The 144,179-nt window shown below is 42.9% G+C and overlaps 3 protein-coding genes across 6 annotated transcripts; 1 reads left to right on the plus strand and 2 right to left on the minus strand.

Annotated features, from left to right (window-relative positions):
• Window positions 1–22,106: 22,106 nt before the first annotated feature.
• On the minus strand, window positions 22,107–26,348 carry LOC132885509 (uncharacterized). Its single transcript, XM_060920225.1, has 5 exons — window positions 26,206–26,348; window positions 23,947–24,137; window positions 23,667–23,760; window positions 22,886–23,085; window positions 22,107–22,336 (listed from the first exon to the last, which is right to left on the minus strand). Exons 2-5 carry the CDS (start codon window positions 24,125–24,127, stop codon window positions 22,143–22,145), a joined length of 669 nt encoding a protein of 222 aa, XP_060776208.1. The 5' UTR covers window positions 24,128–24,137; window positions 26,206–26,348; the 3' UTR covers window positions 22,107–22,142.
• stat2 (signal transducer and activator of transcription 2) lies at window positions 26,304–109,039 on the minus strand. 4 transcript variants are annotated; one of them, XM_060920224.1, is made up of 25 exons: window positions 108,832–109,039; window positions 106,616–106,747; window positions 106,344–106,488; window positions 106,164–106,262; window positions 104,590–104,682; window positions 104,389–104,467; window positions 104,099–104,178; window positions 103,867–104,015; window positions 102,939–103,097; window positions 102,685–102,774; window positions 99,128–99,187; window positions 99,015–99,035; window positions 98,822–98,915; window positions 98,675–98,722; window positions 97,263–97,346; window positions 97,084–97,182; window positions 96,860–96,995; window positions 84,231–84,283; window positions 84,042–84,136; window positions 79,572–79,711; window positions 78,695–78,883; window positions 66,425–66,479; window positions 61,381–61,439; window positions 59,900–60,199; window positions 26,304–26,436 (listed from the first exon to the last, which is right to left on the minus strand). In XM_060920224.1, the coding sequence occupies exons 2-25, from the start codon at window positions 106,744–106,746 to the stop codon at window positions 26,408–26,410; spliced, it is 2,487 nt and encodes an 828-aa protein (XP_060776207.1). In that variant the 5' UTR covers window position 106,747; window positions 108,832–109,039; the 3' UTR covers window positions 26,304–26,407. The 4 variants fall into 4 exon arrangements, with proteins under 4 accessions (XP_060776207.1, XP_060776204.1, XP_060776205.1 ...); XM_060920221.1 differs by lacking the exon at window positions 26,304–26,436 and adding an exon at window positions 40,135–40,337; XM_060920222.1 differs by lacking the exon at window positions 26,304–26,436 and adding an exon at window positions 51,605–51,705.
• gpr84 (G protein-coupled receptor 84) lies at window positions 43,796–49,819 on the plus strand. The gene is made up of 2 exons (XM_060920220.1): window positions 43,796–43,931; window positions 46,292–49,819. The coding sequence occupies exon 2, from the start codon at window positions 46,293–46,295 to the stop codon at window positions 47,505–47,507; it is 1,215 nt and encodes a 404-aa protein (XP_060776203.1). The 5' UTR covers window positions 43,796–43,931; window position 46,292; the 3' UTR covers window positions 47,508–49,819.
• Window positions 109,040–144,179: the final 35,140 nt, after the last annotated feature.

Here is a 144,179-nt window from a genome sequence, read left to right on the forward strand (position 1 = left end):
AAATGGATCAAATATTGAATTAAACTGTTCCACTAATTGTAGATACAGCAACTTTTCAAAAATTTTATCGACTGCTGTCAAGATTGTTACCAGTCTGTAATTGGCAACTTCATTTGGATCGTCTTTCTTATAAACCAGAATCCATTCCACCATCTTCCACTCCTTTGGCCAATGTCTTTCCGCAATTACCTTATTAAAGATGCTAGTGAGAGGGGTTGCCACTTCCTCAGCAGTAAGTTTTAGGATACTTGTGAATCATGGCCAGTTGCCTTTGGAGGGTTAACTGCTTGCAGAGCTCCAAGCACCTCTGTTCTTGTCATTGGTCTTATCTGAATGGAGTTAGGCTGGTGTCTTACGCCAGTCAACTCTGTGCCTAGGTGGATACAATCCTCTGTTAAAGTCACTGACTCAGGGCCTCTTATATCATCTGTGAGCATTGAGAAATAATTAGCAAATTTTTCAGCCACAAGTTTCTGGTCATGTAGAATATTGTATAATATTGTCTTGAAATTTCAGTTCAAATGCAAACAAAATTTCAATCACTTTAGATGTAAATATGCTGCATTTCAACAAATGAAACTACTGTAAAAACATGGATTACTGTCAGATCATTCTGATGTTAGCTGAAAGTTAATTCAGTTTATTTGCAACCTTGTTACCATCTGTACAAAAGTGATGACATTTACAGTATATTTCATATTTGCACATGAAATTCATACAAATTTTACACAAAATTCAGTGGATGGATAAGCCGTTTCAGCTAAAGACCTATCCATGTGTTTCTGTCTGTGCCCCATTACCACATATACAAAAGGAGCCATCTTAGGATTGCCATTTGCTTTCCTTACGTAGTAGTGTATATGTGTAAAATGGATGTAGCAATAGGCACAGGAAGAAGACATCAATGCAGAAGACCAAAAACATTTAACAACACAGCTAAACAACACAGTGCTCTCTCTCTCTCTCTCTCTCTCTCTCCCTACTGACTATCTGAAAGACATACAGAGACACATTAACAGATAGCCAGTAATTAGACACAGGTGTTACTCATCACATGTTACCTGCTGGTTCAACCTGACTCCTTGCCTGTAATTACTTTTTATGTCTGGAGAATGAGGAACTGGGGACAGGTGGGGCAAGTCAAGGTGTGTTTACTTTTTATTTGCACTTTTCAGTGACTACTAGCACATGTATATACCGACACACACACACACACACACACACACACATTGGGGAACACATCTCTCTCTCTCTCATTACTGGCAATCTGAAAGATATACAGAGACACACATAAATAGACAGCCAGTAATTAGACACAGGTGTAACTCATCACATGTTACCTGCTGGTTCAACCTGACTCCTCACCATTCATAGCCGACACTCGACAACACCCTCACTGCCACATACCCCCACTGCCCTACTCAGGCCAGGGAGCCTTCCAGCCTGCAGCTGACTCCCCCACCTGGAGGGGCAGGTAATCTGCCACCACCATCTGCACCCCCAGCCTGTGGGCCACCTCTAATTTAAAGGGCTGATGTGCCAGATACCAATGAGTGACCCATGCTTTGGAATCCTTTATGCAGTGGAGCCATTGGAGCAAGGTATGGTCAGAATAGAGGGTGAATGGGCATCCTAGCAGGTAGTAGCAGAGAGTGAGGACTATCCCCTTGATGTCCAAATACTCCTTCTCTATGGTGCTGTACTTTGACTCTCATGGAGAGCTTGTGGCTGATGTACAGCATTGGGTGCTCCTCTCCCTCCACAACCTGGGACAAAACAGCCCCCAGCCCTATGTCCAACACATTGGTCTGCAAAACAAAAGGGAGAGAAAAGTCAGGAGAATGCAACAGCAGACCCCCAAACAAAACCACTTTTACCTGCACAAAAGCCTGTTCGGACTGCACTGTCCACTGGACCAAATCTGGTGCCCCCTTTTTAATGAGGTCAGTCAGCAGGCTGGTGACATCCAAAAAGTTAAGCATAAACTGCCTATAATAGCCAGCCTACCCCAGGAACTGCTTCACCCCCTTTTTGGTCTTCGGTCTTGGGCAGGCCACAGTTGCTGCAGTCTCATCAATTTGGGGACGTGCCTGCCCATAACCCAAGTGGAAGCCCAGATACTGTACTTCCACCTATCCAATTGCACACTTTTTCAGGTTTGCTGAGAACCTCACATTCCTCAGTAACCTCAGGACAGCCCTTAGATGTTGTAAATGCCACTGCCAATCATTACTATAAATAATAATGTCATCTAAGTAGGCAGTGGCATATGCATTTTGGGGATGGAGAATTTGGTCCATGAGACAATTTTGTTGGGGCCCCAAACAACCCAAAAGGAAGGGTGACAAATTGATGTAAACCAAACAGAATGGAAAAGGCCGTTTTTTCACGGGATAATGGAGTCAAGGGGATCTGCCAACATCCAGTGTAGAATAAAAGCAAGCCATGGCTAACCGATCAAGCAGTTTATCAGTGTGAGACATCAGATATGTGTCAATTTAGACACCGCTTTGACTTTTCTGTCATCCACACAAAACTGGACCAAGTCTTAGTTCCCAAGACCAACGGGCTGCTCCAGTCACTATGCGACTCCTCAATTACTCCCATATCAAGCATCAACTTGAGTTCATCCCGAACCACATTTTTCTTGTGTTTGGGGAGTTGATCCAGGTGACTGCACACCACCACACACAGGGGAGTCTCTGGTGCTTGATGAGGTCCGTGCAACCAGGGAGGGGCAAGAACACATCGCAGAATTTCTCCTGCAACCTAATAACCTGGTGAGAGATGGTCTCCACAGGGGACCGAGGTGAATTGGGCTGCATTTTTTAGGTCCCAGCTCCACCCTCGCTGGAACTACTATCACCAGAGCCACAGGAACCTCCCCTCTCTACAGTTTCAGGAGATGGAAGTGATAAATTTGACATACATCACTTCTATCTGTGCCCATGACATCAGAGTCAACTTCCCCAATTTGCCCTGTGAGCTCAAAGGGCCCTTGCCACTTAGTGAGTAATTCTGAGATTGATGTGGGCAGTAAAATGAGCAGTTTATCTCCCAGTGTACTTTGGAATCCTGACTCGGGAGATAATGTGGAAGAGTGCCTCTGCAACATTATATGCAGCAATATTGTAGAGAATCACTGCTTTTGGATATTGCATTGCATAGCCCACTTTGACTAACACAAAGCCATACCCGTGTGCAGATCAATCTAATGGCCCGATGAGATCCATGCCCATTCTTTGGAAGGAAAGCTCAATTAATGATAATGGGTGCAATGGCGCTTTTAGCGTAGCTGCTGGGTTTACTAGCTGGCATTGGCGACAAGTCGCACACCACCTGTGGACATCGGCACAAATCCCTGGGCAACAGAAACAAGCCATGAGATGAATTAATATTTTGTCCTGACCTGGATACCCAGCCATGGGATTATGATGAGCCGCATGGAATAAAAACTCCCTATGGCTCTTCGGGACCAACAACTGTCATCTCTTCCTTAGTCTGAGTCCTGTTTTACACCATGGTGTGCTGGGGGGGCAGCACATCCAAGAAGGACACATCCAGGCTGGACAAACTGATCAGGCAGGCCGGCTCTGTGTTCGGCATGAAGCTGGACTCTCTGGTGACGGTGGCAGAGAAGAGGTCTATGGACAAACTATTGAACATCATGGACAATGCCAGTCACCCTCTGCACACCGTCATCAGCAACCAGAGGAGCCTGTTCAGTGACAGAATGCTCCTTCCCAAGTGCAGGACGAACAGACTCAAAAACTCCTTTGTCCCTCACGCCATCAGACTGTACAACTCCTCTCTGGGGGGGAGGAGGGGTAACAGGAGGACAGAGGATGGGAAGGAGCAGTAGCCTAGCCTGACAATAAGCAATACCGGACAATGTGCAATATAATGTGCATTATAAAGTGCAATATCTCTCCTGCCGCCGCCCCCCTTCTCCCCACCTTTTCCCCCCTACTTCCCCCCTTCCCCTTCCTCTCTTCCCCATATCTTATTCTTTTTATATTTGTATATGTAAATACTTAATTTATTTTAATTTATCTAGAAGTTTTTTCTATTTCTTTTCTCTGTTTATCTGTAATGATGCTGCTGGCATCTTAATTTCCCTGAGGGAACCCACCCAAAGGGATCAATAAAGTTTTATCTAATCTAATCTAATCTAATCTAATCTAATCTAATCTAATCTAATCTAATCTAATGTGTCACTCAATATAGCCTATCCTTAACCCTTTGGGGTCTGAGGGTATTTTCTGGAGCTCTAATGATTTTGAACTGATTTTGTTATCAATTTCAACAAATCTAAACAGTGTTTTCAAAGTCATATAACTTTTATATTCAGCACAAGTTTAACTACAATAATATCTCTGTCGTTTGTATGTCATGATTGTACTTTTAAAAAAATAACAGATAAATGAAGATGTAAAAAGCAGTTTTCGAACGGTTTTGGAATGTGTGAAAAAACATGACCTTACCCATTGTGTTGAACTGTTTTGGTCACTTGAGGTGATTCTGTTCAGTCTGAGGAATGGATCAAGCACAAAAACTTAAATCTGCTCCATTGATTTGGACAATTAACTGACCATCAAAAAATGTATGTCCTATTGTTTTGTGATAAAGGGTTGGCAGCGGGAGGGGTATTCAATGAGAATAGTAAAAAAATTCCATTCCATTCAATGAGAAGAGTGAAAACCCCTCCCACTGCCACCTCTTAATTCCATCAGATCAACTCTTAATCCCATCAGGTCAAATCCCAATGGGTAAGGTCATGTTTTTTCACACATCCAACACAGTTCTAAAACCACTTTTTACAACAACTTCATTTATCTGGTATTTGACTTTATTTTGGTATTTGACTCTATTCAGTGTGTCTTGAAATTAACTCTTGTACTATTTTACTCAGTTCAGAGCCACAATCAACTCTGTTACACAATTACTCTATAATTTTGCTCCCACACCAACTCCAAATTTTATTTTCTAAACTCAAAGAAGAGCAAAATTAACTATTTTTGAGGAAAATACTTTTAACTCTGGAAAAATTGCTCAGTCATTTTTCCTGTGTATGCACAACACCGCACACATATCAACTGATATGCTCATAATAAATAAAATAAATATTTACTCTTACTTGAGTTGATCTTCGGCTGGATCGAGTCAAAGTGTAAAAAAAAATGGCACCGCTCATCTTCAGTGTCACAGTTCTCAAGATTGAACTGAATCATGAATTGAATCGCTGTCCTGAAATTGAATCACTGTCCTGAATTATCTGAAGCACATAAAATCCGTGTGCCATCTCACAAGAAGTTTTACCTCCAAATAGCCTGAACTTTAGCTGACAGATTTTATCCTGTTTACGGTGTGCATTCCCATCATGAAAGAGAAACCAACTGAAACCGAAAGAGTGAAAGTGATGATCATTCCATTTCCATGTGAATAGTCTTTTTTATGAATTTGTAAGTGTGTGCTTAGTGCTCTGACTCCAGTGTGACTGAGTAAGGTGACAAGTTTTATGTTTCATTTAATTTAGGTAATTTAAAAAATAATATTATTTGGCAGTGGGCACATAGTAAAGTATAAAGTTTCTCTTAATATGTTTATCATGTTTGTATGATAAAAACTCAAAGATATTTATCTAAATACATGACCTACTCATTCTAAACCTGCCAAACTTCACCAGCAAAGCACTCAACCCCAGAGGGTTAATAAAACAAAAATATAGGGGCCAAACTAGACGGAAGCATGGATGCACCATGGGATCACCAGTATACCCTGTAGTGGCCAATCTGTACATGGAGGAAGTGGAAAACAAAGCCTTGACCACTTTTTCAGGAGTTGCTCCCAGCCACTGGTTCAGGTATATGGATGACACTTGGGTAAAAATCAAAACCCATGAGGTGGAAGCCTTCACAGAGCACATCAATGCAATGGATATCAACATCAATTTCACTTGGGAGGATGTCAGTGGAAACAACCTAGCCTTTTTAGACTGCAGCATGCACATCAAACAAGACAGAAGCCTTAGCATTGAGGTCTACCAGAACCCCCACACACACAGACCAGTACCTACTATTTGACTCTCACCACCCACTGGAACACAAATTTGGGGTCATTAGGACTTTACATCACAGGGCCTAGAACATTTCTACAATGGTTGAGGGCAAACAGGAGTAAAAACGCATCAAGGAAGCACTTCAGAAGTGCGGGTATCCTAACTGGGCTTTTGTCAAGACCAGGAAAAGAAACATAATGGACAGGGAAGAAAACATCAACAAATGCAAGAACATTGTCATTCCCTACATTTCTGGACTATCTGAGAAACTCAGGATCTTCCTCTCTAAACACAACATCTCTGTACATTTCAGATCCAGCAACACTCTGAGATGGAAACTGGTCCACCCTGAGGACAGAATACCCAGACACAAATAGGACAACGTAGTGTATGCAATTCAATGCAGTGAGGAATGCACAGACCTGTACACTGGGGAAATGAAACAACCACTTCACAGGTGCATGGCTCAACACAGGACAGCCAGTTCCTCAGGCCAGGGCTCTGCAGTCTATCTTAATCTTAATAACAGGACACTCATCTCAGGACTGTGTTGTATGCATTTTAGCCAGAGAAGACTGGTGGTTTGAAAGAGGAGTAAAAGAAGCCATCTTCGTCAACCTGGAACATCCATGACTGAATAGAGGAGGTTGTCTGAGGCCCTGTCCACACGGCAACGGATTCAGGTGACTCCGATACAATTGCTTATCGTTTAGGCCTGGCGTCCACACGGCACCGGCATTTTGGGTGCCCAAAACGCAATCTTTTTGAGAACAGGTTCCAGAGTGGAAAGATCTGGCAACGTTGCCGTTGTGAAGTCGTCTGGATGAGTAGAACGGATTTGTTTACGATGACGTCACAACCACATGACTGTGAGTGCTTCACGCCGGGTAGAAGTGTAACGAACTCGATGCGAGTTGTCAACAAATCCTATAACTTGGTTCATGAAACGCGCTTACAAAATATTTTCACTGTGAATATTTATTGTGTAATGGTGCAAAGTGAGAGAGAGAGAGAGAGACAGAGAGACTCTGCCCTTAGGGCAGAGTCAATCCCACCAGCAAAAATAGGGAAAAAAAGGAGCGATCTCACCTCTTCAGATGTTGGTTTAAGTGCTACAATACATTCCTCAAAAAGGGCGTAGAAGAGCAAATTAATCCATCAACGTGTAGCATTCAATTTATTCCGGACCATTAAAGACGCCGCCTTCCGTGTAGAATCATACGTCATCCTCGCCGCCATATTGGATAGGTCAAAGCGGAGAATAAAGATTCATGTGCTGCGTTTAACTGTACCAACAGGTTTACCGTCCAAACGAGATCACATGGGATTACCTTTCACAGGTGAGAAACAACAAATTAATCCATCAACGTGCATCATTCAATTTATTCCGGACCATTAAAGACGCCGCCTTCCGCGTAGAATCATACGTCATCCTCGCCGCCATATTGGATAGGTCAAAGCGGAGAATAAAGATTCATGTGCTGCGTTTAACTGTACCAACAGGTTTACCGTCCAAACGAGATCACATGGGATTACCTTTCACAGGTGAGAAACAACAAATTAATCCATCAACATGTAGCATTCAATTTATTCCAGACCATTAAAGACGCCGCCTTCTGCGTAGAATCATACGTCATCCTCGCTGCCATATTGGATAGGTCAAAGCGGAGAATAAAGATTAGCTGCGTTTAACTGTACCAACAGGTTTGCCGTCCAAACGAGATCACATGGGATTACCTTTCACAGGTGAGACTGGAAAAATACTTTTCATTGTATTTGGTCATTATAATGTAATTTTACGAACAGATTTTCCTGACTTTGTGGCTAATATGAAGTCTCACGCATAATAGTTTATGCGCATGCGTCTTTACTTCTTCTATTGTTCTGGTGTCTCCGAAGGGACCGTCTTACAGCGCCCCTAGAGGTGTGGCATGTGTATTGCATCGTTTTCAGCAAGCGTTGCGTTGCCATATGGACCTGATATTTTACTGATCATTGCCCATTTGGACGCGATATATTTTTAAATAACATCTCGTTGCCGTTGCCGTGTGGACAGGGCCTGAGACACCACTTATCAGCCACCTACAATGCAGTCCTTGGCACACTTCTCAGAAAACTGAATACACATTTACACCAAGACTCAGCTGACTTCAATGACTCACATGACGGCAAAGAGAGCCAACAACCCACAGATCACCCTAACAACCCTCTAGGCTGCTCACACCATTCAAACCTGGCCTCCAGGGACCCTAACGACTTATAGAATGATTGAGAGGGTCAACGACCCATTTGACCTCAACGACTCTCATTAGGGTTGCTTGGAACAACAACACCGCATCACTGGCCAAAAAAGCCCAACAGCGTCTGTACTTCCTCCGCAAACTGAGGAGAGCAAGAGTCCCGGCCCCCATCATGCACACATTCTACAGAGGCACCATTGAGAACATCCTGACCAGCTGCATCACCGTGTGGTACGGCGCCTGCACCGTGTCCTGCTGCAAGACTCTGCAGCGCATCGTGAGAGCAGCTGAGAAGATCATTGGTGTCTCTCTTCCTTCTCTTATGGATATCTATAACTCCCGCCTCACCCGCAAAGCCATCCACCCATCTCACAGCCTCTTCAGCCTGCTGCCGTCGGGGAGGAGACTGCGGAGTCTCTGGGCCAAAACCAGCAGGCTCAAGAACAGTTTCTTTCACCAGGCGGTCAGGAGGCTCAACTCCCTCCCTGTTCTGCCCCTCCTTCCCCCTCTGCCCCCTGCCACAGATTCTGCCCACACACCCCCTGCCCCCCCTTCAGCATCTGCATCTGACATGTCATCCTCACAGTTCCCCCCCCAACACACACACACACACACACATACATACATCTCATTGTTCATTAACACACTGAACTCAGGGACCGCACATCTCACTTTACCTCGCTCATTTGCACTATTCCGCACTACCTCACCTTAACAACTGCTAGTTTGTTTATTTTGCTTATTTCATGTTTCATGTTTACCTGCTATACCTCAAGTGCCCTTGACTGTTTGGTTATTTGTACCAATTTATGTGTGTGTGTGTGTGTGTGTGTGTGTGTGTGTGTGTGTGTGTGTGTGTGTGTGTGTGTGTGTTTAGTCTAGTTAATATCTAGAGTGTTTTATACTGTTTATATTGTCTGTTTGAGTGTTTAGTCTGTCTTGTTCTTATCTAGTGTTTATACTGTTTATTTATACTGTTTATATTGTTTGAGTGTTTAGTCTAGTTCATATCTAGAGTGTTTATACTGTTTATATTGTTTGTTTTTTTTCAATTATTCTATTTTTATTTATTGCATTGCCAGTTTGCACCGTGGGTCAGAGAGGACTGATATTTCATCTGTGCTGTATGTCGAGCATGTATAGCATATTTGACAATAAAGTTGACTTGACTTGACTTTTGGTAAATATCTGGAACTCCTCACTAGTCAGACAGAACTGAAGAAGCCTTTCGGATGAGAGGTGAAATGTCTTCAAGGATTTCAAACAAGTCCAGTTGCCTTCTTCAGCACCTATGGCATATGACCAAACCATCTGAGTTGGGCATGCTCCACAAAAGTGAGAACACTCTCTACCCCCACTTCTTGTCAAATTTTTTAATTCCTGATTTTGTCGAGTTTGGTTACACCCTTGATCATTCAGAGAATTCTCATTTCTGCACCTTACTCTTGGTCTTTGATGTAACGTCCATGTTTCGCAGCTGTAACATAGTATTGGTTGTACCGGTAGGATGGTCTTATATATATACAGTGCTCAGCGTAAACGAGTACACCCTCTTTGAAAAGTAACGTTTTAAACAATATCTCAATGAACACAATTTCCAAAATGTTGAAAAGACAAAGTTTAATATAACATCTGTTTAACTTATAACGTGAAAGTAAGGATAATAATATAAACTTAGATTACACATTTTTCAGTTTTACTCAAATTAGGGTGGTGCAAAAATGAGTACACCCTACAACAAAAACTACTACATCTAGTACTAAAAGAGGTCATTGTTGAAGAATGGAAAAAGATTGATGTTGCAAAATATCGCCAACTTGTTCATTCCATGACTAGAAGACTCGGTGCTGTCATTAAAAATCATGGAGGCCATACAAAGTACTAGATGTAGTAGTTTTTGTTGTGGGGTGTACTCATTTTTGCACCACCCTAATTTGAGTAAAACTGAAAAATGTGTAATCTAAGTTTATATTATTAACCTTACTTTCACGTTATAAGTTAAACAGATGTTATATTAAACTTTGTCTTGTCAACATTTTGGAAATTGTTTGTGTTCATTGAGATATTGTTTAAAATGTTACTTTTCAAAGAGGGTGCACTCATTTACGCTGAGCACTGTATATACTGTGTGTATTTTCACTTTTCGAGGTATGTGTTTTCATGGAAATATTATATACAATCAGATAAAGTACAAGTCTCCTAAAATGTCACTTAATTAACAAAGTAAAATTACTTAAATGCTTTACACCTTTGTAGATCAGCTGAGAAGAAATTAGCTGCCTATAGGCCTTTAGGACCTCATTCATTAACGGATCACTCAGTAGTGATGGGATAATTTATCTAGTTTCAATAATATTAAAAGCATGCATCCTCTTTCTGTAAAAGACACAACTCCACATCTGCACATTCCTAATTCTCTACCAGCTGTGATTTTAGGTATACGTTATTTACTTCATGATCAACTTTATTATAATGGGAGCGTTTTCCAGTTTTCCCATTACTGCACTTCTTCTGTTTCAATGTACCTTGGTTTGGTGGCTGAATGATTTATGTGCATGTGTGAGTAGTATGTAATGCTGTCAATAGGCCACGTGATCCTGAACACATGTGGATGTACTGCCCTCTAGTGGTCATCTCACGGCACACATTACTGGATTAGTATTGTATTAAACTTTTTTTTTTTTACTTTTTTACTTTTTTTAGTGGAAGTCTAGGCATCTGTACAATATAGGACAACTTTCAGTACACTAAAAAAAACACAGTAAAATTTGATATTTATTTACAGTTCAATTCCTGTTCATAATTGTTCCAGTTTAATAAAAGTAACTTCTGCAATGTTCGAATTCATTTACATGTAAAAGCCTTTTGTGATTTTGTTTCGATTGGGACAGAGTCTGAAGAAGACAGAAAATATTATCTGGTGCAGATTTTACTGTTTTATTTTCTTCTCTTATCCCAACATATGTTCAAACCATTCTGGACTGAAGGAGTGTCACTGAGCAGAGTTAACAATGGTAATAACCATCCAGCGTTAAACCATTTAAACAGCATCACAGTCAATCATAAACCTGAACACACAATCAGTGTTCTTGTAATGAGCAATAACATCTGTACTGCTGCTCTTAAACATTAAAATCTTTCTTATGTAAAGATCAGCATAATAATATACAGCTCAGGTTTAGGGTCTGGATCAATTTCTTGTCGTTAGCATTTTACTTATGAGGGTTTTTTTCCCTCTAGAGTTCATCCAGGTGTCTAATCAAGTTTCTGTAGCAGTTACCATAGTGACAGTAGGTTCTTTACAAAATCACCAGAATGCTTTTACACATGGTGTTCTTTCTTTCTTTCTTTCTTTCTTTCTTTCTTTCTTTCTTTCTTTCTTTCTTTACAACAGCGTTTATGAAGTTTTTATCACCTGACCAATCAGGGCACAGCTCTCAGAGCAAGCAAGAAACTCCAACATGAAGGACAAAGTGCAGGTGAAAACTGTGTCATCGAAATAAATATATTTGATACGTTATATACGTTAGCGTTTCTAATCCAGCCCCTGGGGGTGCATAAGCGTACTCTTGGTGCCGGTCTCAAGCCCGGATAAATTGAAGAGGTTTGCATCAGGAAGGGCATCCGGTGTAAAACTGTGCCAAATCTAACATGCAGATTGAAAAGAGAAATACCATACCGGATCGGTCGGGGCCCGGGTTAACAACAACCACCTCTGGTACTGTTGGTCAACAGGGTGCCGGTGGAAAGTATACTACTGTTGTGCCAAAATGGAGAAGGAGAAAGAGAGGAGGAGGTGTGTTAGGAGAGAGCGTGAAAGTTGGAAGGGAAGGAGCTTAGAATTGAGGGTAGGAACACTGAATGTGGGAACATGACTGGCAGAGTGAGAGAGTTAGCAGGTCTGATGGAAAGAAGGAAGCTGGACATTTTGTGTGTGCAGGAGACGAGGTGGAAAGGAAGCAAGGCCAAGAACATTGGAGGTGGATGCAAGTTGTTTTATTATGGAGTCGATGGAAAGGGAAATGGTGTTGGTATTGTTTTGAGGGGAGAGTTGGTCAACAGTGTGATTGATGTGAAGAGGGTGTCAGATAGAGTGATAGGCATGAAGTTGGAGATTCAAGGAGTGGTAATCAGTGTTGTGTGTGCATACGCCCCACAGGTTGGATATGAGAATGAAGAGAAAGAGTCTTTCTGGGAAAAGATGGATGAAGTGGTAGAAAGTATACCGAGAGAGGAGTGTGTGCTGATAGGAGCAGATTTCAATGGACATGTTGGTGAGGGAAACAGAGGAGATGATGTGATGGGCAGATATGGTGTAAGAGAGAGAAATGTGGAAGGGCAAATGGTGGCTGATTTTTCAAAGAGGATGAATTTGGCAATAGTCAATACATACTTCATGTTTAAGAGTGGAGGAAGATCTACACAGGTGGCCTACATACTCTGCAGAAGGGGTAACCTGAAGGAGATTGGAGACTGTAAAGTGATGGCAGGGGAGAGTGTAGCTAGACAACATCGAGTGGTCGTGTGCAGGATGAGCTTGAAAGTGAAAAAGAGGAAGCGTGAAATAGTGGAGCCGAAGATTAAGTGGTGGAAACTAAAAGAGGTTGAACATCAGAAGGAGTTGAGGGAAGAAATGAAATGAGCATTGAGTGGTAATGGAAGTCTGCCAGAAGATTGGGATACTACTGCTATACTAGTAAGAGAGTGAGCAAGGAAGGTGCTAGGGTGGTCATTGGGAAGGAGGAAGGAAGACAAGGAGCCATGATGGTGGAACAAAGAAGTGCAGGAAATTATAAAAGAGAAGAGGCTAGCAAAGAAGAACTAGGACGATCAGAGAGATGAGGAACGCAGGTGGTTATACAGAGACACGAGACAGAAAGCAAAAAGAGCAGTAGCAAAGGCGAAAGCAGATGCATACCAGGAATTGTACGAAAGACTGGAGACCAAAGAAGGAGAGAAAGACCTGTACAGACTAGCTAGGCAGAGAAACAGGGAAGCGAGGGATGTACAGCAGGTAAGAGTGATGAAAGATGTAAATGAAAATGTGCTGACAAACAAAGAGAGTGTATTAAGAAGGTGTAAAGAGTACTTTGAGGATTTATTAAATGAGGAGAATCCAAGAGAGAAAAGGTCAGATTCATTGGAGACAGCAAATCAGGAAGCAGAGTTGGTTAGTAAGGATGAGGTGAGGGCAGCCATGAAAAGAATGAAGACTGGGAAAGCAGTTGGACCAGATGGTATCCCGATTGAGGCTTGGGGATGTTTGGGTGAGACGGCTGTGGAGTTCCTAATGAGATTGTTTAATAAGATTTTAGAGAATGAGAAAATGCCGAATGAATGGAGAAAGAGTGCGCTAGTCCCAATATACAAGAATAAGGGAGATGTGCAGAGCTGCAGTAATTACAGAGGGATAAAATTGATGAACCACACCATGAAGCTATGGGAAAGGGTATTGGAGGCGAGATTAAGAAGAGAGGTAGCAATCTGTGAACAGCAGTACGGGTTTATGCCAAGGAAGAGCACATCGGATGCAAGTTTTGCTTTAAGAATGTTAATGGAAGTACAGGGAAAGCCAGAGAAAGCTACATTGTGTGTTTGTAGACCTGGAGAAGGCATACGATAGAATGCCGAGAGATGAGTTATGGTATTGTATGAGAAAGTGTGGAGTGAATGAGAAGTATATTAGAGTGGTGCAAGACATGTATGAGAACAGTGAAACAGCAGTGAGGTGTGCAGTTGGAATGACTGAATGGTTCAAGGTGAAGGTGGGACTTCATCAAGGATCTGCTTTGAGTCCTTTCTTGTTTGCCATAGTGATGGATAGCTTGACGGACGAAGTGAGGCAAGAGTCACCATGGAACATGATGTTTGCGGAGGATATTGTGATATGTGGTGAAAGTAGAAAGGAGGTTGAGTTGGGTTTGGAGAGATGGAGGTATGCATTGGAATGAAGAGGAATGAAGGTGAGCAGGAGCAAAACAGGATACATGTGTATCAATGAGAATGGGGATGAGAGTGTAGTGAAGCTGCAAGGAGTAGATGTAAAGAAAGTTGCTGAATTCAAGTACCTGGGGTCAACTGTGCAGGAAAATGGGGGCTGTGATAGTGAGGTGAGAAAGAGAGTGCAGGCAGGGTGGAGCAGTTGGAGAAGGATTTCGGGAGTCATTTGTGATCGGAAAGTCCCAGCAAAAGTGAAAGGTAAGATGTATAAGACAGTAGTGAAACCAGCTGTGATGTATGGATTGGAGACCGTACCCTTAACGAAGAGACAGGAGGCAAAGTTGGAGGTGGCGGAGTTGAGGATGTTAAGGTTTGTGATGGGAGTGACAAGGTTGGACAGGATAAGGAATGAGCACATCAGAGGGACAGCACATGTGGAGAGCTTGGGAATTAAGCGAAGAGAGATGAGACTGAGATGGTATGGGCACATCCTGAGAAGAGATGCAGAGCATGTTGGAAGGAGAATGTTGAGGATGGAGCTGCCAGGCACACGAAAACGAGGAAGGCCAAAGAGGAGATCATGGATGTGGTGAGAGAGGACATGAAAGTGGCAGGTGTGGTAGAGAAGGATGCGGAAGACAGAGAGCAGTGGAGATGAAAGATCTGCTGTGGCGACCCCTAATCGGGAGCAGCCAAAAGAAGAAGAAGAAGAAGAAGATATAAGCTAGCGTTTCTATAGCAACAGCTCATTCACAGGGACTTGTATTGTGGATGCTACACCTTATAAATGGATTTAAACATCTTGAAGTTTTCTCTACAGACATGCTTATGTAATGTTTATGGAAGGAGTCTCCAGTGTCAGTGCTTTGTCACAGCCAGAGGTAAAGCTGAAAGTTTTCTGGCATCTTCAAGACAAAAGAGTTTATGCTTCTTTGTGGGTTCTCTACATCATACAAGCTGAATTTCTTTTGTCTTATTTATTCCAAAAGATAGAGGAAAAAAGGGGTCTGGTGATGGAATGACTGTTTATCGCTGCTATAATGTACGTGACAACAGGAACTAACATGTAACATTAAATGTAACTAAATAATTGGTAAATGGCTGTTGTTTAAGAGGTATAAAACAGTTGGGGATGAAATAATGAAGTTCAGGATGGTAAAAGTAATTCTTCCACTAGTGTTGTAGTCAAGACCACTGAAATCAACACCAAAACCATGGTCATGCCCAAGACCAGTGTATCAATACAAAGTTATTGAGGGGTTGAGACCAAGTCAAGACCATGGCAAGGTGAGACCGAGTCAAAACCAGGATCAGACCAGTGTGTGTGAAGGGAGCGGGGGAGGGGCGACAGCCATTAAGAGTAGCAAAAATTTCAAATTCGCAATGAGTTATGTTATTGGTCGCATTTGAAGCATAAGGTTTTACATTCAATCACAGTAACGATGTTAACAAATAAATCAGACAGTGCACAGGCAGTTTAGTGAAATCCACACAGTTGTGGTCTTCTGACCAGTCTTGAAATAAAATCCAGAGTCCTCCATGTCTGAGACCTTGACAAGCTCAAGTAAAAATGCGTTCGATTCCAAGACGAGACTGAGACCTTCAAAAAGTGGTCTTGAGATGAAGAATGGTCTCAGGCACTCCAACACTATCTGCCACACCTACAGTAGATATATTTCCAGTGAAAGGGAAGACATTTTGAGGATTTGGGTGTGTGAATTCCTCACTGGATGCTTTTGGAACACACACACACACACACACACATGAGTGCATCAGACATGAGTTATGAACGTGATATGCACAAGAGGAAGGAATAAAATATGGAGAGTTATGATGACGTATTGTGTTGTCTCATCACAAACTTTCCAACCTCTCTCAACTGTCAGTATTTTTTAATAGCTCCAACCACTTCCTCATTCCTGAGCTGGATACACTTCTTCATTTACTTTTTTGTCAATCATTTCCCTTTCCACTTAGTGTGCAGAACAAACCACAATTTAACACCCAGAACAACCACTGACATGAATAAATACATCCTGTGTTTTTATTTGTAGCCTGTATTTTCTTTCATTTTATTATCACTTCCCTGAACTGAGAAAAGAACAGAAAACCACCAAATTTGCTTGTAATGGATGTCTTAGGGAAGGTGTTAAGCATTTAAAGTATGCCACTATAAAACAGAAATGTAACTCTGCAGCCATTCTACAGGAACAGTGTCAGTATTCAGATGAGACTGATCAGTTCTTATGGACCTTAACTTTCCAACAGTGAAGAAATACAGTACAAAGTAGTTATACTTTCCTGAAGGTTTTGTGATGTACACCATCAGACACATGACTAGCACAGATTCCTCCCTCTGAAAAAGTAGTTCCATCATTGAAAGATGTGATTTGACACATTTACAGCTTAGTTTATGTACAAACCCCATTTCCAGAAAAATTACAATATTTTCCAAAATGCAATAAAAACAAAAATCTGATTTTTTAAATTCCTGTGAACCTTTATCTCATCTCATCTCATTATCTGTAGCCGCTTTATCCTGTCCTACAGGGTCGCAGGCGAGCTGGAGCCTATCCCAGCTGACTACGGGCGAAAGGCGGGGTACACCCTGGACAAGTCGCCAGGTCATCACAGGGCTGACACATAGACACAGACAACCATTCACATTCACACCTACGCTCAATTTAGAGTCACCAGTTAACCTAACCTGCATGTCTTTGGACTGTGGGGGAAACCGGAGCACCCGGAGGAAACCCACGCGGACACGGGGAGAACATGCAAACTCCGCACAGAAAGGCCCTCACCGGCCACGAGGCTCGAACCCGGACCTTCTTGCTGTGAGGCGACAGCGCTAACCACTACACCACCGTGCCGCCTCTGAACCTTTATTTAACTGACAAAAGGACAAATAAAAGATTTTCAATTGTTTTATTGACCAACTTAATTGTATTTTGTAAATATAAATAAAGTTAGAATTTGGTGCTGCAACACACTCAAAAAAAGTTGGGATGGAGGCAAAATAAGACTGAAAAGTTTACAGGACATTCAAGTAACACTGTTTTGGAAGATTCCACAATAAGCAGGTTAATTGGTCACATGATTGGGTTTAAAAGGAGCAGCCCCAAAGGCTCAGTCTTTGCAAGCAAGGATGGGTGTGGCTCACTGCTTTGTGCCAAAATTCATAAGAAAATTGTTCGTCAATTCAAAAAGAAAATTTCTTAACAAAAGATTTTAGGTTTTCCAAAATCCATAGTCCATAATATTGTGAAAATATTCAGGGAATTTGGAGACATCTCAGTGGGTAAAGGGTGGGGTCGGAAACCACTGTTGAATGGGCGTGACCTTCGAGCTCTCAGGTGGCACTGTCTGAGAAACTGTTATGCTAATGTGACAAATATAGCCATATAGGCTCGGGAGGACTTTGGAAAACTGTCGGCACTTAACACAGTCCACCGCTACATCCAGAAATGCAACCTGAAACTGTATTACACAAGAAGGAAGCCATTCATCAACTCTATACAGAAACACCGCCGAGTTCTCTGGGCCGGAACTCATCTCAGATGGACCAAAAGACAGTGGAAATGTGTGCTGTGGTCAGATGCGTCACATTTCACCTCGTTTTCAGGAAAACCAGATGTCGAGTTCTCAGTGCCAAAGGTGAACATGAGCATCCAGTTTGTTATCAGAGAAAGGTGTAAAAGCAGCATCTGTGATGGTATGGGGGGGACATCAGTGCCCATGGCACAGGTGAGCTGCATGTGTGTGAAGGGACCATTGATATTTTTGGGTATATATTTGGATTTTAGAGAGACATATTCATCAATGCAATGTCTCTGCCCAGGAAGCTCATGCTTATTTGAGCAGGACAATGCCAGGCTTCATTCTGCAAGGGCTACAACAGCGTGGCTTCATAGACACAGAGTGCATGTGCTTGACTGGCCTGCTGCCAGTCCAGATCTGTCTCCTACAGAGAATGTGTGGCGCATCATGAAGAGGAGAATCAGACAGTGGTGACCACGGACTATTGAGCAGCTGAAGTCTTGTATCAAGAAAGAATGGACAAAACTTCCAATTGCAAAACTGCAACAATTAGTATCCTCAGATCCCATATGATTAAAATTTGTGATTCAAGGAAAGGTGATGTAACACAACGGTAATAATGTCTCTGTCCCAACTTTTTTTGAGTGTGTTGCAGGAATCAATTTCTAACTTTGATTATATTTACAAAATGCAATTAAGTTGGTCAGTAAAACTCTTGAAAATATTTTCTTTGTATTTTTGTCAGTTAAATAAAGGTTCATGTGTTTCCGTTTCCGGTTGAGAGTACGTCGTGCGCATTATGGCTGCCGCTTCTCGCCAGAGCTTTTTTTAATTTTATTTTTATTTTCTTTCTTTGTCAATTTTCATTTTATTTATTTATTTTTTCTGTGTGTTTGTGTAGTTTGATGTTTGTTTGAGTGCTTTGTCCACGGGTTGTGGGGTAGCTCCGGACCCAGTTTGGGCGTTGGTTCCTTCTAGGCCTTGGTTTGCCGTGGGTGATGCCTGTGCTCCCAGCTGTGGACTGCAGTGAGCTCGTTGCTCATTTAACATTCGTGGTTGTCCAGCAATCTGTGCTTTAATGCTTGGCGTGATGTTCCGAGCGATGTTGCTCGGTGGCGTCGCGGCGGCTGTGCAGGCGGTTTGGGACACACCAGCGCTCTGCGTGGCGGAGCTTCTGTGCTCGCTTTGTGGATCCACGGCGTGGTGTTCGAGCGATGTGGCTGACGGCGTCACGGCGGCGGTGCTGGAGATGTGGGACTCGTTTTCATGCGCCTTTTGGTGGGACTGTTTCTGCTACACCACGGGAATTACATCTTGACCCCTACTTGGTGGACTTTTTACTTTTATTTTTTATTATTTATTTATTATTTTTTATTGTTATTATTTTTTCTTTGTCTATAATTGTAAAGCATCCTTGGGTTTTTTGAAAGGCGCTATATAAATTGAACTTATTATTATTATTATTATTATTATTATTATTAACAAATCACAAATTTTTGTTTTTATTGCATTTGGAAATATCCCAACTTTTCTGGAAATGGGGTTGTACAAACACTTCTCAGGGGTAATTAGGTTCTTTGCCACACTTCCAAACAAAACTAAAATGCCTTTATACAGCTGATGCCAAAAGTTTACACACACACACACACACACACACACACACACAGGCTAAAGATATTCAATCTTAGTTTTTCACAATTCCACACATTTCACGTTATCATACATTTCTTTTGACAAGTCAATTAGGGTGTGTACTTTGTTTAGAGCAGATTTATTTCAGCTTTAATTCACTATATCAGAATTTCAGTGGGGGCGGCACGGTGGTGTAGTGGTTAGCGCTGTCGCCTCACAGCAAGAAGGTCCGGGTTCGAGCCCCGTGGCCGGCGAGGGCCTTTCTGTGTGGAGTTTGCATGTTCTCCTCGTGTCCGCGTGGGTTTCCTCCGGGTGCTCCGGTTTCCCCCACAGTCCAAAGACATGCAGGTTAGGTTAACTGGTGACTCTAAATTGAGCGTAGGTGTGAATGTGAGTGTGAATGGTTGTCTGTGTCTATGTGTCAGCCCTGTGATGACCTGGCGACTTGTCCAGGGTGTACCCTGCCTTTCGCCCGTAGTCAGCTGGGATAGGCTCCAGCTTGCCTGCGACCCTGTAGAACAGGATAAAGCGGCTACAGATAATGAGATGAGATGACAATTTCAGTGGGTCAGAAGTTTGCATACGTTACATCTCTTTAAACAGTCTGGAAGATCCCAGAAACTGATGTGCTCACTTTTAGAAGCTGCTGACTAGCCAGTTGCCACTGTTGGAGTCAGTGCCTTTCGCACTTGACACTTCTGGGAAACTCCAAGGAACTCAGCTCGGGGGGGGGGAACTGTGCAAGTCTGGTTCCTCCTTAGGAGCAATTTTAAAATAACCGAAGTTACCATGAGTATCTGTACAAACTTGTGATGGAAGAAATGAAGCCTCATGAAATCCAGAATCATTCAAAGCAATTGTGTTGGAAACTCCCCCCCCCACTTAATCAGCCTTTGAAAAAGTTGTTTACAAGGAACTGATGTGGCAAACACAGATACACTCAGCGGCCACTCTAATAGGAACTTGTTGATTCTAAGATCCCTGTTCTTGGCTGCAGGAGTGGAACCCAAAGTGTTCTTCTGTTTTCTGTTGCATGCTGAGATGGTTTTCTGCTCACCATGGTTGTAAAGAGTGATTATATGAGTTACTATATCCTTCCTGGCAAAAAAAAAAAGCTCGAACCAATCTGTCCATTTCCCTCTGACCCTCTCTTATCAACAAGGCTTTTGTTTCCACCCACAGAACCGTCACATGATGTTTTTTTGTTTTCCGCACCATTCTGTGTAAACTCTAGATACTGTTGTGTGTGAAAACCCCAGGAGATCAGCAGTTTTTGAAATACTCAAACCAGTCCATCTGGATCAAACCAACACCCATACCACAGTGAAAGTCCACACTTGAGATCACAATTTTTCCAATTCTGATGTTTGAACATTGTGAACATTAACTGAAGCTTAGGTCAGAGAAAACACCACAAAAAAAAAAAAAAAAGAGTTGCTAAAGAGTGGTGAGTTTATGCACTGGTCAAGTCAAGTTTATTTGTAAAGCGCTGTTAACAATAAACATTGTCACGAAGCAGCTTGGGTGGCATGGTGGTGTAGTGGTTAGCGCTGTCGCCTCACAGCAAGAAGGTCCTGGGTTTGAGCCCCGGGGCCGGCGAGGGCCTTTCTGTGTGGAGTTTGCATGTTGTGGGTGTGCTCCGGTTTCCCCCACAGTCCAAAGACATGCAGGTTAAGTGGTGACTCTAAATTGACCGTAGATGTGAATGGTTGTCTATGTGTCAGCCCTGTGATGACCTGGTGACTTGTCCAGGGTGTACCCCGCCTTTTGCCCGTAGTCAGCTGGGATAGGCTCCAGCTTGCCTGCGACCCTGTAGAAGGATAAAGCGGCTAGAGATAATGAGATGAGATGAGAAGTTCACGATGTGCTTTTTTATTTTTACAATTTACCTTACATTTTTGGGGCGGCACGGTGGTGTAGTGGTTAGCGCTGGCGCCTCACAGCAAGAAGGTCCGGGTTCGAGCCCCGGGGCTGGCGAGGGCCTTTCTGTGTGGAGTTTGCATGTTCTCCCCGTGTCCGCGTGGGTTTCCTCCGGGTGCTCCGGTTTCCCCCACAGTCCAAAGACATGCAGGTTAGGTTAGGTTAACTGGTGACTCTAAATTGAGCGTAGGTGTGAATGTGAGTGTGAATGGTTGTCTGTGTCTATGTGTCAGCCCTGTGATGACCTGGCGACTTGTCCAGGGTGAACCCCGCCTTTCGCCCGTAGTCAGCTGGGATAGGCTCCAGCTCGCCTGCGACCCTGTAGAACAGGATAAAGCGGCTAGAGATAATGAGATGAAACCTTACATTTTTTGTTATGTTCAAGGTTTCACCAACTGTTTCTCACAGATGCCTCCAACATGGCAGTGTTTGCTCAGCTGAATAACAAAGTTTTGCAAAAAGTTGTTCGACAAAAAACTAAAAAAATAAACTCTTATAAACATGTCAACACAAAATGTGTCTTTTTAAAGTATTTCTTTTACTTTCTCTTTCATTATCAATAAAGAAAATCAACTAAACAATGTGTGGTTTTTTTTAAGGTTTAACCATCAACTGTTTCTCACGGATGCCTCCAACATGGCAGTGTTTTGCAAAAAGCTGCTAGACAAAAAAGTAAAAAACTCGTATAAACATGTAAACATAAAATAAGTCTTTTTAAAGTATTTCTCTTTTACTTTCTCTTTTTTACTTTACTTAGGATAAAAATATCCTTTGGCTTACAAATGAACATTGGCAGATAACATATAAGGTGTTTAGTCCACCTTAATAATTACTTCTAAGGCATTCAGGGCCTCAGAAAGCCCAGACACCTCCACCAAATTCAAGGCTAGGTTGTCTGCCCTACATCTTACGCATTCGTTACTTGTGTGCCGTGACCGTGTGATGCAGGTTTTGCATCCAAGGATTGCCCTGCAGCAAGTTGCCAGCATTGGGTCCATCACTGGCCCTGCAAGACAGAGACAAAAAATAATTAGACACCAGGGATGCAACAGTACAATGTGCCTACGGTTCGGTACGGTTCAGGGTTTTAGGGCCACGGGTATGGTTCTACTTCAGCACAATATATAGACAGGAGCACAATATATACACAGGAGTATAAGTTTAAACATACAGTATATCAGAAATGAACCCCATATACTGTATGTATATGTACCAAATTTGATAGTTTTGTATGCATATTTAATATTTAAATTAACTTCTTTTATAGAGGTCTCAGGAAGATATTTCTCCTTTAAAGGCACACACAAAGTTAGGTGATCTGGTCAGTTGACCTTTCATACTGGTCACATGATTTTGACACAGGTTAATCTAGAAAGTCTATTGTTCAATTTTAAAGAAAAAGTTGCCATTTAAACCTAATAGAAACCACTCTGGAGCTTCCAAAAGACAGGAAAAAAAGTTGGTCACTAATGTGATCGCTGGGATTAAATGGGTTAAGGAACACGCCAGCATTTAGGGGAACTAGCCTGTTTGAAAATGTGACAACATACTGTACCTTTACACACACAGCAGCTGAATGCGGCTCTGATATCTTCAGCTTGTTCCTCAGTCAAGATATGTGTACTTCTGGATTCGATGGCCAGCTTGGAGAGTTTTTTGATAGCATCGGTCACATCTGTGAGGGACTGGGCCGCCATAACCACCTCTTCAATTTTTTCATACGCCTCTTGGAGGCCCATTGCATCATCATTTCGGCTAAAAACAAGAACAATATTTGAAGAAGAAACATTACAAAACTCTAAATATATAGTTTTTAAATTATATTGTCCTCAAGTAATCTCAATCAAAAAGCCACTTAAATGTTATAATCAAGCACAGCATGTCAAGCCCAAACAAAATAAAATGGACTGATTTGAAGTTAACTACATTTATAGAAACTATTTTTTGTAAACTTATCACAAATGCACTTAGAGGGTTTTGCATCTGAACCCTTCGTTTCACTAGTTTGCCCTTTAGTGCTTGGTGTACAGTAAAAGCACGTTTGGCATGGTAGCTGGCCTTGGTCCCGGGATGCTTAAAGTGATATCCGCTCGCACCCCCGTGTGTATAGAGGGATGGTAGAGTGGGACCACTAGTGAAATGGAGGAGTAAGGGGAGGAGGTGGGAAAATTCAAGAAGCCTTCACACATGACAGGTGAATGAGCAGGAGGGATTAAATCTCTGAGAAGGCGGGAGAAGGTAAGACAGCTGTCAATCATTCCACGGGCTTCCTCCCGAACTATGTTTTAAAAACAACATTTACATTTTTTGACAGTTCTTTGATTAAGGGTACTTACCTTGATTTCCTTCTTTTCCCTGATTTTAGTTCAGCGAAGTGCATCTCCGGAAGGGCAAGAATTTTTCTCGCATTTTGCTTCCAGTATATGGAGCCTATAGAGAGGACACAGGAATAGTATTTTAGATACATCTATGGATGTATAGGCAATCAGATAAGAAAAAGATCTATTTTTTCCACTGAAATGACCCAGTACTTTTTTTTAGTCATCACCAAAACATTTAAGGACCCCTGATCTACACTACAAAGGCAAAAGTTTTTGTTTTTTTTTTGTATAATACCTCTGGTTCCCTCTGAGTCCAGTATTTCATTTCCCTGCCCATCAGTCAGGATCAGGGGGTCATAGGCCCCTAGGGCATCTTGCACTTTGGCAAGAATGCCCTGAACTGTGGCATCCCCCTCCAGGAATCTGATCACCAGCATTCTGTTGGGTTGCAACCTGCCGTTGACAAGCTCAGCCATGAACACAGATCTAGAATATATTCAAAGGGGTGACATATTAGTAGATACTCATTTACTTCCAAGGCTGTGAAACTACAACAATGCATAAGACAACATGAGAAAAATTCACTGCCAATTAGGTTAACTGGTAAAATTGTGTGTATAATTTATGACAAATTAACATTCAATCAATCAAAATTTATTTAAAGAGGAGACAGTTCATAAGGAACTTTTTCCAGAATCAGTATGACGTAAGGTTCTAAGCTGCCATGTCTATGAGCTGCCGTGCCCCTTTAGGAGACTAGCAGGGGTTCAGAATGAATGGAGTTTAATGGGGAAATTTTAAAAAGTGAAGCCCATTTAGGAGACCGGAATTCCACTTTGTTGCATTGGTGACGAGTAGAATGATTTATCTTGGTTATCATATTGAAATCTTTGGTATAGGGGTGCATAGCAATGCACAATTTAGAGAAGGCTTCATCAGTCATGTAAAACGGCCTGTTATGATCCAATATTCTTTCACATTTGCTGAATAAATGGCAGAAAAATGATGAAGAAGGCACTTAACTGTAGTACAGTCAACATCTGTGGTTGGTTGAAGAGAGCAACTGGACTTGCTTGAAGATTCTTGAAAACGTTTTGCCTCTCATCCTAAAGGCATCCTCAGTTCTGTCTGACTAATAGGGAGTATCCAGTATTTATCCTCTCATGGATCACCATAGAATCCGAATCAGAATGCTGATGGCTGCATTGTAGGTGGCTGATAAAAGATGTCATAGACACCCACCTCTGTTCAGTGATGGTCGTTCCAGGTTGACAAAATGAACGATCCTCTCTGGCTAAAATGTCTGCCAGTTTTCTGGAAGTCCTCTCATACTCCCGCACCAGTCGAAGGGATCTCATCCCAAAGTGCGTAGAAACATATCTGTGACGAATCTCAGTCATCCAGGTACATAGTAATCTGTGGTTGGTTGAAGAGAGTAACTGGACTTGCTTGAAGAGGTGGGTGTCTATGACATCTTTTATCAGCCACCTACAATTGTCATGGTCCTACCTGTGGTTTCCTCTCATCAGTTTACATTCCACTCCTCTCCACTCAGTATTACCTGCCACGCCCGCATGCTCCTTCCCCATCAGGCTCACCTGCTGTCACTTACCATCATTAACTCTCATTTGACTTTCAGTGGCCGTCATTGGCTGTTGCCTATCACCTGCTCCCTTCCCTGTGTGTATTTAAACTGCAGTCCTCCCAAGCTTCAGTGTTAGATCGTCTTTCAAGGCATTGACTCCGTCAACTCTTCAGCCCTGGTAACCTGACCCTGCATTTCTGTCTCCATTCTCGCTACCTGACCTGTGAGACTGTGTTTCAGCCTGTTCCCAAACTCCTGTCTGGCATGCTGTCCTGTCTGCCTGCGGAGAGACTGCCTGAACACCAAGGGCTGTCAGCTTGTAGCCAAACTATTCTGACAACGCCTGATCCTGTCTGATCTTAGAAGCTAAGCAGGGCTGGGCCTGGTTAGTACTTGGATGGGAGACCTCAGACGTCACCAGCCATCCCTGCCTCTCAGTCTTCTTGCCACTGAACTTCACACATACTCCCTTTCCCCTGCTATCAATAAATTCAACATTTAACTTGTGCTCTTGGGTCCTTGTCTGTTTGTCCAGACAACAATGCAGCCATCAGCATTCTGATTCTATGGTGATCCATGAGAGGATAAATACTGGATACTCCCTTTAGTCAGACAGAACTGAGGAAGCCTTTAGGATGAGAGGCGAAACGTTTTCAAGAATCTTCAAGCAAGTCCAGTTGCTCTCTTCAACCAACCACAGATTACTATGTACCTGGATGACTGAGATTCGTCACAGATATACAGTCAACATCCTGTTTTGAGTAGGGGTGGCTCTTTTACCACACAGGCCTGATTGTCTTAGTTACCGTAATTAGGTATAGCAGGTCTTTTCTGGTTAAACATTACTCAAGATTACCCAGACATTGAAATTGAACTGTAACATTGAAAACTACTGACATCCCTAAAAACAATGAAATTACTTAAAACTAAAACTTTAAACTAAAGTTTTATCTGACCACTGCAACTTACCTCTGATATGATTTTGACTGTGTGGCCCTTGGGGGTAGGCCTGCTGATGCACTTGAAGTGGAGGATGCACTGGCACCTTGACGAGCAAAGGCAAAGCGTGGTTGGGGCGGAGGCTGCTCCGTGCACCCCGTACTGGGCTCGGGGGGTCAAATCCACCGAGCTGAAGTACCCGTTCGACAGAAACACAGCCATGTTAGAAGCATCAGTGAGAAACACAGATGATGGTGAAACCTTCAACATAGAAAAAAACACACACACACAATGTCACCAGAGTGTACGTAGCACAGTACCTACACATACACCTCAATAAAACGTCATGATTTCATTTGTGATACGCAGCTGTACCGTCTAGCAGGCGCATACCATAAGCTTGAAAACAATTAAATACCTACATGTAACCGATTTTAATGCATCCCGTTTCTGTAACATAGCGGCTAGCCTACGACCATAGAGGGAAACACGCTTGTAGCTATGCAAACTGCACAGTCCTGTTATTAGCAAATGCAGCCTAAGAAAGCGGTGTTTTTATTATTAACCTTACCTCAAAAATAGTTGCAATTTTGTGTGTTGACATGTCTTCTTCATGTAGATTCACCCGTTTAGGGCCTTTGAAGAGCATGTACTGCATAGCATCCATGATCCATGAACTCGCTGGAGGTCGATCTATCGTCGTCGTCGTGTGTTGTAAGTGAGACATGAGTGAGCGCGAGCCAGGCGGTGTAATTTACTTCCGGGTAAAATATAGGATCAGTCAAATGAAATTCAATAAAGGAATAAATGAATATTACAAAATAAGAAAACGATCAGAAATGTTGTCCACTTTTCTAATACTGCTATTTGATGATGGCAATACATTTCGAAAACAAAATAGAGCCATTTCTGCTTGTATTGTTTTAAATAAAACACCAAGCTGCACCCTTTTTTAAATTTCATCTTTCATTCCAAAATAGAATGCTAATCAATTTTGTCAGTTTCAAATTATTTCAGAGAAAATTGTGGGTTCTTCTTTTTTCATGGAAAGGTATCAGCAAATTTTTCTATGTCTGTATCTGATATCCCTTTTCAACCAACAGGGAATTGAACATTTTTGTGCGCACAACAGATTTTGAATCTGATATAGTAAATCAAAGCTGAAATAAATCAGCTAAATAAACGTTACCTATTATTGTGAAATGACCTCTTATGAAAATAAATATCTTAATTGACTTTAACACGTGTCAGCCCTGTGATGACCTGGCGACTTGTCCAGGGTGAACCCCGCCTTTTGCCCGTAGTCAGCTGGGATAGGCTCCAGCTTGCCTGCGACCCTGTAGAACAGGATAAAGCGGCTACAGATAATGGATGGATGGATGGATGGATGGACTTAACACAATGTATGGTGTGTGTGTGTGTGAGAGAGAGAGAAATGGCTTTTAATTCAGTTTCTTTTATAAACTTTTGATCATAAAAGATTCTCAGCTTCCAAAAAGGGTTTAAATTGGAAGGCTTTCTGATAGAAAAAAAAAACTAGAATATCACTCAGTTCTCAAGTGCTTTAAATGTATGTTATGATCATCATGTGATTTTTGTGAGCTAGATCTTTGACCAGGTGTTAATCACAGAGAGAGAGAGAGAGAGAAGTCATATAGAGTTTACTGCTTCATAAAAAAAGACATATTGGACTGTAAAATACAAAATTAGATCAAGCAGGAGTGTAGTACATTTTACCCATAAAGTTTACACACTCAAATTATTTTCAGCCAACACACCTGACAGAAGCAGTACAAAACCACCACAATGTAAAGAGAAACATTCCACAGTTCTCTTCTACTAATCCCATTTCCAGAAAAGTTGGGATATTTTCCAAAATTCAATAAAAACAAAAATCTGCGGTTTGTTAATTCACGTGCACTTTTATTTAACTGACAAAAGTACAAAGAAAAGATTTTCAATAGTTTTACTGACCAACTTAATTATATTTTGTAAGTATAAACAAAGTTAGAATTTGATGCAGCACACTCAAAAAAGTTGGGACAGAGGCATTATTACCATTGTGTTCCATCACCTTTCCTTTAATAAAATTTTTTAATCACATGGGATTTGAGGATGCTAATTGTTGCAGTTTTGCAATTGGAATTTTTGTCCATTCTTTCTTGATGTAAGACTTCAGCTGTTCAACAGTCCATGGTCACCATTGTCTGATTCTCCTCTTCATGATGCACCACACATTCTCAATAGGAGACAGATCTGGACTGGCAGCAGGCCAGTTGAGCATATGCACTCTATGTCTACGAAGCCACGCTGTTGTAGCTCATGCAGAATGAGGCCTGACATTATCCTGCTCAAATAATCATGAATTTCCCAGGAAGACACGTCATTTTGATGGCAACATATATCTCTAAAATCCCAATATATGCCCCAATATATCAATGGTCCCTTCACACATACATGCAACTCACCTATGCCATAGACATAGACGTATACAACCTTTATTGTCATTCAGTATGCAACAAGTGTACACAGAACGAAATTTCGTTGCAATTTGGCTCAGCACAGAATTAAATATAAAAGTATATTAAAATAGGCAGCAGCAAAAATATTATAAAGTGCAATAGTATAAAGTGACCTAGGAATTGTTCAAGTATAAATAGAAGTTTAGAGTTCAGTTTGATGGGCATTGATCCCCCCCCCACCATCACAGCTACTGGCTTTTGCACCTTTCTCTGATCACAAACTGGATGGTCGTGTTCACCTTTGGCACTGAGAACTGAATGTCCAGTTTTCCTGAAAACGAGCTGAAATGTGACTCATCTGACCACAGCACACGTTTCCACTGTCTTTCAGCCCATCTGAGATGAGTTCAGGCCCAGAGAAATCAGCAGCGTTTCTGTATAGTATTGATGAATGGCTTCCTCTTTGTGTAATACAGTTTCAGGTTGCGTTTCTGGATGCAGCGGTGCACTGTTAAGTGATAACGGTTTTCTGAAGTCCTCCCGAGCCCATGTGGCTATATTTATCACATTAGCATGACGGTTTCTCAGGCAGTGCCACCTGAGGGCTCGAAGGTCACACACAGTGTATTAGCATACTGTATGTTCAGTACAACAAAATGTTTTTTAGTGCAAGCAGAATGTAAGAAGTTCTGATGTATCTCTCAGCTTTCCATCAGAAGGTTTTTTTTTGTACTTTTGATCCATTTTCACTTCCCTTACAGTAAAAGGCATCTTTGTGGTTGTAAGTGGAAGTTTAGAGAAAGAGCTGGTCGAGATGGTGAGGTATCAGTTTCTTTCATGTTGCTACCAAAGGTGGACAAAGTACCCAATTCATTACTTAACTCAAAGTACAGATCCCACTGGTCAAATGTTACTCTGATATAAGTGAAAGTTGTCCAGTCAAAATTTTACTTAAAGTGCCATTCCACCATTGGATGTATTCTTTGGCATAAAATACAATATAGTTTATGACAACATGACTAGACAGAGAAATCTTTTAGCTTCAAAATGATATATCAAACATAATTTTTTGACAACGACAAGTATATTAATTTTGCGACCAAAGTCACCTACCCTTTTCATTTCCGCATGGTAGTGAAACGTGATGTCATCGGCAGGTTCCCCTTCTTGTGTACCATGTGTCGGTCTATTTTTAGACCAGGAAACCCCCAAAGTGAGAGAGTCATTTCTCCTCGTATATGGGGGCCAAAAAAATTGTGAAAAATTTTGAGTTAATCTTTCAGTTAGCTAGATTTATTGGTATTAGCTAGATTTATTGGTATTATTTTTATCGCGTTCTATCCGCCATTGCTGATAATGTGTGCCACGTCACACGTCACGTGGTACACAAGAAGGGGAACCTGCCGATGACATCACGCGCGGAAATTAAAAGGGTAGGTGACTTTGGTCGCAAAATCAATATACTTGTCGTTGTCAAAAAATTATGTTTGATATATCATTTTGAAGCTAAATGATTTCTCTATCTAGTGATACCGTTTATATATGTTGTCAAAATATATTGTATTTTATGCCAAAGAATACATCCAATGGTGGAATGGCACTTTAAGCTAAAGTACTGAAGTATTTGCTTTTAAAAATACTTCAGTATTAAAAGTACATTTTCTGTCAGTGCATTGTTGTATTATTGCCACAACACTTACAAAACTTAATGCCTCTGAAGTAACCGACTGGATTTACTGACTTGTAGAACCTGTAGAAGAAACACCTGGTAGAACGTTACAAAATGAAACACGACTGAACTGAAAAAGAGCCATTGTCTTTTTCATTTTCTTTATTGTCAGGCTCCTCCCCACCCCCACAAACTAGCATGGTGTTCTGACCCAGCTCTGGCAGTGTGTGCACATGTATGTGTGTGTTAATCAGGAAGACAGTGGAATAGCTGTAAACGCAGCTTGCTCAGAAAATAAAAATGACAATCCAACCTGCTTTAAACCCAGGTCCACACCTTGAGCTTGGCGGCATGGTGGTGTAGTGGTTAGCACGGTCGCCTCACAGCAAGAAGGTTCTGAGTTCGAACCCAGCGGCCGGCGAGGGCCTTTCTGTGTGGGGTTTGCATGTTCTCCCTGTGTCTGCGTGGGTTTCCTCCGGGTGCTCCGGTTTCCCCCACAATCCAAAGACATGTAGTTAGGTTGACGTGGGGCGGCCTTGGGCTGAGGTGCCCTTGAGCGAGGTACTGAACCCCTGACTGCTCCCTGGGCGCTGTAGTGTGGCTGCCCACTGCTCTGAGTGTGTGTGTGCGCGCGTGTGTTCACTGCTTCAGATGGGTTAAATGCAGAGGATGAATTTCACTGTGCTTGAAGTGTGCATGTGAAGAATAAAAAATAAGGCTTAATAACGGCCCAACAGCAACACTGCTTTAAGCAAGCCAATCATCTGACATCAAAACAAAAAATTCCAACAATTTGCTGTGACTGACTAGTACAATACTGTCCATCTCACAGGTCTCTTGTGTGTGTGCGTGCATGCACACATGCGTAAGTGTATGTTTTCATGCACATATGAAGCTGCCTGTGGAATCATGATGGTTTAATGTTAAGCTAGCTAGTCAGTGACCCTCCACCTGACATGCTAGCAAAATCTTTTCAAACTTGAAATCATATTGGGTAGTTAACATTACTAGAAAAGAAAGATTTCTATGTTCTGTTTATTTGGCAAGTTTATTTGTTTATTATTATGCTAAAACATGTTTCTGAAGGCATTTCAGATAAGTTAACATTATTCATGTTAGCATAACTCCATTTTTACATGGTAACTAACAGTTAGCAAGTTAACTAGCTATGTGTAAACGTTAGCCGTGGACAAGGCGATGGCAACTTGGTGGGCAAATCCATAGAAAGTTATTTGACTAATCAGACTGCACAGCTATTGCAACATTATCACTAGCTCTAAAAGCACAGACAACTTCATTGCAAGCTTTCTCTTGGAATAAAACATTTACAGACCTCAGTATGCTTCTGCAGGTGGGACGGCAAGGTTTTGTAGGCTGTGATGTGGTTTGCTTTAGGCAAACAAAGCAAACATTTAAAACCAAATGACTCTTTATTCCTTTCAGAAAACAAAAACATGGGTTCTAGCTATAGCCATGAGTGCGTTCATTCCGCAGAAGAACCACCTCCTTTCATTCTGCCATCAACTGATCGTGTTCAAATAACGCTGCAGAAAAATCATTGATCTTGATTTTATCCAGTCTATGGATGTGACGTGACCCTAGTGATTACTGATCAGCTGTCTCAGTGTCACCTGCGAAAAAAACCCAATCATGTTTTAGAAAAGAAAAAAACATCCACTTTCAAAGCTGCTTCATAGTAACGAGTAACAAGGACCTTGATAGAAATGTAGTGGAGTAAAAAGTACAATATTTGTCTTTCAAATGTAGTGAAGTTAAAGTCATAAGTTGCCAAAAATATAATACTCAAGTAAAGTACAGATACTCAAAAAGTGCACTTAAGTACAGAACTCAAGTAAATGTATTTCGTTACTGTCCACCTCTGGTTGCTACACACTAAACATTCCAACTCTAGAATAATTATGATCACAGTCTTCTTTTGGTTGCTCCTGTTAGAGAAGCACACAGTGGATCATCCTTCCCTATTTATGATCTGCATATTTGATTTGGTATAGGTTTTACGCCAGATGCCCTTCCTGATGCAACCCTCCCAATCTATCTGCGCTTGAGACCGGCAGTAAATACGCACCTGGAGGAAACCCGCACAGACATGGGGAGAACATGCAAACTTCACGCAGAAAGGCCCCCGTTGGCCGTGAGGTTTGAACCCAGAACCTTCTTGCTGTGAGGTGACAGTGCGAACCACCACTGTGCTAACCGTGCTGCCCCAATACACCCAAAAACACTATACACATTGATAATTATTCAAATTAATGCAGTTTATAATAACTACAATCAAAATAAACTGCGTTAATTTGAATAATTATCTATGTGTGAAGTGTTTTTCTATCAGAAAGGGTGCCAAGAAGAACCATTCAGAAACCTGAGATCCCTCAGTTCTCCAACAAAACTTAAAGAACCCTTGAAGAACCAAAGTACCAAGATAGTTTCATTAAATGTTAAACTACAGGTTCTAGGTGTTAAGAAGAAAATAATGAGCAATAATTTGGAGTTTGTACTGCACACTTCCACAGTTAATACACACACTCGGGGTTTTAGTAAGATTTACTGGGGAATAAAGGGTTCTATCTGGAACCTCTAAGGGTTCACTTGTTCAGAGGAACAACCAAAGAACTCAGACCACAGTGGTTCTGAGATAATGTCACAAATATGATGTGCTCGTGTCGAGCAGTGAGGTGTAGCATTTCCTCATGTCTGTCAATTCCCATCATCAGATTCCTGTTTTTGTTTCAAAGTCCTTTAAAAAGAGAAGTATGTGTGTTTGTGTACTGTATATGTGTGTAGGTTAAATGTAAAGCAGATGATGCAGTCCTTCCCCTCATACACACATCCATCAAACTTCTCTACACATTACTGCAACTGAATGAATGCTGCATTCAAGTAAATCTTGTAACTTGGAATTTCTGACTTCCAGCTAGGAAAAACTAAGGAACACACCCCCTCAACTCAGAATTCCTACTCAGAAAGTCAGGAAGACATCTTCAACATTGAGTTGACTGCATAGAATGGCCACGGCACCATAAATAAACAATAAATAAAAATTACTTCATTATGTTTAAATGACTTTATAGTCGTATACTTTAGTTTAATCATCACAGGCACATTAGTGGGTTACATCTCTAACACTGTCCTTCAGTTCACTGTTCTGAGAAAATAAATACATTATAAACTCATTATCAGTAAAGTTAGCCGAGTAGCTTTTTTGCTATAAAAATATCCATGTTTTTCTTAATTTGTATTTTTAAAAATGATGCAAATCCGACTCAGATTTCCCACTTCCGAAACACTTCCGGGGACACAGTGAAAGTATAAACCACCACATGAATATTCAGGATTACAATTTTCACTCACTATTAAAAATGTACAGATAAAAATACACATAATTAAATATGTAATTTGTGCATTCAGAAAACATTTCAAAATTATTTTTACTTCCAATTTGATTATTTCACAGAAAATTTCAAATATTCACAAATAATTTAGGCGCATATTTTATAGTTTAAGTTTAAATGATGTTCAAGAATGTGGATGTTCATGGAAATAAATAAATAAATAAATAAAGTATTGTAAATAGGGTGGCACGGTGGTGTAGTGGTTAGCATTGTCACCTCGCAGCAAGAAGGTTCTGGGTTCGAGCCCCGTGGCTGGCGAGGGCCTTTCTGTGTGGAGTTTGCATGTTCTCCCCGTGTCCGCGTGGGTTTCCTCCGGGTGCTCCGGTTTCCCCCACAGTCCAAAGACATGCAGGTTAGGTTAACTGGTGACTCTAAGTTGAGCGTAGGTGTGAATGTGAGTGTGAATGGTTGTGTGTCTTTGTGTGTCAGCCCTGCGATGACCTGGCGACTTGTCCAGGGTGAACCCCGCCTCTCGTCCATAGTCAGCTGGGATAGGCTCCAGCCCGCCCGCGACCCTGCACAGGATAAGTAGCTACAGATGATGGATGGATAGATGGATGGGTTGTAAGTAATATTTTTTAAAACATTGGGCTTCTGCCTGAAATCTTGAAAATGCAAATAGATTTTGCTCATTGTAGAGACAGTTGCGATAAAACTAGGCATATCAGACGCTCGATGGCTGTGCTGTGAAAATTGTTCATGCAGACGCTCATCTAAGTTTCCAAATCTGTCATTACTTAACTCTTGAATATTTTCTATCATGAATAGTCTCATTAAAAATCTTATAATCTCTGCTTTCCAAAGAAATGTATCTGGTTAAGATCTGTTCAGTACTTTGGGAGTAATGGCAGGTTGAAGTCGGTACAACAGAGTAAAAACTCTGCTCGCAGGACGTCGGGAAACTGCCGGTGCTTTTCTTTTTGAGTCCCAGGAAAGCGGTCAGGCTCTCTCTCTCTCTCTCTTCTGATCAGATCAATCAGATCACTTTTATAGGGATGTTCTCTCGCTCTCACTGTTTCTGATGGAGGATTTAGCAAAATTTTCCCTCTGCTAGTTTTGATGTTCTGATTCACAGGAGACTTTGAAGTGACTTTCCATAGCTTTACCTACTTATTTTTTCAAACTGATTTGTGTAAATAAATAACTATTTTAGAATATAACTGGAGTTGTTTTGATGAAAAATATTGAGATCTTAGTGGTTGGAATGAGATTTTAAAAAACCAGAAGTCAGAAACACGAGTTTCAGTTCAGTGAATGTGAATTGTTTATTGGATGTGGATCAGATAGGTTTTTTTGAGGTTCAAGTCAAGTCTTCAAGTAATTTTATTTATACCCAAAGATAAACTTGTTTTGCAGTGAAGTGAGTCAGCTTTCTCTTCCACACACGCCAAACAACACTTAAAACATCTAACAAAAAACACATAAAACACAGCGTGATAAACATATCACATTAAAAAAAAACATGATAAAAAAAATGTGACATAAAAGCCCACATGAAGCTAAGACTTATTAAAAAGGCTTATGGCAGCAGGAACAAAACTGTTTTTATAACGCTTGGTTTTACATTGTGGTATTTTATATCTACGTCCTGACGGGAGAGGCTGGAACTCACAATGTAGTGGGTGAGAAGCGTCCTTTAAAATTGATCCAGATATCCTCTGTACCTGTCTGGAGTACAGTGGTTCTGGATTTAACTGCATCTCTCCCGTCAGCTTACTGGACCACTTCACTATTCGGTTCAGGCAATTCTTATTTTTAGACGACAGATTAACAAACCAAGACACCAAGCAGAAAGATAAAACTGATTCAATAAAAGCACGATAAAACCTTGAAAGCTGTGAATATTAATCAAAATAATCATTTATATTCTTTCATATAAACACTAGTCGGCCCTACTGACAAATACAAAGGCCGATAGAGCACAAAGAGGGGATTAGAAATAATCTTTTATTACTTGTTTATTTTGATAGAGAATGGTAGACGTGAGACATTCAGTGCTTATTTATGTATATTTTATAATTAACATTGATTTCTCCTTCTTTGTGATGTATAAATGAGAGTTAAAATCAGCTTTATATTGCATAAATAAAGCCATTTGGTGAAACTTTGAAGAAGAGAGTGTACTGATTTAACATTTTACCTAATTAGCATAAGTAATGCTAATTAAATACTAATTTGCATAATTTTTGTGGTTTTTTTTACTAATTATTGGTTTTTATATATTTTAATTCTGTAAAAAGTACATTGTTCAGCATTCAATTCTGAATTCACTGAGAGCAGTTTCAAGGGATTTGGACTGAATTTTCACCTGACATACTTAATAAAAGTGTACAGTTAAAACTGCTATATCGAAAAAGGAGAAAAATACATTTTTACCACACAACAATGTTAAAATAGCTTATACTCAGAAAAATCACAATTTTTGCCCATTTGTCTGACCTTAAAACCATTTTTTTTTTTTAAAGAACAGGAGATGTATTCGTCGCTCAGCTCTCTGGGTATCTCAGTGGTTTATAAAACCTTTAGTTTACTGATGCACTGAGAAAACATTCAGCTATAAATGTAGAAATTACAGGTAGAGCTGCGTTCTTTTCTGGGATTATTGTATTCCTTTAAACTTTGGCGTCTCAGCAGTAAACTGAGGAGATTTTAATGGTGTAATGTGACCAGTTCACAATAACAGAACCTCTGTACGGTATAGGTCAGTGTTCTATACTCTGTGTTCCGAGTCGTGACGTGGACATTCACTCATGGAGCATTGTGTTGTGGTGTGTTTCAAACCCGTCACACACTGAGAAACATCGGTGCAGTGAAGAACGTACAGAATTACACACAGCAGAGTACAATACGATGACAAAATGTTCCTTTTTCAGAGAACAGTTAGAAGTGGAACCATTTTGGGACCATTTAAAACCATTTAAGAACCCTGGAAAAAGGTAAAATCCTGATAGGTTCTAGGTATTATCAAGAAAATTATGAGCAATAATCTGGAGTTTGTTCCACATACTTACCCACACTCCCAGGAAAAAAAGGGCTCTTCAAGTGATAATGAAAGGTTCTAAAAAGTGGAACCCTTTCTGACAGGAAAAGACAGTCGTCCCTTTGGGGGAACGCTTAAAGGTTCTACATACTGTGTAAGAATTTCATTCAAAAAGTATTTTAGAAACCAAGAACCCTTAATAATTTAATGAATTTATAATGAACCCCCTGGTTCTCCCCCCCCAGGAGTGTGTGCATTAAATGCGAATGTGTACAAACTCCAAATGACTGCTCATTATTTCCTTAGAATCTGTCAGGAGTTTAACATTTACCGTAATGGTACTCTGAGTTGTATAACACTTTGTTGTATGGTTCTATGAAGAACATTTTCAAAGGGTTCTTCAAGAGAGGACAACCAAAGAACTCTTACAAGGTGAGTCAGAAAAGTAACAGGACTTAGTGTGCTTCTTCGATGTGAGGGGCATCGTCCACATAGAGTTCTTGTCACAGGGCCAGACGATCAACCAGTATGTCTACAAAGAGATCCTGCGGTGTTTGTTTCATTCAGTGCGTGAGAAGAGGTGAGAGTTGTGGGAGGACAACTCGTGGTTGCTTCACCATGACAATGCGTCGGCTCACAACGCCCTGAGCATCCGGCAGGTCCTTGCCGAGAAGAACATTGCCGTGCTGAAGCAACCTCCTTACTTACCTGACCTGACTCCATGTGATTTTTTTCCTTTTCCCCCAAGCTCAAGGGTTCATCAAGGGGACCTGTTTTCTGGATGTGGAAGCCATGAAGAGGGCCGTGATGACGGAGCTGCGGAGAATCCCGGGAGAATCCTTCCAGGAGTGCATGGAGGCATGGCGGAGAAGGATGAGAAAGTGCATTAGACTGGAGGGGGATTATTTCAAAGGGGAAAACTTGTAGTTTGTAGTTTGGATTTGACATAATTTTTTTGTGACCCCAGTCCTATTTCTTTTCTGACACACCTGCAAAGATTCCAAATTTTTAACAATATACACCTGAAGGATGAAGGGCATTGACACCAGACAGATGCAGAAACATCTGCACTAGTTTAGCATTTCAACAATTTTGGAGCTAATTGTTGTGTGAATAGTGTCGCATTCAGCCATGTAAGTGTTACCATTTGAGAAGAACCCTGAACACATTCTGGTTTGGAAGAGAAATAAGCCCTCTCTGACCAGAGGAGTAGGTCTGAGACAATACCATTCTGGCATATTCACCTCGTGTATTCACCCCGATGCTCTATTCACACCTGTACTCAGGTAGCCATGCTCACCAATCAACACAGACATTGAAATCACTGGAGATATTTTTTTAATGGATCATATTGACACCGGGCAGATGCAGAAACTCTGCACTAGATTAGCATTTCAACAATTTTGGAGCTAATTGTGTAAATAATGCCGCATTCAGCCATATACACTATGTGCACAATTATTAGGCAAGTTGTATTCCTGATGATTAATTTTATCGTTGAACAAATACAGTGCTCTCAGTCAATCCAAATTGTTAATAAACCTAAAACCAGAATGATTAACAAAGGAAAGGGGAGTTTAGGCCTTCTCAGGGGAATATATAAGTGTGCACAATTATTAGGCAACATTTAGTGTGCAGAATTATTATGCAACTAAATGAAAAGCTTAAAGTTTCCCATCTCACTTGTTTATTTTAATTTTCAGTGTAACAAATAAACAATTCAGAATTAACAAATAAACACTTCTAGCATTTCAAAAATATTCAGTGACCAATATAGCCACCCTTCTTTTCAATAACTGCCATGAGCCTTCCATCCAGTCTGTTAGTTTTTTTATTTGTTGACGATCAACTTTTTGTGCAGGAGCAACCACGGCCTCCCAAATGCTATTCAGAGTGGTGTATTGTCTTCCCTCGCTGTAAATCTCATGCTTAAGAAGGGGCCACAAGTACTCAATAGGGTTTAAGTCAGGTGAGGAAGGGGGCCATGTCATTACTTTGTCATCTTTAAGGCCTTTGTGGGCTCGCCAAGCAGTGGAGTACTAGGGTGCATGTGATGGTGCATTGTTCTGCATAACAATCATGGCCTTCTTGAATGATGCAGACTTCTTCCCATACCACTGCTTGAAGAATGTATCTTTTAGAAACTGGCAGTAGGTTTGGGAGTTGATGTTAAGTCCATCTTCAACCTGAAATGGTCAAACTAGCTCATCCTTAATAATAGCAGCCCATGCCATTACCCCTCCACCACCTTGCTGGTGTCTGAGTCCAAGTGCCCTGTGTCCATTAGTTATCCAGCTATGGGCCCATCCATCTGGTCTATCCAGAGTCACTCTCATTTCATCCGTCCATAAAACCTTTGGAAAATCTGTCTTCAGATATTTCTTGGCCCAATCTTGACATTTCAACTTGTGAGTCTTGTTTAGTGGTGGTCGTGTTTCAGCCTTCCTTACCTTGGCCATGTCTCTGAGCACCGAACACCTTGTCCTTCCGGACACTCCAGGTCGGTTGCAGTTCTAGAATATTGTGGCACTGGAGGATAATGGGTTCCTGGTAGCTTCATGTTTAATCCTTCTCAAGTCTTTTGCAGTTAATTTGTGTCTTTTCTTCTCCACACATTTTTTGCGACCCTGTTGACTATTTGCAACAAAACGTTTGATTGTTCTGTGCTCACATTTCTATAGCTTAGCTATTTCAAGAGTGCTGCATCCCTCTGATAGGCATTTTACAATTTTTGTCTTTTCAGTGTCTGTTAAATCTCTTTTTTGGCCCATTTTGCCTGAGATAAAGAAGCTGCCTAATAATTATGCACACCTTAATATAGGGTATTAATGACTTTAGGTCACACCCTCCCTCATTACACAAATAAATACCACCTGAGAATGCTTAAATCCAATTAGCATTCAAGTGTATCTAGCTTGCGGTTGGAAAACATGCATAGAAATAATGGTAGGGTCAGAGTACTCACTTGCCTAATAATTGTGCACACAGTGTAAGTGTTGCCATGGTGACAGTATCACATGTTGTGTCTACAGCACATGGCCAAAGTTATCAGTTTATATCAAAACATATCAGGAGTGCCAGTCCTCTCAAAACAATACTTTTTTTTTAATATAGTCAGCAGATATTCGCCGTTTGTACAGCTAACATTAGCATACCTTTGTGTTACTTCAATAGATTTGTTTATTACAGTTTATTCCTGCCATTGTCACTGGCCTTATTTTACAGGAACACGCGGGTTTTTGTTGACTATCAAAATGTAAACACAGCATAAGCACTTAAGTAGAAGAAGTAACCTTTATTCATCACATGCACACTTCAAGCAGTGAAATTCATCCTCTGCATTTAACCCATCTGAAGCAGTGAACACACGCACACACTCAGAGCAGTGGGCAGCAACACCAGAGCGCCCGGGGAGCAGTCAGGGGTTCGGTACCTCGCTCAAGGGCACCTCAGCCCAAGGCCGCCCCACGTCAACCTAACTGCATGTCTTTGGACTGTGGGGGAAACCGGAGCACCCGGAGGAAACCCACGCGGACACGGGGAGAACATGCAAACTCCACACAGAAAGGCCCTCGCCGGCTGCTGGGTTTGAACCCGGAACCTTCTTGCTTCTTGCTCCAAGACATTCTGCCAAAGTTTTTCTGGAAGAGTTTGGTAAACTGTTGTCAGTCATTTGCTTAGAGTTTGACTGTCTTATTATATTTGGGGATTTTAACTTGCATGTAGATAATCCTGAAAACACTTATGCCAGAGAACTACTTGCACTTATTGACAACTTCAACCTAGTACAACATGTACAGGGGCCGACCCACTCTCGTGGTCACACCCTTGACCTCGTTATCGCAAAGGGTCTTACTGTTTCTACTACTGTTGTTGACCTGGCCTTATCTGATCATTTCTGTGTTTTCTCTGATGTTTCTATGTCTCCTCACATTCAGAACAGCTCAATGACTATGGGTAGGAGAGTCATAAACGACAACACGTGTTCTCATTGAGCAAGCACTCTCACGGATCTCAACTAAAATGTCAGACTCTGTAGATGATTTACTGGAAATTTTTTATTTAAATATGACCCAAATTATGGATGATATTGCTCCATTCAAAATCAAAAGAGTCAATGACAAGCAGAAAGCACCATGGAAGCAGTACCCGGCTGTTAAACTGCTAAAGAGAGAATGTAGAAAGACTGAAAGAAAATGGCGCAAATCTAAACTTCACATCCATAATCAAATCCATAAGGAGATGCTTTGTAAATATAATTATGAAATTCGTAAAGCAAGACAGTCTTTCTTCTCCAACATCATCAACAGGAATATGAACAATGCCCGTGTGCTATTTTCAACAATAGAGAAGCTAACTAATCCCCCACCACAATTAGCACCTGAACTTCCCTCAGTTAATAAATGCAATGAGTTTGCATCCTTCTTTAAAGGTAAAATTGATAAAATACGGCAGAATATTGTTCATAATATATCTCAGTTGCAAATAACTGAAAAGCTGCAATCACCAGTGACACAGACAGATAACTTCAACAGAATGTCAGAATTTTGTTTGACTGATTACGAGACTCTTGAAAAAACTGTACAAAATCTCAGTTCCTCAACATCTGAATTGGACATTCTGCCCACCAACTTTTTTAAGTCTGTTCTTCACCTCATAATTACAGATGTGCTTCAGATCATAAATACATCCCTAGAGACTGGCATTGTTCCTGTGTCCTTGAAAAAAAGCCGTTGTAAAGCCCCTACTTAAAAAGAATAATCTGGATGCTTCAGTATTGAACAACTACAGGCCAATATCAAATCTACCATTCATCGGGAAAATCCTTGAAAAAATTGTCTTTAATCAATTAACTGCCTTCTTGATATCAAACAGCTGTTTTGATAACTTTCAGTCAGGATTTCGTGCCAATCATAGCACTGAAACAGTGCTGATTAAAGTTATAAATGACATACGTCTTAATACTGATGCAGGCAAAACATCGGTCCTGGTGTTACTGGACCTCAGTGCAGCTTTTGATACTGTTGATCACAACATACTGCTATATCGACTTGAACACTGGGTTGGGTTGACTGGTAAAGTTATCAATTGGTTAAAATCATACTTAAAAGATAGAAGCTTCTTTGTTACCCTGGGAAATTGTACCTCAACATCAATGTCCTTGACCTGTGGTGTCCCCCAGGGGTTGATTCTTGGACCATTACTATTCAACCTTTATATGCTCCCACTTGGACAAATTATCAAGAACAACTCAATTTTGTATCACTGCTATGCAGATGACACCCAAATTTATTTTGCTCTATCACCTAATGATTATGCCCCCCTTGAATGTCTCTACCAGTGTATCGACCAAATCAACAACCGGATGTCACAAAATTTTCTTCAGCTGAACACAGATAAAACAGAAGTAATTCTATTTGGGGAAAAAAGATGAAAGACTCAGGATTACCACTATTCTTGACACAAAGGGGATTAAAACAAAATATATGGTTAAAAATCTTGGTGTTTTCATTGACAGCGAGCTAAACTTTGACAGTCACATGAAAGCAATCACTAAATCGGCATTTTATCACCTAAAAAACATTTCCAAACTAAGAGGACTTATGTCAAAAAATGATCTGGAAAAACTAATACATGCCTTCATCTCTAGTAGGGTTGATTACTGCAATGGCCTTTTCACAGGCCTGCCAAAAAAGACCATCAAACGACTTCAGCTGGTTCAAAATGCAGCGGCTAGGGTTCTCACACGAACAAAAAGAACAGAGCACATTACTCCAATTCTAAGGTCCCTTCACTGGCTTCCAGTAAGCTACAGAATTGACTTTAAAGCATTGCTGCTGGTGTACAAATCTCTAAATGGTACAGGGCCCAATTACCTCTCTGATATGTTGCAGCGGCCTAACCCAATCAGATCTACCAGATCGCAGCAGCAAAATTTACTATTAAAACCAGTTGTTAAAACAAAGTGTGGTGAAGCAGCTTTTAGCTACTATGCAGTGCAGCTATGGAACCAACTGCCAGAGGACATCAAAAATGCTCCTGCTGTTGGCAGCTTCAAATCTAGGTTAAAGACCAAGCTGTTCTCAGATGCTTTCTGCTAACTGATTAATATCATCTTTACATGTTTTAAACTTTACTTAACTTTTACAGTCTCTGCATGTTTTAAACTTTACTTAACTTTTATTCTATTTTATTCTGCTGTTTTTTACTGAACTTTTACTTCATTTTATTATTTTATTTCTACTATTGTTTAATTCTTCTTATTTTTTTCTCTCTTCTTCCCCATTTATTTTATGTAATTTTATTTGCTATTGTTTACTGTTTTGCTTTTACCTCTGTAAAGCAATTTGAACTGCCACTGTGTATGAAATGCGCTATATAAATAAACTTGCCTTGCCTAGCTGTGAGGCGACAGCGCTAACCACTACACCACCGTGCCACCCAACTTAACACTTGTGCTTCTTAACGCTTAACTAACAACGCTTCAGTGTCATGCTGTCAGGATGAAAATAGCAAGTGAGCCAGATGTTGAACCTATTAAGAACAAAATATACTGTATATTAATTAACAAGAAAACATCTCACAGGACATGAAGGCACATATTTATACTAACATGAACAAACTAAGTGAGTTAACTAATAAATGATGACCAGTCTGAGTGGTTCTGGTTTGTGCTTCTTCTTACAATTAAAAATGCTAGCTGAAGAGCCAAAAAAACCATGCATGTGTCAGGGAAAAACAGAGAAGAGGAACATTTGAGAAACTTCCTCATGGCACACTAACATGAGTTACAAAGAGGTCAGAGGGGAAAAGGTTTATATTACAATTTTATATATTTATTAACCTTTTTATTAGCCCCACATTGTGTTCTGCTCAGGATTTTGAGATGGATCTAATTTGCATTGCAAAACAGAACTGATCTTTTACGGGTTCTTTCTGTGGCTCTTCACAGGTTACTGTGTTTATCAATATTTGCCCATCATGCCGGGAAAATCGAGTCTTTCTAAATCAGACATGTTCAACATGACTTCCTGCCACAATTGAGAAAGAGAACTGGTACACACGCACACGCGCACACACACACACACACACACACACCCCTCAGTATTTTAGGAGCTAAGACAAGACGAGTGGAAGGAGATAAGGGAAGTGAACAGCTGAACACTGAGAGACGAGTTAATCTAAAGGTGAAGGGAAAGATAAACACAAAGAGCCAAAGAGGCCCAGAGGAGAAGGTACGATTTTATCATTTTATCATTTTCTATTCTGTAATATTTTGTAAAGCTTAAATGAGTCTCAGTGTTCAATTCCGTATATGAGTAACCCTTAAAGAACCCTTGAAGTGCTAAAATGACAGGTTCTAGGTGTTAAGAAGAAAAGAATAAGCCATAATTTGAGTTTATACTGCATACTTACCCAGTTAATACAGTACACACACACACACACACACTTAGAAAAACTTAGGTTCTTCAGGGTACTTTTAAAAAGGTTTCTACTTGGAAACATTTTCTTAAAGGGTTCTTCAGTTGATCTTCTAGGAGAACTCTTAAAGATGGTATGTAGAACCTTACCACACAGTATTTTCCTATCAGATCAGGCTTCCTAATCTAAACTGAGAGCCCTTAATGATCCTCTGAAACACTGTATTTAGTGTATGTATTACCTACGTTTATATTAATATTTATAAATATATAAAAGCCTTGAAATGGACTGATATAATGGTGACGACCCCTGCAAGAATTGACCAAGATTATGGAATTGTGATCCAATTTATGTTACCTCTAGTGATTTTGTTCCTTATTTGTGGTGATATTCACCCAAACCCAGGTCCTCAGCAAAATGAGTTCACTGCACGATTTACGAATGTTAGAGGTCTGCGCATCAACTGGACATACCTGGAACATGATCTTCTTTCAACACTTCCTCACATTTATTGTGTATCAGAAACTTTTCTGAATAGTAAGGTTGATGACGAGATACTAGTGGTACTTGGTTACTCCGTTTTCAGAAGGGATAGACCCAGTGACTCTGGTTGGGGCGGGCTAGTAGTGTATTGCAGTGAAGCTCTTACTGTTACAAGAATGTCTGACTTTGAGAACCCTCACCATGAATTTGTTTGCCTGGAATTACTCCTCCCAGGATGTAAGATTTATATGTTTTGTGTCTACCGGCCGCCATCAGATGATGACTCTTTGTATGATGTGTTATCTGAGACTATTGACAATATCCAAGAATTCCACCCAAGATCTGAAATCATTGTTCTTGGGGATCTGAATGCCCATCATGAAGACTGGTTAGGCAGCAATAAGACTGACGTGCCTGGAGAATGTGCATATGAATTTGCCATTCTGAATAACCTTCACCAACTCGTTGTAGAGCCTACTAGGCTTGGCAAGGATGGAAACTGCTCCAGATTAGATCTCTTCCTCACTAATTCTCCAGATAACCATGTTGTCACCGTCAGTGCACCTCTTGGGTCCTCCGACCATTGTGTGGTAACTTCTGTGGCAAACTACAGACTTCCAACACAGAGTAAACCAGGCAATCGTAAGACCTGGTACTATGACAAAGCTGATTGGGATGGAATGCGCTCATAGTTGGCCGATGCTAGTTGGATTTCTCCCTTAAAAGGCCAAAGTGCTAATGCAGCGTGGTCCTGTGTGAGAGATAAGATTAGTGAGGCTATGGACATGTTCATTCCTTCCAAGACAACCAAACATCGGTATTCTGATAAACCTTGGTTCAATGAAGATTGCAAATTAGCAGTCCAAAGGAAACAAAATGCATTCAAAAGGTGGCAAAATGACCGAACAAAGGACTCCTGGGCTTTGTATATTAAATCCAAGGCAGAGTGTCAGTATGTTGTGTGCCGTGCTCGTGTGCAGTTTTCACAACACTTACAACAGAATCTCAAGCATGCAGACAATAAGCAATGGTGGAAGCTTGTCAAAACAATGACTGACAGCAGCAAAACGTCTTCTGTCCCTCCATTAGTGAGCGATGGTAAAACTTTCAGTGAGGCAAAAGACAAGGCTGAGTTGCTGAACAAGACTTTCGCTGCAAATGCTCACCTCAACGACAATGGCAAGACTCCAGCATTAACTCTGAACCACTTCAGTGTTAAATCATGCAACTGCTTTGGAGATTAACTATCTGGTACTGAGGAATAGATTAAGTGCCATAAGGAGGAAAAGAAAGTAAATATTTAAGAGTGAGTGGTGTTTGAGTCACAGCAGGGTTACTAAAGGGCAACAAGATACACGTTATAAAGCAATCAGATTATTCTGATACTAAAAATCCTAAATTCCAATGTCAGATCTTTGTCTCCAGTGGAAGAGCAGTGATTCCTGAGTAAAGGAGATATTTAATCTAGAGAATACGAACTCCAAGAAGCTGCCAGTTTTCCTGCTGAGTGTTTATGTTGAGTGCTTAATGAGAAAATGAGTTTTCTTGTGCAAAAAATAAAGTTGTATGGAATTGACTTAAACCTAAGATTAACTTGAAAATGTTTATATTTAATGAATATTACAAATTTTATTTAGTCTTTTATTTCCTGAAAGTCTACCATTAATGTTTGTCCTATTTCATCCACCAGGATGTCAGTAAACACCACAGATCTCTATGGCAACGACTCATTTTCCTGCGCCTCCCCCTCGGTGGAAGGTTACCGCTACTTCGGTGTGTTCTGGGGTTCTGTCGTGACCATAGTGGGAACTGTGGGGAACGTCCTGACTGTTCTAGCCTTCGCCACTGACACCCATCTGCGCACTCGCTTCAATGTCCTCATCGTGAACCTGGCGCTGGCTGACATCCTGTACTGCACCATCCTGCAGCCAGTGAGCGTCGATTCCTACCTGCACCTTCACTGGAGGGGTGGAGCTACGTGGTGTAAAATGTTCGGGTTCCTCCTTTTTCTATCCAACAGTGTGTCAATTATTACATTGTGTCTCATTGCTCTGAGTCGATACCTGGTGGTTGCTCATCGGACTTCACGTACCGCTCGGCTGCTGTTGTCTCAGCAGGGTGTTGCTCTGCTCCTCATGGGTTCATGGGCACTTGGCACTAGCAGCTTTGCCCCTTTGTGGCCTGTCTATGTCTTTGCACCTCAGGTCTGCACCTGCAGCTTCCACCGCATCAAAGGTCGCCCTTACACCACCATCCTGCTTTTTATGTACTTCATCTTCGGGCTGGGCTTTGTTGGACTTTTCTACTTTCTGATCTACCGCAAGGTGCGTGTTGCCGCAAAGGCGCTGATCAAGTACAGGCCAAGTCGACGTTCCTCAAGACGCAAAAAGCCTGAGCCTGAAGGTACGGATGGGGATGATAGCGGAATTGGGAATGGGACTGCGGCGACTCACAGCAGCGAAGTCAGTGAGCAAGCCATCGAGATACACCACACCAAGACCAACATTAATGAGCCTCAAGAAAATTCCAGGGTCACCAATGCTGTTAATGTGGTATCAAATGAAACAAAAGATTCACCCAAAGTGGCAGCTCCAACTCCAGCTCCAACACCAGCCCAGACATCATCCTCAGGAGAAGACAACGAGTTTAAACGTGTAACCCGAATGTGCTTCACTGTCTTCCTGTGCTTTGTAGGATGCTTTGTACCTTTTCTACTCCTGAACATTGTTGATAAAAAAAGCCGAGCTCCACAGGTGGTCCACATGTTCTGTGCAAACCTCACATGGCTTAACAGCTGCATCAACCCATTGCTGTATGCAGCCATGAACCGTCAGTTTAATCAGGCCTATCGGGACCTGCTGGCCAAAGCAGCATGGCCAATAATGCGATTATGGAAAAAGAGCTGAAGGACATGTAAATAAAACTGCATCAACCAAGAAAGTCCTTGCTGCAGAACCAGGGGGTGGAGCCAGACCTGATTCAACTCCTCCTATAACCAGTAACCCATGAGACACTCTACGACAGGGAACAACAAACATAATTATCTGAAACGCACAGAGTTCACTATATGCCCTGGTTTGACTCTGTCAAGGTACAAGGATATGGTTTAGGTCAGTCTCCAGCCCCTGGACTGTTCGTTTGACTGTACCAAGGTACAAGGAGTCAGATCAGGATCAACTACACCCCCTGGACTTTTGGTTCAACTGCCAAAGTACAAGAAATTGGATCATGTCCAACTCCACCACAGACTTTTGGTTTAACTTCTTTCGGAAGTTAAACCAAAAGGAACTACCTATTCGGAACCATGATTACAGGACTTTTGCTGATTGGATTAGGCAGTGCCCTGGTGTATCGAGGAAATCAGAAAATGGTGACAGCTGTCCAAAGCCCCATAAAGCTGCCCGACATGATTGAAGTGGTGGGCAGAGCTGTCGGCACTCAGACTGTGGCTATTTAGAACTTGAACCACAACATGAATAACATCATGGAGAAGCTTTTGGCTTTGCAAAGGAAAATGGATCGATTCGGAGACCAGAATGGACAAACAGAGTAGTCGTGTAAAAGAATGCATCTACTCGCCCCAAGACCAAACAATCCCAATCTTATCTGGTTTTGGCTCCCTCAGACAGCACTGGTCTTGGCCAAGGCCGTTGCTGGAACAGCAACTCCCCCTGAAGATCACTGCAGTGAGATGCTCTTGCATTCCTTCCCCCACTTCCCATGGTCACTACTTTTTACCCCCAGTGTGACAAGCTGGGAGAGCGCCTGTCATGGCTGCAGATTGGACTGCTTGTTTGCGCTAGGTTACCTATACCTCTGCCCCTCCCATGATCACCCCCACCCTCCCCCCTCGAGTCCCGAGTTTTCATGTTGTAAAGTGTGTTATTTTGTGCTTATGTGCTGAGGTGTTTTTTTTATGTTCCCACACTGTACTCCCCACAAGAGCATAGTGTGGGGGTTGCTTTTATCTCCTCTCCTCATGCTACTCTGTATTTTTCATCCCTGTCTTCCTGTCCTGTCTACTTCCCCTGTGTCAATTGTATGTGTGTGTATATGTACGGACGGGTTGATGGCCAATTTCACTGGTATTTGTGACTAGTGACAATAAAAGGGGTTCATTCATTAACTCTGCCAAGGTGGAGCAGGTATGAATTCACAGCACACACACACACACACACACCCCCCACACACACACACTCCTGGACTTCTGGTTTGACTCTGCCAAGGTACAAGGAGCCAGATCAGGCTCGACTACACCCCCTGGACTTTGGTTCAACTCTGCCAAAGTACAAGAAATTGGATCATGTCTGACTCCACCCTGCAATTTTTTTTGGTCCAACTCTGCCAAGGTATGAGGAGCTGGAGCAGGTCCATCTCCATCCTCTGGACTTTAGGTTCTGCACTGACTCTCACTAACTGTAACTAATACCGATCAGTGCTAATGATGCACAAAGCAATACTACTAACTGGAATGTGACAGGATCTGTCATGCTTTATGCCAAGACTTTTTCCATTTGTTTATGTCAAATAGCTGTCATAGAAATCTCTGTGAAAGAGCTGTTACCATAGAAACGATAATGTATTATGATCTGTGTGTTATTTTACTGATTTTATATATATTTATTATTTTTTTTTAACATTGCTTTGTAATTGTGTGTGGAATCTGCTGGTCTAAATCAAAAGTTGTTTGGAGAAATTATCTTTATTATTACAATGTTATGGCTGGTACAGCTTTATTTTTATTAGAAAGCTTCTCTCCAATCACAATTCCTACTGGGAAAGATTATATTACACTGTTTTCTGTAAGATTCAGGATCTGTATAGTTATGTGCAAAATTTTGCATCTGTATTTGCTTTATAATGGAAAAAAAGGTAAAATCCACTCATCTATACATACACACACACACCCGCCTGCTGTTTTCTGCAGTTCTCTAATCAGCCAATCCCTTGACAGCAGGAAGGATATAGTAACTCATATAATCACTCTTTATAACCGTGGTGAGCAGAAAAGCATCTCAGCATGCAACAGCAGAAGAACACAGTGAGTTCCACTCCTGCAGCCAAGAACAGGAATCTTACAATCAACAAGTTCCTATTAAAGTGGCCGGGGAGTGTGTATATAAACTGTGCTTATAATGCTTTGATAGTTTACTAATACCTAATAAAGTTATAGTAAATTGCGATAAATAATTTGACTAAATAAATCAATCCTTTGGAATCTGTACGAGTTGTTTTATTCATTTAGAAATAATGACTAAACACACACAAGACACAAGTATACACACCTGCATTTCCTGAGATACAGTTATGGTCAGAAGTTTACATACAGTGACATGAATGTCATCTTGGATATGAATGTTATGGCAATATTTGGGCTTTCAGTCATTTCTTTGAACTGTTCTTTTTCTGTGGCAGAATGTACAGCATACAGCTTTAATAAAAAAAAAAAACTAGAATTGGGTGCACAAGTTTTAATTTTCTTTGGGTTTGGTGAAATCAACACAGGGTCAAAATTATACATACAGCACACCTAATATTTGGGTAAAATGTCTCTTCACAAGATTCACCTTGACCAAACATTTTTGTTTACCATGAACAAGCTTCTGGCAGAATTCTGGTTGGATATTTCACAACTCTTCATGGTAGAATTGGTAGAGTTCAGTTAAATTTGTTTGTTTGTTGTTGTTTTTTTTCTTGGCATGGACTCGACTTATAAGCACGGTCCAAATATTTTCAATCGGGTTGAAGTCAGGACTTGTTTTAAGCTTAATGTTAGCCTGCTTTATCCTCCACAACCAGCTCTGATGCGTGTTTGGGTTCATTGTCCTGTTGTAACTCCCAAGTCCCAAATCATGTTCAAGTTTCTGATGGTTTATGCTGAAGAATTCTAAGGTAGTCCTCCTTCTTCATTATTCCATCCACTTTGTGCAATGAACCAGTTCCACTGGCAGCAAAACAGCCCCAGAGCATGATGATCCTACCACCACCACCAGCTGGTACAGTATCCCTCTGTACATGGTGGTCATTGTGGCCAAACAACTCAATCTTTGTCTCATCTGACCATACAGCTTTCCTCCAGAAGGCTTTTTCTTTGTCCATGTGTTCAGCTTCAAACTTTAGTTAAGCTTGAAGGTGTCAATTTTGGAGCAGGGGGTTATTTCTTGGAGAGCAGCCTCTTAGTCCATGGTGATCTGAACTGTAGACAGTGATCCATCAGCTTCCAGTTCATGGCAGGGCTGTGCCATGGTGGTTCCCAGGTTGTTCCTAACCAACCAAACCAATTTCCTTTCAGCTGAGGGTGACAGTTTGGGTTTTCTTGAAGCAAAGTGGCTTGGCAAAGTGACTACACCTCACAATAACTTGGATGCAATTGTTTGAACTGATCTTGGAATTTGCAGTTGTTTAGAAATGGCTCCAAGAGACATTCCAGTTGTGTATATCTGCGATCCTCTTTCTCAGATCTGCACTGAGCTCCTTGGACTTTCCCATTTTACTGTGTGTTGGTCAATCCAGTGAGTGCTGTAAACAAACCCTTTATATGAAGGCACAGAGAAGCTACCAGCTGTAGTCAATCATGACCACTAACAAGAAGTTAAGAGACCTTGGCAAGATAAGAGACATTTTGGAAGTTTCAGCACCTCTGAATAATCTAAGTGAGCATATGTATATTTTTGACCCTGTATGTATAATTTTGACCCTGTGTAAATAATTAGTGTCTTACAGATGACTCATAATGAGGAATAACGTCACGATCACTTTAGTGGACACACTCAGTGACGACATTTTAAAATGTTAATGTTATAAACACACTATTTGTATTTGGTAATAAATATCACAGTTGAATAAAAGTTATTCACAAGCCATTATTTGTATTACTTATTAACTGTGTGAAGCATTATTAGAGTTTATGAAGTGATTATTAGCAATATTACAGCCTGCTAGAAATAAGCACAGGCATTATTTATGAATGAGTGTTTATGGAATTTATATATTAAACTACATCATGGAACTTGTCTGTTATTTAATTTTTTTTATTTGTCTGAAACAGGATGCTCCGAATGTCTTGATGGATGAGGTCATTTCCTCTTAATGTGAACTTGTATCCTGCACATTACAACACACACACACACACACACACACACGAAAAGTTGCAATATGAATGTCTGCTCTCTGATAAGCTGGGCCATGTTCTGACCACACACACACACAAACACACACACACAAAGTGCAGATTATGAGGACATCATGCATCTTACACACTGCGTGTTCTCTTACAAAGGTTAAGTGTTTACTGAAGGCTGACTTCTATACTGATTTTTTTTTTCCTCTCCATCTCAAAGAAGAAAAACAGATGGTCATATACCAGGGTGAAAAATACCATTCAAAACATTACACAGAATTGGGGAAAAACAAACAAACAACTGTGTGCATCTCTCCATCTCTGGCTTGGACAAATAAGGAGGTGAAAAAAAAAAAAAAAAAAACACATCGGACATAAAATCCTCCTCCTCCTCCAGTACATTACATGATCACATCTTATTCATTTGGATGTAAAATTGTTCAAAGCGTTTTTATTTTTGCATTTACACTCAGTGTGGGGCGGCACGGTGGTGTAGTGGTTAGCGCTGTCGCCTCACAGCAAGAAGGTCCTGGGTTCGAGCCCCGGGGCCGGCGAGGGCCTTTCTGTGCGGAGTTTGCATGTTCTCCCCGTGTCCGCGTGGGTTTCCTCCGGGTGCTCCGGTTTCCCCCACAGTCCAAAGACATGCAGGTTAGGTTAACTGGTGACTCTAAATTGACCGTAGGTGTGAATGTGAGTGTGAATGGTTGTCTGTGTCTATGTGTCAGCCCTGTGATGACCTGGCGACTTGTCCAGGGTGAACCCCACCTTTCGCCCATAGTCAGCTGGGATAGGCTCCAGCTCGCCTGCGACCCTGTAGAAGGATAAAGCGGCTAGAGATAATGAGATGAGATGAGACACTCAGTGTGCAGAAAACATTTACAGGAAGTAGGACATCGAGTCACATCAGACAATCATCAGACTCCATTTATTCATTAAAAATTTATTTTTTTTAATGAGACAATTGATACGTTATAATCCATTAATCAGTGATTATTTATACAGCGCTTTCTAGTACTTTTCATTTCATATTTTAAATTTTATAAAGTGCTTTGCCAGCTGACAGAATGTCAGATTTCTGCATTTCTCCTTCTGTAATGAAATAAAACTGGAGGTCAAATCTCACATCAACCTCATAATCAACCAGCATCTACACTCAAAACCTTGACTTTAACTAATTATTGTCACTTCATAGAGATGAAGTGAGTTCAGGGTGAAACGGTGAGCCAAGAGGAGATCACCATAAAGAAGAAGCTGTTCAGAAGTAAGACTTGGGGAGTTCAGTAAAGAAACAGCCTGATGTGGATTTTACACTGTGAGTAAATCTGAATTTAACTGCATTAAAACTGACAAAACTAGATTTACATTTCTAGAAGGAAGGACTGTACAAAGACAGAAAAATGAAAAACAAAAGGAAAATTCAGGGGAAAAAATCCCAATGTTTAATTTATATAGTGCTTTTCACCAGCCCAAGGACGCTTTACAAAGTAATGGAACTCCATGAAACAAAAAAGGGGAAAGACAGAAAAGAAATAGAAAGAAAAAAGATGACACGAAGTACAAAGGAAAAAAAAATTTAAAAAAAAAAATGTTTAAAACCAAAATGAAAGGGGGGGGGGGGGGGGGGGGGGTTGGAAAAAAATCTGGAAGGCAGAAAACTGAACATGTTAGAGAATAAAAAATGACAAAGAAAAAAAAAAAGATTAGAAAAGTCAGAGAAAGAGAAACAAAATCAAACAAAGGGATGAAGAAAAAAAAGAGTAAGCGTGAAAAAATAAGAAAAAAATATGAATATGGGGTTAAAAAAGGATGTAAACTAGAGAGAGACATAGGACAGTGATGCAGTCACAAAATTCTGTGCTGCTTTTTGCATTTCATCAAAAAACACAGAAACGTAAAATGAAATCATGCGACCCTGTAGAACAGGATAAAGTGGCTAGAGATAATGAGAATGAGATGTTTAAGAAGTGAATCTGGGACACGTTACAGCCACGTCAGCGTTTCATCTACATCAAATTTACACTGATGGAGCTTTTACACTGGGCAGTATGGTTACTATGGTTACAGTGTAGTTACTATAACTGGGGTAGGGTTAATACAGTTGCTGTATGAGGTCCTAAGGTTACTATACTGTTACTAAACAGCCAAGAGACTGTCTGTGTGTGTGTGTGTGTGTGTGTGTGTGTGTGTGTGTGTGTGTGGTGTAGCTCAACCTGATGCTACCACCTTCATGCTTCATCCAGTGATTACGTGAAGGTTTTAGCACTTTCAGGACACAAAGTTCTGTGTTCTTCCATAAAGACCAGCTCAGTGGAGTGCTTCATGTTTGCGCTTACACTTGGCCCCCTGGTTACTTCATGGACTAATCCCGCTTCTCTTTACCCGCTCACTGGTTTCTGGTAGACGGTTTCCTGGAGGCGGAGTCGCAGTTGTGTGGTATTCTTTCTATTTTTTAATCATGGAATAAATGTCACACTAAGGAATGTTTAAAGTTTGGGATGTTATTTATAACCAAACCCTGATGGATACTTTTCCAGAACGTGGTTTGGCTCACTCCTTGGTCTTTATAATGCTGTGTGTTGAGGTCACAAAGTTCTGGATTAGTTAGATCTTAGGGACGGATGTACTTATTTCGAGCTTATGCGACACTTTAATTGCACAAAGGGCAATTCTGCTCATGCCACTCCTGATGGTAATTGGTTGCAATACACCTGAACTAATTTGTGTTTAACAGCAACAGGGGGTGAACACTTATGCAAGATTTTCCCAATTAAACCCATTTTAGTTGCACGTTGTGGAAAATGTGGGGGGAAAAAAAAAAAAAAGTGTGCCAGAATTTAGGCACAGTAAGCATATAATGCATGACATAGGGTTTACAGTGCCAGTTATACCCTATGCAGTGAGTATATGTGGCAGATCACAGAATCCAGGGACACATGTCGGCCCGGGGGCATTTTGGGTTATTGACAGATTCAGAAAGTACAGTTTCTAAGCTTTCCAATGATGCCTTCCATGTGGAGATCTGACAATATTTGAAGAATGTGTGGCCTTTTGAAAGTGTATACTTCTTAAAATAGGAAAGGGAGAAAATCACCCTCAAAGTTTTCCATCTCAGCTACTCTGGGTGCAGGGCGGGCACATAATGCTGCTCATTTGCATGATATTAAGGAAAGCCCTACCCCCTACGAGCTAGCACGATACTACTTTCATGTATACAAAGATCACCACGTCAATTTTCCTTCCATGCAAAGTATGCCCAACACAATTATGAAGTACAAAAATAAGTCCTAAAGTATACTTTAACGTTTTGTGGTTGAAAAATTACTCACACCGTAAGAAAGAAAGATAGCACGATGATGACACAACTAACACAACGCTAGTTTCATGTAAAGCCTCGGTCACAACCGGCCGTACAGTACGCGCTCCTACAGCCGGTCTACATGCAAAAAACGCAAGAAACGCACGGAGAGCGCGCGTGTGAAACGCACGAGAGCGCGCGTGTGACATGCTGATTTTCGAGCCGCAGACCGGCCGCAGAGGTTCTTTGTCATGTCAAACAAACTCTACGGGCGCTTACGGTTTTTTCAGGTTGCAAGACAAACTTACGGCCAACGCGCGTCTTTCTCCGTGAAAAAAAAAAAAAAAACGCAGCGATTTGGGAAACGCCAAAAATCACACGGGCAAAAAATCGTACGTCCGGTTGTGACCTAGGCTTAACCAAACCACAACACTCTCCGTTACATGCAAAAATAACCACACAGCCTTAGATTAATAAACTCACCCCATCAGAAAGAGAAACGGCGCCTTGCACACACCAATGCCTCCGATGGAATGTAATCCTAGAACGGTCCGTGTATCATCCGATCATTCAAGTATTCCATTCAATCTGGAAAACGAGGTTGCGTTTTTTTTTGCTAGAAATGGTGATCTCCGATGTAAATACCGTGTGTCTGTTTGCTTCGCGGTGTTTCAGCTCCTCTGCGCTCTGTTTAGTAACTCATTCCATACTGAAATCACACGCCTGTATGCAGTTAAGTAGCCACGCGCTCAGCTCGCATCATACAGCTGATTCGCGGAAAAAAAAAACAAAAGACTTAAATCATCATGTGAATGGCCCATATGGTAATTTACCCACACCCCCCAGCAGGCTACAGTCCTGACAAAAACGAGACAATTTGCAACAAAAAATGTATGCTTTTCCAACAAAACAATCTATTATCTGAAATACTGATTGCATTCTTCAAGAGCTCAACTTGCACATGATGGAAAAAAACAAAAATCACAAATTTCGAAAAAAAATGCTTCTTTTGCGATTATCTCGGATTCGTTTCGGCCGACATGTGTCCCTGGATTCAGTGAGGGGTCACATATAGTACCCTATGCAGTGAGTATATAGTAGTGAGTATATAGCACACTATGCAGTGAGTATATAGCACACTATGCAGTGAGTATATAGCACACTATGCAGTGAGTATATAGCACACTATGCAGTGAGTATATAGCACACTATGCAGTGAGTATACAGCACACTATGCAGTGTGTGCCAGTGATTCAGAGCCTCACTGTTAATCAGCTGTTCAACAATTTTTACTTTTCATCAAGTCCTGATTCACAGCTCTAGGCATTTTAAATTCTGGTGAAATACTAATCATCTCTTCTGACTCACTGATAATTTTAAAAATGTTATTTGACAGATGTTCAGGTAGAGCAACCGCAACTCATTTCCATACAGTCATGCATTACACCTAGTGGTCAAAATGGGAACTGCAGCAACAAGCAGTTAAAACGTACGGAGATGTCGATATGGGTGGGATTCCTCCCACCCCATCCTGTCAACATTTTCAGTAGGAGGAGGGGCAGAGGATCTTGTTTATTTCACTTGCTACTAAATACCACAAGTTGGCCTAGTGGTTAGCGTGTCCACCTCTCGACTGGGAGATCATGAGTTTTACATACCAAAGACCAGTGTGGGAAATAAGGCCAGACCAGCGCACATTGACTTGTAATTTTCGTGTCTGTCTGTATTTCACAAGCACCAGACTGGATGACCCATGAAAAATGGTAAAGATATGGGTCTAATCTACTTCTAAATTTCTTCCAAATTGCACACTGGGTGAATACATTATGTCGTAACACAGCCTGTGACTGGCGGATCGCGGACGCTCTCGATGACAAATCACCTCTCATCAGTGAGTAGGAGAGCATTCTGGCCTGACTCCACGCCACACTTATCAGCTGGGTAGGATTACCACTAACGTTAAAAGAAAATAGACTGCTACAGGTTTTGGACCCTGACAAAGTGTTTTTTCCATCGTATTTTAGCCCTCTGGGGTGGAGAACTTCTTCAGCGAAGCTCGGCAGGTTTAGAATGAGTACATCATGGACTTAGATAAATATCTTCGTGAGTTTATCATACAAGCATGATAAACATATTGGCAGAAACTTTATACTTTACACTTTCCTCTGTGCCCACTGCCAAATAATATTATAGTTTTTTAAAATTACCTATATTAAATGAAACATAAAACTTGTCCCCTTACTCGGTCCCACCAGAGTCGGAGCTCTGAGCGCCCACTTACACAGTCATAAAAGGCTGTTCCCATGGTAACGGCATGATCATCACTTTCACTCTTGCGGTTTCAATTGGTGTCTCTTTCACGGTGTTTTCTTCTATTTTCTAAGCTCTAGTGCGGCAGATTTTAGTCTGAATGCCAAATGATGATATGACCGTGTCTAGTTCTGAGTCACTTTAAAAGTCATTTTGTTGCAAACTTACTTGGAATCTCGTCCTCAAAATTTTAACTATTATGTAAAAAGAGTTGTATTGTTAATTACTAAATTTATTATAGACTTATTATAAACAGCATAAAAATGATCATTGTTGACAGAATGTTTCACGAGTGTTATTATAGTACTGATATACCGTACAAGTCCCAGTAAGCTGTAACCAACTGGAACATCCTTGCGCCCCCCAGACTTTTCTCTAGACCTGGAACTGACCTGTGTGCGACTGTTTTCTTGAGTAGAACTTTAAGCATGTTTTTCTTGAATCTTCTGACATTTTCTTGTAAATTATATTCAATTTGTAGTGTAATGAGCAACTAATATCGAGTGTAATTTGGCCTTTGAAGATCACAGAAATGCGCCTGGAAATAGCCGAGAAGCATCTCCAGGCATCTAAAGCCCTTCAGCTTCCCCGGCCGCATTGTTCCAGGCCTTTGGACAGACTGAAATTTGGACGGACAGACAACATTTCAGACTCATCTGTCCTGTGACAGTCTGCTTAAAAGTTCTTATTTCCCACACTGAAAGACCATCATAAAAATGCTTCCTACTGCCATCTGGCAAGGTGCCAAAATACAGATGCGAGTAGGGAGTCAAACTCTCACAGTTACCAGAGGACCCGCCCCCCCACCGTAACCCTGGCAATGTAACAGTCGAGAGGCCGAGGGCTATAGAAGCAGAGTCACTACATGGCCCAATACACAATCCTCCTCGGTCTTATTTTCCTACAAGTTATGACGTGGAAAAATCCCAAAGCCAGGGGCTCCTGTGTTAGAAGTCCTGCGTTTCATAAACTGCTCTCTCCGCGGCCAGTCTACCAACCTTATTTTGATCATGAATCAATAAAGATTACTCGGCCCAACATGTTCAATTCAAGTTGATAATATTGATCCAAATGGTTGATTTTTTTTTTTTCAACGAAGAACAAAACTCTGCCGGCACTGCCATTTTGGAAATCACACGATACATTGCTGCGTGCTGATTGGTTGAATTCATGGTGAGCGATGTTGAATTCGTCTGCAAGAAACCACACATCGATGTTTTAAATGTGAACTGTCAAAAGGAGTAACGAAAACGGGATTAAAGGCTCACAACAACACACCACGCCATGGTATGGAAGGATCGGAAATTAAACAAAGTGGACACAAAGTCTGTAGGTAAAACAAGACAGCACGGCGCGTATGGTTCACGAACACTGTTTTGAGCTTTGGCCAATCAGTGCACAGGAATGCAATCACGTGATTTTCAATCACGGCGGCGCCGGCGGAGTAGACGGACTTTTCGGCTCAATTCAGAAAATCGGGGCACTGATACTGATTGATTTGAAGTTGCTGACATGTTGATTCGGGAAACCTTTACTGTTTTGTGATCAAACGGAGACCGACAGATTGTATGCGGATGCATGATACGGCTCATGAATTACAGCTTTGGGGATTTTTTTTCCATGTCATAACTTGTAGGTAAAGAAAAGCAAGGTGGATTGTGGCATGTAGCGACTGTGTATAGAAGTGGGGATTGGCGCCGCCCAATGTGCCTTGTGGCACAGGAAGGATTTTAAAAGGGAATTAAATGTAATAAAAGAGAGGGAAAGGGAGGTTCTGGAGTGGATAATCAGAAATACGTGTGAAATGCGTGAAGAAAAAGGTGTCTCTCTGGACCAATGCACAAATTTTTGGGTGAGTTTTGATTTGGGCAACCTTGGTTAATGACATTACCTCGAACAAAGTTTCATCCAAAACCACACAAAACACACTGCTCGAGTGTACACGACATGACTGTGTATGCTTTTATCTACAGGGTTACTGCAGACCAAGTTGAGTGTGATAGCCTCTCGACTCTGTTGTGTTTGAGGCTATCTGATTATCAGCAGCTTCCCACAACACCTACAGCTGTGGTTCACGAGTGCACCGTCCACCTCCCCCTCCCTTCATCCTTGGCGCAGTAGGTTTTACAGCACCGGATGATTACACTACACATATCAAAATTAATACTGGACTAAATGAATACACAGAGTATGAATTGATAAAATGGTGATGTTGCCTTATAAACAGAGATTAGAAAAGAGAGACAGACACTACACTGTTGAAGATCACAGATTAATCAAAAGAATGTTCTATTTGGAGCTCCGCCCACACATCCCTGTTCATTACACAAACACATGAGCAGGGTTTATTCACCAATCTGAGCTGCACTGTCTGGTGTAAAGAAAAAAAAAAATGCTGATGTACATCGTAATAGATGTTCTCGGATTTTTCCCCCAGCAGCCGATACGTAGCGTAGCGTCACGTCCCAGAACCACAGCGTAACATTAGAAAGTAAAACCTATTAGAAAGTGCACAGGCTTTTTTCTATAGAGAGAATAATCTGATCAGGTGATCAAAGGTTAAACATTCATACCATCAAGGAGGTTTGGGTCGTTAAGGAACTCCTGCAGCGTCGGCATACAAGTGTCGGGGGAAAGTGCCTCAAAGATGTCCAGTAGAGGTCCAGGACTGCGAGAGCCCTTCAGAGGAACATCAGCGAAAGGATCTGTAACCAAGTCCAGAGTTTCCAGGAGATTTTCTGGAATTTCGCTGAGAGAAGTTTCTGGAACGCTGCTGGGAGGAGTGGGACTGTCGCTGTAGCCAGAGAGCATCGGGGAGCTTTCCAGGCCTCGCAGCATGACATCGGTGTTCACGTCAGGAGGTGAAGGGGGCTCTTAAAGAAAGACGAAAATTGAAAATATTGGTATGGAATACAGGAGGACGTGACAGACTATAAAGACAAGATTTTACCAAAAAAAAAAAAAAGGTGTGAATCTGGGCATGACCGACTTTAATTAAAAGGTGCTAAAATTTATGCTAATGTCAGTTTACGATTAAAAAAAACGTTAGCTAAAAATTTTAAGCTTAACTTTTAAATTTAGTCAAATGCTTTATTTGAGTGCAAAAGTTTGTGCACCCTTAGAAAAAAAACCCCTCAGAAATGTGTATTGCCTCGGTCACAACTGGCCGGTCTACGTGCAAAAAACGCAAGAAACGCACGGAGGGTGCGCGTGTGACGTGCTGATTTTCGAGCCATAGACTGGCCGCAAAGGTTCTTTGTCATGTCAAACAAACTCTACGGGCGCTTACATTTTTTTCAGGTTGCAAGGCAAACTTGCGGCCAACGTGCGTCTTTCTCCATGGACAAAAAAAAAAAACGCAGCGATTTGGGAAACGCCAAAAAATCGTACGTCCGGTTGTGACCTAGGCTTATGATGGAGGTCATGTACTTCCTCCATCAATATTGCTACATTAAATATTAACATATTACTCATTTTAAAAACTTAAACCAATATCAGCTTAAAAATTTACATCTCACTTTCAACAGAAAGTAATTTTGTAACTTGAAATGTTTCTCCACACGATTTGTCCTATTTTGAACCACCACACACAAAATTGGTGATTAGTGCCCCCTAGGGTCTGAAAGTCGGTTTAGCGTCACAGCTTTCTTACAGAATATTATAGAAAATTAGAAATGCATGGAATAAAATCCTTGTAATTCTTGAATACATCTTGAATTTATTGCTTTTACTAACATCTCCCTTGCATTACGGTTACTCTGCATTGTCTGCATGTGTACATGATATTATTTATGACTTTTTTTTCCATGTTAATGGTTTCAGAAACATAATTCACACCAGAGCCTGACTGATATGTCGCTTGGGTGAAAAAATTACAAGGTTTTTATTCCAGGAATTTCTAATTTCTATAGTCTGGCACCATTCATGTGAAATGAAGAACATGTGACCAGATCAACAATGCGTGAAGAACAGCATGCTGTTATGAGCCCGTCCATGACAGGAAGGAGACAGATGATCTGATTGGTTGTTGGGGTGGCAGGAAGGCGGGACTCACCGTTGTGCTGAGCACACAGATCAGGTGCTGGGCCTTCAGGCGCACTTGTACACCCATTCCTGTTGCAACCAAGCACACAGTAACACGGTTACTATGGCAACCGCTCTTGCCAACCAACGGCAACATTATAGCCAATCTCAGCGGCCGATAAGAATAGTCACAGCTGGATTCTCTTTCACGATTATGCCTCTGTTTGGCAGGTTAACACTGCGCAAGCAATAATCTTCGCATAATTTCTTTAAATTGGTTATTTAGCTTTAACATCATAACATTCTTTTTACAGTCAATAAATAAGATCGATGTAACCACGGCAACCAATAATCGAGAATCAGGGCACAGTGTCATGATGACACGCCTTCGAGTCACCGATGATAAAGTTACCATAATAACCGGATCAACGGTACATTCCAAAACTGAGATCCAAAAGATTTTTGATGACAATAAAATCAGGTGTCGTGTTCATTTCTGGGGAAACGTTGCCCTTTATGCTCATCCAGCATCATCAAAAAAAAAAAAAAGCGGCCATGGACATTTCAGGCGAATAGGAAACTTCTTGTGTTATTTTTGTTCACTTCAACTCAATCTTCACTGCAAAAAATATTTAAAATGATATAATCTACGGTGTCTCAAAGCACAATTTTTTAAAAATTATTATTGTGTATTAACACTAAAACAGCACATTTCACCTATGTGATTAATCTGTTCACATTTCTGGCGTTTAAATGTTTGCTGCTTGTTTTAAAACAGGTTCTCAATGTCAAGGGTTTGTGAGCTCTTTATATATTTAAAAAAAAAAAAAAAAAAAAAAAAAGGTCAGCACATATTTATATTATAGTACGGACATAAATAATTAAATAATATTGTCTGGCTTTTTTTTCATGGTCTATCAGACAGATTCCATTCAGCGAGCACGATACCGAACAAGTTGAAGACAAGTAGCTGAATGGAATATATCTGACAGACCACGAAAAAAAGCCAGACAATGTTATTATTATTATTATTATTATCATCCATACACATTCCTTTCAGGTGTTCAACGCGTCTTTCTCTTTCAAAATTCTCTCAAAATCTTCTGTATTTAACGAAGCAAACCTGGCAGCCATGTTTGCTTATAAACTGTCCCAGTTGCTCACTAAAAAAAAAGCCAACCAATATTGTTTTACATCTCCAACGTGTGACGTCATGTTATCTTGACAATTGTGCAGTATTGTAACCCGCATTCAACGCTCATTCTCCATTGGGTAGCGTGACGTAATACACGTAGGATAAGCGATATGCTAACAATATTGCATGCTATCAAACCAAATGAATGAAACCCGCTAGAAGGGAATAGAACACGTGTTTTTAGAAGAAGAAGCCGCCGCCTTTATTTGTCACATGCACACTCAAGCACAGTGAAATTCATCCTCTGCATTTAACCCATCTGAAGCAGTGAACACACACACACACACCCAGAGCAGTGGGCAGCCACACCAGAGCGCCCGGGGAGCAGTCAGGGGTTCGGTACCTCGCTCAAGGGCACTTCAGTCCAAAGCCGCTCCACGTTACCCTAACTGCATGTCTTTGGACTGTGGGGAAAACCGGTAGCCTAGTAAACTAGACCCACCCGCCTAGCGGCCAAAAATATTTTTGCCTAGCGAGTGGGTCTAGCCTCGCACCATATAAACAAACACCCCAGGCATCAAATCGTGCCCGCCAATCACAACGCAAGGTTTTTGTTTGAATTCTTTGGGCGGGCTTTTGCAGGAGTGACGACAAGGCTGCGCGACACTGGAGAAACCGCAACAGGAAAGATGGCTACGGCTAGTGAACAGCGCACGTTTGACTCCGCTTTGGAATCAGTTTTAGAAGAATTAGACTTGGAGTTTTCGTTGAAACATGAGCAGGAAGAGGCTCTCCGCTCATTCCTTTTCAAGAAGGACGTTTTCGCTGTTTTGCCGACCGGCTATGGCAAAAGTCTGATCTACCAGCTGGCTCCGCTCGTAGCCAAAAGGATGGGGCTAGTTTGTGCAGTACGAAGAATTAATAAACAGCTTTGAAACATTACTTTTTGATTGTTTCTTATTTTCCCGTTATTTTACATTTAAGGGAAATTATTTCACCAAACACCACTAAATAAAAACTCTCAAAAACAGTTTAAGCAAACCCTTGAAAACACTTGAACAAAATATAAGTGTATGTTAAGTATGTGGTACAGACTCCAAACTTGTGGTCATTATCTCCAAACTTCTTAATATCTAGAACCTGTTTATTAATTAATACGCATTTTGAAAATTATTTATTTCAAGGTCTCCCCCACTGCTTTCTGTCGCTCTGACTACGTCACAGTCACTGTTGCGCTGATTGGTAAGAGCGTTGGCCTATACGCACAGAGACAGTTTGAAAGACAGCGGGTTGTTCCTCCCACACCCTTCGGAAATGTCTACGAGTGAGGCCAGACTACATATTCACATTTAGTCTGGCTTGCCAGGCTAGAAAACCGGAGCACCCGGAGGAAACCCACGCGGACACGGGGAGAACATGCAAACTCCACACAGAAAGGCCCTCGCCGGCCGCTGGGCTCAAACCCAGAACCTTCTTGCTGTGAGGCGACAGCGCTAACCACTACACCACCGTCTTTCATCGAAAAAGTGTCCTGGATGTATAATACTATATACGTTACAAACAACCTATATATTTTTTGTCACATGATTTAAATGTGTAAAATAATATCTTGGCTGTTTTTGGAGCCTCACATTTCTTTCAACTTTATATGCACAGAACGAATTTTTATTCAAAAACGTCATTAGTTTACACACACGTAATAACTCTGATAACAGAGGACTGTGAGGTCAATCTGTCCCTGTAACATTAAAATCTCAATTTGAAAACCACGGCGTCTCCACCAGACCGACCAACTCAAGAGCCACGATCAGGATTTAAGACTCCAGGGCTGTGAAATAGAAATGACAAAATCCGAGGAAACCATTTTAACAGGGGGTCTGGGAGGAGCAGCCCCCCAGGAGCCAGGGGCCTGCAGGGCCCCAGAAGCTGAACAGATTTTGTGTATATTGATAGATTTGAAACATCTCCTGAAAGCAAATATTTTCTTAACCATGCCATTTAATTTGAACTGTTTATTATTATTATAAATTGGATATATAAATGTGAACAAGATGGTCTACCTGGTAATCTATAGTTCGACAGCTTCAATTTCACCAGTTCCGCATGTTTTTTTCCTTTAACATGGTCAACCAAATGCGTTCTTCCACCAGAACCGTACTTCACATCCTGATGGCACAAGATGCAGTAAGCTTTCCCCGGTTCTTTTATCTTCCGTATGTGCTCATGGAGATATTCACTACCGACTTTAAACTCCAGCCATCGCCAATTCCATGGATTTTGATGCCGTTTTTCCTTGTCAAATGTTTTTGACATCGTCGGTCTCACAGTCCTCCCTCTGAACGATGTCCCTCCATGACACAGACATACCGCAAAATTCTCCTTTTCAAAACCGTTGATATCGAAAGCGTGTTTAAAGAGCACAAGATTTGCGCCGTGGTTTGTAAGCATGGCGCAAATGCCGTAAACTGGTCTGTTATTGTCGCAAAAGAAACCTCCCCCAATTTTTATTGCAAAATTAGATGATTTATTAAAATGATATTTTTGGCGGCCAAATTTGCGGAATTCCGCGGATTTTTCACAGCCCTGAGACTCTCTTTATGACCACACCCATGAGGGCGGTGTAAACATTTTGATGAGACGCTGGCATGTTGCTGGTGTTAAGGCCTTTACACACCGGTTACGACACAAAAATGCAGTGTGAAAAACTCATGCAAGACATTTCACACAGAGTCCAATGCAAAGGTTTTAATATTTTGCATTCTATTTCATGCCGTGACGGTCATTAAAGTCCTGAGTGAATGATGGGTTCGTCTAGTTGTGGTAAAGATAATAATAATAGATAATAATAATAAATAATAACAATAATAGACATGCTCTCAAGAACGAGACAGTATTTGGTTCACCGGGTGTTGGAACGGAGATGATAACAGACAGAGTTTCATAATCTCATTAAAGAGTTGAAGCTGAGAGACAGGATTCTGGGCAAAAAAAGAAAAAAAAAAGCAGCACTCGCTCATGGGGTTGTGTTCACGGGTAAACAGTCACTCAGCTCTAGGATGTGAGGAACACCAGACCATAGAAGAGGCTCACCGCAACATACGAAGCAGGAGGGAAAAAACCCTGACCTCACTGTGGGGAAAAAAAAAATGTTGATTTTTGCTGCGTAATCCACGCACTCTATGTGAAAGTACTCATGGCAAAAACCAACAGTTTGAAAAAAATACATTAATTAATTGGATGAAAAGGTGCAACACTTGTAGGACAGGAATGTTTGGGTTAGGGTTAGTTTGCCTGCCCCCTTGTGGATGACAGCAGTGATGACACAAAGGAAACTAACTGTCGTTAGATGTTTTTAAGGTAGTTTCCAAAACACACAAATATTCCGTTTAGTTTATTCAACACTAATAACTCCATCTGATAAACAGATTGAAAAAAAAAAAAAAAAAGTGTGCGTTTATGGAACGAGTCTCCAGCGTCAGCACTTTCTCACAGTCAGAGCTAAAACCGCAACCGAGTCTTCCAATGTCTGCACGACACACAGGTTTACGCTTTGGGGTTTCTTCATTTGGTGAATTTCATGTCTTATTAACATCGAGAGAGAACACCGAGAGGCTGGTGAGTGAACGGCTGTTTATAGCTGCTGTAACACAAACGACAACAGGGACTAACTTATTTAAACGCAACTATAAACAGATAAAACGTGTCATTCTTTAATAAATATGTAAAACACTGTAATTGTTGGCAAACTGCTGCAATACAAGAGGAATAAAACATTTGATTTATAGTACATACAGTTATTAGAAAATAAGCCACTTCAAGGACGTACACAATAACACTACTGATTATTTTCCTGTTAATGCACAACACACACAGGGTTTTATTCCTTATATAATTAGTGCATGAGTGTGTTTCCACTGAGTGCTGCAGAACAAATACTTACTCTTTCGAAACGAAGACCAGCTTGGTTTTAATGTATTTAATGTAAGGACTTTCCTCTGAAAAACACACACACACACACACACACACACACACACACACACACCAAAAACAAAATCAACAGAGAGAAAAATATTCCCATACAAGTCATAAAACTCGATTAGAACCTTATAGAGCCAACTTCTAACTTTCAGCTTCTGCCCCGAGTTTATTGTTCACCGTAAAAGAAAGTTGCACGCTGCCATTTGTAATTTAATGTTTTCTACTGGCTGGATAAAAGTGGGCGGGGCTACACTAGAAGTATGGGATGTCAGCAAACCCCAGGGACCAATCAGAAATAAGAATTTATCATTTTCCTTGCTTCCACCCCCCAAAGTAACTTGGGACGTGGTTCACACCCTCCCTCCTCCTGAGCTGTATCAGGGGTCGAAATTAACTTCTTGCCCTCAGGGCAACCAACCCCCAAAATTTACTTGCCCGCATGCATGTATCAGTTGCCCTGCTTTTTTGCAGGTTGACTGGGTAAGTAATTTGCATAAAAAGCAATCTGGATGTATATTATAGAGTATGCAATAAAATATTTCAACTTGTTTTGCCATTGTTTGATTACTGATTGATAGAAATAAAGTTATAACACTCATATGTGTTTGGTGTTTATTTCATCATGATGAACAGTAAAACAACTAGGTATAACTACTAGTATCTTCTAATAAACATGTTAAACAGTCAGAAAACATGTCATCATGGCAAGTGTAACTGATCAAATCAGAATTAAAAATCAGTCCAAAAAGATGCTTCGTTCTGTGAGGGAAATGTAATGGATGAACATTATTATTCTCTGTGTTTCTGTATGCTGAGCTAAAGTGGCTTAGTTACTGAGAAGAGATGTTTTTCCACATGCTGTAATCGCTTTTCTGTGGCCTTGGTGATAAGCAGGGTGCCCGAGTTCTCATAACTACGCATCTGCCTGCACATGCCAGAGCACGCCAGGTGCACGCTTTAACGAACCTTCATAGAAAATCTTGAGCCAATCACGTGAAGATGCAAGCAGTAATCAAATGCTTTTAGAGTATAATAGATAGCAGCCACTAAAACGCAACTCGGAGAGCGCGCACGTACTCTCACATCACTAGAGGTGATGCTCTGCTTTAATTTTCTTTCTTTCCTTTATTCCTTTGCATGATTTACTATAATAAATAACTGAAAAGACGACTGCTAAGCGTTCTGAAGTGTTTATTAGAAATTTCCATTACAATTTGGCGTCCCTGGGTGGGCCCTATGCGTCTGATCCTCGGACGACGGAACACTCCCAAGGCTACGGTGCGGAGCTGAGAACTCGGAGGAGACCCCAGGCTATCAGGGCTCACCGAACCAGTAGGTGATAACTTTGCATTCTTGTGTAAAAATTAGTGGAAACAGCATTTAAAGGATGATACAAGAAATGGACAGAGATTTGTCCTAGTATTTAAAAAAATGATATAAGAGATGGACAGAGATTGTCCCAGTCAAGGAAGACTGATATAAGAGACGGACAGAAGTTTGTCCGAGCCCAGGAGGACTGTTAAGCTGTGATGCCAACAATACGTTTGCAGAAAATGGATAAAACACAATTTTGAGACAATAAACTGCGAGTAGTTTATTGGGTTGTGTAAGAGAATTATCCGCCTAAGTGACGACTGGGTAACGGCTCACCTACTTGAGCGAAGGAAGTACGGGCGTGTGTCTTGACGGACTCACGTTCAGCGATTCGTAACTGGAAAGAATTGAATCTTGCTCCCTTTGTTCTGTGTGAACAACTGGCCTGTCGGAGGAACGGGATAGAGAGGTTCGATCACGAAGTTGCAAAGGCACACCGGTGTACATGTAAAATACTGATGAATGAACAGAGTACTGTCCTCTTCCAAATTCTGAAACAGAGAAACAGATTTTGTACACATGCGCGAGTTGTCTTTGAGGTTGTTGTGCTAAATGATACCTACTTTGGTTTAAGGCAAATTTCAGATAAATTGTTTACTAATAAGAACAAACCTAAAGGATTATTGTGTCGCATTTTTGAACATAGTCCAACCTGTCCTTTTTGTGATCCTGATAAAGAAACTCAGCCGCTGTTGTCACAGCCTATTAATATAACAGTGTACAATGGGGAACAGAAGCAGCAAGTTAGAGAAAGGAAAGGAAGAAGCAAGCAAGCCTGAAGGGCTCTGCATGCTCTTGCGACAAGGCTTTCGCAGATAGCTTTTCGCAGACAGTTGTAATTTATCGTTGAGCGGGGAGTAATAGGCGTGCGCGATGTTATTCACCGCCACAACGTTGCGAAATCGCTAGGAGTAGTTGGTGGGTGTGGTTAGTGGAGTGTTTATCCTCGCTGTCCTTATAATGACTAGAACTGGAGTCGTATAGGATGTACGTACTTCCTCACTTCCTCGATCAACTGCTCTTCGTGCTGCTCCATCTTCGCTCGTGTTTTTAAAAATGACGGTTGTGAAAACAAACCAAACCGGGAAAGTAGGGAAGCGGAAGTGCGTGTACAGCGGATGCAGACTGGACCAATCAGAGCCCTCTTGTCTGCGAGGCTGTCTGCGGTGGTCACAATTTTTGGGAGGTGCGCGCAGAGCGTCTGCGAAGGGGGGGGGGTTGCAGACGCCATCTGCGACGCCTTCTGCGAGGACTGGGTTGTCAGCATAAATTGGCCCTGAGACTACATGTGCTATAATAAGAAGTGGGTGTTCCTATGACAACCCAAACATCCAGTTTATGAAAACCTCGTATGGCGAGGATTGTTTGGCACAGTCTGACATATGGGTAAAGGACCTAGGATTCCTTGAAAAGGGCAGTTTTAGTCCCAGGCAGATAGGACAGTTAGAAGAAAAGTTGAAACAGAAGGAAAAAGAAGAGCCTGCAGATAATGTTAAGTTCTTAGGGGACTGGAGGGCGTTTTCTGCATGGAAAGAAGAAACACTTAAGAGAGAAACGACAGGCAGGGCTCTCACCCTCTTCTCAGTGTTTGAAATTTCAGATGGACCCTGACCTGGAGTCTGCCTCACCACCCCGACACACACTGCCTCCTCAGCAAGGTGGAGCATCGTTCCCACAAGCGCCTCACCCACAGAGAAGGGGAGAAGTCGAGACAAAGAAAAAAACTGAGCCTCTGGAATCTCCTCCAGCCTACCAGCCGCCTCCAGCGTCAGCGCCTCGCCTCGCTTCTCCATCACACACGAGATCCGGTCTTGCATATGGCGATGGAAAAGACACTCTCCTGGACCTGACCACGTGCTCACCAGTGGGTCCACAAGGCCATAATCTAAAGTCTGAAGTCCTTCATCTTCCAGTGATGGAAGTGGCTGGAGCTTTTAGTACACAGACCATGGATGACAGCTGACATGAAGGAAAGCATGGCTTCTCTTCCCAACGTGAGAGAGGTAGGAGGAAAGAGATTTGGTAATGAGCTGTTGATATTCTGCAGAGAATTCCGACCAACCACCCATGAACTTCACCGCCTACTCATGATCAAGATGGGTATAGATTGGAACAAAGCTTCCAAAGAGTGGCCGGAAGCTGACCAGCAAATAACTACACCAGACTGGAGCGCAGCTGGCAACAGTGAGTATAGAGATACCATCACTGCTCTCTGTGCTCGTCTGGACAGTGCTTTTCCTTTGAACATAGACATGACTAAGATCAGTATGTGTAAGCAAGAAGATGGAGAAGGGGTGTCAGCGTTTCTCGCACGTCTCACCGCCGTGCATGAGAAACACAGTGGCCTGACCAGACCCGCGACCCTGGCTGGAGTGGAAGGCACTCCTGAGGTCTGGGAAGCGCACCTGCGGAACAGTTTCATGAGCGGTGTGAATCCAGCAGTGGCCAAGTTAGTAAAGCAGCTCTGTCTCCTGTGGGAAACCACCAGTCTCACCAAGATCGAGCAGTACGCTGTGCATGCAGAACAGCTGCTGAAAGAGAAGGAGAAGACAAAGTTGGCACAAAGAGACCAAGACCTACACGCCACCACTCTCACTCTTTTCCAGACTGTTCAGCCTGGACAAGGAGGAAGAGGTCGAAGTAGGGGCCGAGACAGGACGACCTGGAGTTACTCGTCCTGGATAAAGGGTGCAACCTGCTACAACTGCAATCAGAAGGGACACATTGCTTGAAATTGTCTCCACAGAAGCAGCCAGAAGCACTGAGAGGAGTACAGCAAAGCAGACTGACAGGCGGACTCCGGGAATGGGCCCCACACAGAGAACAGGGGAGGTAACACACACACACACACACCTGATGATACACAGACAGGAGCATTCATATAACGTTAAACACATTAGTAGCAGCACCTGCATGCAACAGCAAGACTACACAGAAACGCCCGATACACCAGTCCAGATAGATACACCTGAAGTTGCATTAAGTTTGTTAAAATACACAACTACTCCCTTTTCTAAACTCCCTTGTATGCCCCTCACCGTGTGTGGGCACATGTTAACCTTTTTAGTAGATTCTGGAGCAGGACACTCAGTGATACAACATGGGGTACTTCCAGTAGACCCACCGCTCAGCTCAAATTCTATTCAGACAATGGGCATCTCAGGACGACCTGTAACCGAAACTTTCTCAGTCAACCTCCCGTGTGAAAACGAGGGAGGAATAGTTATGTCCCACTCATTTCTCATCTCACATACATGCCCAGTAAATTTGTTAGCACGTGATTTAATGTGCAAATTAGGAGTAAATCTCATATCCACTCCAGATGGGCTAACTATTGAAGTAAGTGAAATGTGCGGTGTGCAGTATGGGTTTGGAAGCCCCCTGTATGTGTATGTCTGGCGGCTCTGCTCAGATCAACTCACACAAACTCCAAAACACCTTGTACAGCTCGCACGCTTGAACACCTCATCAGTTGAGACAGATTATATGAAAGAGGAAGATTTGCATTGTACAGCACATGTTCACCAAGGGCAAGATGTAGAGTTTGAAAAGACTTGGTTTGCAGACCCCCACGCACGTGAAAGACTGACCCTCAAAACTACATATTGGTCTAAACATTATTGTGCTGTGCAGGTCCATTTTACTCGTTGTCCAAACAGCTGCATCAATGCTCATTGCAGTGTTCTCAAACATGTTATACACGGCCTCATGACTGAGGACTCTGAGGTTGACTGCTGCCAACATGATTTCTTTGACATCTTTAATTCTATACCCCATGTCTCATTAGCAAAACCGCGAGCCGCCCATTGGAAAGACGTGGGGAAGTGGGTCAGGAAGTGTGCAGTCGATGGCAATGAATGGTCCCGAACAGAGGACCCTAGTGTGTTGTTTTGTCAAAGGCTTGGGGTCTACAATCAAAGTCAGGCTGTGTGTGCGCGCATGTTAAGCGCAGCGTAATATTAGCCAATGATGACCAGGGTCCTGGGGACCCTGGCCATAGTGGCCTGTTTGTCTCTGTTTCCACAGGCATAACTCCAGCAGAGGTGCACCCCAAATTGGCGGGAGTTCCAAATTCCGTTTGGGCAAAGGGTAAACATGATGTGGGCCTAATAAAGAATGCTGAACCAGTGGTGATCACCCCCAAATCAGATTTCAGCCCTAGACAGACCCAGTACCCACTCAAACCAGAAGCAATCACAGGCATAAAACCGGTCTTTGATTCGTTGCTGAAGGCAGGTGTAATTGTCCCTTGCCCGGACTCTCCAGTGCGCACTGCTATTTTTCCAGTTAAGAAGGCAAGAAAACCGTCCCAGCCCGATGAGTGGAGGTTTGTCCAAGATCTGCAAGCAGTCAATGCTGCGGTTGTTCCACGCGCACCTGACGTCCCTAACCCATACACCATTTTGGGCCAGGTGCCCGCTGACAGTAAGTGGTTTTCAGTGGTGGATCTAGCAAATGCGTTCTTTTCTATTCCTATACATAAAGACAGCCAGTACTGGTTTGCCTTTATGTATGATGGTCGTCCATACACTTTCACTCGTTTGTGCCAGGGTTACTGTGAGTCCCCAACCATATACAACCAGTGCCTCAGAGACAGCCTCGCTTCGTTAACTTTGTCACCAAGATCAGCTTTGCTGCAGTATGTTGACGATTTAATGATTTGTGCCCCAACTAAAGCTCAATGTGAGGATGACACCGTAACGCTACTGCGACACCTCGCTAAGGAAGGTCATAAGGCTAGCCTCACAAAATTACAGTTTACAAAACAGAAGGTGCATTTCTTGGGGCATGATCTCACAGGAGAGGGAAAAACGCTGTCTGCGGACAGAGTCTCAGCTATTCAGAAAATTCCCAAGCCGATCACTGTGAAACAAGTTTTGTCATTTTTGGGTACGTGTTCCTATTGCAGAGCATTCATTCCAAATTATTCTATCCTGGAAAGTCCAGTGAGAGAGCTCGTGCACGGTTCGTCCCTCACCGCTTCGTGACCTGTCGTATGGACACCAGAAGCTGAAGAAGCATTCCTGGCCCTAAAAGGCGCCCTGCAGACCACACCCACGTTGGGACTGCCTGACCCCAATAAACCATTTGTTCAAACTGTCGATGAAAAGAAGGGTTTTATGACCCCTGTTCTTTTGCAGAAACACAGGGATAGATTGAGACCTGTAGCTTACTTCTCCAGCAGGCTGGATCCAGTGGCGGCTGGACTTCCTGTTTGCCTGCGTGCAGTTGCTCAGCTGAAAAGGCGGTAACTGCCTCCAGAAATATTGTGGGGTATTCTAACCTCACCCTTTTGATCCCACATGCTATCTCCCTGCTTCTGTTGGAGAAAAAGACGTCACATTTGTCAGCACAGAGATGGTTGAAGTATAACACAGTCATACTTGATATGCCTAACATCACTGTGAAACATTGTACTGTTCTGAATCCTGCCTCTCTTCTCCCTACAGAGGACGATGGAGAGCCACATGACTGCGTTGCCCTCACTAACGATTTTTGTTCTCCCAGGGCAGACTTAAAGAGCGACCCTTTGGAAAATCCAGACATGATCCTCTATGTGGATGGTTCAGCCTCCAGAGACCCAGAGACGGGAAAGAACAAAGTAGGTTTTGCCGTAGTCTCAGATCATGAGGTCCTCAAGGCGTCACGTCTGCCCTCGAACCTGTCAGCGCAGGCTGCAGAGCTCTGTGCCCTCATTGAGGCATGCAAATTGGCGGCAGGGCAATCCGTCAATATTTTTATGGATAGTAGGTATGCATTTGGCGTTGTGCACGATTTTGGCACCATTTGGAAACAGAAATTTTCTCACTGGCACAGGATTTCCCATTGCACATCATAAACTGGTCTCCGAGTTGTTGGATGCTATTCTACTCCCTAGAGCCATTGCTGTGTGTAAGTGTGCTGCCCATACTAACAATACTGATCTTGTGTCTCAAGGGAATGCCAGGGCGGATGCGGCAGCTAAGTGTGCAGCCTCGGCTTCCAGTTCACTCTCTAACCTTGCCTTTCCTCAGGTTTCTACCCCTTGTTTACAGCTAGCGGACCTTCAGAGCACTGCCACTCAGGACGAGAGACGAGTCTGGAAACAGGCAGGCTGTATCTTTGCAAACTTGGTCTGGGTTTGTCCCTCGGGCCGTCCCTGTCTACCAAAATACATGTTCCCTTTCTATGCAAAATTGGCACATGGGCTCACCCATGTGTCAAAAGGGGGGATGGTAGCAGAAGTAACAAAGAGATGGTTCACAAAGGGGTTTTCAAATTATGCTGCGAAATTTTGCAAGCAATGCTTGATATGTGCACAACATAATGCAGGTCAACGTATCAGACTAACTCAAGCAGCACACCCAATACCAGACAAACCATTTGATCACCTCCAAATGGACTTTATTGAACTGACACCTAGTGAAGGGAAAAGGTATTGCCTGGTAATAGTTGACATGTTTTCAAAATGGGTTGAAGTATTCCCCACAGCTAAACAAGACTCAGAGGCGGTAGTCAAAGCACTCCTGAGAGATGTAATTCCTAGGTGGGGTATACCTAGCAAAATCTCAAGTGACAATGGAACACCCTTTGTTAATGCAGCCCTAAAGAAAATAGGAGCATTCCTAGGGATAGACCTGAAACAACATTGTGCCTATCATCCTGCCAGTGCAGGAGCAGTAGAGAGGGAAAATGGGTCACTTAAAAATAAACTAAGCAAAGCTTGTGCAGAAACAGGGCTAAGATGGACAAAGGTCCTCCCTATAGTATTCACACAAATGAGGATGCAAACTAGGCCTAAACATGGGTTAAGCCCATTCGAAATTCTGTTTGGACGAGTACCCAACACGGGGATAGGGCCAGCTCAAGGAACACTGCCAGACACCACACTGTGTGATGATGCGATGTTGAATTACTGTGCAACGTTGTCCTCTGCTTTGAAATCTATCCACAAACAGGTAAAAGAAGCACTTCCCAAACCCGCTGAGGGACCTCTGCACGATCTACAACCAGGGGATTGGATTGTGGTGAAGGACTTCCGACAAACCAAGTGGAACAAGCCACGGTGGAATGGCCCATTCCAGGTCCTGCTCACGACCCCAACAGCAGTGAAGGTCACAGGCAGAGTGATGTGGATCCACGCTAGCCACTGCAGGAGGGTTCCTGAACTGGCTGAGCAGGAGGGAAAAGAAGGCCTAAGTGACCCAGATGCTGACTAAAGCTCGAGGAGAAAGAAGTGTTAATTGAGTACATCTGAGAACAGAACCCCAACCATAAGGTGGGACAAGTGGTAACCCGAGACTCAGGAGGAGAGGTAAGTGATTATCATTTAGAAGGTGCCCCACATGACAGCTTTCCTACCTTGATCCAAACCACGTGGCGAGCAAGTTCTGTGGAAGTGAGCATGGCAGCACAGTTACGCTGTTGCACCCTCAATAGAGAAGAGTATTTTAGTATCTAGTCAGTAAAACTGGTTTCAGAACTCCCGAGTTTCTCCAAGCTCCAGTGAGGTGGGACGAGGGCTGACAGGGCATGCCCGCCCTCTGAGCACCAATACACGTCAAGAAGGGCAAGGGTTAACTCGGAGACCTAGTTAACATAAAATGAAGGGAGTAAATCATTATAAACTAGGTCCAGTTGTGGGCCTGAGCATCTTGATCCTACTGGGGCTCACGGGAGGATTCGTGTGGTGGTCGATACAGGGAACCCAGACTGACACAGAATCAAGACGAGGGAGACATCCAACTCATAATTTGTATTGGCTGTATGCTAATTTTACAGCTAAACAAGCTAACAGGTCAAATTGTCTAGTTTGCTCAACCCTGCCACACACCGTTACACAACCATTCGTGTTCGAGATCGCCAACACAACAGATGAAGATACTGCACAAGCATGGCGAGCTGTGATGGAAGCTGTCTGTAATGATATAGAAAAAGGATGTAGTGTCACGCATCAAGGTGGGGGAGACGACCCGAGGGTAGAAATTAGTGTAAATGAACCAGGAAAGGGGATAAATTATACCTTATACGCAGGGCGAAAGGGCAATCCGAACTCAAACCTCGTAGGGAAGGTCAAGGAAACTAGGTGTTCAACCGTTTGTACTGTGCAGGGTTCAGTCCCAAATCCAAATGTGACCTGCACGGGACGAAGTGGCATTCTGTACAAGCAAGGCAGAAAAGCGACAATAGGAGGTGACTTAGGACCAGGAGGGAATCTAACTCAGTTAGCGGGTCCAACCTTCTATTACCCAGGCTGGCAATGGAAGTGTGGTCACTATGTGTATAACTTTCTTCCGGTAGATTGGAAAGGCACGTGTGCCCTGATCCAAGTAGATGCCCACCTAATAATAGCAACCCCTGAGACGAGTGGCAGACGGTGCAGAAGTGTCGACGATTTTCCTCCTCCAGAACATCAGCTGCAACCCAAGGTGAAGAAATTCTTCCAGGCACTGTTTCCACAGTACAGGATAACACAACTCTGGAATGAACTTGAGGTGGTGCATTATAGACTGGCACAGTTTGTGAATTCAACCATAGAGGCCATGGAGGGCGTGAGAACTGAATTGACCGCAATCAGATTAATGACGACACAGAATCGCATGGCCCTCGACATCCTTTTGGCAAAGGAAGGTGGAGTGTGTGTCATGATAGGAGAACACTGTTGTACGTACAGTCCTAAAAACGACGGGAATCATGGTAACGTCACTGAGGCACTGAACAAGATGCGCAAGGTTGCTGAACAATTACGAGCAGACGAACATGGAGGAGACAAAGACAGCTGGTGGCATTGGTTTAGTGGATGAAAGACTCTAATTCTATCCACCATACCAGTCCTGGGCTTCGTGATTGTGATGTTATGTTTGCTCCCTGTTTTCTGTCAATGTTGTATGTCTGTGTTTCAGAGGCAGCTGACAAATATCGGTTACCAGATGGTGAAAATAGACTCCGATGACTTGCCTGACTGGCCTCCAAACTCACATGAAGACTATAACCCACCGTTCGATGACATCAGCACAGTTGACATGAAACTAGTCCTGACTTAAAACACTTTCATTATGATTGTTTCCTGTTCTATTATTCCTGATCTATGTATATGGCTTGCTAGCATTCATTTAAGATGTCTATGTCTTATAAAAACAGCCTTAGCATTATCCCTGTACACTCAATGACGTGTTAAGTCGAATCTCTCTGGGAACTCTTATCACTGAAACTGTGTACAGTTCTTTCCTTTTAGCAATTATTATCCTATAGGATAAAAAGGGGGGAGAATGTGAGGGAAATTTAATGGACGAACATTATTATTCTCTGTGTTTCTGGATGTTGAACTAAAGTGGCTTAGTTACGGAGATGTTTTTCCACATGCTGTAATCGCTTTTCTGTGGCCTTGGTGGTGATAAGCAGGGTGCCCGAGTTGTCATAACTACGCATCTGCCTGCACATACCAGAGCACGCCAGGTGCATGCTTTAACGAAGCTTCGTAGAAAATCTTGAGCCAATCATGTGAAGATGCAAGCAGTAAGCGAATGCCTTTAGAGTATAATAGATAGCAGCCACTAAAACGCAACTCGGAGAGCGCGCGCGTACTCTCATCACTAGAGGTGATGTTCTGCTTTAATTTTCTTTCTTTCCTTTCTTATATTCCTTTGTATGATTTACTATAATAAATAACTGAAAAGATGACTGCTAAGCGTTCTGAAGTGTTTATTAGAAATTTCCATTACAGTTCGTTCTAGCCTACGTGACAGTGGCGCCTCGTGTGAATAATCATATCATGTAGCGCCATCTCACGAATGTAAGCATCAACTACCGCAACGAACCAAAGTCAAGGACAAACGAAAGAGAAGACGGGAAAAATAAAGTTTTCGTTCTGTTTCTGTTAGGAATCACAACAACTTAATTTTTCTTGGTAAAATAGACATTCAAACACAGTTGTCCGACGGACAACTAGTGATAATTTTATTGTTGTCCGAGTATGAGAATGACTTGCCCATGTCCGTCGGTACATGCTTAATTTCGACCCCGGTGTATTCAGGAATCTTTCAGTAAAGTTGTGTGTAAATGATTTCTTGTCCAAAAAAAGAACTAAAATCTCCTCCTCCTCACAGAAACGTTCACGTGTAACACCACCATACATTTAGATTTACATTTAGCTGTGTCTGTGAAACTCCATAAAAGGCAGCATGATCACAAAAAAAAGCGCTATAGAAAATTTTAGCGCCCTGTGACACATTACAGTAAATAACAGTGTGATGATACTGTATACACACTCACCGGCCACTTTAATAGGAACGTGTTGTTGGTTCTAAGATCCCTGTTCTTGGCTGCAGGAGTGGAACCCAATATGTTCTTCTGTTTTCTGTTGCATGCTGAGATGCTTTTCTGCTCACCACGGTTGTAAAGAGTGATTATATACACGAGTTACTATATCCTTCCAATCTGTCCATTTCCCTCTGAACCTCTCTTATCAACAAGGCGTTTGTTTCCACCCACAGAACTGTCGCTCACTCACTCAATGTTTTTTGTTTTCTGCACCATTCTGTGTAAACTCTAGAGACTGTCGTGTGTGAAAACCCCAGATCATCAGTTTCTGAAATACACAAACCAGCAGTCCATCTGGCACCAAGCCAACACCCATACCACAGTGAAAGCACACTTCGAGATCACAATTTTTCCGATTCTGATGTTTGAACATTGTGAACATTAACTGAAGCTCTTGATTTCTATCTGCATGATGTGATGCATCAAGGGATCGGCTGATTAGAGAACTGCAGAAAACAGCAGGATGTATGTATGTATGTATGGGTGTTCCTAATAAAGTGGCCAGTAAGCGTATCGTGATCACATTATTCCGACTTCACCTCAACACTGAGCTGCTCACCTCCAGTCTTCTCGTTGTAGTACTTGCCGAAAGCCTGGTTTTTGGGCGTGTTGGGGTAGAGGAACTGCAGCGGGTACACAGGCGCGTTCTCTGCCTCCATGATCTGAAAGTTGCGCAGGATCTCAGGGAAAGGGATCTGCTTGAGGTCCACGCTGGTGAAGGGCTGCACCGTCCTCACGGTGGGTTCACCTGCAACCACATGATGTTAGGGTCACACCTGGGTTACTATAGCTGAGGGAATTTCAGGCTTCACCCCTCTGAAATATCTTAATGATTATTTGTGGGTGTGTTCCATGTTCAGAGATCGGCATACGCAGTTCCATATTTCACCTCCCAGTGAGGTTAAAATGAACTCATTTCCTCGTTTGTTTAATCAGATTTTATTGGCTCCCAAGTGCTTTAATGCAAGAAACAGAATTAACCAAATCAGGATCATGCATTCTTCCTGTTTCTGTTTGAATGCTACGAGCGAGCTACGCTCTGAGCTCAGGGATACCAACGGGGGAGAAGAAGAGAGAGAAGAGGAAATCTGGTTTTTATGAGAGAAAACGTCTTGTCATTTTACCCCAAAAGTGAGCATCATAACTATCATTTTCAGAGGAAAAGTGGGAGGATCTCAAATGAGGGGGCGGGACAACAAAACCGAATTGCATCGTGTGATGGAACGTTACTGGGTATTACATTTTAATAAGAAATGCTGAATTATGGAAAAAATGGTTAATTTGCATAATCACGCATTCGACAAATCTAACATTTAACTGAAATAAATGTAGAATAATATTTAATAACTATTGGCACCCCCGGAAATTCTTAAGCGTGACATCTTGCGCAAGTTTCCATACGCATCTTTTACTCTCTCTCGTGTGTGTGTTTATACCTTTAGTAGAGTACTCCACCCAGCTGAACGTGATTCCTCCATCTCTGATGCTTTCACTAAAGCGCAGGAGGAACGTTCCACCCTGTTTCTTCTTCAGTAGAACCTTCTCCATCCCTTTACTCACAAAACCCATGATGGATCTACACACACACACACACACACACACACACACGGTTTTGCTTGTTTTATTAAGTTTTCCATTTTTGTATTTATTCATTAACAGCCTTGAAGCTTCAAGTCAAGTCTGTTTGTATAGCGCTTTTAACAATAGACATTGCTCCAAGGCAGTTTACAGAATCTGAATGACCCAAGACATGAGCTAATTTTATCCCTAATTTATCCCCAATGAGCAAGCCCATGGCGACGGTGGCAAAGAAAAACTCCCCCAAACAACACGAGGAAGAAACCTCGAGAGGAGCCAGACTCAAAAGGGAACCAATCCTCACCTGGACAACAACAGACATGACTATAACATTAACAGTTTTAACATGAAGTCAGTTTCATTGATGTTATAAACTCTTCATTGATGGAAACTTGAGTGCAAAACTGTTCATGACAACCGCAGTCCTAAAGTTAGCAAGTCAACTGTAGTCCTCAGCCATAAAAGCATTACTGTAAGTCTCCAGAGCATCTTCCAAGTGTGACTTTCAACTGTCCACATGGGGCCGTCCTCCACAGGAGCGATGCGATGAGACTCCAACCAGACACAGGGCACCAGGATGGATCAGGCAGGTCCGAGAAGCAGAAGAGGTTCAGCATCTCAATCCAAGGATCTTCACACTGATTCCAATGTTGGTAATTGAGGTGTTCCTCAGGGTTCAGTCCGTGGTCCAATTCTTTTCCTCCCCATAGCCTACATGCTTCCCCTCAGGATTTTTTTTTTTATTATCTGATGTAGTAGCAGTGCTTCCACTTTAATACTTAATACAGATAAAGCAGATGATCCTCATTCCTAATATCATCTACGGCTTGTCACTCAACATTCAATGACACCCAAATTTATATTCAAACCAAACCCTCTCACCTACTCCCTCCGTCCAATCTTGTCAACTGTCTAAATGCAGTTAACAACTGGATGGTGCAGAACTTTCTTAAATTAAATCAAGACAAAACAGAAGCCATCCTCATTTCCACCCCTTCTATCTTGAAAAAACTGGAGCACTCACAGCTATCTATTCCTGGTTATTTCACTTCCACTACTGTTGAAGTAAGAAATCTGGGTGTTATTCTGGACTCTACTCTCTCTTTTGACTCACACATTAAAAGTATCACTAAAACAGCTTTTTTTGACCTGAAAAGTCTCTCCAAACTTCGTCCCTCCTTGACTTCATCTGCAGCTGAAATGCTTATACATGCTTTTATCACCTCATGACTGGACTACTGCAATGCTCTACTCGATGGCATCCCAGCCAAGCGACTAAATAGGCTGCAATATGTCCAAAACTCAGCTGCTAGGGTACTCACTCACACCAGGCCCTGGGATCAGATCACTCCTATTCTATACAACCTGCACTAGCTCCCAGTCAAATACCGCATCCAGTACAAAATTATCTTACTTGTTTACAAATCCCTACATAACCTGGCCCCTCCCTATTTATCAAATCTCCTAACTCCATATCAGCTACCTTTAAATCTTCGCTCCACAGATGTCCACCTATTAGCAGTCCCTTACTCTTGGCTCTGTTCTATGGGTGACAGGGCTTTCAGTGTAAATGGTCCCAAGCTGTGGAATGCCCTGCCACTAGCGTTGCGCCAATGCTCAACACTGTCCTCTTTCAAAAAACAGCTAAAAACACATCTCTTTAGCTTGGCCTTTTCTCTTTGATAACGTTATTATTGTTGATTTCTTATTATTTTATTGTTTTGCTTTTTTTTTTACTGTTCAGTGTCCTTGGGTACCTTGAAAGGCGCTTATAAATAAAATGTATTATTATTATTATTATTATTCAACACTTTACAACAGACATCAAACATCTGGCCCACACGTCAACCAAAGATTCTCTGTTCTTTGCATCAACCATGACCACGAAACGCAATTCGTCATTCATCCACAAAGTGGTGACAACCTACTTCAAGTAAACAGCTGGTCATTCATGACTACAGAATGACTGTGAGCTAGCTTCTTGCTTTCAAAGAAAAGATAAGCTGATAAAAAGTCGAAGCTTTCAGGAAAAGTGGAAAAAAGCCAACTTGTTTTAGGAAATTAAGAGTCAGCCAGTTTGTTTAGTTTGCTCACAGCTCTGTTCACAAACTCACTCTCTCACTCAAATACACTTTTATTACCACAGTTTGTGAATAGTGAAAATAGGCAAGTTTATAGCTTATATTGAATGTAAATTGTTGACTGCCCTTATTTTCATTAATGTTAATAATTCTACTGCATGTTACATGTTTAAAAAAAACACACACACACACACACACACACACACTGGAATCGAGTAGTACGTGAGCTGATAGTCAACAAGGTGTGTAGCACCGAGTTGTCTATAATCCATGCACGACGAGACTGAGTGGAATAACTGTTTTATTCTATCCACATTCGCTGGATTTTGAAAAACAGAACATTTTTATTTTTTGCAAATTCGATAAATAAAAACTTTATACAAAACATCCAACAAAGTCATTTCCACTTAGTGGTGTTTGAAAGTTTGTGAACCCTTTAGAATTTTCTATATTTCTGCATAAATATGACCTAAAACAACATCAGATTTTCACACAAGTCTTAAAAGTAGATAAAGAGAACCCAGTTAAACAAATGAGACAAAAATATTATACTTGGTCATTTATTTATTGAGGAAAATGATCCAATATTACACATGTGAGTGGCAAAAGTATGTGAACCTCTAGGATTAGCAGTTAATTTGAAGGTGAAATTATAGTCAGGTGTTTTCAATCAATCAATGAGATGACAATCAGGTGTGAGTGGGCACCCTGTTTTATTTAAAGAACAGGGATCTATCAAAGTCTGATCTTCACAACATGTTTGTGGAAGTGTATCATGGCACGAACAAAGGAGATTTCTGAGGACATCAGAAAAAGCGTTGTTGATGCTCATCAGGCTGGAAAAGGTTACAAAACCATCTCTAAAGAGTTTGGACTTCACCAATCCACAGTCAGACAGATTGTGTACAAATGGAGGAAATTCAAGACCATTGTTACCCTCACCAGCAGCGGTCAACCAACAAAGATCACTCCAAGAGCAAGGCGTATAATAGTCGGCGAGGTCACAAAGGGCCCCAGGGTAACTTCTAAGCAATTGAAGGCCTCTCTCACATTGGCTAATGTTAATGTTCATGAGTCCACCATCAGGAGAACACTGAACAACAATGGTGTGCATGGCAGGGTTGCAAGGAGAAAGCCACTGCTCTCCAAAAAGAAATGTTGCTGCTCGTCTGTAGTTTGCTAAAGATCACGTGGACAAGCCAGAAGGCTATTGGAAAAATGTTTTGTGGACGGATGAGACCAAAATAGAACTTTTCTGTTTAAATGAGAAGCGTTATGTTTGGAGAAAGGAAAACACTGCATTCCAGCATAAGAACCTTAACCCATCTGTGAAACATGGTGGTGGTAGTATCATGGTTTGGGCCTGTTTTGCTGCATCTGGGCCAGGACGGCTTGCCATCATTGATGGAACAATGAATTCTGAATTATACCAGCGAATTCTAAAGGAAAATGTCAGGACATCTGTCCATGAACTGAATCTCAAGAGAAGGTGGGTCATGCAGCAAGACAACGACCCTAAGCACACAAGTCGTTCTACCAAAGAATGGTTAAAGAAGAATAAAGTTAATGTTTTGGAATGGCCAAGTCAAAGTCCTGGCCTTAATCCAATGGAAATGTTGTGGAAGGACCTGAAGCGAGCAGTTCATGTGAAGAAACCCACCAACATCCCAGAGTTGAAGCTGTTCTGTATGGAGGAACGGGCTAAAATTCCTCCAAGCCGGTGTGCAGGACTGATCAACAGTTACCGCAAACTTTTAGTTGCAGTTATTGCTGCACAAGGAGGTCACACCAGATACTGAAAGCAAAGGTTTTTGGTCATATTGATGCAGAAATATAGAAAATTCTAAAGGGTTCACAAACTTTCAAGCACCACTGTGTGTATATATATATATATATATATATATATATATACACACACACACACACACACACACACTCTACAGCTATTACCAACAGTAACAAGGTCACAGCTTCAGCTCAGACTGTTACCAAGCACCGACACTGGAGACTCCTTCCATAAACAGTCAATAAACATCTCACACATCAATTATTGCAGACTTTTTTTTTTGAGCGTCCACTGTGAATGACTGTTACTACGGAAACGATAACATATTAGAATTAGTGCATTAATAAAAACCTGCACTACTGTCAGAGCTGCTGTTCTAGAGAATTAATCAACACCTTCTGACCAATCAGAGTCCAGAACTCAGTAGCAGTGTTGAAGAACACACACACACACGTACGTACCCATCCTCCCACATATTGGCGAGGTAAACCTTCACTAGGTTCAGAATTCCATCCAGCCAAACCCACAGCGTGAAGTTCTGCCCAGAGATGTTCTCCTTTAAAAAAAAAAATTTTTTTTTTTTTTTTTTTTTACACACATACACACTTTAAAAAATAACCTGCTGTCTGTTATTAAAGTTTTGCTCTTACCTTGCTGAATCTGGTCCAGGATATTTTAGAGTTTTCATAATTTTCTTGTTTTCCTGAATAAATAAAACATCAACATCAGCATTAACTCACTGGTGAGAACATTATCACACCATTTCAAATTATAAAAAGAAGTGTGAAAGAAATGAAATTAATTCTAGCTCGAAAACATTTAGACAACTGCTTTAACAAAACAGCAAGCAAGTTTACTGACATGTCAATACTGCAAAAAATGTATATTCAGTGTAAATTCTTTCTGAATATTTTAATTTCATTAACTAAAAGTTCAGACAGGACTAAAAGTTATCAATACATCATTATCAAAGTCAGATTAAATTAAATGTGTCAAAACAACAACAAAAATGACAAAAATTAAACTTTGTTTATTTACATCAAATAAGATCAAAGTCATAATATTTATTTCAAGTAAAATGAAAGTGTCTTCGTATCTAATCTGCAGTATAAATCATCTTTATATCTTGTTAATAAATTTGTGGTATGAGATAAGCCACACATTTTCTGGATATAAAATAAGAACAATCCCAGACCTAAAGCAGAACCCTGTGGGACGCCACATTGCACTTCAATTGCTGTTAAAGCTAACAAACTACTATCATCCTCTCACAACACAAAAGCTGAAAAAGTTCTAGTTTCTCAGTAGAATCTAGAGTTAGCGTGTGTGTTATTTCAGCCATGTATTCCAACCAGAACGTCAAGGGCATAGTCGCTCGTCTGGCCTGCCATCAACATAACCATGACGACCAAAACATCAAACAGAACTGAAATGTGACAGTGTTCTGTCCTTGACGCATGTGTTGACAGGCAGCTAAACCCCTCATTTCAAACAAAACTCTGATTGCATTTTTACCAGGTTTATTGCCGGAGGTAGAGGGTGAAACTAAAAGAAAAACAGACAGACAATCAATGCATATGAATTACATCTCCACAGATGTGTAAATAACCAAATAAAATATCACCTGCATTAACATGAATTTCACAAATAAACCTTGTGCCAAAATGTCACACATATACGCTAAACATTTCAAATTACGACACATAATACTAGCACACCATCTTAACCAAAAAATAGCATGGCTACTGAAAACAGCATGCTAAACAAAGGTGCTAACTGAAATATATTGCTAATGAGCAAATAATGTTTAATTTACCACAAGAATGACAAAATATGTCAGTAAAAGGCATATAAACACGATAGTCATACACACAGACGATGCAACCTCAAACAGATGTATGCAGGAATGACTAACCACATACATGCTCTGCCAAACGTCTCCACTCTGTTATTATGTCAACACTTCCTGAATAAAGTTTCCCATACAAAATTAACCAAACAGTACCTGCTGTACCAAAGAGAGTGTCAGACAGTGGCAGTGTTGTGTCCCTTATACTCTTGTTTAAGTAAAATACAATGAAATAAACTACATCAAGTGCTTTTTACAACTAAAACAGAACACTCCCCGCCTGGCGTAAATTGACGCCACTCTTTTATGAAACACAAACAATACTTCCAGTCTCTATGGCTCTGGGGGGACAAGGACAGCCAGTTCTGTGACAGGTAAAGACTTTTATCTCCACAGTGCATACTTTACCATCTTTGCTGGGAAACACCTTGGTTACAAGTCCAAGAGGCCACTCATTTCTTGGAGACTGAACATCTTTCAGAACAACAACACTCCCAAGGTTCACATTTGGTTGACTAGACTGCCATTTTCGCTGGGTTTGCAGTGTTGAGAGAAACTGTCGTCTCCACTTGTCCCAGAAGGTATTGGCGAGATGCTGGACTTGTCGCCACTGGTACTTAGAGAGATCAGAGGCAACAAAGTTGCCAGCAGGGGCTGAGAGAGGGTTGACCTTCTGTGTGAGGAGAGCAGCTGGGGAGAGTATGAATGAGTCAGAAGGATCTGTCGACACTGGAACGAGGGGCCATGCATTTATAATAGCAGATACCTCTGTGATAAAGGTGACAAGAACCTCGTGAATCAGTGTGGTTGAGCAGGAATTTTGGACCAGTGAACCAGTTAGTGAGCATAAGTTGATGTGCAGGAACAGATCGTGTTGCGTGATCCACAGGGTTCTGGTTAGTGGACACAATGCCACTGATCTGCTCGTGAGAACCTCCTAATCCGAGTCACTCGATTGCCCACATAGACATAAAAGCATCTGGTCTCGTTGTAAATATACCCCAGAACAACTTTACTGTCTGTATAGAAATGAGTGTTGTTCAGCTGAATATCCAGCTCTTCTGAGACCAGGTCAGCAAGCTCGACTGCTAGCATGGCAACACAAAGTTCTAATCTGGGGATAGTTAGTTCAGGGCGTGGCGTGAGCTTTGCTTTCCCCATGACAAAGCCAACTTCACAATTCCCGGTTCACAATACCTTCAAGAAAGCCACTGCTGCAATGGCTTTGGTTGATGCATCACAGAAGATGCACAGTTCTCTGTTCACAGCTTCTGAAGGTGAGATGTTAGTGTATGTTCTGGTGACTGAGAGGTTAGACAGTGCTCTCAGTGACCCTTTCCAAAGAACCCAAGACTCCTCCATCTCTTGGGGCAGTGGAGCATCCCAGTCACCGTTATCTGCAGTGAGCTCTCTGAGGATGGATTTGCCATGGATTGTGACAGGTGCTACGAAGCCTAGTGGGTCATAGAGACTGTTTATGGTACATAAGACACTGCGTTGAGTGAAGGGTTTTGCCTCATCAGACACATTAAAGGTGAAACAGTCTTTCTTGAAGTCCCAAAGGAGACCTAGACTACGTTGCATGGACACTGTGTCTGCTTCAAGATCCAAGTCCTTGAGGTCCTTTGCATGATCTCGGGACGGGAAGGCTTCCAGGATCTCTTTTCTGTTGGCTGCGATTTTGTGCAACCTCAAGTTCGATTTGGCAAAGATATGACAAGTCTTCTGTAGTAGGGTCACAGCCATTTCAACCGTAGGAAGGGATTTAAGACAGTCATCTACATAGAAGTCACGTGTCACAAACTGCTTGACATCAGGATCAAAGTATGTCTCACTGCACTGGACAGACTGATGTAGACCAAATATTGCTACTGCAGGAGAAGGGCTATTCCCAAAGACGTGGACCCTCATCCAATACTCTGACATCGTTGCGGAGGTTGTTGTCATGGAACCACAGAAAGCGGAGAAAGTTCCTGTCTTCTTCTCGCACGTAGAAACAGTAAAACATCTGTTCAATGTCTGCTGTAAAGGCTACTGCTTCTTTCCTGAAGCGTATCAGGACACCCAGGAGTGAGTTGTTGAGGTCTGGACCTGTTAGCAAGACATCGTTAAATGACAGTCCATTATACTGTGCACTGCTATCAAACACAACGCTGATCTGTTTTGGTTTCTTGGGGTGGTAAACCCCGAACAGAGGCAAATTTAAAGGAGGGGCAATGTGTATGACCATTTTGGAAAATCTTTTCCATGAAGGCTACAAAATGGTCTCTCATTTCTGGTTTTCTATCAAAGTTGCGGATCAAAGACATGAGCCGATTCACAGCCTGCGGCCTGTTGTTGGGGACCCTTTGGCGTGGTGACTTGAACAGTAATGGAGCTGTCCAACTATTGTTTGCATCCTTTTTCATTCCTTCCTCCATTATTTTCATGAAGGCATTGTCTTGAATAGAAGGAGAAAACTGATTGTCATTTTTAGTTTGTTCAAACACATGACATCCGAGGTGGTCTGCTTCACAACGAGATCTGTCACTAGGTTGTGGCGTGATGTGGTAGGGGATTTGGATCCTGCAAGGTTTCTCTTTTATGCTGAACAGATTAGGGCATGGCTGGAAAAGTGCTGGCCGTCCTCTCTCTGTTGTGTTTGTGTAGAAGGCATTTACTGTAACTGTTTTGTGAACACCACCCAGACATACATTTCCCACTATAACCCACCCCAAGTCCAATTTTTGTGCATAGGGTGCGTCGTGAGGGCCACTTATCTGTTTATGGACTTTGTGAACTCTGACGATGTCCCGTCCAAGAAGCATCAGGATGCGAGCATTTGGGTCAAGTTCTGGGATGAGGTGTGTGACAGTTTTTAAATGAGGGTGATTGAGTGCTGCGCTGGGCGTTGGTATCTCCTCCCTGTTATTGGGTATGTCATTGCACTCAATAAGACTGGGCAGAGGGATGTGGACGGTCCCATCTATAGACTCTACTACATAACCAGTGGCTCTCCTACCCATTGTCTCTTTAAGGCCTGCACATGTTCTTAATGAGTAGGGAGAACTAGGGCCATTTTCAGTGAACATTTCAAAAAACTCTGAGCGGACTAGAGACCGGTTGCTCTGTTCGTCATGAATTGCATACAGCCTGACTGCCTGGTTTGGGTGGCCTGCTGGGTAAACCTTTACAAGGCAGATTTTAGAGCATGACCCATCAGTAAGGTTCCCACCACAAACTTGGGTGTATTTAGATGTGATTTCACTTGGCAGGGTGGCATCCTGCTCCCCGCCATGCTCTGCCTCAGGGTCAGTTTCTTTGCTCCAAGGAGCTGGGCCTAGGTGGAGAGCGGTGTTGTGACTCTTATTGCCGCATTCAGAGCATCGCACTTTGGCCTTACAATGTTTAGCAAAATGTGTTGAAGAGGCGCAGCATCTAAAACAAAATACTGTTCTCTTTCAGAAATGCCCTACGCTCTTCAATGGGCTTCTCACGAAAAGCTCTGCATTTCAGGAGGGCATGGGTTTTTTTGTGAACTGGGCACAGTTTATTACAGTCATCTGTCTTTTTTTGAGTTCCCATGACTCATAGCTGGGGTTTGAAAATACCTCTGTTTTATGCGCTGACATCTCTCATTGTCTGTTCAATTTCCAGGGGGGTTTCTCAGGTCTGGAGGCAGTGTCGGGGTGTGAGGCAAAGTTAAAGCTTGGATCATTTTTAATATTAGCTTCTTGGCTAACAAAGTCCGCAAGAACATTGAATGGGGGAAAGGAGACGCGGCAATCGCGTTTGTAGTTTGCACCAACCCACTTTTCTTGTAGGTAAAAGGGCAGCTTTTGCACAATTGGGTTTACACCCCTTGCAGAGTCCAGAAAAGAAAGGCCAGGAAGGTCTCCCTCCTCCTTGGCGCTCTGGAGCTCCATGAGTATGTCACTGAATTTCCTGAGCTTCACATAATCTCTGTGATCTTTGGAAAACTGTCAATTCGCTTGAACAGAGCGTCTTCAATTACCTCTGTTGAGCCATAACATTGTTCAAGTCTCTCCAAGATCATCTTTAATCCTGCATCTGGACGGTTGATGTGTATGGCTCTGATTTGTTCAACATGCTCAGCAGATTCCTTACCAAGCCACTTAAATAATAAATCCATTTCCTCACTTGCTGTCAGATCTAGACCCCTTACTGCATTCTGAAAGGAGCGCTTCCAGGCTCTGTAGTTCTGCGGCTTGTCATTGAACTGAAGAAGGCCCGTTGCTACAATTTCACAACGAGCAAAGTATCTGACAAATTCACCAATGTTCCCGTCACTGTGGCCTGAAGGCCTGGGACTGTAGGCACAATCACAATGGCTAGTTCTCGGTCTCTGTGGTGCCCAACCATTACTTTCATTGTAGTTATCTGGAGATGGATGGGAGGGGTAGTGAGATAAGGGAGTGGCTGGAGTGTGTTGCTTATCCACGGGCTGTTCAGAATCTTTGATTCTGGTAGTAGTCCGCAGTTTACTGGGTTGGTGTATGAGGGTTGAAGGTCACAAGGCCGTTCCACTATGTTGGCTGGAGCCTTATCGAATGAAGAGGGCTCTTTTGGCATGTCGGCATTTTGGTTTCCTATTAATTTGACCTGATCCATGACATACTTTTCAGTGCAGTGTGCAATTTCAAGAGAAGGGAGGCTTAAATCACGTCCATTGCTGGGTCAGTCTATTGGTGAATGAACAGCAGCTTCTAAGGCCTCCGCTTCAGCGACAGCTGTAGCTGCCTCTTTCTCACATTGAAGGAGTTCAATAGATGCTTCAATTTGAGCTTTTTCTAGTTTTAGACTTGCTTCTTTCTGGGGGAAGGCAATACGAGTCTTTGCTGCCTCTGCTTTTGCTCTTGGCTGCTGCTGAACCAGTAGAAGAATATGAGGCCTGAGATCTTGTATGAAATGATTTGTTAGACATGATGGCGTTGATGGCTTCTGGTGAGACACTGCCGTGGTAGCCATACTTAGCTGGTACGTTGTGGTGTCTTAGAAGTGTCTGCTGTCAGCCCAGACTGCGTTATCTCGTCCACTAGGATGCCGTCATTTCACTGTTCTGTCCTTAATGCATGTGTCGACAGGCAGCTAAACACCTAATTCCAAACAAAACTCTGACTGCATTTTTACCAGGTTTATTGCCGGAGGTAGAGGGTGAAACGATGATGCAACCTCAAACAGATGTATGCAGGAATGACTAACCACGCACATGCTCTGCCAAACGTCTCCACTGTTATTATTTCAACACTTCCTGAATAAAGTTTCCCATACAAAATTAACAAAACATTACCTGCTATATCAAAGAGAGTCAGCCAGTGGCAGTGTTGCATCCCTTATACTCTTGTTTAAGTAAAATACAATGAAAAACTACATCAAGTGCTTTTTACAACTAAAACAGAACAGACAGTGTGAGAGAGAGAGGACCAACCTCCATGACAAACTGTTTCCAACAGGAACATCAACAAAGGGCTAAATTTTGTTCCCCGAGGGAGGGTTGACCCAAAACATCGATCAGAACTGAATTCGCATCATAAACGAGAGAGGAGGTACAACTCTAGTCAAAAGAAAATGTGTGTTAAGTGGCCTAATGACTAATTTGTTAGCAAAAAATTGACAATACAACGACCAAGTGTTGTGCAGAAGGTAGAGTTCTTTCAAACAAAACAATCAGAACGGAAATCCGTGCAGAACTGACAGAGGAGATACGATTTGACTGAATTGGGGACAACGGACACCACACCATGGCAACAGCTCATTGGCCTCATGGACAGCTGAGCTAATTACAGGATTGTATTCAGAATTAATGACTGTTCGGTCAGTACTGACATGGTGAAAGTTCCTGGTGTTCAGAGTCAAGTTAAGTGAATTTTCTAAGCTCCACATTCAGACGATTCAAAATAACCTGTATGTAGTTCAAGCCTCCAGAATGTTCTTGAGTAGAACTGTCCGAGGCAGAGTTATCAATAGAATTTAGACCAGAGGTTTATAAACTTTTGGGGCTGAGGCACATCAAAGTTCAAACCAGAACGTCAAGGCTAATCAGCTTAAACTTGGTTATCGATGATGAAGAATGTACACACATTGAGGTTATAATGGCATTAGTGAGATCTGAACCATACTGCACTACAGCAGACTGTCAAATAATTATCAAACAGGTGATCAGATAATTTATTAAAAACACACTGAAGTACACTGGAGCAAGAACTTGTCTGGTGAGGCATCAGGAACAGAAACATACTAAAATAAATGTGGTGAAGCAGGTAACATGATGAACGTGCATGGAATGAGGATCTGCGAAACAGAAACCTCCTGTGCTCGAGACAGGTGTACGAGAATTTTTTTATTTTACTCCATGATGCAGGCCAGTAATGAGCACCAGCCAGAGGTGATCAGTTACTGCAGGAGTCCTGGCCATTGTGGCTCATCGCTGTTTAAGCTTAGACAGCATTAGAGGATAAACATTAACAGTCCCATGAGCCTTTGTGCCCGCAACATGGAAATAACGGTTATCGGAAACAACACAGAAAGAGAATGGGACTAAAGGCCTTTAATAAAAAAAAAAAAAAAAAAAAAAAAAACTAAGAGTTGTAAATAAATGACTACATGTGTAAACTTAAGTAAGAAGCAGTCATTGGTGTATTTAAAATACTATTTCACGAGTTTGTATTTACAACCCCGATTCCAAAAAAGTTGGGACAAAGTACAAATTGTAAATAAAAATGGAATGCAATAATTTACAAATCTCAAAAACTGATATTATATTCAGAATAGAACATAGACAACATATCAAATGTCAAAAGTGAGACATTATGAAATTTCATGCCAAATATTGGCTCATTTGAAATTTCATGACAGCAACACATCTCAAAAAAGTTGGGACGGGGGCAATAAGAGGCTGGAAAAGTCTCGTCTCGTTTTCTTCCACTTATCCGGGGCCGGGTCGCGGAGGCAGCAGTCTGAGCATGGAAGCCCAAACTTCCCTTTCCCCAGACACCTCGGCCAGCTCCTCGGGAAGAACACCGAGGCGTTCCCAGGCCAGCCAAGAGACATAGTCCCTCCAGCGTGTCCTGGGTCTTCCCCGGGGCCTCCTCCCAGGGGGACATGCCTGGAACACCTCCCCAGGGAGGCGTCCAGGAGGCGTCCGAAAGAGATGCCCAAGCCACTTCAGCTGATTCCTCTCAATGTGGAGGAGCAGCGGCTCTACTCTGAGCTCCTCCTGAGTGACAGGGTGAGAAGCACAATCTCTAAGGGAGCGCCCAGCCACCCTACGAAGGAAACTCATTTCGGCCGCTTGTATCCGCGATCTTGTTCTTTCGGTCATTACCCAAAGCTCATGACCATAGGTGAGAGTCGGAACGTAGATCGACCGGTAAATCGAGAGCTTCGCCTTTTCGCTCAGCTCCTTCACCACAACAGACCGGGAAAGTGACCGCATCACTGCGGAGGCCGCACCAATCCGCCTGTCGATCTCACGCTCTATCCTTCCCTCACTCGTGAACAAGATCCCGAGATACTTAAACTCCTCCACTTCAGGCAGGACTTCTCCACCAACCTGGAGAGGGAAAGCCACCCTTTTCCGGTTGAGAACCATGGCCTCGGAGGTGCTGATTCTCATCCCAGCCGCTTCACACTCGACTGCAAACCGCCCCAGTGCATGCTGAAGGTCCTGGTTTGGAGAAACCAACAGGACATCATCATCTGCAAAAAGCAGAGATGAAATCCTGTGGTTCCCAAACAGAATTCCTTCCGGACCCTGGCTGCGCCTAGAAATTCTGTCCATAAAGATTATGAACAGAACCGGTAACAAAGGAAAGCCCTGCCAGAGTCCAACATGCACTGGGAACAGGTCTGACTTAATGCCGGCAATGTGAGCCAGACTCCTGCGCCGTTCGTATAGGGACCGGACAGCCCTTAGCAAAGAGCCCCGAACCCCATACTCCCGAAGCACCCCCCACAGAATACCACGAGGGACACAGTCAAATGCCTTCTCCAGATCCACAAAGCACATGTGGACTGGTTGGGCAAACTCCCATGAACCCTCGAGCACCCTATGAAGGGTATAGAGCTGGTCCAGTGTTCCGCAACCAGGACGAAAACCGCATTGTTCCTCCTGGATCCGAGGTTCAACTATTGGCTGAATTCTCCTCTCCAGTACCCTGGAGTAAACCTTCCCTGGGAGGCTGAGAAGTGTGATTCCCCTATAATTGGAGCACACTCTCCGGTCCCCTTTCTTAAAAAGAGGGACCACCACCCCAGAGGCACTGTCCCCAACCGCCACATGATGTTGCAGAGGCGTGTCAGCCAGGACAGCCACACAACATCCAAAGACTTGAGATACTCGGGGCGGATCTCATCCACCCCCGGTGCCTTGCCACCGAGGAGCTTGCTAACCACCTTAGTGACTTTGGCTTGGGTAATGGACAAGTCCACCTCTGAGTCATCAGCCTCCGCTTCCTCAATGGAAGACGCGATGGTGGGATTGAGATCCTCGAAGTATTCCTTCCACCGCCTGACAATGTCCCCAGTCGAGGTTCACCAAAACCCCTTACGGATAACAATCGATCAAGAACCGTGACATCGCCCGGTATGACGCAGCCGGGGCCCCACCCTGGAGCCAGGCCCAGGGTTGGGGCTCGTATGCGAGCACTTGGTGGCCAGGCCTTTGCCCACGGGGCCCAGCCGGGCTCAGCTCGAAGCGGTAACGTGGGCCCGACCTCCTGTGGGTTCACCACCCACAGAAGTAGCCGTAGGGGATTGGTGCAGTGTGGACTGGGTGGCAGTCGAAGGCAGGGGCCTCAACGACCTGATCCCCGAACACAGTGGCTAGCTGTTGGGACATGGCTGGAAAAGTTAAGGGTACAAAAAAGGAACAGCTGGAGGACCAAATTGCAACTCATTAGGTCAATTGGCAATAGGTCATTAACATGACTGGGTATAAAAAGAGCATCTTGGAATGGCAGCGGCTCTCAGAAGTAAAGATGGGAAGAGGATCACCAATCCCCCTAATTCTGCACCGACAAATAGTGGAGCAATATCAGAAAGGAGTTCGACAGTGTAAAATTGCAAAGAGTTTGAACAGATCATCATCATCTACAGTGCATAAGATCATCAAAAGATTCAGATAATCGGGAAGAATCTCTGTGCGTAAGGGTCAAGGCTGGAAAACCATACTGGGTGCCCGTGATCTTCGGGCCCTTAGACGGCACTGCATCACATACAGGCATGCTTCTGTATTGGAAATCACAAGACGAGCTCAGGAATATTTCCAGAGAACATTATCTGTGAACACAATTCACCGTGCCATCCGCCGTTGCCAGCTAAAACTCTATAGTTCAAAGAAGAAGCCGGTTCGAAACATGATCCAGAAGCGCAAACGTCTTCTCTGGGCAAAGACTCATTTAAAATGGACTGTAGCAAAGTGGAAAACTGTTCTGTGGTCAGACGAATCAAAATTAAGTTCTTTATGGAAATCAGGGACGCCGTGTCATTCGGACTAAAGAGGAGAAGGACGACCCAAGTTGTTATCAGCGCTCAGTTCAGAAGCCTGCATCTCTGATGGTATAGGGTTGCATTAGTGCGTGTGGCATGGGCAGCTTACACATCTGGAAAGACACCATCAGTGCTGAAAGGTATATCCAGGTTCTAGAGCAACATATGCTCCCATCCAGATGACGTCTCTTTCAGGGAAGACCTTGCATTTTCCAACATGACAATGCCAAACCACATACTGCATCAATTACAGCATCATGGCTGTGTAGAAGAAGGGTCCGGGTACTGAACTGGCCAGCCTGCAGTCCAGATCTTTCACCCATAGAAAACATTTGGCGCATCATAAAACGGAAGATACGACAAAAAAGACCTAAGACAGTTGAGCAACTAGAATCCTACATTAGACAAGAATGGGTTAACATTCCTATCCCTAAACTTGAGAAACTTGTCTCCTCAGTCCCCAGACGTTTACAGACTGTTGTAAAGAGAAAAGGGGATGTCTCACAGTGGGAAACATGGCCTTGTCCCAACTTTGAGATGTGTTGCTGTCATGAAATTTAAAAATCACCTAATTTTTCCTCTTTGAATGATACATTTTCTCAGTTTAAACATTTTATATGTCATCTATGTTCTATTCTGAATAAAATATGGAATTTTGAAACTTCCACATCATTGCATTCTGTTTTTATTTACAATTTGTACTTTGTCCCAACTTTTTTGGAATCGGGGTTGTAAAAAACAAACCAAAAAACCTTAAATGTACTTGGTTCCTCGAAGTTCCCATGACACAACACTGGTTGAGAACCCCTGGCCTTGAACGTGCAACTTCTCCACACCCAGCTCTGAGCATAACTCCACCCACAGCAGAATTTAAAAAAAATAAATAAAAAATGCTCAGAAAGTGGGCAAGTGGGCAAGGAGAGGTGGAGTTTCAACTGGCATGTATTTGAAAATGACCACGGTCTCCAACTCAAGGGTGTGGCCTGGGGGAAGTGGCACACCCACCTTTGATTAGAAGTTGTCAACACTTTTTTTTTAATAAACAAACATTTCACGATGTAGAGAAGTACCAAACAATTGAGACTACGTCAGCATCGGCCTTGCAAGGCTCAGGACGGTTTTAACCACTAGGTGCCGTTTTGAGACGTTTTCAACCCATAAAATGCTACAATTTTTTTTAATAAAACTCACTTTGGTCAATATTATGATCAGGATTGATGTGTTTCATGACAGTGTAGTCATCATTTAGTTTACAGCTCAAAAAAAAGTGTTTAGTACCTCTTTAAACCCAAAAGAAAATTAGGGATAGAAAATGTGGACTGAAGACAGAAATTGTGTTTAACTCTAACAGAAGTTTAGTTTGTCGCCAATATACTGTTGCAGAAATAGTCTGACATGCAGTCATTAGATTAATCACTGGCTTCATTTATCAAAATGGCTTCCACACTCATCATTCAGCAGCACATAGAATAGCACTTGATCCAGCACAACATTCAACAGTTACTCGTAGGCAAAACATAATGAAGCTGTTTCATTCATCAGTTTAGCCATAAAAATATTCACTCCTCGAGATAAACCATGAAGATCAAGAAGAGTCTTCTCAGATGGTCTCCCTGAACTTTAGTGACAATATCACAAATAAATAAAACATCTGTAAATTACATAAATTTCAGCGTGACGTATTGTGGTTACAGTAAACTGTTACAGTGGACTTTGTCCTGCTTCTCACTCGGGACGATATCAGGCAAGAAATAAGTGCTTAAGAACCAGTTCAGAATCACGTATCACTGAGCCACGCCTCCGTTTCAGACAAACTCCACCCCCAGAGTAGCCAAACTAGTTCCGTCTGTAATTTCAGTATTAAATCCTCACTGCGCTCTTAAATCAACGGCACATAACACGCACATGTTAAACATTAATACTGCAGTTCTGTGATTTTACCAAAAAGTTTCTGCGCGAGAGTCCGGAGCTGGTTTGCATCCAGGCCTCGTTTAGCACATGACTGGAACTGCCAGTTGAGCATCTGCCCCAGCTGAGACCAGGTCGCTACGGGAGAACTCGCAAAGAACACCAGGTTCTAACAAAGCACACACAGTGATATAAGTAATTCATAACACAAGTTTTATTCTACATGTTAGAAGGATGCGTGTGTTTGACCCTCTGACCTTGGGGTCAGTAGACAGCAGGTTGAACCACAGTACAGAGGCCCAGGCGCTCTGCTGCTGGCTGGAGTTGGAGATCACGACGACGGGCAGAGAGCACGTCTGATAACGATCCACAGAGATTTTTAGAAAACCATAAACACCTTGTTAATCTTTGTGAAGAATAAACAGAGCCGTCTCACCTCCAGAGGGACAGACAGGCCGTGCAGGTTGAACTGTGTCTCAAAGTGTATGGTGTGAAGTTCCTCGGTCACGCTCAGAGACAGCTGCACGCACACGCGCACACACACACACACACACAGCTATTAAAACCGCTCATACACAAACAGGTTTAGTGATGCAGTCAGCGACCAATTTCAGTCAGTTTCTGCCAAAACCAAAATATATTGTAAGGACAATGCTCACACACTTAAAAACGTATTTGTCGCAGTTTGTGCTGCACTACATTGTGGGTTTTGTTTTGTTTTTAAATTAAATCCAAAAACTTAAATTTAACAGAAACACTTGTTCCTTTTCTGGATGTGTCATCATGCCGGCTGTGCATTTCACACAGCCCTGTGATGAATTAATGGTGTAATTATATAATATACATTATTTAGTCACTGCCTAAAAGTGGAGCTCCTGATGAGTTTATGAGCAAAATATTTCCAAGGGCACAAAATCAACCTGAATAGAATAACTGGAGCGTGCAGCACCATTAGGACTAATCCCCATGCGCCTGTTCCTGATTAGAGCTCAGTCACAGCGCAGACATTTATACAAGGACTCTGAGTAACACACAGACTTTGTGAAAGCCTTGTATTTTGTGTCACTTTTCTGGTTTTGACCCTGTTTGTGTTTTTGGACTGTGAGTATTGGAACCCTCCGATGTCCTGTCTGTGCCTCACTCCACCACTGCCTGGTTTTCGACTGCCTCCATTTGTCTCCGTTTTGGATCGGTTTGCTCGTGTTTTCAATAAAACTCTTCCTGCACTTACATCCGTCTATCGCCCTTACACGACACAAACTGTCACCTGTCCAACAAGCTCATGGACTAATAAAACTGTTTTAACTCATTTTATATGAAACCATCGTGAATATTTCCTGTAAAATGTGTCAGTAAATAATCCCATGTTATTTTTAAAAAGTAAATTAAAAATAAGCGCTGGACAAAAACCCCATCTATCTTATGGAAATAAAGATACAAATTTCATTGTCCAGTGGTCAAGTGTTTGAGAGACGTTGCCCTGCACTTATGGTTTGGTTCCCTGTGGCGGGACACGTAGGTCGTTCTTTCGTACAGACACAACACCCTCGAAAATCAGATCAATACATTACCATATTCTCTTAAGTATGGAGCTCCACTATGAATGCATGAAAATCTTAAACATGGAATGAAACATTATTCTACTGCAAATTACGAAAACGTGACAGATTGAGATGTATTTGAAATTATTTTGTGCGTTTTCTTTGGTTTAAATTAAATATGATGAACTACATCTATTTTAGACCAAATTTGTAGCTTTGAAAATAAGCGACAAATAAAAATAAAAGGCATTTTATGTAAATATGTAAAATGAGACAAATTAAGACTTTCACCAAGAACACCACTCACATCATTGCTGCCCTTCCCTCCTGCTCCAACCTTCCGCTCTTTCAAAGTCTGAGAGGAAACACATCATTTCATTTATCTGCCTCTGGATTTGATCAACAACATGTGAAGTCTGAGAATTTATAAAAAAAATTAAAATAAAAACCTCACCAAATGTCTGAAATCTGCCACCATTCCACCGTTCATGCTCTCAGACATGTTTAAGGCTTTACTCGACGTCCCCAGAACGTTAAACTTGCGATACCTTCAGCAAACATGTACAAACAAATATATTAATTAATTAGCTAGCTCGCTAGCTAGCTATTAAAATGTGAAATAAAGAGCATTAATTTGATTTGCGTACCCTTTCACATTCGGGACGTCCCTTAAAACACACAGAGTAAGAAAAACAAGTTTGTCAACAGGTTTGTTTGAGATAAAAAGTATATATTTTTAAAATAATGGACACGCTCTTACTTGTTAATGGACACGCTCACTTTCATGGCATGGTTGAGTTCAGGAACCTTAAAGAGAAACCTGTAAATACACGAGAACAGAAATATGATGAGCTCGAAGGGTAACATTGAGACAAGAGCACAGATACCACACACCGCAGAAGGCATGCAGTGGGAAATGCGACGCTACCAAGTGGACCAATCAGAGTTCTTGTGGTGTGGAGTTAAGGCCAATTTATGCTGACAACCCAGTCCTCACAGATGGCGTCGCAGATGGCGTCTGCGTAGCTCCCCCACCTTCGCAGACGCTCTGCGCGCACCTCCCAAAAATTGTGACCACCGCAGAAGCCTCGCAGACAGCGTCGCAGACAAGAGGGCTCTGATTGGTCCACTCTACATCCACTGTATACGCACTTCCACTTCCCTACTTTCCCGGTTTGGTTTGTTTTCACGACCGCCATTTTTAAAAACATGAGCAAAGATGGAGCAGCACGAAGAGCGGTTGATCGAGGAAGTGAGGACGTACGTACATCTATACGACTCCAATTCTAGTCATTATAAGTAACCGGAGGATAAACACTCCACTAACCACACCCACCAACTACTCCTAGCGATTTTGCGACTTCGCGCCCCCTTGCGTTGTGGCGGTGAATAACATCGCGCACGCCTATTACTCCCCGCTCAACGATAAATTACAACTGTCTGCGAAAAGCTATCTGCGAAAGCCTTGTCACAAGAGCATGCAGAGCCCTTACATTTCTGGAGAGGTGGACATCAGGCTACGGTGTAGGGTTCATGGAATCTACACCATGGATTCTATGCAGAAAAAAAAAAAAAAAAAAAACAGCCTTTAAGCCTGATCTTAATTTCCTACTCACTATTGTTCAGGGCCTTTTTATGTTGCTGCACAATTTTTTCTCCTCAGTTCCCGCCCACCATCCAACAGGTACCAACAAATAAGCATGAAGGCGAAGACATGCTTCCTGTGTGACACACATCTTTCCAAACTGCATCTTTCATGCCCACTTGGAACACACCCTGAGGAAAGCGCCAACTACTGTCTTCTGCATGCACAAGCTCACGGGCGCCCATGTGGCACTGTGATTGACAGGGATGAGGGAGTGTGCTCCTCCCACCCAGAGAGCAGGTGGATGGGTTTTGTTTCCAAAAGGAATTAGCTGTACTAAACAGCTGATTTTAGTGAAATTAAATCAATCAATCATTCTTGATCATGCTGATGAAGGCCGAATCCCATTTCACCCCTTGGACCAACCCCTTGGCCCTTCCCCTCCATTTTGCGCGTTCACGTGAAGGGGTAGGGGTATCCCAATCCCAGTTAACGCGGAGGGGTAGGGGAAGGGGTAGGGCTTCTGTACCCCTCCAAACGGAGATTTTCCTGGAGCTGACTCCGAACGAAGGGGTTTGAGTGATTTCCCACAATGCCATGCGGATTTCAGCGAGATTTCAGAAAGATGGCGGTTCCCGCGGCGAAAGATTGTCATAAATGTATTTTCTCCATTATTTACGTGTTTTAAGTTGTTATCCAGAGGAAACACGCCGCTTGATTCGCTTTCGAGCTGAGAATGAGCAGCGATTTCTGAAATCCAAGCTGCTGCTAAAAAGCTTTGGGAGTGAGTATTGTTTTCGGTTGCTTGACTGCGTACGTTTTGTTCTGTTATTCTCGCTTTTATTGTTTACATGAGTGTTCTGACACCTCATTCTGTCGGATGTGGTGCACGAAGCGCCAAAGATATCCCATTCAGTGGTGTTAGTTAACAAATCACACCCTGCCAGCAGAGATTTCTGGTTCTGGCTCTGACTGTAGCGGCTGGTCGCAGCCAATGACGCATTTGGTCGCGTTTTGCTAACGTAAACGCTGACGGAGGTACGCGATGACGTATGCGATCGTTGAAGGGCTATCCCAATACGTAGGGGTTGAATTTCAAGCCCTATCCCTTGTAGCTCAGTTTCAAGGGGAAGGGCCAAGGGGAAGGGGGAGGGGTAGGGGTAGAAATTAGAATTGGGATTGGGCCGTAGTAATTCATCCAACCCCTTGAAAAGTTTTTCTTAACTTCTTTGTAGCTGATGTGAACCAAACGTCTGTCACAGAAACGGTGTTCATCTAATCTGTTCTTCCATTCTGTATCTGCAAAACCATTTTTTTTAATGCCGCAATGATGATCCCGTAGCTCTGACTATCGTCATGGTGACCATCTCGGGTACCTCTCAAGCTGCTGGAGGATGCGAGAGAATTTTCTGTCCCAAGGTTTGGTTTAGAGCTCAGAATGTGTTGGGGGATTCCCAGGGACTTTCTGTCTCTGGAGGCATCAAAACGTGTGAAGATCTCTGTCTCTAGCCACAGTTCTCTCTTTGAGCCATTGTTGACTGGATTAGAAAGACTGCTCTCCCACTTCAATATTTTATGGGCCTCACACCTCCAGTTACGCACTGGAGACACAAACACACTGTTTTAGCTTGCTACAATTATTTTTTGAGAGCATGGTGAAATTGTTGTATTATTTAGCATGAATTTGTGATTGATAAACTCGGGAGGTATTTTAACATGAAGGTCCTTTAAGCTGAGCCCAAGTACACCAAGTTTAAATGTTTAGAGGACCTCATGTACATGTGATCACCTTGTGTTCTCCACAACTGATGATCACTGTAAAGGCATTTCACGTGACAAACACAGACTTGTCATTAAGTAGCAAAACCCTTAGAAAGCCATATAGTGAAAGAAAGATAGATAGATGGATGGACGGACGGACAGATGGAGCGAGCCACTCAGCTGACGCTGGTTTCCATTGGAGATGTTTATAAACTTGTGCTAATAATCTATATCTACATTATTAAATTTGTAAAGTATATAACTAACCTAAAATAAGTAATATATAATACAGTGAGACAAACATAATATGATTAATAATGAATAAAATTTGTATTTAAAAATATCAGAAAAAAAGTGCTTCCAATAGTTAATTCTAAATTTCTTAGTAGTCTAAGAGTTTTAACATAGTTAGGCAGAGATTATATAACATGGCAGCTGAACAAGCAAAAGTCCTGATTTTGAGTTTAATTTCATGATATGAATATTGTTCTTTACTCGTGTTATAGTTATGGACATCAGAGTTTTTAACAAAGGCTCTAGTACGTCTGTTTTCATGCTAGTTTCCAAAAGAAATGTTTTAGCCAATCAGAAGTCTGTGTTTCAAACAAAGAACGTCCTTTTACAATTATTTTAATTTTGTTTTGGGCGGTCCTAGGGCAGGTCTCCTAAAAAGGGACCCGACCTAAAAACTAATGGAAGAAATTCAAACCTCAGTGTTCTCCCGGATTTCACTCACGTCTATATTGGTTCTGTACAGTAAAAGCGTTTAAGGCAACTTCTTTCTTGTAAGTCTATTTTTTGGCTACTTTTGAGTTACAGACTTCCACAGCAAGGATAAAGAACCATCACTTCAAACTCTCATTAGCTTCTGTCTGTTCCTTGTTTTTGAATGAAGGGTAAAAAATTAGCATGTGACGACGGAACCAATGCAAATGTGACCTTTAGGCATTGAGGAGTGTGAGGTCCTTTACCTGGTTTTAACTGAGAACTGGACGCTTGTGCGCAGGACCAGGGGACCTCGACCCTGCGGCATGGAGGGCTGCGTCTCCACCACGAAAGCGCTAAAGCAAACACACATAGTAACACACACCCGTGTTTAAAGTACTGGTGGAAGGTGTATGAAGTGTGAAACTGTAAATGTATTTTATTACTTTTTTACAATTTTTATGACAATGAATGTTCACCTGTGGGGGGAGGGAGAGAGAGAGAGTGAGTGTGTGTGTACCTCTTCAGCAGAGTGGTTAGCAGTGTGTCCACTCTTTCCTGTAGGATGGGTTTTTGGGTCTTGATGGGATCTTCATCGTAACTTAACTTGTCATGAAGTTCCTCCAGTTTCTGCAGAAACTTGCGCAGTTGGAGCATTCCATCCCCCACTGCAGTGAACCTGTCCGAGTCACACAGAGTTTGGAGATCAGACAGACATCAAACAGGGATTAGACGCCAGACTCAGTTGTGAATCAGTGAGTTGATGGCACCACATTGGTGCTGAAGCAGCTCGTTGTCGTGCCGTCAGTGTGCAAACTGACTCGTTTAGGTGAACACTGAGAGTCAACTCACTGATATCATATCATACAGATTATTTTCTTCTTTTTTGTAAGGAGGATGTTTTTTTAACAGTGATGGAAGGAGTCTCCAGTGTCAACTCTTTGTAACAGTCAGAGGCCAAAATGTTTTCTAATGGTAATACCGCAAAGCTTTTAGAGAGAGAGAAAAAAAAAAAAAAAAGATTCATTTGGGAGTCAAAAGAGTCGACTCCTACTGGTGAGACAAGTCAAATGTTCTGAATCATTAAAAAAAGCTGAAATTCCCATCACCAGCAGTGATTACAACTTAAAAAAAAAAAAAGACCAGAATAATTTTCAGAAATAAATAAATAAAATCGTGCGAGTATAAACATCCCCTCCTATATCAAAGTGATCTCCAACTGGTCAGTTTCTTTTTTTTAAAAAGCTGGCGCAGATCAATGACTCGTGTGTTTTAAATTATTTTAATACATTTATTATTAAATATTCAGCTATAGCATGTTATAGATAAGCCTCAGTTCTTTTCTTACTGTTTAAAACAATAAAATAAATTCAACATTAAACTTCTTGACTTGAGACTCTTTGTGAATCTTCTTTAACACAATGGCTCAGTTAGTGTCAGAGTCTCACCATTTCTCCAGAGGTTCAAGGTTGGTGTCTTCCAGAGCCCCGATGCAGGAGACCTGCTGCCTGCGCTTCCACTCCTGCAGTTCCTCCAAAAGCACAGCCAAGAGATGGTCAACACTGTCCAGCAGTGACGCCGTCTCCAAGAGAAACGACTGAGGAACACGAGGACATTCTCAAAACGCTATCCGGGAACCAACAGTACCACCATACACACGTGCATACGTTAGAGACGTACCTTTCTGGCAGCGTTGAGTCTGTTGAGCATCATTTTAAGCATTTTTATCTGCTCGTTTTTCTCCGTTTCATCTGTCGTTCCTGAAATCACATGATTACTGTTACATTATAAATTCTTTAAGTATGAAGATCTGAGCTGTCAATCTAACAAGGAGAGTGAAAGCTGAGGATGCTCCTGTAGGATCATATTTATATCCAGATATAGCCATACAACCAGAACGTCATTGTGAAAGAGAAAATAGGAAGTAATGCAAGGACACAGAGTCTGACGTCGAGAGAAGATGATCTCACCATCCATCTGGTATGTCTGATATTTGAAGTCAAACTCATCCTGCTGCTCCTCCAAACACCTCAGTGAGTGCTCCATCACCTGTCAATCAATCAATCAATCCATCCATGCATCAATTAAATGTCCATCCATCCATCCATCCATCCATCCATCCATCCATCCATCCATCAACAGGAACACAGCAGAAATTCACTGAGACACACCTGAACTTTGCTCTTAAAATCTCGGATATTCTTCTCCAAGTGTTTCTGTGTTTCCGACTCCATGGAGCTCTGCTGAACCTGCAACATCTGCACCTGAGAGAAGAACAAGCAAGGGGGGTTGAGAGGTGGGAGGGGTTGGACTGTAGTTAGAGATGCTTGCTTGTTATTTGCATGACGATAACCTCGCTCTAATTTATGTCACCCAGCCCTGCCCCACTTTATTTTTATATGACCAGAGAGTGCTCACACAGCACTGCAAGTTGACTGATCATATCAATGTCTGTGTTAACACAAGTTGAGAGCAACGGCAAGGTTGACACGACAGCAGCAACGATTTGGACTGCAACCATCACAACAGCAGCGATGGTGCTGATGACAGCAACCGTGTGGATGACGGCGATTTTGTTGATGACAGCAGCGACAGCGTGGACGACAGCAGCGACCAACGCGAAGGCAGCGACGGCAGCGACCAACGCGAAGGCAGCGACGGCAGCGACCAACGCGAAGGCAGCGACGGCAGCGACCAACGCGAAGGCAGCGACCAACGCGACGGCAGCGACCAACGCAACGGCAGCGACCAACGCGACGGCAGCGACCAACGCGACGGCAGCGACGGCAGCGACCAACGCGAAGGCAGCGACGGCAGCGACCAACGCGAAGGCAGCGACGGCAGCGACCAACGCGAAGGCAGCGACGGCAGCGACCAACGCGAAGGCAGCGACCAACGCGAAGGCAGCGACCAACGCGAAGGCAGCGACGGCAGCGACCAACGCGAAGGCAGCGACCAACGCGAAGGCAGCGACCAACGCGAAGGCAGCGACCAACGCGAAGGCAGCGACGGCAGCGACCAACGCGAAGGCAGCGACCAACGCGACGGCAGCGACGGCAGCGACCAACGCGAAGGCAGCGACGGCAGCGACCAACGCGAAGGCAGCGACGGCAGCGACCAACGCGAAGGCAGCGACGGCAGCGACCAACGCGAAGGCAGCGACGGCAGCGACCAACGCGAAGGCAGCGACGGCAGCGACCAACGCGAAGGCAGCGACGGCAGCGACCAACGCGAAGGCAGCGACGGCAGCGACCAACGCGAAGGCAGCGACGGCGTTGACGGCAGCGACCAACGCGAAGGCAGCGACCAACGCGAAGGCAGCGACGGTGATGATAATGGGAATGATAATGAGAGTGATGGCAGCGATGACAACAGTGATAACGACAGCAGTGACGATGGTGATTATAACAACAGTGACGGGGTTGACAATGGTGATTATAACAGTACTGCTGAAGATGAGAGTGATGGCAGTGATGACTGTAATGACCATGATAACAATAATGGCAATCATGGTGATAATGAAGCTGATAATCATGATGATGATAACGGAAGTGGTGATGCTGATGAAAAGGGCAGTAATGAAGGTGAAAGTAATGGCCATGATGATCGTAATAAGAGTGATAAGGACGGTGATGAGATCACAGTGATGATTATGATAATGATAATCATGGATAAAGATACTGACGGTGAAGATGACAGCAGTCAATGTAATAACAGTGATGATATTTCAGTAACAGTTTCTCACTTCCTGTGCCAGCTCTGCAGCCCCCAGAATCTCTTGCTCTTTCATCAGGAACCAGTTGATGGTTTCAGCCAAATTGCACGGATCTTCCTGGTACCTTTGCTATAAACAGAAATAACTTATTTGACTAAAATGTCCTCCACAGGCCATTAAACTCAAAGTAAGATGAGAAATGAGTTTTACCTGAAATTGTTGTTTGAAATGACGGAAATTACGATGCATGAGGAAGTTATTCTCCTGCACAAATCGGCTGTACTGATTATCCAGGTTCTCCAACAGGATCTGGAACAGAACCACGGCCCGGGATGAGTCCCGCAAAGCCCGTTCCCTAGTCACACACAGAGTTAAATTATTATTAGTGCACCACCGCTACAGTATAAATAGGGAAGGTTTCTGACTTTCCTTCAATCATTTGTTTGTTGGTTCATTCATTTGTGTGTGTGCGCGCGCCTCACCAGTCCTGTTCCTCGATCCAATGAGCAAGATATTCTCTCACGGCCATGGGCAGAGAGTCACCGTGGTACAGCTCATCAACCTTTTGTAAACACACCGAGTCGAGCTGCTTCAGACGCTCCCACTGCGCCATTCTACACACACATTTTATTTAAGATAGATTCAAGATTTATAACTTGAACATTCCTAATTCCACAGGTCACTTTATAACATTTTTGCTGCTGCGTAATTTAATTTAATACACTTCATATCTTCATGTTTACCTGCTGTACCTCAAGTGCCCTTGACTGTTTGGTTATTTGAACCAATTTATGTGTGTATATATATATATATATATATATATATATATATATATATATATATATATATATACACACGAGTGTTTAGTCTACGTCTAGTTCATATCTAGAGTGTTTATACTGTCTGAGTGTTTAGTCTGTGTGTAGTTCTTATCTAGTGTTTATACTGTTTATATTGTTTGAGTGTTTAGTCTATGGCTACGTTCACACTGCAGGCTGAAGTGACTCAAATCCGATCTTTTCGCCCATATGTGACCTGTATCCGATCTTTTATTGACAATATGAACAACACAGATCCGATTTTTTCAAATCCGACCCAGGCCGTTTGGATATGTGGTCCTAATTCCGATTCCTATCCGCTCTTTTCATATGCGACTTCAGTCTGAACCGCCAGGTCGCATTCATCCGACTTACACGTCATCAACAAGCCACAAACGTCACTATTCTGCGCTGAAGTAGGCGGCGGGTCTCTCAAAAAAGTTACAACAACATGGCGCATAATCACGGGCGCAGATAGAGGGTGGGACGAGTCATATTTAAATTCACCTCGTTCGGTCCCCCCCACTTATAGGGAGGAAAAAACGTCTATGCTGTCTTTCTTTGCATAAGGCAAACCTCACGGAAAAATCAAAAGACTAATTACCATTCGGTTTATTGAGGTGCACAGCAGTGTATACAGAGTTGCAACAACTCACATAAAACAAAACAAAGACTGATATTCGGTTGGTTGAGCTGCGCAGACTGCACAGGTTGCGAGCTCGAGCTTGGTTGCTATGGTTACTAACAACAAGTTTGACAGGCATATCGGGGTTGGGGTTGGTTTGCTGGCAGCTTTGTCCCCCCCAGTTCAAAAAACGTATCTGCGCCCCTGCGCATGACATCAATGCGAGGGACGCTTCGGGCTGTGAAGGTTCTGAATCTTCTCAATGGAAGGACGCAGAGGTTAGGGAGCTGATTTCCATTTGGGGGGATGCAGCTATTCAAGCTAGATTGGATGAGTCATACCGCAACCAGGCGGTTTTACTTCCGTAAACACTGGCCATGCTCACTGCGTGTGACGTCGTCGTATCCTGCAGTGCGCATGCGGAACACTTTTAGGTCGCTTTTCGTTCATACTGAGGATCACATACAAGTCGCATATATTTGTTAACGTGAACGACCTCACAAAAAAAATTGGATTTCACAAAAAAATCGGAATTGAGCATTAAGCCTTGCAGTGTGAACGTAGCGTATGTCTAGTTCCTATCTAGAGTGTTTATACTGTTTATATTGTTTGTTTGTTTTTTCAATTATTCTATTTTTATTTATTGCATTGCCAGTTTGCACCGTGGGTCAGAGAGGACTGAAATTTCATCTGTGCTGTATGTCGAGCATGTATAGCATATTTGACAATAAAGTTGACTTGACTTGATCGAGCTCTGTGCTGAGCCATTTCGTTGTGTGTCCACTTGTTGCGGACTGAACGACAATAAAGGCTGTCTTAGTCATTTATGCATAATTTCTGGAATGAGTCTCCAGTGTCAGCGCTCTGTTTCCAACATGTTCCGCACTGAGGAGTTCACACCGCCGCCACTTCCGGAGAGCCAAAACAGGAAAGCCTGATGAGGGAATGACGCCACCGGAAGTTGTGCACAAAGTTGTGCTCACGGGATTCAAGAACATTATGGATGAGGAAATAAACAATACGAATAAATTAAATGCGACTTGTGTTCTTAAAATTCGCGGGATTAAGAGCGTTATTTATTTTGTCGGAAAGTAAATAAACTGAGGAGAAACAGACAGCGTTATTAAATAAATATGAATCTTCTCTGAATAAACAGTGAAACTGCATTCTGCTCAGAACAGGCTGACACTGAACCCTGACCCGACCCGCACCGCCTGCATCAGCACCAACACCGCGGCCCTGTGTTTACACTCACCCGCCTTCTGGAGTCTGTTGGTTTAATAAATGCTCAGATCCGCAGACTAAAGCAGGGCAAAGACGACACTGGCATTGAAGACCTGTACAGGAAGTCCCGCTAACCGGCAGCTCATTAACGCCTGTAAACAGCACACAGACTAGCGGATAAACAAACAAACAAACAACTCGCTGCTTCTGACTGAATACGGCTTACCATTAAACCCGCCCTCCGAGCACGCAGCAGCTGATTGGTCAGACCGCTCTGCGTGAGTTCTCTGTACTGCTCCGCCATTGGCTGCTCGTTCCTCACCTCCCGCCCTTACATGACGGATCTACACGTGACCAAAAGTGAGGCCTGCGATTGGATGATAGCTCCGTCGATCAAACTTGCTCAGGGGGAAAGCGAGAGGAAGAAAGAGAACGAAACTTAAGCAGTGAGAATCGCTTCTTCCAAGAAATGACGATGTGAAAGTTAAAGCGCGTCACAGCAGCGCGGGGCATTTAAACACGGGCGATTGCTCTAAGACAGCGAGGGAGGCTCAGCCTCCTCTAAAAATGACGAACATCGTGTAGGATGAATTGTGCTAGGCTTATGTTATAGCCGACCTTATAACATTGCTATTTCAGATCCAGAATCATAGAAATATATGTGCTCAACCCAACTACAGTGCGAAATCATTCCGTTATAACTTTCCCCAGTTCGCCTAATGTGTGCGTGAGTTTTCCCCCTCGTGACAGCGCGATGCAGCCCAGCCTCAGTGCACTTCAATGGCATTTGGGAGCTCTGCGCTTTTCAATCTCAAAATGCAAGACGGTTATTGAGGTTTTTCACCCACGTGACCAAGTCATGTGATGCATCGTTAGGCTGCCATTTTGGACGTCACGGCTCGAATCAGTTTGAATGCGAGGAAGGCGACAAACGAAAAACATAAAAGAAAAAGGAGCGAGATGCAGAAAACACCTTCACTATCCAGCGACGTAGGGCATTTACAGGGCGAGCAGAGGGAGAGGTATTTGCAAAAATTGAGGTTAGCAGGCTTAGAGAACGACGTTTACCTGCTTCCACCAGGATTGTTCACTGACGTACGGAAGTACACGAAGCCCTCGTCTTTACCTGACTTCGGCCCACATGATCTGTATACCTATGTCATTAAAAACCCATCGCCATACACAGGTATTGATCTGAAAGCGTATAAGAGTTTGGATGCCTACAAATATTTTGTGTCAGGCTGGGTAACATGCCTACATCAGCGGGTCGTCCCTGGAGCCGGTGGTCGCCATCTTATTACAGCTAAGGTTTGTTCACATTTTCATTTACTTTCGGTCCTCAGGATAAACAAAATGTTATTAAATGTCATTGAAATAACTTCTTAGTCTGTTGAGACATGGCCCGTTATAAATTTGCTGTTACCAGGCAATGACCAAGAACTGTATTATTAGGGTCGGTGTCTGTGTTGTAGCAGTGTACTAGCAGCTAGCTGTTAGCACTAGCTAATGTCAACAACATAGTAGCTAGTATGTTACTGTAGCAATGTTTACGTTCAGTCATTTGGATGACTGTTAAAACCTTTCAGTCTCAAGTTTTTCCTTTACTGTATTTACTAGTTTATTGTAATTATGATCCGGCAGCTATTTACACCGGATCCAGTGTAAATAGCTGCCGGAGCGCGCTCCGGCTTGCTCCCCCTCAAATTAAGCAGCGCACTCCGGCTCCGGGAGCAAGCCGGAGCACGCTGCTTAATTTGAGGGGGAGCAAGCCGGAGCGCTCTCCGGAACCTCAGCCAGAGCATTCCGGGAGCAAGCCGGAGCGCACTGCTTAATTTGAGGGGGAGCAAGCCGGAGCGCTCTCCGGAACCTCGGCCAGAGCATTCCGGGAGCAAGCCGGAGCGCGCTGCTTAATTTGAGAGGGAGCAAGCCGGAGTGCGCTGCTTAATTTGAGGGAGAGCAAGCTGGAGCACGCTCCGGAACCTCGGCCAGAGCACTCCGGGAGCAAGCCGGAGCGCGCTGCTTAATTTGAGGGGGAGCAAGCCGGAGCACGCTCCGGAACCTCGGCCGGAGCACTCCTGGAGCAAGCCGGAGTGCGCTGCTTAATTTGAGGGGGAGCAAGCCGGAGCGCGCTCCGGCAGCTATTTACACTGGATCCAGTGTAAATAGCTGCCGGATCATAATTACAGTAAACTAGTAAATACAGTAAAGGAAAAACTTGAGACTGAAAGGTTTTAACAGTCATCCAAATGACTGAACGTAAACATTGCTACAGTAACATACTAGCTACTATGTTGTTGACATTAGCTAGCTTGACCTTCAAAATGGCGGACACCGGGGCATCACGTGACCCTGTGACGTCAGGTGAAATACCTCAATTGGACAAATACTGCGAAAACGCCCGCCCACCGGACTCCCAGACTCACAGTGGGAGGGACATGGCAGTTTCCGTGAGGAGACTGGTGATTGGTGAAAGCGGCCAGATATTTTCTTTGATTGACAGCTCGTTTCAACTATAGACAGGCAGCGGTGAATCTCAGTTCAGTCCCATGCGGATTCGCAAGTGTTGTGGTGTATTGTAAGAGATCAGCTTACATTTCGATTTCATTCATTACATACGGTTTCTACCAGCTTTTTTAGTTTGTATATATTTTCATTGTAAATAAAGTGTAAATATAGTGTTGTCAAGTTTGCTATCTTAGTTCCAGAAATTTCATTTATTTGAATGACTGAACTTGAACTTGAGGGGGCTAGTCAGCTAGCAAGAAAGCTGCGCATGGATGCCAAGCATTGCTGATTTAATTTTGGCAAAGCCATTTGCCAGTCTTCCTTTCGAGAAAAAAATTAAAATTAAAGAGCAGGGTAGACCAACGCCTCAAACTGACTTGGTGAAAAAGTTAGGGAATAATACTCGTTCCTTTCAGCTCTCCTGGTACGAGAAAGTGAATTGGCTAACAGCAAGTGACCCACATCAACAACAGTAAATAGGCTACTTTAGTAATATGTCATGGATGGACCAAAAATATAGAATCTATTTAAAATGTTTATGCTGAGTATATTATATTGGAATATATATTTTTCTGGATATGAATTAAACACAGCTACAATTTGGAAAACATTTTTAAACAAAAACACAGCTGAGAACATTTCACACTACAGACCTGGATTAAAAGTGAAGGGTTATCAAAATTGTCAATAAAACATTTCTCAGTCAAAATAAGTAAAATATCGGGAAAGTGTCATTGAATGAAATGTGTGGCACCCAGCTCTATGTTTGGCTCCCCAAGGTCAGTGCTTGTGCCTATTCCAGAACACTCTGCTGTTACTGCTGAGGTTCCTGACAAAGAGCTGCTTTCAATAATGATCAATTTTTAAACAACATGCCACAATTTTAAAATATAAAATGTTAAAATATACCCCCCCCAACACCACCATCATGTATATTGGACAGTAGGCTAATGGGCTAAAAGAACCTGTTATTTCACAGTTTGTAACCCTGCCAACAATCAGCCAGATCAGAGGCAAGAGTATGGGCAAAATTGATGTGTTTTTTCTTTTAAAATCTGGAAATATCGTAACCGACCAGCCTCCCCTGTTTGAAAGACTACCAGCCGCCACTGCATTTAAATTACTCTCGCTAGTAGCAATATCAGCATCAGTGATTACTTTATACTCGTGTTCATTGTGTTATTCCACATTAACTATTAATACACTACTAGTAATAGTGTAACTCATGGACAACTCTGGCACTTACTAGAGCGGCGGCTACAATTATCGACAGTCCATAATTATCGACACCTTTTCAGATTTACCAATAAAAAACAATTTTACAAAGCTGATAGATAGATAACTTTATTTAATTTCGATATGTACAGTGAGCCAAAGACTCATAATGAATACATTCAAACCTTTATATAAAATCTAATTAAAAGAACTTAATTAAAAATTTGTAAAATAGAAACCTAAAATGGGGCGGCACAGTGGTGTAGTGGTTAGCGCTGTCGCCTCATAGCAAGAAGGTCCGGGTTCGAGCCCCGTGGCCGGCGAGGGCCTTTCTGTGTGGAGTTTGCATGTTCTCCCCGTGTCCGCGTGGGTTTCCTCCAGGTGCTCCGGTTTCCCCCACAGTCCAAAGACATGCAGGTTAGGTTAACTGGTGACTCTAAATTGAGCGTAGGTGTGAATGTGAGTGTGAATGGTTGTCTGTGTCTATGTGTCAGCCCTGTGATGACCTGGCGACTTGTCCAGGGTGTACCCTGCCTTTCGCCCGTAGTCAGCTGGGATAGGCTCCAGCTTGCCTGCGACCCTGTAGAACAGGATGAAGCGGCTAGAGATAATGAGATGAGATTGCTTTTAGAATAGATTTTAAAATTTTACTGTTTGTTTTTAAAGCTCTTAATGGCTTAGCTCCCCAGTACTTGACCGAGCTTATTCATCATAAATCTATACCCCTGCCAGAACACTGAGATCCTCTAATCAGCTGCTACTGGTCGCACCTAAAACAAAACTAAAAACCAAAGGTGACCAAGCCTTTGTGGCGGCGGCCCCTAGGCTCTGGAATAACTTGCCCTGGCACATCCAATCTGCAGGATCATTTGAGGTTTTTAAATCTTCTCTAGAAACACACTTTTTCTCCCTGGCTTTTAACCAAGTTTAAGTATTTTAGTATTTATCTTAATTTCTTGTAATTGTGGCATTATATGTCTCATCTCATCTCATTATCTCTAGCCGCTTTATCCTTCTACAGGGTCGCAGGCAAGCTGGAGCCTATCCCAGCTGACTACGGGCGAAAGGCGGGGTACACCCTGGACAAGTCGCCAGGTCATCACAGGGCTGACACATAGACACAGACAACCATTCACACTCACATTCACACCTACGCTCAATTTAGAGTCACCAGTTAACCTAACCTGCATGTCTTTGGACTGTGGGGGAAACCGGAGCACCCGGAGGAAACCCACGCGGACACGGGGAGAACATGCAAACTCCGCACAGAAGGGCCCTCGCCGGCCCCGGGGCTCGAACCCGGACCTTCTTGCTGTGAGGCGACAGCGCTAACCACTACACCACCGTGTCGCCCCGGCATTATATGTATTATATGTATATTATATATATTAACCTGTACAGCACTTTGGTCAACCCCAGTTGTTTTTAAATGTGCTCTGTAAATAAAGTTTGAGTTGAGTTGAGAAATAATAAATAAGTATACATATGAATATCTCACATGTCCACTACTAGTGCAATAACCCCCACACAATTAGCAGGAGTATTGCTAAACAAATAAACATCACACATAGCAGACAATTGAAGTGTCCACAGCAACTCAAATCTATTGTTGGCAAATGTTGCATTTGCATAATGTGCCACTGGTAAGTTTAGTTTTTTTAATAGTGTTTTTAAAACTGCTTAAAGGATATGGGACATGGATTTTTTTCTGGGCATAATTATGTATAAAGTGAGAGTTCATTCAATCCCCATGAAACTGAAAGCGGTCGGCTCGATAACACATCCTGGTAAGTTAAAAACAATTCTGCTCAAAGGCTAATGATCTGTTGAAAGAAGTATTATTTTTGTATCATACATTGAAAGTTCATCATAGATCTAGCTAAAGTCCGTTGCAAGCTAGTTTTTTTTTTTGCTGATATTTTTCGAGATTGATTGAGATACAATGCTTCCAGAGTCCGAGATGAAAACATTCAAAATGGCGAAACGAGTCAGAATTATGATAATCAATAATTGATACACCCAAAATTATAATACTAATCCTTACCGCATGAGGCCCATGGTAAAACCACACTTCCAGGAGGGGCTGCCGTCTGCCTCCCAAGCCGGCCGAGAGCGCTCCTCGTCAGGCACGGCCAGGCGGGCGAATGCCCTGGTCCGTCCGCCCTGTCTAAAAAATAATGGTACAACTCCGAGTGAAGGTATCAATGCGCTGTCGAAGCGCGCAGAAGGTGTTAGTACGCCTGTCATTATAGTGTGGACTTTCCATAGCATAGAAAATCGCCACGTTTCAATTTGTGTAACTGAACTTTGTTTCATGTCACTGGTCATATAAACCTATAAACAGGAAAATCGTGGAAGAGTTTGGTCGCATCTAACTACAGCCCCAAAAAATACCATTGGCCATGCTGAGCCTAGCTGCATTGCTAACAGGAGTGACAGCGCGTCTGACTGAGTGGGAGGTCGCAATACACCATGATGTTCAATGTACGTTAGACACTCTAAAAATGAAACAATTTTCTTGTCATCCAAGACACAAAAACTATTTTGTCACATTCGTCATCATCACGATTCACACTTCTCCATATTCATCTACCCGCTTGTGCTGTACCCAAAAGTTTTTGTGACATATGATCACGTGACAGCGGCTCTTCCGGTTGTAAAATATGCATATCGGAGCTCGAGCAGAAATGCCATGTAATCATCACGAATATAACAATTTTGCTGAATTTAATAGATAATTTTGTATTTGTTGATGCAATTATTTCATATTTTTAATGGAAAGAAACTGATATAGCGTGCATTTATGTTTCATGTCCCATGTCCTTTAAAGACTCAAGATGTCTAAGTTCAGTGGGAAGGTTGTTCCACATGCAGGTGACCAGATAGGTGAATGATCTGTGGGTCCATTTGTTGTTCGATGTTGGTTGTGCTAGTCTGAGATTTCCCCCTCTTAAATTGTAGTGACTTTGTTGAATTTGAAACAATTCCTTGATGTAATTTGGCCCACGCGTAGAGGCTAGGGCTTGATAAACCAGGGAATGACATGACCGACGATGTTCGAGAGTTTGTAAGTTGGCCATGTGTAGAGCATCTTTGTATGAACAGTCATAAGGTAGTTTGAAGATGGATCTTAAGCCAAAACAATTTGCTTTCTCAAGCTTATCATGCAAACCATTAGTAATACCAAGTAGGAAGGGACTACAGTATTCAAAATGTGGTAGAACAGTGGTTCTCAACCGGGGGGGCGCGCCCCCCTGGTGGGGCGCGGAGGTACTCCAGGGGGGTCGCGAGTAGGCTTCATGTATGGAGGAAAAAAAAAATCTGGGGCTAACAGGCTATAGTAGCTAAGCAGATGCAACACATTTACCCATGTCAAAATGCAGGACATTGGACTATTACATAGAAATCAATACTATTATAAACTCTATCATCAATCTATCATAAAATCTTGTGTGTAGGTTATTTTAAGCCCGTGACGCGAACATGACGCAACGTCACGTGAGTGAGTCTGCATACCGTGGCCACCGTGTGAGTGCTTGCCACACACACACTAGTCTGGTTTCTTGCCGAATTAACTCGTGCCGACTCTCGCTAGTCTACTATCATCAATCCATCGATACAGCGCAAAACCCAAACAGTCTTTTTAAAGACTACTACCCCACACTGTATTTTTGCTTTCCCCATTTCAGCTCTACCCAAATAATTTGTTGTTTTTGTTGTTTTCTTACTGCTAGTCTACTACCCCTTTGCCTTTTTCACCCTGCGTGTGAAAAATCCAACTGTCCCACACACACACACACACACACACACACACACACACACACACACACACTCACACGAGTAAGTACACCATTCACACCTCGTTAAAATTTGCAACTATAAAATCCCCGAATAAAGATATCGATCGTGTTTCTCACTGATAAGCCCCATACGTTCCCTCTGGTTAGCCCCCTTAGCCTACTACAGACTTAGCCTACTACAGACTTATCGTTACAACTTTATTACACACGTTTATTCACAAATACTTTAACAAAATGGATAGATTTCTTGTCAAAAAACCCAAGACAACTGACGTAGGTCTACCACCAGCTGCGAGAAAGCTTCGGAGGTACGATGAATCATACCTGCAGTTTGGTTTTACTGTCACCTCTGATCTTCGTCCTCAGTGTGTCGTGTGTGCCGAGGTGCTGGCAAACGAAAGCATGAAGCGATGCAAACTTAAAAGGCACCTCGAAACGAAGCATGCTGGCCTGAAGGACAAACCGCTTGAATACTTTCAAAGAAAGCGTGATGGCCTGCATCAGCAACAGGCAACAATTTCCGTGCACAGCACTGTATCTAAGCAGTGCCTGGAGGCATCATATGTGGTGGCAAAAAGAATAGGTAAGCTAGGCAAACCGCACACTGATGCCGAGAAATTCGTTTTGCCAGCTGCGCAGGACATGTGCAGAATATTCTTCGGGGATAGTGCAGCAGCCAAATTAGGCACCGTGCCACTTTCAAATGACACAGTTGCTCGGAGAATTGCTGATATGTCCAATGATATCAGAGAGCAATTAATACAGTTTATTAAAAATAGTCCATACTATGCCTTGCAGTTGGATGAGTCTACCGATATTGCTGGACAGGCACAGCTTCTTACATATGTCAGGTATGTCAGGGATAAATTAATTGAGGAGGATGTCCTTTTTTGCCGCCCTCTTCAGTCACACACAACTGGAGAGGCCATCTTCAATGTCCTTGATTCATTTATTCGCGAGAATGGGTTGGCGTGGGACCGATGCGTTGGCTTGTGCACGGATGGCGCACGAGCAATGACGGGCCGTGAGCAAGGTCTAGCTGCTCGCGTTAAGTAGGTAGCTCCACTTGTAAAATGGACCCATTGCATGGTTCATCGCGAAGCACTCGCTGCAAAAAAAATGCCGTCTCTGTTGGAATCCGTGCTGAACCAATCAGTAAAAATGATCAACCTCATCAAGTCACGGCCGCTAAACTCTCGCTTGTTTGAGGTCCTCTGTCAGGAGATGGGGTCAGAGCACGAACAGCTGCTTCTGCACACTGAGGTTCGCTGGCTGTCCAGGGGGCGGGTGTTACAACATTTGTATGAGCTGCGAGATGAGGTGAAGCGGTTTTTGACACACATCAATTCAGACCTGGCGAAAAATCTGGATGACCCTTTGTGGCTGGCGTGTCTCTCCTATTTGGTCGATATATTTGACCGCTTGAATGGCTTGAACCTGTCTTTGCAAGGCCGAGAAACTCACATTTTGCTTCTCGCAGAGAAAGTGGATGCCTTCAAGCAAAAACTTGACCTCTGGTGTGGCCGCATCAGTCGGGGGAACTGTGATATGTTCCCAAGCCTTGCAGACTTTATCAGTAATGCAGGCACTTCCCACGATTTCTCATCTGTCTTTCAAGCAGCGTCAGAGCACCTGTCGGTAATGAGAAAACAGTTTGCGGCATACTTCACAGAGGATTATCGCTCTTTTGCGTGGGTTCGAGATCCATTTGTGTGTACTGCTGACGAACTTCCAGTTGACATGCAGGAACAGCTTATTGAGCTGAAGAGTGACAGTAGACTTAAGGCAGTCTTCACCTCATGCCCTCTTTCGACATTCTGGGCAGCATTGATGCAGGAGTACCCGCAACTGTGTGACGTAGCCTTGAAACTGCTCATCCCATTCGCATCGACCTACTTGTGTGAGGCAGGATTTTCAAAAATGACTGCGCTCAAAACGAAATATCGCAATCGTGCGCAAATTGAGGATGACTTGAGACTGTGCTTGTCAAACATTTCGCCAAGAATCGAGGATCTTTGTAAGGCAAAGCAGGCTCAGGTCTCGCATTAACGCAAATGCAGATCACAAAGGCACAGTAAAAAGTAAAACCTAAATTCACGGCTGGTCCCAATTCCCAATGATATCAATAGCCAGCTAATGATAAGCCTAATAAAATACCTAATAAAAACACTAATAATAATAATAATAATAATAATAATAATAATAATAATAATGCCTATTAATAATAATAGCATAATAATAATAATAATAATAATATCAACAACCAACAACAGCAATAATAATAATAATAATAATAATAATAATAGGCCTAATAATAATAATAATGCCTGAAAGAACATAAGTCTTGTACTACTGCCAACAGCTTAGTAATGATAATAGGCCATAATAATAATAATAATAATTATAATAATTATAATTATAATAATGCCCGAAAGCAGATTAGAAATGTGGTGCTACTGCCAATTATAACAATAGCCTAATAATGATAATAGGCCTATGTATTTCTATGGAATGGATAATGCTACTACTGCTGCTACTGCTACTACTACTACTACTAATAATAATAATAATAATAATGATAATAATAATAATAATAATAATAATCTAGCCCAGGGCTATCTATCTATCTATCTATCTATCTATCTATCTATCTATCTATCTATCGGTCGATATAAGGTGCTGTAGGTCGGGTGGCGTCACTGCGGGTGAGTGTGTTTGGGGGGGGGATGGGGGCGGGGCGAAAAGAGGGGCCCCCAACTGCAATGAACCAGCTTTGGTGGGGCCCAGGTTGCAAAAGGTTGAGAACCCCTGTGGTAGAATAAAGGCCTTGTTTAGCTTCGCAGCAATGTCGATGGAGATCAAGTTTTTAATACGTCTGATAGCGGAAAGCTTAGCATATACTTTGTTAAGAGTGTTTTTGATATGGACACTCATTGACAGAGAACTGTCGATTGTAACGCCAAGCAAATCTAAACACTCTTTCTGTTCAATGATATTGTTATTGATCATGAAAGAAGGTGTGAAATCGCTGCTGCCAAGGATGATAGCCTTTGTCTTTTTGGTGTTGATAGACAAATAGTTGATAGAAAGCCAGTCAGTAATAGAAGCAAGGTCTTGGTTGATCTTTATTTCCAAGAGATAAGGAGATTGATCACTCAGACCTTCCAGGATTTCATGATGTTGCGATTTGCAACTTCAACGCAAATTCAACCAATCCCCACGAATTCAGGGCGGTGTTGCAATCATATCCAATCACCGCAACTTTCCCGCAAATTTGACCAATCGTTGTTGTCGTCTTGAGGTGACATCGACAAACTACCTTCCGCCTTACTTCCAGTGTTGCCAGATTGGGCGGTACATCAGCAGTATCTGGCGACACTGTGTGCGAGTCAGTGTTTATATAGGCTTAAATTCTGTTACTGAAAGTGTGTTATGTTTACAGTGAAGGATTGTGTGCACTTTACATTATTTTTTTACTTAATACAAGAAATTAATGGATGCCAACATTTTTGCCAAAATGGTATTTTATTTTCCATTGTTTAGGCAGCTTCAGCATCATACTGTGAGATTCTGTTCAAATTGTTTTTTTTCTTCTATGAAGCCTGAGCCATTTATTTTATTAGTTTATAATTATTGTTTAATTTAGTCTTCAGGAGAGACTGCCTGCACACAGTACTAGTATTAATAGTTTTTTTTTTCTTACATGAAAGCTGAGGCATTTATATTATATTTTAAGGTAACTTCATGTTGTGCTGTGAGGTTCTGTGCACTTTAACTTTTGAACCAACAGGTGCATTTAGATAAGTAAAGCCTATTTTTCTGCATTTTTGTAGTCCTGGTAATCTTTTATATTGGTAAAATTGTTTATAGGACCATTTCTCAGTGTCTTTGGTTTTTTTTAATCAATAGTTTTTCAGTAATAACTTAATATTTAACATATCACTCAGTTTTAATCACAAAAAGAGAAAATCGCAACAGTTTCTCACAACTTTCACTTCCTCCCGCAATGTAATCGCAACAAAAACCTAAAAAACACCGCAACTTTCATCGCAATTTTTTGGAAAACCCCCTGCAACATCAGACATTTTAGCCCGCAACAATCACAAAAAAGGGCCGCGAAATCCTGGGGGGACTGATCACTGGAATACAGAGTTGTATCGTCGGCATAAAGTCTGAGAGATGAGTTATCACAGAAAAAATTAATGTCATTAATGAATACATTAAAAAAGAGATGGCCCAGCAGGCTACCCTGAGGGACACCACCTTTAAGAGTTCTCCAATCAGAGAAATTGCCACTTAGCTTAACTCTTTGAAGATGGTGGTGGAGATACGATTCGATAAGTTTAGCAGCATTATCAGCCAGACCATAGGCTTGCAGCTTAGCAGTAAGTAATCCATGACTGATAGAATCAAAAGCTTTACTAAGATTGATGGTAACAGCTGCAACACACTGCTTCTCATTGGTCAAAATACTTTTTCCAGCGTTCTGCAATGTTGCAGAATGTCAAAATTTTGTTCTGCAATTTGGAAATATTTTCTGCAAATACACAAGCCTCTATACTACACCCTTCTCAACCTAATAATGCCTATATTTACATCACATCTAGCTTTACAACTCATAGCATTACTCATCTCATCTCATTATCTCTAGCCGCTTTATCCTTCTACAGGGTCACAGGCAAGCCGGAGCCTATCCCAGCTGACTACGGGCGAAAGGCGGGGTACACCCTGGACAAGTCGCCAGGTCATCACAGGGCTGACACATAGACACAGACAACCATTCACACTCACATTCACACCTACGCTCAATTTAGAGTCACCAGTTAACCTAACCTGCATGTCTTTGGACTGTGGGGGAAACCGGAGCACCCGGAGGAAACCCACGCGGACACGGGGAGAACATGCAAACTCCACACAGAAAGGCCCTCGCCGGCCCCGGGGCTCGAACCCAGGACCTTCTTGCTGTGAGGCGACAGCGCTAACCACTACACCACCGTGCCGCCCCTCATAGCATTACTGTAATTCTTTATTCTCTCACTCTATTTTTAATTTCAGTCTTCACAGATCCTTCTCTGCAGCAAAGTTATCATTCCATGATACCTCCACAGGTCTTTCATCCCCCTCACCCTGACACTATGGGCTACTACAACTTGAAGTATACCAACTAATTCATAAATGTACTAGTTATCACACCCACACATTATCCTTCCACACAACATACTAATAAAGGTATCACCACAATGAAAAATAGAACACAACTGTTCTTCAAGAAACAAAACATTCATTTTCATGTTACACATCATGTTACGGGGCGGCACGGTGGTGTAGTGGTTAGCGCTGTTGCCTCACAGCAAGAAGGTCCTGGGTTCGAGCCCCGTGGCCGGCGAGGGCCTTTCTGTGCGGAGTTTGCATGTTCTCCCCGTGTCCGCGTGGGTTTCCTCCGGGTGCTCCGGTTTCCCCCACAGTCCAAAGACATGCAGGTTAGGTTAACTGGTGACTCTAACTTGAGCGTAGGTGTGAATGTGAGTGTGAATGGTTGTCTGTGTCTATGTGTCAGCCCTGTGATGACCTGGCGACTTGTCCAGGGTGTACCCCGCCTTTCGCCCGTAGTCAGCTGGGATAGGCTCCAGCTTGCCTGCGACCCTGTAGAAGGATAAAGCGGCTAGAGATAATGAGATGAGATGAGACGTCATGTTACATTTTGTCAAGATTAAGTTTCTAGCTTGAACAATAGATTGTTAGCCAAAATGTACTTCATTCACAGTGTTTGCATCTGCAACCTGTAGTTTTAAATTGAAAGCAAGGCTTCAATTCTACACTCTGTTACATCTTACGATGATGCAAATAATTGATGCCATTAAGGAATAAAACCCAACTGGCAAATGGAAAGACGTTTGGGTTCATTGTGTTTGCCTGGCTTCTAAAGTGCAAGGTCATGAACTGAACTGAGAACTACTGCGGGGGCTTCACTGCTCTAAACTAACAACAGAGAACTGGGTACAAACTAATCATGGCAGAACTGAGAGCTACAGAACTGAACCTATGAGCTTTGTCTTACAGGGCAACTGTTTTACTTTGTGCTAGTCTGCACCACAGGCAAGACAGCACTAGTAAAAAAAAATAGAACATGTACACAAAACATGTATTAGTGTAGTTTGGTATGAGAAAACAAAATATTCAAAAGTATCTATGAATAAAGGTAAAATACTGTTGCTGTCTTCAAAAGGGATATAATATCAGTATAATTTTGCATGATTCAACAATACAATATATACAAACCTATACATTTTACCAGTATATATGTATCCAATTATAATAGCGACCGTCTTCATTTTTGTCACCCTCGCGGGCGCGCGATCTGTCACTGTTGTTGTTGGAGTCACGCTGGCTGATAAAAAGTAAATGTAAAAAGTAAATGCCGAGGTAGTTGTCGGGTCCTCCCAGCGGATATTAAAAGTGACAATGTTATCTTGGAAAATGGCAACTGCCCTTATTTGGTTGTCATCGCCTTTCGTCAGTATTACGTAAATATTGCTCAACTTTGACCTGGAAAACGCCATCAGGTTCGCGCGGCGCAGGTTTCAGTTTATTTACAGCGCCGCTAGTTTGCTAAATTGAGAAGCATTGTATCCTGAGCCTGATTTTTTCATTCTGCAAAATTGCAGGTTGTTTAATTTTTCTTCTGCAATCTTGAAAATCATTCTGCAAAATGCAGACTGCAGAGGGGTATTTCAAACACTGTTCTGGTCATGGGAGATATGCCAGTTCTCAGTCATCTTAAAAAGTGCTGTACAGCAAGAGTGACCTTTGAGGAAGCCCGAGAGAGTGTCGCAGAGCTTATTTTCTCGTCTCGTCTCGTCTTCTTCCGCTTATCCGGGGCCAGGTCGCGGAGGCAGCAGTCTGAGCATGGAAGCCCAAACTTCCCTTTCCCCAGACACCTCGGCCAGCTCCTCGGGAAGAACGCAGAGGCGTTCCCAGGCCAGCCGAGAGACATAGTCCCTCCAGCGTGCCCTGGGTCTTCCCCGGGGCCTCCTCCCGGGGGGACATGCCTGGAACACCTCCCCAGGGAGGCATCCAGGAGGCATCTGAAAGAGATGCCCGAGCCACCTCAGCTGATTCCTCTCGATGTGGAGGAGCAGCGGCTCTACTCCGAGCTCCTCCCGAGTGACTGTGCTTCTTACCTTATCTCTAAGGGAGCACCCAGCCACCCTGCGAAGGAAACTCATTTCGGCTGCTTGTATCTGTGATCTTGTTCTTTCGGTCATTACCCAAAGCTCATGACCATAGGTGAGAGTTGGAACGTAGTTCAAGCAGTAAATCAAGAGCTTCGCCTTTTGGCTCAGCTCCTTCTTCACCACGACGGACTGGTAAAGTGACCGCATCACTGCGGAGGCCGCACCATTCCGCCTGTCGATCTCACGCTCTATCCTTCCCTCACTCGTGAACAAGATCTCGAGATACTTAAACTCCTCCACTTGAGGCAGGACTTCTCCACCAACCTGGAGAGGGCAAGCCACCCTTTTCCAGTCGAGAACCATGGCCTCGGACTTGGAGGTGCTGATTCTCATCCCAGCTGCTTCACACTCGACTGCAAACCGCCCCAGTGCATGCTGAAGGTCCTGGTTTGAAGAAGCCAGCAGGACAACATCATCTGCAAAAAGCAGAGATGAAATCCTGAGGTTCCCAAACAGAATTCCTTCCAGCCCCTGTCTGCGCCTAGAAATTCTGTCCATAAAGATTATGAACAGAACCGGTGACAAAGGGGAGCCCTGCCGGAGTCCAAAATGCACTGGGAACAGGTCTGACTTACTGCCGGCAATCCAAACCAGACTCTTGCTCCGTTCGTACAGGGACCGGACAGCCCTTAGCAAAGAGCCCTAAACCCCATACTCCCAAAGCACCCCCCACAGAATACCACGAGGGACACAGTCGAATGCCTTCTCCAGATCCATAAAGCATATGTGGACTGGTTGGGCAAACTCCCATGAACCCTCGAGCACCCTATGAAGGGTATAGAGCTGGTCCAGTGTTCCACGACCAGGACAAAAACCGCATTGTTCCTCCTGGATCCGAGGTTCGACTATATTGGTCGAATTCTCCTCTCCAGTACCCTGGAGTAAACCTTCCCGGGGAGGCTGAGAAGTGTGATTCCCCTATAATTGGAGCACACTCTCCGGTCCCCTTTCTTAAAAAGAGGGACCACCACCCCAGTCTGCCACTCCAGAGGCACTGTCCCCGACCGCCACGTGATGTTGCAGAGGCGTGTCAGCTAAGACAGTCCCACAACATCTAGAGACTTGAGATACTCGGGGCGGATCTTATCCACCCCCAGTGCCCTGCCACCGAGCAGCTTGCTAACCACCTCAGTGACTTCGGCTTGGGTAATGGACAAGTCCACCTCTGAGTCATCAGCCTCCGCTTCCTCAATGGAAGATGTGATGGTGGGATTGAGGAGATCCTCGAAGTATTCCTTCCACCACCCGACAATGTCCCCAGTCGAGGTCAACAGCTCCCCACCCGCACTGTAAACAGTGTTGGCAGAGTACTGCTTCCCCCTCCTGAGGCGTCGGATGGTTTGCCAGAATTTCTTCGAGGCTGACCGATAGTCCTCTTCCATGGCCTTACCGAACTCCCCCCAGTTCCGAGTTTTTGCCTCCGCAACTGCCCGAGCTGCGACACGCCTGGCCTGCCGATACCCATCAGCTGCCTCAGTAGTCCCGGAGGCCAACATGGCCCAATAGGACTCCTTCTTCAGCTTGACGGCATCCCTTACTTCCGGTGTCCACCACCGGGTTCGGGGATTGCCGCCACGACAGACACCGGAGACCTTGCGGCCACAGCTCCGAACAGCCGCGTCGACAATGGAGGCAGAGAACATGGTCCACTCAGACTCAATGTCCCCCGCCTCCCTCGGAAGCTGGGAGAAGCTCTCCCAGAGGTGGGAGTTAAAGACCTCCCCGACAAAGTGCTCGGCCAGACGTTCCCAGCAGACCCTCACCATACATTTGGGCCTGCCAGGTCTGTCCGGCTTCCTCCTCCGCCAGCGGATCCAACTCACCACCAGGTGGTGATCAGTTGACAACTCAGCCCCTCTCTTCACCCGAGTGTCCAAGACATAGGGCCGGAGATCCGATGAAATGACAACAAAGTCGATCATCGACCTCCGACCTAAGGTGTCCTGGTGCCACGTGCCACTATGCTTGAACATGGTGTTTATTATGGACAAACCGTGACTGGCACAGAAGTCCAATCACAAAACACCACTCGGGTTCAGATTGGGGAGGCCGTTCTTCCCAATCACGCCCCTCCAGGTATCACTGTCGTCACCCATGTGAATGTTGAAGTCCCTCAGTAGAACAATGGAGTCCCCAGTCTGAGCACCTCTCAGTACCTCTCCCAGGGACTCCATAAAGGCCGGATACTCTATACTGCTATTCGGCCCGTAGACACAAACAACAGCAAGAGCCCTCTCCTCGATCTGAAGGCGCAGAGAGGCAACCCTCTCGTTCACTGGGGTAAACTCCAACACATGGTGGCTGAGCTGGGGAGTGATAAGCAAGCCCACACTAGCCCGCCGCCATTCACCATGGGCGACTCCAGAGAAGTGGAGAGTCCAGCCCCTCTCAAGGATCTGGGTTCCAGAGCCCAAGCTGTGCATGGATGTGAGCCCGACTATCTCTAGCTGGTACCTCTCAACCTCCCGCACAAGCTCAGGCTCTTCCCCCCCCAGCAAAGTGACATTCCATGTCCCAACAGCTAGCCGCTGTGTTCGGGGATCAGGTCATCAAAGCCCCTGCCTTCAACTGCCACCCAATCCACACTGCATCAGCCCCCTACGGCTACCTCTGTGGGTGGTGAACCCACAGTAGGTCGGGCCCATGTCACCGCTTCGGGCTGAGCCCAGCCGGGCCCTGTGAGCAAAGGCCCAGCCACCCAGCACTCGCATATGAGCCCCAACCCCGGGCCTGGCTCCAGGGTGGGGCCCCGGCTGTGCCATACCGGGCGACGTCACGGTCCTTGACCGATTGTTATCCATAAGGGGTTTTGGTGAACTGCTCTTAGTCTGGCCTGTCACCTAGGACCTGTCTGCCTTGGGAGACCCTAGCAGGGGTGTAATGCCCCCGACAACATAGTTCCTAGGATCATTCAAGCACACAAACCTCTCCACCACAGTAAGGTGGCAGTTCTTGGAGGGATAACTTATTTTCTATCCGCTCATATAGCTGGTGTTAGGTCAAATTTTATTATATGTAGGTTATGATCAGAATATGAATCAGAATCAGTAGGTTAAATCAGGATATATGTAGATATATGTAAGTTTAGTGAAGTATTAATTCTTGGCTTATTCTGTGTGTTAGTTGAAACGACCTTAGGTCTGGCTGGATATTGTTTGGGAACATTATGTTTATGAAATGTGTATTTTGAACAGAGAAGTGTCTGAAGGTCTGTTTTAGTGTCAGATCGACTCACACACACTCAAATGGTAGAATTAAAGTTCATGTTTATGTTAATTCATTCAGTTGAACCTTAGGTCATAGCTTCATGAAAGCTATGAAATATACTGAAATATATTGAAATATACTATGGTAGTGATTTGGATCCCGTAATTAATGAATGCATTCCGTGATTAATGTTAGTTTTATAGTTCTAGATTAGTTTCATGATGACATTATAATTATAAGATCTTATGATTCTAAGGGTTTTTAGTTTAAAAGCATTAACCTAATTTAGTTATGAGTTTAATCCTGTTAGTTGTTTAATTGTTCTCTCTCTTTCAGACATATTCTCATTGTTCTTGTGGTTAAGTTGTTCTTATTTTTTATGTTTATTTTCTTATAACATTCCTTGTTTTAGCATTATTAAAGACATATTGTTATTTGTTATTTTACTTATGTTGATGAAATCAAGATGTAATTTACTGACTTAACACACATTTATGTGTTAGAAATTGTTTAATTATTAAGATCCTTTCTGTGCAAACTTTCTGTGTGTCTTTGACCTTCTCTGTAGACTAGACATTATCTATGCTTAACATTCCATGCTATTCCATGAAAATTAGCCAAAATATTGATTATAAGCCAAGACTCTGATATCTATCTATACCTTACTGTCAGCAAAAATGTTATTATATTATGATTGATTCAAGATCATTACACACTTCCACATAGGCGCACACCCATCACACACACACACACACACACACACACACACACACACACACACACACACACACACATATGAAGACGAAACATAAACACAGAGAGACTATAAGACGTTTTCAAAAATGTTTTCATTTTGACGAAGTGACTGTGCGAATAAACTGGCATGTGAATCTCTGATTCTTTGTCTGTTTCTCTCGCGACCTGATCATTCTAGTCCTTGGATCCGAGGCATCGACACGAAGGAATCGGGGTCTCTTTCTGGGTGAACCCAACAGCTGGTCAAAAATAACCTGCTTGGCAATCTTCGAAATTATAGGCAATAGAGATATTGGGCGATAATTTGCCTTATTAGCTCTATCATCCTTCTTGAAGACAGGAACAACATTTGATCGCTTCCATTCAGAAGGCCAACAGCTGTCATTGATAATCTTTTTAATAATAGCAGTTTCAGTTGCAACAGTTATTATTAGTTAATTAATCAGCCAGAGGGCAGCACGGTGGTGTAGTGGTTAGCGCTGTCGCCTCACAGCAAGAAGGTCCGGGTTCGAGCCCCATGGCCGGCGAGGGCCTTTCTGTGTGGAGTTTGCATGTTCTCCCCATGTCCACGTGGGTTTCCTCCGGGTGCTCCGGTTTCCCCCACAGTCCAAAGACATGCAGGTTAGGTTAACTGGTGACTCTAAATTGACCGTAGGTGTGAATGTGAGTGTGAATGGTTGTCTGTGTCTATGTGTCAACCCTGTGATGACCTGGCGACTTGTCCAGGGTGTACCCCGCCTTTCGCCTGTAGTCAGCTGGGATAGGCTTCAGCTTGCCTGCGACCCTGTAGAAGGATAAAGCGGCTAGAGATAATGAGATGAGATGAGATAATCAGCCAGACACACACACCCACCTGGCCCCACCCCCTTTGATCTCATTATCTGATGACGCAGCTCATTACCCGAGGTGGAATTTTTTCAGCATGATCAGTAATTTTTCAGAAAACCCAGACATTATGATCGCAGGTGAGCATGGTGGAAAGATCATGGACATGTTTTTACTGATCAAATTCACCAATATTTCATGATCTCCTCGTCAAAACCTACTTTGTTTCTTCCTCTTTCATGTGACAGTCGCCATTGTGTATCGAAACGCGCGTTTGAGAAGTCACGTGAGGTGTCGATAAGAGTGATCACTTTCACCGGTGTCCACCGTTATCGACACCCTGTGGAAGTAAGGGACATTTACAACCGTTATGGATCGATCTGTGTGTAACATTGTTGAAGTCGATGAAGTACTTTAAAAAAATAAAAGTGCTGTGATTTATAATAATTTTTTTTTTCTGATTCATAACAACAAGGTACCTATAGTTTGGGTTCAAGGAATGGCATGCGACATTTGACCTGGATTTCCATGTGGTTACAATGTCAAGTGGTCGTGTGCAGGATGAGCTTGAAAGTGAAAAAGAGGAAGCGTGAAATAGTGGAGACGAAGATTAAGTGGTGGAAACTAAAAGAGGTTGAACATCAGAAGGAGTTTAGGGAAGAAATGAGATGAGCATTGAGTGGTCATGGAAGTCTGCCAGAAGATTGGAATACTACTGCTGTACTAGTAAGATAGGCAGCAAGGAAGGTGCTAGGGTGGTCATCAGGAAGGAGGAAGGAAGACAAGGAGACATGGTGGTAGAACAAAGAAGTGCAGGAAATTATAAAAGAGAAGAGGCTAGCAAAGAAGAATTGGGATGATCAGAGAGACGAGGAAAGCAGGCGGTTATACAGAGAGACGAGACGGAAGGCAAAAAGAGCGGTAGCGAAGGCAAAAGCAGATGCATACCAGGAGTTGTATGAAAGACTGGAGACCAAAGAAGGAGAGAAAGACTAGCTAGGCAGAGAAACAGGGAAGCGAGGGATGTACAGCAGGTAAGAGTGATGAAAGATGGAAATGTGCTGACAAACAAAGAGAGTGTATTAAGAAGGTGGAAAGAGTACTTTAAGGATTTATTAAATGAGGAGAATCCAAGAGAGAAAAGGTCAGATTCATTGGAGACAGCAAATCAGGAAGCAGAGTTGGTTAGTAAGGATGAGGTGAGGGCAGCCATGAAAAGAAGGACGACTGGGAAAGCAGTCGGATCAGATGGCATTCCGATTGAGGCTTGGAGATGTTTGGGTGAGACGGCTATGGAGTTCCTAACGAGATTATTTAATAAGATCTTAGAGAATGAGAAAATGCCAAATGAATGGAGAAAGAGTGTGCTAGTCCCAATGTATAAGAATAAGGGAGATGTACAGAGCTGCAGTAATTACAGAGGGATAAAATTGATGAGCCACACCATGAAGTTAGGGGAAAGGGTATTGGAGGCGAGATTGAGAAGAGAGGTAGCAATCTGTGAACAGCAGTACGGGTTTATGCCAAGGAAGAGCACATCGGATGCAATTTTTGCTTTAAGAATGTTAATGGAGAAGTACAGGGAAGGCCAGAGAAAGCTACATTGTGTGTTTGTAGACCTAAAGAAGGCATACGATAGAGTGCCGAGAGATGAGTTATGGTATTGTATGAGAAAGAGTGGAATGAATGAGAAGTATATTAGAGTGGTGAAAGACATGTATGAGAACAATGAAACAGCAGTGAGGTATGGAGTTGGAATGACTGAATGGTTCAAGGTGAAGGTGGGACTCCATCAAGGATCTGCTTTGAGTCCTTTCTTGTTTGCCATAGTGATGGATAGCTTGACGGACGAAGTGAGGCAAGAGTCACCACGGAACATGATGTTTGCAGATGATATTGTGATATGTGGTGAAAGTAGAAAGGAGGTTGAGTTGGGTTTGGAGAGATGGAGGTATGCATTGGAACGAAGAGGAATGAAGGTGAGCAGTAGCAAAACAGAATACATGTGCATCAGTGAGAATGGGGATGAGAGTGTAGTGAAGATGCAAGGAGTAGATGTAAAGAAAGTTGGTGATTTCAAGTACCTGGGGTCAACTGTGCAGGAAAATGGGGGCTGTGATAGTGAGGTGAGAAAGAGAGTGCAGGCAGGGTGGAGCAGTTGGAGAAGGATTTCGGGAGTCATTTGTGATAGGAAAGTCCCACCAAAAGTGAAAGGTAAGATGTATAAGACAGTAGTGAGACCAGCTGTGATGTATGGATTGGAGACCGTACCCTTAACAAAGAGACAGGAGGCAAAGTTGGAGGTGGCGGAGTTGAGGATGTTAAGGTTTGCGATGGGAGTGACAAGGTTGGACAGGATAAGGAACGAGCACATCAGAGGGACAGCACATGTGGAGAGCTTGGGAATTAAGCTAAGAGAGATGAGACTGAGATGGTATGGGCACATCCTGAGAAGAGATGCAGAGCATGTTGGAAGGAGAATGTTGAGGATGGAGCTGCCAGGCAAATGAAAATGAGGAAGGCCAAAGAGGAGATACATGGATGTGGTGAGAGAGAACATGAAAGTGGCAGGTGTGGTAGAGAAGGATGCGGAAGACAGGGAGCAATGGAGACGAAAGATCCACTGTGGCGACCCCTAATCGGGAGCAGCCAGAAGAAGAAGGAGAAGAAGAAGAAGAAGAGGTTCATTGTGTTATTCCACATTAACTATTAATATACTACTAGTAATAGTGTAACTAGTGGACAATTGTGGCACTTACACTGTAAAAAAAGAATAGTTGAGAATACTTGAAATTTCAAGGCAACAGTCTGCATTAAGAATTTTATGTTTTGCCAATGATGTGCCCATGATAATCCAAACTATGATAAAACTGTTATCTTTATTAAGAATTCTTAATTAAGTCAATTTTCAATTCCTCATTCTGCCAACATAGATTTCTCTTTTTGCTGAACAGTGGCATTCACAGTAGTACAAAAAGGCAGTTGAGGTTATCAGACTTTTTTGGGGGGCTTTTTTAACCTTTATTTGGATAGGACAGTGTAGAGACAGGAAATGAGCAGGAGAGAGGGACGGATCGGGAAATGACCTCGGGTTGGAATCGAACCCGGGTCCCCAGGTTTATGGTATGGTGCCTTATCCACCTGAGCCACGACACCATACCCACGATGTGGGTTTTAAAAACTTTATTTCAATATTGAAGTTTTGTAATTGTGTAGAACAATGAAAAAAGGCATGTATAGTTTAATGATAAATTGTAATGGCGTCATGGCTCAGGTGGATAAGGCGCCATACCATAAATCCGGGGACCCGGGTTTGGTTCCGACGTGAGGTCATTTCCCGATCTCTCCCGCTCATTTCCTGTCTCTATGCTGTCCTGTCCAAATAGAGGTGAAAAAAGCCCCAAAAAATCTAAAAAAAGAAATTGTGATAACCTCAATTGCCTTTTTGCACTACTGTGAATGCCACTGTTCAGCAAAAAGAGAAATCTATGTTGGCAGAATGAGGAATTGAAAATTGACTTAATTAAGAATTCTTAATAAAGATAACAGTTTTATCATAGTTTGGATTATCATGGGCACATCGTTGGCAAAACATAAAATTCTTAATGCAGACTGTTGCCTTGAAATTTCAAGTATTCTCAACTATTTTTTTTTACAGTGTACTAGAGCGGCGGCTACAATTATCGACAGTCCATAATTATTGACACCTTTTCAGATTTACCAATAAAAAACAATTTTACAAAGCTGAGTTTCAGTTATAACAGTTATTATTGGTTAATTAATCAGCCAGACACCCCCCCGCCCCGCCTCCTTTGATCTCATTATCTGATGGCGCAGCTCGTTACCCGAGGTAGAATTTTTTCAGCACAATCAGTAATTTTTCAGAAAACCCAGACGTTATGATCGCAGGTGAGCATGGTGGAAAGATCATGGCCATGTTTTTTACTGATCAAATTCACCAATATTTCATGATCTCCTTGTCAAAACCTACTTTGTTTCTTCCTCTTTCATTTGACAGTTGCCATTTTGTATCTAAACACGTGTTTGAGAAGTCATGTGAGGTGTCGATAATAGTGATCACTTTCACTGGTGTCCACCATTATCGACACCCTGTGGAATTAAGGGACATTTACAACTGTTATGGATCGATCTGTGTGTAACATTGTTGAAGTCAATGAAGTACTTTAAAAAAATAAAAGTGCTGTGATTTATAATATTTTTTTTTCTGATTCATAACAACAAGGTACCTACAGTTTGGGTTCAAGGAATGGCATGCGACATTTGACCTGGATTTCCATGTGGTTACAATGTCAAGTGCCTGTTGACATTTATTGATAAACTACAAAACTAGAAATTAATACAAACAACGGATGATTAACAAAATGTGGTCTACGAAAATACTTAGAAAGTGGAACAAAAAGATCTTCTGACAGGTTAAACATTATCAGATCATTTGTTTACAAACATTAGAATTACTTCCTCATTTACATAAACACTAACATCGATATACAGTTGTGGTCAGAAGTTTACATACAGTGACATGAATGTCATCTTGGATATGAATGTCATTGCAATACTTGGCCTTTCAGTAATTTCTTTGAACTGTTCTTTTTCCATCCATCCATTATCTGTATTTTATTTATTATTTTTATATTTTTATCCTTTATTTTACCAGGAATGTCCCACTGAGATACATTATCTCTTCTTCCAGGGAGTCCTGGCCAAGGTGGCAGCAAATAAAAAGTTTCAATATACATCGACAACATACACATAGAACATGCGATATTAATACATATAAGCACACAGGCATTCCAAAAAATGAAAATAAAATAAACACAGACTAAGCACATAGACATTCCAGATGTCAACATTCCAGATGTTATGGACAAGAAAAAATAAAAAATGAATTAAAGATATAAGGGTTAAAAATTATGAAAAACAATGGCACTGTTGTGTGAGAACTGAGTTTAAAAGGTTTTTAAAGACATTTAGGGAGGTTTTTCAAGATGGCAGCTTGAGGAGAGGTAGTGTTCTGTTGAGCTGGTGCGCCATTTCGCTTATTACTTCATAATTACACCTAAAATCGCACTTCGTCATGAGTTCTTGCCACTCTTTAACGTACAATGAGTATAAGTACCTATTTTCTGAGACAAGTTGACAATATGCTGAACAGAAGAGCAGCCGTGAAAAACACGGAGGATCCTAGCCAGCAGGCTAATGAGGTTGACACGGAAGATAATGCTAGCTCTAACTCGCTAGGACCTGCACTCCGAGAAGTGGTTTCTGAGATCACAACGAATATCTCCAAGATTATTGATGATAAGCTAAGTTCATTATCACACCTACTTCAAAGCCATCGCGAGGAGCTAGACACCCACGAGAAGCAAATTACAGAAGCGGAGGGACGAATATGTGCTCTAGAGGATACTGTTGATCCAGTGGAAAGTAAAATGAGGGCATTAGAGAAACAGGTGTTTGACTTAACCGAACACATAGATGACCTGGAGAACAGAGGCAGGAGGAAGAACATACGTATAATTGGACTTCCAGAGGGCACCGAGGGTGACAACCCAATGCGTTTCTTTGAATCATGGCTGCCAGAAATCTTGAACATTGAAACCAAAACAGGTTGAATCAAACTGGAGCGAGCACACTGCTCCCTAGCACCCGCACCCACCCCCTCCAAGAAGCCGCGCTCGATCTTGGTAAGATTTCACAACTTTCAGGACAAACAATGAGAGATTAATGCTTTGTGGAACATGGGGAGGACAAATCAAACTTTAAAACATGGCAACTCCACTGTGATGATTTTCCAAGATTTTTCAGCAGCCGTTGTTTGCAAGCACAAGCGTTTTGAAGGAGTGAAGAAACATTTGAAGCTAATGGGAGCTAAATACACACAAGTCTACCCTGCCTCGCTTAAAGTCACCTTCCACTGCGTAACACAGATGTTCCAAGACCCGATTGCTGTGGAGCAATACATTGATTCCCTGGGAGTGACCTCCGAAGCTCCTGTCATTTCTAGGAGCAACCCTGATGACAGCTAAGTTTGGAGCGGATTACTTTCTCTACTTTTGTTTTACTGTTGAGGACATATCTCCTTCATTTGAGATAAATGGTATGTTCTAAGAATATTGAGTTTACCGAACTGTGATATAGGTAACTGTGGCAGTGGGGGCGTGGCCAAGCAGCAGTCTGTGAATGGAGGGCGGGGTCAGGGAAGGTAAGTGGCTAGGTCATTACACCTGATGTCAATTTGTGTGTGTGTGTGTGTGTGTGTGTGTGTGTGTGTGTGTGTGTGTGTGTGTGTGTGTGTGTGTGTTTGTTGCAGGGATGGAGTATAAAGGGAGGGGGAGGGGAGAGAAGAGGAATTCGCTCCCCGACCACAACACATGTGTGCGTGCGTGAATGAATGAGTGAAAGAAAGAAAGCTGAAAAGCTCAATAAAGTGCATGTGTGTGAACACGAACTCTCGCCTGCCATGCTTCTGTGCTCCACCCACATCGGGGATTACTACAGTGGTGCCGAAACCCAGGACGCACAGAAGGGAACCACCCCATGGAGTCCTCCCCGTTCAAAGAGCTCATCCTTGCCCTCGCTACCGCCCAGCAGAACCAGCATCAAGAGCTGATCACCCTCCGGAAGGAGCAGCAGCAGCGCTTCGAAGCCTTGATGCTGGCCCAGCAGGAAGATCGCCAGGCGTTCCGGCACCGGCTCACGTCAGCAGGGCCGCCAGCCACCGCTGCCGCCACCCTCACGAAGATGGGACCGCAGGACGATCCGGAAGCATTCCTCGCTCTCTTTGAGCAGGCATCCAAAGCGTGGGGGTGGCCGCTGGAGCAGCACGGCATGCCTCCTCCCGCTCCTGACTGGTGAGGCGCAGCTCGCAGTGCAGCAGCTCCCTGCTGACAGCCGGCTGGTCTATGTAGACCTGAGGAAAGCCATCCTGCAGCGGCTCGGCCGCTCCCCGGAGCAACACCGTCAGCGCTTCCGGATGCTGACATTGGAGGAGGTCGGCTGGCCATTTGCATTCGGCCAGCAACTCCAGGACACCTGCTGGCGGTGGCTGAGGGCGGAAGACCGCGACGCCGAGGAGATCATCGATCTGTTGGCACTGGAGCAGTTCATCTCTGAACTTCCGGAAGGAACGGCGGAATGGGTCCAGTGTCACTGCCCGGCGTCGCTGGAACGAGCCATCGAGCTGGCGGAGGACCATCTGGAGGCAGCTCCGAAGGCAGGCAGACGAGGAATCTCCCCTCAATTCTCTTCTCTCTCTTCCCCCCGTCTCTTGTCCCCCTCCCCACCCTGTTCCCCTGCCACGGAGGCGGCGGCTGGCTCCTCCCCAGCCGGCCCGTCGCACCCGTGATGTCCTCCCATCTCCCTCTTCTGTGTCTGTGTTGTCTCCCCCTCAGGTGAGTGACACCCATAACACCAGTGCAGAGGGAAAGCCTGGGCTGGTGTGCTGGCGCGGCATGGAATCGGAGCATCTCCAGAGTCAGAGCTTCACAAGGGAGGTGGGTGCTGTCATCCGGATCCCCGACGCGCCAGAAACTGCCCCCGATCGGGCCGGAACGTATCGCGTACCGGTGAGTATTCAAGGGGATACATATCACGCTTTGGTGGATTCTGGTTGCAATCAGACCTCAATTCACCAACGCCTGGTGCAAGGTGAGGCATTGGGGGGAGCACAAGTGGTGAAGGTGTTGTGTGTGCACGGGGATGTTCACCATTACCCTCTAGTGTCGGCCCAGATTCTATTCCAGGGCCAAACACATAAAATGAAGGTGGTGGTTAATTCTCGCCTTACCCACTCGTTGATCTTGGGTACTGATTGGCTGGGATTTAAAGAATTAATGGAGTATTTAACACGTAGTGGGTCCTGCCCTAGTAGGTCACGGGAAGATCCTGGTGTGGCATTGGCTGGAGAAGCTGTCACAGAGCCGTCTGCATCAACACCGCGTCAGAGTGAGGAGGACCCCGCTCCTCCTCCCTCTCTCGGGGAGTCCCTTGGGGATTTCCCGTTAGAGCAGTCGCGAGACGAGACTCTGCGGCATGTGTTTGACCAAGTGAGAGTAATCGATGGTCAAACCCTTCAGCCAAGCGCGGCACCAACCTTCCCCTATTTTGCCATTATTAAAGATAGATTGTACCGAGTGACGCAGGACACTCAAACTAAGGAATGAGTAACCCAGTTGTTAATCCCAAAGAGCCGTAGGGAACTCGTATTCCATGCGGCTCACTTTAATCCCATGGCCGGACACTTGGGGCAAGACAAAACACTCGCCCGAATAATGGCCCGGTTCTATTGGCCAGGGATTCGCGGGGATGTCCGTCGTTGGTGTGCGGCGTGCCGTGAATGACAATTAGTAAATCCCGCAGCCACTCCAAAAGCGCCATTGCGCCCCCTTCCTCTAATCGAGACCCCGTTTGAGCGAATTGGGATGGATCTCGTCGGGCCATTAGATCGGTCAGCACAGGGATATCACTTTATTTTAGTTCTAGTGGACTATGCAATGCGATATCCGGAGGCAGTGCCTCTCCGCAATATCTCAGCACGCAGTATTGCGGAAGCGCTCTTCTGCATTATCTCCCGGGTCGGGATTCCGAAAGAAATCCTGACAGACCAAGGCACCTCGTTTATGTCATGTAAGGCAAGGCAAGGCAAGTTTATTTATATAGCACATTTCATACACAATGGCAGTTCAATGTGCTTTACAGAAGTAAAAACAAAAACAGTAAACAATAGAGAAATAAAATTACATAAAATAATTTTACATAAAATAATTTTATCTTTATTCTAAAATAATTAATTAAAAGAATTAAAAGAAAATAAGAATTAAACAATAGTAGAAATAAAATATTAAAATAAAATATTAAAATGCCAAAAAGAAAAAGGAGAAAGAGGAAAAAAAAAAAAAAACCTAGCAGAATAAAATAGAATAAAGTTAAAATAAATTTAAAACATGCAGAGAAAAAGATTATAAAAAAATGTAAAATATTAATTATTTAACAGAAAGCATCTGAAAACAGCTTGGTCTTTAACCTAGATTTGAAGCTGCCAACAGCAGGAGCATTTTTGATGTCCTCTGGCAGTTGGTTCCATAGCTGTACTGCATAGTAGCTAAAAGCTGCTTCACCACACTTTGTTTTAACAACTGGTTTTAATAGTAAATTTTTCTGTTGCGATCTGGTAGATCTGATTGGGTTAGGCCGCTGCAACATATCAGAGAGGTAATTGGGCCCTGTACCATTTAGAGATTTGTACACCAGCAGCAATGCTTTAAAGTCAATTCTGTAGCTTACTGGAAGCCAGTGAAGGGACCTTAGAATTGGAGTAATGTGCTCTGTTCTTTTTGTTCATGTGAGAACCCTCGCCGCTGCATTTTGAACCAGCTGAAGTCGTTTAATGGTCTTTTTTGGCAGGCCTGTGAAAAGGCCATTGCAGTAATCAACCCTACTAGAGATGAAGGCATGTATTAGTTTTTCCAAATCATGTTTTGACATAAGTCCTCTTAGTTTGGAAATGTTTTTTAGGTGATAAAATGCCGTTTTAGTGATTGCTTTCATGTGACTGTCAAAGTTTAGCTCACTGTCAATGAAAACACCAAGATTTTTAACCATTTCTTTAGTTTTAATCCCTTTTGTGTCAAGAATAGTGGTAATCCTGAGTCTTTCATCTTTTTTTCCAAATAGAATTATTTCTGTTTTATCTGTGTTCAGCTGAAGAAAATTTTGTGACATCCAGCTATTGATTTGATCGATACACTGGTAGAGACATTCAAGAGGGGCATAATCATTTGGTGATAGAGCAAAATAAATTTTAAATTTGTAAATGTACACTGCACGAGCTGTATGGGTTACTGGGGATTAAGTCTATCCGCACCAGTGTCTATCACCCACAAACGGATGGATTAGTAGAGCGATTCAACCAGACACTCAAAAACATAATCCGGAAATTCATTAGTGAAGATGCGCGTAATTGGGATAAGTGGCTCGAACCCCTGTTGTTCGCAGTACGAGAGGTCCCGCAAGCCTCCACAGGGTTTTCTCCCTTTTAATTATTATATGGGTGTAAGCCACGTGGCATTCTGGATGTGCTGCGGGAAAATTGGGAGGAGGGACCTTCACCGAGTAAAAATGAAATCCAGTACGTTCTTGACCTGTGCGCAAAACTCCACACCCTCACGCAATTAACCCAGGAGAATTTACGGCAGGCACAAGAATGTCAAAGCCGGCTGTATGACAGGGGCACGTGCCTTAGAGAGTTCATGCCAGGAGAAAAAGTACTCGTATTATTGCCCACGTCAAGTTCTAAATTAGTCGCCAAGTGGCAAGGGCCCTTCGAGGTCACACGGCAAGTCGGGGACGTCGACTATGAGGTAAAGTGAATGGATAGGGACGGGGCACTGCAAGTATACCACCTCAACCTTTTAAAACGCTGGAATGAGGGGGTCCCCGTGGCTTGGCGTCGGTAGTCCCAGAGAAGGCGGAGCTGGGGCCGGAGGTAAAAAAGATAACATCTCAGGCCACTCCGGTCCCTTGTGGAGACCACCTCTTGCCGACCCAACTCTCGGAGGTAGCCAAGTTGCAGAAGGAATTTTCCGACGTGCTCTCGCCCCTTCCGGGTCGTACCCACCTCATGGAACATCACATCGAAACGCCCCCGGGGGTGGTAGTGCGTAGCCGCCCTTACCGCTTGCCTGAACACAAGAAAAAGGTGGTTCAGGATGAACTCAAGGCCATGCTCGAAATGGGCATAATCGAGGAGTCCCACAGTGACTGGAGCAGCCCAGTGGTCCTGGTTCCCAAGACTGATGGGTCGGTCCGGTTCTGTGTGGACTATAGAAAAGTCAACGCGGTGTCTAAATTTGACGTGTACCCAATGCCTCGCATTGATGAGTTGCTTGATCGGTTAGGCGCTGCTCTCTTTTATTCGACACTGGATCTAACCAAGGGACATTGGCAGATCCCCTTGACTCCTCTATCCTGAGAGAAAACGGCCTTTTCCACACCGTTTGGTTTACACCAATTTGTCACGCTCCCCTCTGGGTTATTTGGGGCGCCCGCTACGTTCCAGCGGCTTATGGACAGGGTCCTCCATCCTCATGCTGCCTATGCGGCCGCCTATTTAGATGACATAATAATCTACAGTCATGATTGGCCACGGCACTTGGAACACCTGAGGGCCGTTCTAAAGTCGCTGAGGCGAGCGGGCCTCACAGCTAACCCGAAAAAGTGTGCAATTGGGCGGGTGGAAGTACGGTATCTGGGGTTCCACTTGGGTCATGGGCAGGTGCGTCCCCAAATTAACAAGACTGCAGCGATTGCGGCCTGCCTGAGGCCCAAGACCAAAAAGGAGGTGAGGCGGTTCTTGGGGCTGGCTGGCTATTATCGTAGGTTTATACCTAACTATTCGGACGTCACCAGCCCTCTAACCAACCTCACTAAAAAGGGGGCTCCAGATCCGGTCCAGTGGACAGAGCAATGCCAACAGGCCTTCTCTGAGGTAAAAGCTGCACTGTGTGGGGGGCCACTTTTACACTCCCCTGACTTCTCTCTCCCCTTTATTTTGCAGACTGATGCATCGGACAGGAGGCTGGGGGCCGTTCTGCCCCAGGAGGTGGAGGGTGAGGAGCACCCGGTGCTGTACATCAGCTGAAAGCTGTCGGTGCGCGAAAGCAAGTACAGCACAATTGAAAAGGAGTGTCTCGCCATCAAGTGGGCGGTCCTCGCCCTCCGATACTACCTGCTGGGACACCCTTTCACTCTCTGTTCAGACCACGCGCCCCTCCAGTGGCTCCACCGCATGAAGGATGCCAATGCGCGGATCACCCATTGGTATCTCACTCTCCAGCCATTTAAGTTTGAGGTGATCCACAGGCCGGGGGCACAGATGGTGGTGGCAGACTTCCTGTCCCGTCGGGGGGGGGCAGTCAGCTTCAGGCCGGATGGCTCCCCGGCCTGAGTCGGGCGGTAGGGGTTTGTGGCAGCGGGGGCATGGCCAAGCAGCAATCTGTGAATGGAGGGCGGGGTCAGGGAAGGTAAGTGGCTAGGTCATTACACCTGATGTCAATTTGTGTGTGTGTGTGTGTGTGTGTGTGTGTGTGTGTGTGTGTGTTTGTTGCAGGGATGGAGTATAAAGGGAGGGGGAGAGGAGAGAAGAGGAATTCGCTCCCCGACCACAACACGTGTGCGTGCATGAATGAATGAGTGAAAGAAAGAAAGCTGAAAAGCTCAATAAAGTGCGTGTGTGTGAACACGAACTCTTGCCTGCCATGCTTCTGTGCTCCACCCACATCGGGGATTACTACAGTAACTTTATGGCGACACCTCTCTGCGCATCAGGTAGATCTGTCTTCTGTCGCTAGAGAACCCTTTCACTTGATCTTCTTGAATAGAGGGACAGTGTTTGTCATCTTTATGTCAACAGACAAACTAGAATGTTATTGTTCTTTGTATGTTACTTTTGTATTTAGTACTCAGCTCATCTTTCACTTTAAAAATGTTCTAATATTGACAGCATGTGAATTATGGACATATATTTCTTGTGACTTAATATGACCTTGTCTATGCTAAAACTGTGCACCTGGAATGTCAATGGTATTCACACACCTGTTAAGAGGCGGAAGGTTTTGACTTATCTTAAAAGGGAGGGAGTTCATATTGCATCAGGAGACCCACCTGGATGAGGTAGAACACCTAAAATTACAGCAAGGGGGGTTTAATATGGTTTTCTTTTCTTCATTTACATCAAGAAGCAGGGGAGTTGCCATTTTGTTTAAGAAGAACATACAATTCAAAATCTTACATTGCATTAAGGATAAGGGAGGACGTTATTTAATTATTAAAGGTGAATTGTGTGGGGAAATAATTGCCATCATGAATGTGTTTTACTAGTGACTTCCTAGCCACCGCATTCTCTAAATTGGCTGATCTCAATGTCAGAAATACATTCATTGGAGGAGACTTTAACTGCCACTTAAATCCTTATATGGACAAGTTTCCAGTCAGCAAAACGTCCACTTCTCAGTCTAGATTTGTTAATGCCCTCTGTGAAGACTTGGATTACGTAGATGTATGGAGAGCTCAGCACCCAGCAGAAAAGGAGTATACTTTTTTCTCAAAAGTCCATAACTGTTATACACATATAGATTACTTTTTCTCACCAAAAGTATTGTTACAGTCAATTGCTTGTAGTTCTATTGGTAGCGTGGTTGTATCCGACCATGCCCCAGTTTTTATCCAATATCATTTCAGAGATCCAGTTCCTCAAACTAGGTACTGGAGGTTTAGCCCTTTCAATCTTGCAGATCACAAATTTATTTCTTATTTTACAGAAGAATTTCAGTATTTTCTATCCATTAACTCTGCCTCTATAGAAGACCCATCATTACTTTGGGAAACATCAAAGGCTTTTTCAAGAGGTCTTGTTATATCCTATATGTCCAGTAAGAGGCGCAGACAAGCTGAACAAAGAGAAATCCTAGAATCTAAACTTAAAGTGGCTGAAATCCAATACATTAAAGCTCCTTCTTCGGAGAAAATTAAAGAAATATCTGCCTTATACTCAGCTTTAGACTCCTTATTAACTCACATGCAGAAGAGAAAATTAGATTCGGCAAACAAAAACTATATGAACATGGTGATAAGGCAGGGAGATACCTGGCCAATTTAACAAAAAAAAAATCTGGCTCCAAAGTTATTCCTTCAATCACAGACATTAATGGGAAGCAATCTTTTGATAATTTGGTTATTAACGACACATTTAAAAAGTTTTATGAAAAATTGTATAATTCAGAACTACAAGAAGATACCTCAGGATTAATGGATACCTTTTTTTCCTCCCTTGATCTTCTCTCTTTATCAGATGAACAGAAACTTATTCTTAATGTGCCTATATCTAGACAAGAAGTGCTGAATGCTATTAGTGGGCTACAGTCTGGAAAAGCACCTGGGCCTGATGGGCTAGGCAGCGAGTTTTATAAGGAGTTCCAAGAGGTCTTAGTTGACCCCCTATTAAACATGCTAAATGACTCTTTTGAAAGGGGCGTCCTGCCTGTGTCTTTGAGAGAGGCTAATATTTCATTGATTCTAAAAAAGGGAAAACACCCAGAGGATTGTGCCTCCTATAGGCCAATCTCTCTTCTCAATGTAGACCTAAAAATTCTCTCAAAGTTGCTAGCAGGACGGCTAGAGAGTTTACTCCCTGTGCTTATTAATGAGGACCAAACCGGTTTTATTAAAGGCCGTAACTCATGCAACAATATGCGCAGATTGTTGAACACAATACAAATGTTCCATCAGCAAACAATAGACGGTCTAGTTATCTCATTAGATGCTGAGAAGGCAATCGACCGTGTCGAATGGTCTTATCTTTTTCACACCTTAACAAGGTTTGGACTTGGACAACGTTCGTCAGTTGGGTTAAATTGCTTTATAGTACTCCTCTTAGTTCTGTACAACCCCGATTCCAAAAAAGTTGGGACAAAGTAAAAATTGTAAATAAAAATGGAATGCAATAATGTGGAAGTTTCAAAATTCCATATTTTATTCAGAATAGAACATAGATGACATATCAAATGTTTAAACTGATAAAATATATCATTTAAAGAGAAAAATTAGGTGATTTTAAATTTCATGACAACAGCACATCTCAAAAAAGTTGGGACAAGGCCATGTTTACCACTGTGAGACATCCCCTTTTCTCTTTACAACAGTCTGTAAACGTCTGGGGACTGAGGAGACAAGTTTCTCAAGTTTAGGGATAGGAATGTTAACCCATTCTTGTCTAATGTAGGATTCTAGTTGCTCAACTGTCTTAGGTCTTTTTTGTCGTATCTTCCGTTTTATGATGCGCCAAATGTTTTCTATGGGTGAAAGATCTGGACTGCAGGCTGGCTAGTTCAGTACCCGGACCCTTCTACGCAGCCATGATGCTGTAATTGATGCAGTATATGGTTTGGCATTGTCATGTTGGAAAATGCAAGGTCGTCCCTAAAAGAGACGTCGTCTGGATGGGAGCTGTTGTGTTCTGTAATGCTGTTATATTGGAGTGCCACTAGGGTGCACCACTGATAATACAGGACCATGTATGTATGCATAGGTAGAGACAGAAGAAGAAGAAGTGTTGTAATGCTTGTACTTCCTGCTGAGCACGTTGAGTAAAGTTACTGCAAGTTACAAAAGTTTGTCTTTATTTTCGACTACACCACAAATTGGCGACGAGGATTTCAACTACTTCAACGAGATGTCTGTGCACGTTCCTGCACCTGCAATGTTTTTGCCTTGCCCGGGAGAACCAACCATGCCGTTCGACGTGTGGCTCCGTATCTTCAACAACTACTTGGTAGTGATAAATGCAACCGGGAACTCTTGGCCAACAGCCCACAAGAGAGCTACTTTACTTCACTGCCTTGGCGCTGAGGGGCAGAGGATTTTTTACTCACTGCCGGATACAGGTACGAGTTTTGAAGATGCTGTGACAGCGCTAGAGAGACACTTCTTGCCCAAAGTTAACATCGTAGTGGAGCGGCATACTTTCCGACAATGATCACAACTGCCACATGAGACGATAACTCAGTATATTGCTGCCCTCCGTGCACTTTCTGTTAAATGCGCATTTGATACAAATACTGACGAGATGATTCAGGATCAGTTGTTGGAACACCTGCAATGTGACAGAATGAGAGAGAGACTGTTATTAGAACCTGATTTAACTTTGGAGAAGGTTGCTACATTGGCAACACAGATGGAAGCTGCTGCAGAGCACGCTAACAAAATTAAATCAGATGGTGCTGCAGTGCAGGCTATACAACCCAAGCCCCATAATATGAAAT

Source organism: Neoarius graeffei, chromosome 4 (assembly GCF_027579695.1).
Source record: "Neoarius graeffei isolate fNeoGra1 chromosome 4, fNeoGra1.pri, whole genome shotgun sequence".
NCBI lineage: Eukaryota > Metazoa > Chordata > Actinopteri > Siluriformes > Ariidae > Neoarius > Neoarius graeffei.

Bases quoted from the DNA above. Each gene is read 5' to 3' on its own strand.
- gpr84 (XM_060920220.1), top strand. From the start codon at position 46,293: ATGTCAGTAAACACCACAGATCTCTATGGCAACGACTCATTTTCCTGC.
- stat2 (XM_060920221.1), bottom strand. From the start codon at position 106,746: ATGGCGCAGTGGGAGCGTCTGAAGCAGCTCGACTCGGTGTGTTTACAA. The intron at 104,179-104,388 runs GTGAGATCATCT...ATGTGATTTCAG, and splicing joins TCAGACATACCAGATGGATG to GAACGACAGATGAAACGGAG. The intron at 97,347-98,674 runs GTGAGTGGTGTT...GTGTGCGTGCAG, and splicing joins GAGGGAAGGGCAGCAATGAT to CTGTCTCTGAGCGTGACCGA.
- LOC132885509 (XM_060920225.1), bottom strand. From the start codon at position 24,127: ATGGCTGAGCTTGTCAACGGCAGGTTGCAACCCAACAGAATGCTGGTG. The intron at 23,761-23,946 runs GTATTATACAAA...TCCTCTCTATAG, and splicing joins GGACTCAGAGGGAACCAGAG to GCTCCATATACTGGAAGCAA. The intron at 22,337-22,885 runs GTACAGTATGTT...TCTGTCTTGCAG, and splicing joins CAGCTGCTGTGTGTGTAAAG to GGCCAGTGATGGACCCAATG.